The sequence below is a fragment of the Leuresthes tenuis genome, unplaced genomic scaffold (assembly GCF_036924035.1).
Source record: "Leuresthes tenuis unplaced genomic scaffold, fLeuTen1.0.hap1 SCAF_17, whole genome shotgun sequence".
Taxonomy (NCBI): domain Eukaryota; kingdom Metazoa; phylum Chordata; class Actinopteri; order Atheriniformes; family Atherinopsidae; genus Leuresthes; species Leuresthes tenuis.
The window spans coordinates 18515842-18653921 of record NW_027325371.1 but is presented as its reverse complement, the minus strand read 5'-3'; the positions used below and the strand labels follow the sequence as shown (position 1 = coordinate 18653921).

At 42.9% G+C, this 138080-nt stretch overlaps 12 protein-coding genes across 23 annotated transcripts in view; 7 read left to right on the top strand and 5 right to left on the bottom strand.

Annotated features, from left to right (window-relative positions):
• Positions 1–4117, bottom strand: part of st13 (ST13 Hsp70 interacting protein) — a 5728-nt gene extending 1611 nt beyond the window's left edge. The window contains exons 1-10 of the mRNA XM_072368575.1: positions 3955–4117; positions 3402–3541; positions 2345–2393; positions 2115–2208; positions 1505–1578; positions 1304–1370; positions 1103–1187; positions 904–1014; positions 171–273; positions 1–54 (exon numbers count right to left, since the gene is read on the bottom strand). The exon at positions 1–54 is cut by the window's left edge and continues 63 nt beyond it. Of these exons, the coding sequence (XP_072224676.1) occupies positions 1–54; positions 171–273; positions 904–1014; positions 1103–1187; positions 1304–1370; positions 1505–1578; positions 2115–2208; positions 2345–2393; positions 3402–3511 (747 nt within the window). The 5' untranslated portion in view covers positions 3512–3541; positions 3955–4117. The remainder of the gene's footprint in view (positions 55–170; positions 274–903; positions 1015–1102; positions 1188–1303; positions 1371–1504; positions 1579–2114; positions 2209–2344; positions 2394–3401; positions 3542–3954) is intronic.
• A 1340-nt stretch (positions 4118–5457) lies between these two features.
• On the top strand, positions 5458–11529 carry xpnpep3 (X-prolyl aminopeptidase 3, mitochondrial). Of its 2 annotated transcripts, none has more exons than XM_072369160.1 (12): positions 5458–5552; positions 5636–5752; positions 6280–6402; positions 6519–6706; positions 6796–7015; positions 7747–7931; positions 8055–8117; positions 8510–8623; positions 8761–8846; positions 9320–9503; positions 10708–10828; positions 10950–11529. In XM_072369160.1, exons 2-12 carry the CDS (start codon positions 5683–5685, stop codon positions 11114–11116), a joined length of 1521 nt encoding a protein of 506 aa, XP_072225261.1. In that variant the 5' UTR covers positions 5458–5552; positions 5636–5682; the 3' UTR covers positions 11117–11529. The 2 variants fall into 2 exon arrangements, with proteins under 2 accessions (XP_072225261.1, XP_072225260.1); XM_072369159.1 differs by having other exon boundaries at positions 5633–5752.
• Positions 11530–17822: 6293 nt separating this feature from the next.
• ep300b (E1A binding protein p300 b) lies at positions 17823–45607 on the top strand. 5 transcript variants are annotated; one of them, XM_072369110.1, is made up of 31 exons: positions 17823–20147; positions 21877–22472; positions 23837–24016; positions 25281–25578; positions 26042–26155; positions 26387–26629; positions 27097–27202; positions 27338–27466; positions 27613–27730; positions 27831–28014; positions 28156–28233; positions 28363–28448; positions 28647–28799; positions 29034–29567; positions 29759–30022; positions 30113–30308; positions 30779–30930; positions 33847–34086; positions 34783–34871; positions 35988–36068; positions 38265–38321; positions 38540–38617; positions 38985–39052; positions 39319–39469; positions 40407–40667; positions 40783–40948; positions 41168–41335; positions 41419–41580; positions 41813–42094; positions 42233–43718; positions 43755–45607. In XM_072369110.1, the coding sequence occupies exons 1-31, from the start codon at positions 20054–20056 to the stop codon at positions 45404–45406; spliced, it is 8466 nt and encodes a 2821-aa protein (XP_072225211.1). In that variant the 5' UTR covers positions 17823–20053; the 3' UTR covers positions 45407–45607. The 5 variants fall into 5 exon arrangements, with proteins under 5 accessions (XP_072225211.1, XP_072225209.1, XP_072225208.1 ...); XM_072369108.1 differs by having other exon boundaries at positions 17824–18095; positions 19629–20147; positions 42233–45607; XM_072369107.1 differs by having other exon boundaries at positions 17824–19415; positions 19629–20147; positions 42233–45607.
• Positions 45608–47836: 2229 nt separating this feature from the next.
• On the bottom strand, positions 47837–53239 carry cbx7a (chromobox homolog 7a). 3 transcript variants are annotated; one of them, XM_072368683.1, is made up of 6 exons: positions 52921–53239; positions 51729–51772; positions 51508–51573; positions 51350–51416; positions 49562–49856; positions 47837–49472 (listed from the first exon to the last, which is right to left on the bottom strand). In XM_072368683.1, exons 1-6 carry the CDS (start codon positions 52987–52989, stop codon positions 48919–48921), a joined length of 1095 nt encoding a protein of 364 aa, XP_072224784.1. In that variant the 5' UTR covers positions 52990–53239; the 3' UTR covers positions 47837–48918. The 3 variants fall into 3 exon arrangements, with proteins under 3 accessions (XP_072224784.1, XP_072224785.1, XP_072224783.1); XM_072368684.1 differs by lacking the exon at positions 52921–53239 and adding an exon at positions 52214–52350; XM_072368682.1 differs by lacking the exon at positions 52921–53239 and having other exon boundaries at positions 51729–52313.
• A 4181-nt stretch (positions 53240–57420) lies between these two features.
• top3a (DNA topoisomerase III alpha) lies at positions 57421–72695 on the bottom strand. Its single transcript, XM_072368848.1, has 19 exons — positions 72013–72695; positions 70593–70652; positions 70416–70489; positions 70252–70327; positions 69889–69997; positions 69644–69787; positions 69304–69474; positions 69124–69224; positions 67850–67924; positions 67610–67692; positions 67026–67236; positions 66009–66194; positions 65785–65914; positions 64880–64993; positions 64612–64777; positions 64315–64461; positions 63407–63529; positions 59683–60416; positions 57421–58514 (listed from the first exon to the last, which is right to left on the bottom strand). Exons 1-19 carry the CDS (start codon positions 72241–72243, stop codon positions 58345–58347), a joined length of 3105 nt encoding a protein of 1034 aa, XP_072224949.1. The 5' UTR covers positions 72244–72695; the 3' UTR covers positions 57421–58344.
• A 666-nt stretch (positions 72696–73361) lies between these two features.
• Positions 73362–81031, top strand: smcr8a (Smith-Magenis syndrome chromosome region, candidate 8a). The gene is made up of 3 exons (XM_072369152.1): positions 73362–74565; positions 74725–76482; positions 78652–81031. Exons 1-3 carry the CDS (start codon positions 73964–73966, stop codon positions 79109–79111), a joined length of 2820 nt encoding a protein of 939 aa, XP_072225253.1. The 5' UTR covers positions 73362–73963; the 3' UTR covers positions 79112–81031.
• A 2072-nt stretch (positions 81032–83103) lies between these two features.
• bud31 (BUD31 homolog) lies at positions 83104–85411 on the bottom strand. The gene is made up of 4 exons (XM_072369208.1): positions 85217–85411; positions 84360–84482; positions 83800–83966; positions 83104–83667 (listed from the first exon to the last, which is right to left on the bottom strand). Exons 1-4 carry the CDS (start codon positions 85308–85310, stop codon positions 83617–83619), a joined length of 435 nt encoding a protein of 144 aa, XP_072225309.1. The 5' UTR covers positions 85311–85411; the 3' UTR covers positions 83104–83616.
• Positions 85412–85785: 374 nt separating this feature from the next.
• Positions 85786–89538, top strand: pdap1b (pdgfa associated protein 1b). 2 transcript variants are annotated; one of them, XM_072368219.1, is made up of 7 exons: positions 85786–85930; positions 86236–86327; positions 86607–86711; positions 86863–86984; positions 87315–87466; positions 88347–88435; positions 89019–89538. In XM_072368219.1, the coding sequence occupies exons 1-6, from the start codon at positions 85918–85920 to the stop codon at positions 88388–88390; spliced, it is 528 nt and encodes a 175-aa protein (XP_072224320.1). In that variant the 5' UTR covers positions 85786–85917; the 3' UTR covers positions 88391–88435; positions 89019–89538. The 2 variants fall into 2 exon arrangements, with proteins under 2 accessions (XP_072224320.1, XP_072224319.1); XM_072368218.1 differs by lacking the exon at positions 88347–88435.
• Positions 89511–95524, top strand: shmt1 (serine hydroxymethyltransferase 1 (soluble)). 2 transcript variants are annotated; one of them, XM_072368216.1, is made up of 12 exons: positions 89511–89662; positions 91369–91495; positions 91603–91748; positions 91898–92013; positions 92120–92280; positions 93391–93472; positions 93576–93788; positions 93889–94002; positions 94093–94215; positions 94452–94568; positions 94732–94842; positions 94962–95524. In XM_072368216.1, exons 1-12 carry the CDS (start codon positions 89589–89591, stop codon positions 95132–95134), a joined length of 1557 nt encoding a protein of 518 aa, XP_072224317.1. In that variant the 5' UTR covers positions 89511–89588; the 3' UTR covers positions 95135–95524. The 2 variants fall into 2 exon arrangements, with proteins under 2 accessions (XP_072224317.1, XP_072224318.1); XM_072368217.1 differs by lacking the exon at positions 89511–89662 and adding an exon at positions 90447–90551.
• A 1798-nt stretch (positions 95525–97322) lies between these two features.
• cpsf4 (cleavage and polyadenylation specific factor 4) lies at positions 97323–100708 on the top strand. The gene is made up of 8 exons (XM_072368677.1): positions 97323–97723; positions 97890–97940; positions 98449–98601; positions 98700–98795; positions 98901–98994; positions 99104–99176; positions 99379–99561; positions 99704–100708. The coding sequence occupies exons 1-8, from the start codon at positions 97621–97623 to the stop codon at positions 99770–99772; spliced, it is 822 nt and encodes a 273-aa protein (XP_072224778.1). The 5' UTR covers positions 97323–97620; the 3' UTR covers positions 99773–100708.
• Positions 100586–102437, bottom strand: atp5mf (ATP synthase membrane subunit f). The gene is made up of 4 exons (XM_072368678.1): positions 102352–102437; positions 101385–101492; positions 100871–100987; positions 100586–100751 (listed from the first exon to the last, which is right to left on the bottom strand). Exons 1-4 carry the CDS (start codon positions 102365–102367, stop codon positions 100723–100725), a joined length of 270 nt encoding a protein of 89 aa, XP_072224779.1. The 5' UTR covers positions 102368–102437; the 3' UTR covers positions 100586–100722.
• A 13070-nt stretch (positions 102438–115507) lies between these two features.
• Positions 115508–131693, top strand: slc29a4a (solute carrier family 29 member 4a). Of its 3 annotated transcripts, none has more exons than XM_072369335.1 (11): positions 115508–115690; positions 117732–118116; positions 120225–120356; positions 120457–120570; positions 121472–121600; positions 123091–123165; positions 123274–123533; positions 127344–127464; positions 127652–127839; positions 128655–128895; positions 130499–131693. In XM_072369335.1, exons 2-11 carry the CDS (start codon positions 117882–117884, stop codon positions 130642–130644), a joined length of 1641 nt encoding a protein of 546 aa, XP_072225436.1. In that variant the 5' UTR covers positions 115508–115690; positions 117732–117881; the 3' UTR covers positions 130645–131693. The 3 variants fall into 3 exon arrangements, with proteins under 3 accessions (XP_072225436.1, XP_072225434.1, XP_072225435.1); XM_072369333.1 differs by having other exon boundaries at positions 123274–123542; XM_072369334.1 differs by having other exon boundaries at positions 116622–118116; positions 123274–123542.
• The last annotated feature ends 6387 nt before the right edge of the window (positions 131694–138080 follow it).

The window sequence follows — 138080 nt, the reverse complement described above, 5'->3', positions numbered from 1 at the left end:
CTTCTCTTCCCTCTTGCGCTCATATTTGCGTCTGTGCTCAATGATTTTGTTAGCCTGAAGGGGTGGACAAAGAAAAACAAAACAATTACAAACACGACTGTAACATATCTAGACAGCTGTTGGAAGATACAGAAGAATGCTGCAACGTGGCTGTTATTCAGGCGCGATACCTTTGGCTGGACCTCCTTCAGCATCGCACTGGCGTCCTCATCATAGTCCAGTTTGCAGGCTGTAGCCAGGTCCTTGGCCGCCTCCTCCCAGTGGCCAAGCAGCCTGCCGCAGAACACACGGGCAGCAAGCAAAATACATCATACAGCAATGACAGATTTCTAACCAGAAAGCAAAGGAGGCCCGATTGGCAAAGAGAAAAAAAATACAATAAAGCATAAATTCAAGGCAAATATCAGGACTTTTTTGTTTCTTTCTCTGTTTTGTATGACTAATCTGCAACATTTAGTTCCACAGAAGATCTTGATGACTTTTGCTGATCTTACTGATGGGACTGCGTGTCTTGAACGATTTCTTGTGAGGAAATTTGGGCTCGATCTGAATTGTCCGTTTTGAAACGCTTCACATCAGATTCAGACTCATGTCTGGAAAAGGAACTTTTCTTACAGTGTAGACTCTGTGTCATGTCACACTCTATTCTGATTGGCTGACAAAAATGGAAACAGAAGTCCCACTGTGACTACATTTCTGATAGCAGGCGTCTATTAATGACTTCTTTACATTCTTTAGAGGATAAAAGTGAATTTTCCTGGATTTGTGAGAGCAAAATTGTTACAGGCTCATTCTCACCGGCCCATTTTTCCATGATGAAATATCGTATGCCAAACACATGTTGTGTTGACAGTTAGACACGGCAGAATAGAGAGGATCTGAGTCGCAGAAGATTTGTTGTACCTGTGAGCTTTCCCTCTCCACTTGTAGGGCTGTGCAGAGTCAGGGTTGATGCTGATGGCTCTGTCACAATCTCTAATGGCTGCGTTGGGTTTCTGCATTTTTATGTAGACGCTAACAAAAAAGACGACAGCCGATTACAATCGCACTCGAAGCAGAACGTGCGCTGTAATGCGGGTTAAAGCACAGCGAGCACTCTCACCTCGCCCTCTTGGCGTAAAGGATGGCGAGACGGGGGTTCAGCTTGATGGCTTCGGTGAAAAGATCCAGAGCTTTCTGCAGATCACCTTGAGCAGAGAAAGAGAAAAATAATTCATCTGTTTCGGTTCTGTTCAATCTTCCTGATTGGGGAATCATTACATGATCTTTATGCGCCGTTCACTTGGCGAACACATTAACTCACCTTCTCCTAGAGCATCAATAGCCTCCATCTTCCTCTCATTGGCCTGGTCCATCTTCTCCTCTGAGACCTGAGGACAGTCACAGACTCGCATGTTTAAACTAATTCCGTCTAAAAACATCTATTCCTTTCATTTTTCGAGCCCTTAACGCGAGAGAGTCGGGTTTAAGTTTGAGTCAACGAATAACGGAGAAAACGTTTTACCTCAATGACGTCAACATCGCCCATTTCCTGCGGCCCATCTGTGTCTGGTTCGATCACCCCCTCCATGTCAATTTCTGGAAGGCAAGATGCAAAAAGACAAAGTATAGACAGTCACATGGTGGTTACAGGTTTCTTGGCCTGGACCTTTTCTAACGGTTTCCAGGCAACAGGTCCTAAAGCATTTATTCCAGCCACAAATAGCAACTTGTTGCTTTTCCACTTTGCCAGCTGTTTGTACCACGCATACAGAGACTAAAGTATTAGTGAGCTCTCATGGTGTTGGTACCTCAGACAAACCAACTGCCATTTTCTTTGTTTATGCTAAACGGAGCTAACCGGCTGCATGCTCCAGAGTTAAACTAATCAGGAAGTTTGTGAAAACGCTCTAACCAGTCCTTTAACTGGTGTGAACCAATTTAATACCGTCTGCTTTGAAATAAATGGGTTACACATAGGTAGAAAATCTCAAAGCTGTGCGTTAGAAACGAAAAATAAGTTTTTAATAGCTGGACTCGTCTGGATGAGGTTTGAGATAAACATTTAAAGGCCCAGACTCCAGAGCTGCGACTTCAAGAAACACGGCATCCGGGTTCAGTTGGACAGACCGTACCTATCTCACTCTCCTCGCTCTCAGGCGGGACGGGAGGCTCGGGCTCAGGAGGCGACGCTGCTGCGGCAGGGGGAGGACCACAAGGACAGCCACCCTACAAGACCGAGAGACCAAAACTTTCAAAAACGTGGTTCTCATTCTGTGCATTTCAGTGTTTTCTATCCTGTTAAAAATATCACAAACAAAGAAAGAAATCGCAGCTAAAAAAAAAAGGAATATTTGCACGTCACCTGGCATGAATCCGCCTTCTTGGTGGGGGGAGGGATTGTAGCGTCCATGCTGTAAAGCGAAATCATGGAGAACAATTTAGTGGACGAAACCACAACCCTGATCTTTCATTAAAAACATATCTCTACATATTCAAAATGAGTACATGTACAGCGTGGCACTTTTCCAGCTAGTGCCATTTCCTGGCTCCTACATCATCGATATGCATTTCAATTTAGCCGTTATCTGTCAAGAAGTAGTGTGACAAATATGGTTTGTTCTAAAAAAAAGAAAAGAAAATCTGACACAAATTCAAATCTTACAGAGTTCAGTTCCACAGTAAAGTAAATATCAGTAAATATTATCAAAGGTAAACGAACCCTTAGTTGAACGAATACCAAAGACTCTTGAAACATTTTGTTAGCATTCCTTATGAATGCTGAGCACAACCTTTAGGCGTTGCCTTGACCCTCAAAAAGTCCTTGTATGCTCCTTTACAGTAGATGTAAACACACAGCAGTCTTTGTAGTCACTAAGAATACATTTAAACCAATTAATTTAACTTTAACTGCTGTTTTTGTGACTTGCTTTTTGTCTCCTCAGGAAGCTGCCCATCAGTCCGACAGGTTTGTGACCCCTCTACATGAACAAGTATGTGTGTATGCTCAAACACACACTGACATAATGCCATATGTGGCCTCTTACCCCAACTTTAACTCTCACACCTGAATGATAACCCCTGATTCTAAAACCAATTTTTAACGCTAATAATAAAAAAAAAAAAAGTAAGTTGCAGCCATGGGAACAGGAAATCCTCATATGTTGGTTTCGTGTCTCTATCATGACTCACACACACCCCCACACACACACCAGGCTTTCACTGCAAGGTGGGCGGGACGGAGCACGTGGTAAAGCCTGTCTGTAGCCTGTTAGTGATTTGAAGTACTTAAATTACAACTGAAAAATTCAATTGTCCAAAAAAAAAAAAAAAAAAAATGTGTTTGTTGTTTCCCCAACAACAGCAACAATAAACGCTGAGCTAATATGCACGAGCAATAGTTACGTCCCGGGTTTACTAACTTCAACAGCCAAGTGCGGAAGAAGCTCATCTCTGGAAGATGCAGGAGATCTGGATTAGACTCGCACATCTTCACGAAGCCCTTTAGCTCTGCCACTTTACGTGGGTCCATCCTGGTGTGTTATGTCCAGCACACAAAGCGCTGCAAGCGAAGGGAAAACCAGAGTTAAAAAACAACAACAACAAAACAAGCAACAACGTAGCCAAACCAGTCTTTGTTTATGTGCTTAGCTGTGACCATTAATGCCACTTTGGTAAGCTAGGTAACGCTACCACGCTCTGAATGAGCGTGCGCTAAGAGCTCACTTTGTTAATTTCAAAGTGCTCATAAAACCAAAAATAGACCCAATGCGGGCTTGATAAACAAAGCACCTACGCACATCTAGTTTGGTGACTATTTCAATGCACGAAAGAACGACGTTTCTGGAAATGTGAACCAAAAAAGACGACGCGCTGACTGTTTGACGCATAATAACACGGTAAGCTAGCGACAATACGAATCGTCAGTAATTAAAACATATCGCATGCATTTTTAAACAGTCAAAGCAAATGCACCTGATAAAAACGTGCAGTGTTGACAGTTCGGGGGGGGAAAAAAACCGCAGAGGAAGGTTGCAGTCGGTTTTATGGTCACAGCACTGCTTCACTGGTAGTGGCGTCGCTCCTGCGTTTCATTCAGGCGAGTCGCCGGACAGACCGATAGACTGTGAGAAAGCTCGTCCTCGACTCAGTTTGTCAGGCAGTGTTGTAGTCACCTCACCGTAAGAGCTTTGACGAATTATTATCCCTGAGTGTCGCCTCCCAGGCAGTTAGGTGCCCCACATTAAGAGTCGGATTAAGCAAAAGCCCACGACAAGTGTGTAACCGTCTTATCTCACACATACACACAAATCTGTGTATATACACTTGAATCCTAAAAAAGGTGAGAAATTCTTGATTTTATATTTGCATGTTTGTGCTTTCAGTTTTGACCCAAACATCACAGCCATTATAAAGCTCAGGTGAGACAGCTGACTGGTCAGTCTAGAGCTTTGCCTTGTGGGCTTATAACCCATCACTCATGAACAACAGTCCAACACACTTTAACCCTTCCACCTGGAATAGCCCCCCCTTTCACCTGAGGGGAGCCCATAGTCTTTTTTTCAGCAGACAACCATGGCCTCAGAGCTGAAAGTGCCAATCTGCATTCCAGCGCCACACTTGTTGGCCTCAAACCTCTCAAGTGAGCATTTGAGGTCCGAATGAAATGGTGCCAGACTTCCACAATTTTCAATTTTCAAATGGATATTCAGCTTTTTAAAGTTCTATGGAGTACTTAGTAGTCAGTGTCTTAACTGGAGTGGACAGCTAACAGAGAGCTCCCAGTTCAGAGAATCAGGGAGAATTTCTGAAGCTACGCACATAGGATTAATAGTATATAGTGAATTTAAAGCTATGTATAGTGAATTTCCCTTTAATATTTTTAAAAATGTTGGTGTGTGCAGACATAGAGGCTGTCCAATGCATCTGACCACTGATCAGCTGAGTCCTTCATGAGTTTTGTAAATATTTAAAAGATGGCAAGTCTTTGAGCTTTTCAGACTTTTCAATAATTTTTAATACGTTGAGGGTATTTATTATTATTTATTTTTTTAAAGGAAATTTAAGTTACAGCTGATCAGCGGCAGGATACATTAGCCAGCTTCTGTGAAGGCAATGGACCAGAGCGACACAGACATTCTTTGTAGAAAGAAAACTGAAATTGTCAGTTTCACTTTGTAATTTTTACTATATACCACTTTTGCTCAAAGTTGCTTAGACATTTTTGAGGTCTAACTTGTTTTTATACAGCAGACCTCAAATACCTGTGAATACCTCTTAGCTTAGCTTCCCTGTCCCTGTTCCCTCAATTCATAAATACTTCACAAAACCCCACTTAAAAATGAGCAAAAAGTCTTAAATTTATAGGTGAGGTCCTGAAAAAGTTGCCCTGGCCCATTATCAATAAAAAATAGCAGGTTACCAAAGCAGGGTGGATTTATACCCTCTTGCCTTAGAAACTAAACTCGGGGCAGCAATTTCCCGTGGCTGTGGCTAGCAGAGCAGCGAGCTAGCTAATGTAACTGTCAACAAGGAGAGGCATATAACTGTTGTGTAAGAGGATTTTAACGTTGGTAAGTTACAACCACAAGTCGTTGCTGTCTACTTTTATATTTCCACTTGATACTTCGCTGAGTGTGACTTGTTCTGCCAGCAGCGGGAGGACATGGTGTGACTGGTTGGTGTCCTCCAGTTGCAGCAACAATGTTGCCCCCAGCCAGCACCTTGGTGCGGTCTGCTGTGAAGCTGCTGCCTCGGCGGAGCTGGAGTGGAGGTGGGGAAAATTACATTTTAAATTCACTAAATTTATCCGACTGTTAGATCCACTGGACTAGAACATCTAAATATACATAATGTCCATAAATACACTGCCACCTCAAACTGCTGGGGCTCATTTTACAACCATCCAGTTATGACTCTTAAAAATGAAAAGAAATGAACAGGTGATAACTTTTACATTCACTTCAGATTTTGAATGCAATCCTTTTTAATGTATGTATTTGCCCATTTGACTTTATTTGTTCTCCATTCAATTAACCGATAAAGGGAAATTAAGTTGAATTATATTTCCGAGTCACTGATTTGAAGGGGAACTTCTCCCTCTTCAGCTGAAGATGCGCCCTCGTCCCACTGACAAATAAGAGTTTTCACAACTTTATTACACCTGAGTACCAGTTACTGTCCAACACCTGTTTAACATGTGATGTTTTAATTTATATATATGTATATATATAACACAGTGCAGGTGCAAGCAGCATTTTAGGTGCTAAAAGTTGTCAAACTGTGCTGTGTTGTGTGTAGGATGCATCTTGTGCCCTTGCCGGTGCATCTCTGTCAAACCAGGAGGTTTGACACCAAAGACGGTTCCATCTCGGTATCTTGGCCAGCCCAGTCCTTTCACTCATCCTCACCTCATCAAACATGGTTAGTACTGTATGCAGCTGGGTGCAGACTACACGAGTTGTCTTTAGCCATGCAGACGATGGAGGCCAGTGCTGTTTATTAAGGTAGTTGAGATTTGTTTTCTCTGTGCTCCACAGGTGAGGTGACCCCTGGCATCAGCCAGACAGAGTATGAGCTCCGCAGGCACAAGCTGGCCTCACTTATCGAAGCCCAGGCAGACAGGCTGGGACCTTCTGCCTCTTCTAGCAACCATGTGGTCGTCGTCTTGTCCCATCCTACCCGCTACATGTCAAACGACATCCCTTATCCTTTCCACCAGAACCAGGTGAAATCTCATTTCTTTCTTTATCCTGCCTTATAATCCCAAGTGGAGCAAGAACGTCTTACATTAACGTCAAGTAAAATGTTCTGCAGGATTTCCTCTACCTCAGTGGCTTCCTAGAACCCGACAGTGCCCTGGTTCTTCATGGGAAAGGTCGACCAGATCGGGCCATCTTATTCGTCCCCCGTAGAGATCCGAGCAGGGAGCTGTGGGACGGACCCCGGTCGGGAAAGGACGGGGCAGCTGCTTTGACCGGCATAGAGAGGATTCACGGCATGGAGGACCTGGGTCTTGTGTTGAAGAGCCTAAAAGGTGGGTAGAGATCTTCGGTCCAGCACAAAGATTTGTGAGATCACCTATTTCTAAAGAACGGTAAAATTCAAATGGAGCAAAGCGCACGTGACTGCCACTCTGCTGATTAGAAATCACCTGACTTTGATTTCACCCTCAAATCATCCGCTAAAGTTGGATGTGGTCTTGTCTCCATCACTGATATGTGATACTGGGTAGTTTTTCCACAATGAACGAACATGAAATCTGCTTCAGTCATACTTGTGCAGAGTTAGAGAATATTCCACAAACTCTGAAGCGCCACTGCGTTTGAACAAGCACCACAGTGGACAGATAAATACTTTAATGGGTTTAAGATTCCCCTTGACAAAGAGTAAATGACTTGGAAAATCAGCCAAATCCAGCCAATTGGACGTTCCAGTCCACAGCGGGTCTGTTTATGACCTGACAACGATGGTTTCCTCAAACGTCAGAGGAGACAAGCACAGTGTCTTTTTTTGCTCTGGGGTTCAATATGTAAAGAAGACCTTAGACTTAATGATACTTGCTGTATTTTTAAAAAAAGCTGTGATTGATATGGTGGAATCGGCATCTTTGATCTGCCAGTGATGTCTGCATTATGTGTGTTTAATGGCAAAGATTATCGACTGGACAGATGTTCAAACTGACATTGACTGGGCTAACCTCAGGAACTGAGGCATTGAAAAAAAAAACCTTGACCTGAATTCATTGCTTCTCTGCTCCTCCCCCAGGCACTCAGCTGTGGTACGACGGGTCCCCACCTGCCCACCCTCGGCTCCACCAGACTCACGTGCTCCCTGTGCTGGAAGCTGGCCCGACCCCGCGCTCCCTCAGACCCCTCGTGCACTCACTCAGGGCCCTCAAGAGCTCAGCAGAGGTGGCGCTCATGCACGAAGCGGGTCGGATCACAGCACAGGTGTGACAGTGATTATCCCGAGCTGCTGTGTGAGAGCGTCCGTTTCGCTTCGTCCAACAAGGCCGAATATACGTCTGAAAGACGCAGTCGTGAAATGCCTAAAGTGGAATTTTTTATTTTCAGGCTTTTAGGAGGACGATGGCTCTGTCTGAAGGGGATGTGGATGAAGCCGTGCTGTTTGCAAAGGTAACTGTTAATCTGTGCTTCCCTCAGTGTGACTCCTCACTGGCTCTGAAGTCCTCTTTTTGTTTTGTTAGTGGCTTCATTTGAATTTGTCTTAGTGAGAGGATGACATAGAAAATGATTTCCTCTGACCTCACGCAGCTGAGAATAATTAAAAGGAGTGAAAGCTGCTTTAATAACAGCGCATCGATAAAGGAAAAACTCGATCTGGCACACTTACTAAAAACTGCTTACTTTTTGTTTTTGACTATGTAGTTTGTCTTGGTCTTTGTTTCTTTATTGTAGTAAAAACAGTTTTAAGGAGTTGACTTTGACGCCCAGATAACTGAAAACAAATGTGACTGGGACACTTCCCAAACAGAGAAGCCTTTTTGAAGATAAATCCCTCTTTCCAGTTTGATTTCGAGAATCGGATCCACGGTGCCAACTTCCTGGCCTACCCCCCTGTGGTTGCTGGAGGAAATCGAGCTAACACTCTGCACTACATTAATAACAACCAGATTATCAAGGTAATAACTGCATTTAACGTCAATGAGCACCTTGGAGAAGGTTGCTCATCTGGAGGATAAGTCCTTGCATAAAGGCATTACTGAGCAGCTTAAAGTCCTCATTCGACATGTTTTCTCCTCACTGTCTCCCTCTCCAGGATGGTGAAATGGTCCTGCTTGACGGTGGTTGTGAGTACTTCGGTTACGTCAGTGACATCACTCGAACATGGCCGGTGAATGGAAGGTAAGTCTGACAGAATCATCTCAGAATTTAAAGTCGAAACCCTCAAAGGCGACAAAATGCTGGTGTACGGTATCAGGCTAATAATGGAGGCTCACCAGACTCTGCTGAAGTCATACAAACGCAGAGTGCGCCTTATTGAGATAATCTATCAACACTCGCACACATATTTCAGTATGAGTTGGTGAGCTCTTTATATTCAAGTTCAGTAAACCTGCTACAGGTGTTGCAAAGGGAGAATATGTTTGTTTGCCTGCCTGATAGTCAGAGCTTTGCCCCAAGCGTTGACTGCTCTGATACTCAAGAAGGAGAGTGGGAGACGTTTGTCCAGATATTTTATCTCGTGTTTGGTCAATACCCAAACTAACTCCTTGTCCGATCTCTCAGGTTTCTTGACTTTAGCGTTTTACTGTGTGTTTGAGCTGGAGACACAGCCGTAGTTTATTGATCCCTTGCCCTCACCTTCCCCCCGGCAGATTCAGTGCTGCCCAGGCTGAGCTGTATGAGGCCGTCCTGGAGGTTCAGCGCTCCTGTTTGTCTCTGTGCTCCCCGGGCGTCAGTCTGGATCACATCTACAGCACCATGTTGGCTCTGTTGGGACGGCAGCTCAAGCGGCTCGGCATCCTCAAGGCCGGTACCAGTGATGCTGATGTGCTGAAGGTAATAATCGGAGAAGAGGGTGATGAGATTCTGGTCACAAAATCATTTATCTGCTGTGCACCATACGTAAATCAGTTTAGTTAAAAATAGAAAAAAAGATACAGTACTGTATAAAAGTTTTGAGCCAGCCTTCATGTCGTTACTTTTAGCTTCCGATGAGTAACTTTGAGCAGCAGTGACCTATGATTGCATCATTCCAGCATAAAAATGGCGCCTAAGACAAGTGGTGACCCAGTGTACTGTCTACACATAACAGACAATTTGGCAGAGAACCAGTTTCAAATTGTATCTTTAGGGTTTTGTTACAAGCAGCTTTGTCGCAGGGTAACATAATTTGTTCCCAAGTCAAAGATAACACATTTTGACAGAGATAAAGTGGTATTTTGACACCAAAATAGGGCTTTCCTAAGAGCTATTAGCTGAACATTAGTTATATCTCAGAATGGTGTGCAGTGTGTCTTTAAATTAAACAAGTAGAGGACAAAAGAGGAAGTGTCAGGCCAACAAAAAAGTACTTACAGCAGATGAACAGTATCTGAACATGATAAACAAACAAAAGAAAAATCCAGCGAAGACCCGATAGAGGACCTGAGAGATGCATCTGGACCTTCAGCTGATCCATCTACTGATGGCCCAAGCCTCATCAGAAATGGTCTCCATGGAAGGGTGGCTGTCAAGAAGCCATTCTTAAGGAAGGGAAACAGGGAGAAAAGGCTGAGCTATGCCAAATGACACAAGAAGTGGACTGAAAATCAGTGGCAGCAGGTCTTATGGAGAGAGAAATGACAAGAAAACCTGTCTGTGTTCTGCTTGTGTTTGTAAATGTTTGAATAAATTGCTGCACCTACTTCTTGCTCACTTGGCCACATATAAAGAAATGAGGGGTGGCTCAAGTCTTTTTACACAGTACTCCTCATTAAAAACCTAAAGATGACTCATCAGGGCCCTGATCCGCACCTCTTTCATGGTTCAGAGGAGACCTATCAACTCAGCGACCTGCTGAACCTGAGCTTGCAACACATCTTTTTCATCTATCTGCTCTCTGGTTCACTTGTTCTAAGACGCCCCCGATGGCAGAGCTTCACCAAGGGAAAAGGGAATTGAAGCTGCTTTTGACAGAAAGGAGAACAAAAAATGAGCAGATAGCAGATGGTTTTCTGACTGATGACTGCTTACTTTTTGTTTTTGTTTTTGTTTATCTCAGGCTGCAAGGCGGTACTGCCCTCACCATGTTGGCCATTACCTGGGCATGGATGTCCATGACACTCCCGAATTATCCCGCTCACAGCCCCTCCAGCCAGGAATGGCCATCACCATAGAACCAGGTATAGATACCTAGAAATCTGGCTTTAAATATCCAAATTGTTGCCACAAATCTTTAAACTGCGCTTCCCAGTTATGGTTAAATGTCGTCGTTCCATCGGTTTGTCGCTTTTCTTGTCGCAGGGTTGTACATCTGTGAAGACAACGACCAGGCACCGGAGCATTTCCGCGGCCTTGGCGTCAGGATCGAGGATGACGTGGTGATCCGAGACAAAGGAGGACCTCTAATTTTGTCGTCTGACGTACCAAAGACCATCGCCGATGTAGAGAAGGCCTGTGCCATGAGATAGGGCGGGGGGGAGAAAGATGAGAGGCCAACTGAGCCAAATCACTGATAGCTGCTGGACTTTTCAGTCGTCTCTGTGGTGATGTCATCAAGCTCAGGGCTTAGGAACGGGAAATGTGGGAGCACACTGTGAAACTTCAGCTTTAGTCCAACAAAGACCTCAAGTATCTTGAAGTTTGGTGGTGAAGATCTTCTTATTATGGTAAAGGCAGATTCAGTTCTACGGTGCTGTCAGCAACGAGTTACATCTGATGCTGAGCTTTGAGTGAAAAGTCACCTTTTCCAGCTAAGAATACCAATGTTTCTACTCAGCAACCGCAAAAGCGTTTTAATATATTTTCTCCACATCATGTGTTTGTAAAGTAGCTCCATAATGTCACACCAGGTGTTTGGTATCTAACTGAAGAAAAAAATAAATACCCGTAAAAAGTTAATCTCTGCGGTGCGATCAGGAGGAATGAAAACATCCCATCATCCGACCAGCGTGTTTATGCAAGTGATGAATAAAGAGGGACATTTTTAAAAAAAATTGCTTTTTTTTCTTACTTTTTTTTTACCTCTGAAATGTGACCGAGAGAAAAAAAAAGTGCTAACTTTTAAAGAAAATTGTTTACGTGGATTAAAAACATCTCGGATCTTATTTCATAACTAATAAATTCAAGTGTCCCCCCCCCCCAGTTTAGAACGGAAATTATAGTGTGAAAAACAATGCCGGTAATAACAGTGGCTGCGTTGAGATAGGCTGCGATAACTGTAACTAATTACCCCCTTTCTGTTTAAGGGGAGGCCATGATCGGAGGCCCATAGTTACTGCTTTGAAAAAGAGACACTTTATTGCATTTTTCTGAGCACGTCTTGTTCATTTAACATTTTCATGACTGAATCTCGTCACTCCAGCCTCACCTTTCAGGTTTTAAAATGAATTGGAATAATTTAACATCAAACTGCTGCCGCGTGTGCCCGTCTGATCTGAGGTATGGACGAGCGGTGTCGGATTTCATACTGTGCTGTAGATTGATGGTAGATATACTGCATTTTCTCACACACACACACCAGGGTTACATTTGGGTAAGTCTGAGTTCAGTCTCTTGTCCAATAACACTGAGGATCAAATCAGCAAGCCTGGTTTAGTCTATGATCAACATCTGCTTTACTGGCACACATTGGAATAGTTTAATGTTTAGTTTTTTTGGTGCCTGGATTCATTTCTGAAGAAACAGGAAATTGAATGAACAAATGGAGTGAAACTAATTAATATAATTATGATAGCATTTTGACGACAGTGCAGGTATCCTTAGCGTTAATGCTCACTTCACACTGTTTCACCTCAGAACTCTAAGCTATACCTTTAAATCTGACGTGAAATCGAAGGATTATATCTTGGGAAATGGGCTATGAGTTGTTCTGAACCTCACTTAAAGACAGAATGCCATTTTGCTGGTCACACACACAACTATAGTGACAGAGAGCCCAACAAGTAAAGGGCTTGTGAGCAAAGGAAGTCAAACATCTGCCATCAAACACAACCAGTACACGTTAGAGCTAATAATGTGAATTTAACAACGTCTCTAGGTTTGATGAATACTCTCATTTAGAGTAAAAGGGGGAAACATCTCAGTAGGGCATGTGAATTAAATAGCCCAGTCTCAGAGCAGACATTTTGGTTTATCAGCAGGATAAATAGTTGTGTAACGGATTGCGTTAAATATGGCTGGATTCCATTTAGTCCAGCCGTTCTCTGTCTCTGTGCTCAGTGCCTCATTGTACTGGAATGGCTTCGCTTTCAGTGGGGGTGCATACTTTTGAAAGGCGCTACATGTATGAAAGGAAAAACACTTTGTTTATCCCAAAGGGAAATTACACTTTAGAAACTCTGTTTCTAAAATTATTGTCAAGTCGAGGGTCTCAGTGGCCCGCCTCAGACCTGTGTGCATTTCGAATGCACGCCGCAGGTATTTCAAATGTCTGAGTACATTTAATCATCAGCTGACCGAATGATGTACTGAAACAGTGTTGTGGTTGGAAATGGATCCCACTTATGCTTTTTCTTTTTACACAGAATGACGTCCATACAAACTTGCTTTTTTCAGTTGCCTTTCCAGCGGGTTTTTTGTGTCCAGTTTCACAATGCTGTCGCTTAAACACACTTCAGCTCTGTTGAAACTTTTAAGTGGTGGAAGTCTTCTGCTGGACGCTGAGGAGACGCTGCCTTTGAGGACAGTATTCCCAAAAATCTGCCTATTGTGTGAACGTTTCAAATTCTGTGGCAACCCCCTCTTAGTCAAATTTTTCGTTCAACTACAAAGTCACACACTGTAATATCTCCTACCACCTTCAACTTTGATGCAGCACACGTTGGCCATGGAATGGTTTTTTGATTATGTAACGTCAACGTCAGTTTTTTCACTGCCAAGATCTTGTATTCATAATGGGAGTGTCAAAGGTTTCTAAAGTCTTATCCATAATTCTCCCTTATGTTAAGGCCTGGACTCTGTGGTGGACTATCAGTGTGTGGGAATGATGTCTGATGATCCCTTAACCGCTCCGTCACAGCTGAGGGGGGATGAACCCTGGCACTGGAGTATGCCCGTGTCATCGGGTTTTAAAAAGGAAAAGAAATCCATCTAAAAGAAGAATAAATGCGGTGCTTTTCAGCAACGATCGTCTGACAACTACAGTGCCCAAATGAATGCACTGGAGTAGTGTTAAGAAAATGGGAAATAGGGGCAGCCATTTAGTCACGTGCGAAAACAAAGACGGAAATACAATATTTAAGGGAAAAGCAGAGTTGGAATAGTTCTAACAAGCTTGAAAGTAAATATTTGGTATGAGCACCTTTATGCTTTAACACAGCCTGAACCTTCTTAGACGAGCTTTCTTGTCATTTTTTTAGGTCGTCTTCAGGAATAGTTCTGCAGACTTCTTCAGTAATGTTGAGGTCCGGGCTCTGGGGAGGATTCATCCCTCCATAGTACCTGTTGCCACTGATTTGGGCCTATCACGTCTTTTGTCCTCCACTTGTTGAGTTTGGTTCCAGGTTTTAAACAAAGAACTCTTTGGGAATCACCTTGTGAGTGCAAAAATGTTGCTAATGTTACCAAAGAAATGGGAACAAATGATGTTTCTTTGTAAGAGGCCGCTTGTCACAAGGTGTCTGAAGAGACAAGATGGCTCATTCACGTGTCTTTTTCATACTTTGCCATTTCCACAAATATTTCTGTTACTGTGAATAACTAAGCAGGTAAAACACAGTTTCAAAAAAGCCCAAAACAAAAAAGCATCGTTTCCAAAGTGCAACAGGCTTCTTTAGACGTTCACTCACAAACCTCCTGATTAGGATGAAGAAAGGTTTTCCCTCTAAGGACCCTGATCTGGAGGCACTTTGCAGGAAAGTTCTGTGGTTTTGATTTGCTGTTCGAGTAGGTTTTCACAATGTGTGAAAAATTTCCCCGTCGCAGTGATATCACCATGTGCAATATCAGAAGGACCGCAGTAAACGGCAGGCTACACACATTTTGAAAGTATATCACCATTGCGATTCAGCAGTGATATCACATATCACATGATTTTTCTAACATGATGTAGCCCAAATTTCCAGGGGTTGAAGAGGAACTTAGATGTTGGACTTACAATACAAAGGTTTTTGCTTCCACATATACTTAAAGTTTCAAAACTAAAAGTAGTTCTAATGCATATGAGTGTGTTTCATAATTGTCAGTAAAGATGATTCACAAGCTATGCAGCTAATCTGCTGTGGTGTTTCTGAGTTTCCTCTCTGGGATTGATAAAGTTTCATCTTGAATGTGTGACACCAGCAATTTCTTTATCTTATTTTTGTTTTCAAATAAAAAAATCAAAAGCAGGACTGCAGTGACTGTGAAACCCTGGTTCGATTCCAGTCTTAAAGATCATTTGGCTGATAGCTGGCACGGATTGCTTTTGTCATTTATTTTCCTTTTGAGCCCAGGGAAACAATGAAATAGGAAAAAGTTTTCAAGAGACTGTAGACGACTGCCAGCTCAACAACTCCTCTGTGCTTTGAAGTCCCCAAATGTCTTTTTTCTTTTGTGCCCAACAAAATAAAATGTAAACAAACTTCTCAGTTGCAGGGCGAGGCCCAGAAAATACCATCGCTTGATATCATGCTATGTGATGGTAGGAAGATTGCGGTCAACAAGCTGAATATTGGCTGATACAGTTAGGCTGATATGTCTGTGCACCCTTAGTAAATAATACAATAAATTCAAATATTGGCCCTTTGATTGTTGTGGATAAAGAATCAAATGTAAGGAAATTCTCAGGTAAAGCAGAAGTGATTAAAAAGTCCACAGAAATTGAGTAAATGCACTTTTTTTATCAGTTACTTCTCAAAGTGAGAAAACAGCCACTCGGAACAAGTTTTGCTGTCCTCTTGTAGCGTTCTGATGCTTCACAGGAATCAGTTATTTCAAGAGTTTATCGATTAGACGAGTCCGTGGCTCCTGATCTGAGGAGTCGTTGCGTGTAGAATCCTGACCCCCACCCCATTTTAAAACTGTACAACACAAGTCTAATGCACACATATGCTTAACATGTTGAAAACAGCTGCTGAGGATAACCCACTTTGTACCATTTCTAGTCAATTTTGACGCCAGTCAAGGTAATCCTTTGCTTTTAATATGTGTTTATCCCTCCACTTTTTTGGCGGAAGTGGAGGGATAATTTATTACCACAACCTTACAAGAGCGTACAAAAGAAAAGGGCAGCCACGGGAACTGATCAGTAGCAGAATCTGGTTTGTCTTGTCTTGCTGAAATAAGAAAGACCTTGCTTTAAAAACACTGAATGGCAGCAGCTGTTGTTGCTTAAAAATGTGCTTATATTGTTCAGCATTACCAGTGCTCTCATGCAGCCTCATGTCATCACGGATGGTGGCATTTATGTTTATGGGAATAAAAATGTGCTCTTTTTAAAAGCTTTGATTCGTCGGAGTCTGGAGAAGGTGACACGTAAAGAGAAAAAATAGCTCTTGAACATAGCTTTTAAGCAACTGTTTGAATGTTGATGTTCTATCAGGGAGGTTTTGCAAAGCTACTCGTGGCACGCTTTAATTTTTCTGTACGTGTTATCGAACCGTATTGATTTCAAGCAGAATGTGTCATGCCCTCTCGCCTTGAGCCCCAATCCATGTTCACACATGAGGTGTTTTGCTTTGCAAACACAGCAGATCATGCTTTATTGCTCCAATAAATGTAGTCAGGTTTTTTTTTTCCCCAGATATTCACGAGTCTGACCTCAAGTGTTTTTTTTTTTGTTTTTTTTCACAGGTATGCCAGATTGTGCTCCGTCACTCTAGTGAATATGGAGGTGCGGTCTTTCTTTACTAAAGTTAACCAGGGTTTGACTTATGGCAGACATTTTCTAGCCGCGGTTCCCCTTTGCCAGAAATAGGATCCCCTCTCTAGAAAGAACACTGTGTTAAAACACCATGTGTTTTATTTTACACATCATATCATCTTTCATTTCTTAAGTAAATATGGAGAAGTTTGACCTTTTAAAAAAAGAATTAAAGTAATAGGGGATACAGTTACTGGCAGACTGGATGTCTGAGTCTACCAGAATCTGTATCCCCTGACTGTATAGCCTAGATTATATCCCGTTATCAGATGTTTTATTCTATACATGCTTTAGATTTGTGCTAAATAACTATGGAGAAGTTCAGTCTTTCTTTATTGAAGTTAGAGGGGGGTACAGATTTAGGCAAGCTGGATTTCTCAGTCTGACTAAATCTGTATCCCCTCGCTATAAAGCACAGATGACACCCCACCGTAAAACCCCCACATATTTACAAGAGTCATATAAAGAGCATCTGAATCATGTGCAAAATAAAACATTTGACGTTTAAGAATACACTGTGTATCATAAAGAGGGGATGTGAATTACGTCAAGACTGTAGCTTTCCTTGGGGGGTAAAAAAGCAAAGGAAAAACAGACATGGCCATATTTATTAGTATAATAAAGCATCATCTGCTGTGTTTGCTAAACAAAACACCTGAGTGAACGTGGCTTGAGGTTCATAGAAAGCGGCTATGACAGACTGTGGGTCGAGGATGACTGTATGTGACTTTCTGGTACCTATACCTATAAATGCAATGCCTCAGTCCATAATTATTACAATGATTATCTTTTTACCTTCAAGGAGGTGGAGTTTTGTGTCAGTAACACCAACCTGAAAGTATGCTACTGTTTGCATTGGAAACTAAAGGGTATAAAATACTGTGTAATGCTTTGCACTAGTGTGTATTTCATACTCAGTAAACTACCTTAGCCAAACTAAAGTGTCATTATCTTGACATGACAGTAGTGCGGTTCTGAACGTCGTACAACGTGATAGTACATCCTGCTTCCTAACACGTTTGACTGTGTAAACGACTTCACGATAGGTCTACTTTACACCGTTGTAAAATTATCGTTGCAACCGTGCTGCAGCAGAGGCTGACTTATTGTTTCATTCGCAGTTCGTTGAAATAAATACAGTTCGAGAACACGTGCAGAAAAACTAAGCTGCGTTTACGTGTGTGAAATCAAAGCGTAGTACTCTGGATCCAGCTCCACTAAGAGAGCGCGCGCTCCCGTGTATAGGGTACACACTTCTTATCAGGGATAACTACCTTGGCACGACACCGGTTTCCGGACACTCCCGAACACTTACGAAGACAACCTGCCCTCTTCTTCCCTCCCTCCTCCCCTTCACGCCTAATGTTGCTGTACCTCAAACCCTCCCCCCGTATCAGAGGAGTAGAAACAACAAGCCGCCATTTTGTTTGTGCGGACAGACCGTCAGAAACAGGAGATAACCGATAGAAGGAGCGACTCCGGCAGCCGACGGCAGCCGCTCCGGGAACCGCTGGGGGAAGCCAGAGTAGCCAAATCTTGTTCATGCTATCCAGAGAGGGGAAGCATCACGAAAAAGATAAGACGTCAGTGGAGGGAAAGCCGACTTGGTGACATATATATTTATATATATAAATATATACATGTATGCATGAGAAGGAAATACTCAGAAAAATCCAAGGAAGGGGGTGTTTTGCGGAGCGGCGACGGGGAGGAGAGGCGGAAGAGGGCTACATATTACAACGAGGAAAAACCTGCGAAAAGAGGGAAACAGCAACATGAAAAATCATTATGTGTCCGTCGCGGAGGAAGGAACGAGCCCGCATAGACTATTATATAAATAAATTGCTGCCGGGCAGAAGGGAGAGGTGGAAAGAAAGACGTGTTTAAAGAGAAGGGGAAAATTGCCAGGACCAACACGAAGGGGGGGCATTCACCATCACAAAGAGTCAATGAGAGGATTTTGTCAGCCCCAAATATTTTACAGGGGGGGTGGGGGGGTGTGAAGATTATTGTATCGACCTGAAGCGTTCCACTTCCGAAATAGCCAGATTTTTTTAAAGATTTTTTTTTTAAACAGCGATTCGGCGTCAATTTCTTTTTTAGAATCAACCTTTTCGCTTGTCGTCGTAGCTCTGCTCCTGTTTTTGGTTTAGAGCTTTCTTCTTCTTCTTCTTCTTTTTCTTCTTCTTCTTCTTCTCCATGCGTGACCAGGACATCCTCTGAGCTTCGAGAAAACAGTGACTATTAATCACGATTTTTTTTTTAATCATCCGAGATTGCAAGCGTTCAAACCGAGTGAGAAACCAGCGGAGGAACCTCTGCAGGAACCCAAGATAAGTAACCCGACGGAACCTTCCTCGGCGAAATAAAACTAATTGGATCAATCTGACAGCGCCGCTGATTGGCAATTAACGCTGCGATTGCCTTCAAGAACTAGTCTTCGACACAAAAACTGCATGCGAAGAAGTGCATTGATTTTTTTAAATTTTTTTTAAGAATTTTTTTTTATTATTATTCAGATTTTTAAAGGATTTTCTGTTCTTTAACCTTTGCCAACCGTGCTGACTGCAATAGACACCTCTTGTTTGGGGCTCCATCAACCAAATGTGCAATACGAGTCTGTTCTCTCTGACCCAGTGCCTTGCATGGTCAAACACTAAGTGCACACTTCAGTCAGCATGCACATGTAAAAGCCGTGCGTGAAAGCATACATCTGCAATAGATTTTTATTTGATTTTTACGAGTAGATGCAAGTTCGTGGCTCCTGCTTCCCCCCCGCCGTCCTGCAGAGCAGTCATAGCCTACTATTTATTAAGTTGCTGTGAAGCCAGTTAAGTTGTTTTTCCTCCTGTATCGAGCGTGCATTTGAAACTACGACCGGTGGCCCCCACGCGCCGGCTGCAGAGAGCAGTAAGAAGTCTGGTCAGGTGAGAGGAATTGAAAATCCAGCCGAGGATCTTTAAACTGTTGCGTGAGATAGCGACCTCCCGGAGTCAACGCAGGACTACCTCTGGCTTGTGTGTGTGTATCTTTTGGTTTTTTTTTTTTATTTTTTCAGGACACTGTTGTCATTTTCGTGCCATCACGGAGACTCAACCCCTGGAGCTTTTTTTTTTTTTTTTTTTCCTTTTCTTCCCCAGATCTGAGATATAACATTTATCAGCCCACTATGGCAGAAAGAACTGAGTGCAGCAAAGAGGACGCGTCTTGGGACAGTTTTTGTGTCGCAGAAGAGGCTACATGAGGTTGCCAGAGGGCCGCACGCTTGCCTTTTCGCCGACTCCACCTTCCCACCTCCTCCTGTTCAAATCTGTGAAGAAGCAAAATCTCAGACAGGGGAAGGGGGACTGATATCTGCAGAGAGGTAGAGACCGAGAGGGGGAACTGAAAGAGTTCAACACTGCTGTCCTCTCCCCTACCGTCCCCCAAACGGTGGGGGAACGATCAGAAACCTTTCCTAAAGGGAGTGGGAGACGGATATTGTGGAGAATACATTAGCCCTCGGTGGATCTACAACACCCCCCACCCCCTCTTTTTTTTTTTTTTTTTTTAATTCGTCAAAAATATGGCCGATAATGTCCTGGAGTCCGGCCCGCCTTCAGCCAAGAGGCCCAAGCTGTCCTCTCCAGCTCTGTCTGTGTCTGCAAGTGATGGAAATGGTAAATACACTGCATGCATTACTCGGTACAATAAAGCGTTCGCTGTGTTATTGGTTCTTTAATCACTTACCTGGTGAGTGTTGGGGAGTCTCTGTAGAGTTGCACAGTAACTTAGTTTGGTCTGACACACTACAGCTCCACAGAGGATGCTTTTAAACACGAATGTATTCTAGCTCGACCGAGGAAGTGCCCGTGTGAAACATTAGACTGCTGAAGGAGAAACACGATGTGGTCCTGGAGCAGAAGCAACTTTCGAACAGTTCTGTTTTGATGCGTTAGCCTCAACAGGCTAACTAGCTGCAACTAAGAGATCCACCTCCAAACAATGGAGGAGTCGAGACACCCCAATTTGCTTCAAGTTGTTTTGATACCTCAAAAGTTAATTAAAGAAAACCACGAAGGCGCATACACACGAACTACCACGCCGTATGGTTATTCAATGCAGTGGCAAATTGAGCGATTCGAGATCAGCTTTTAGTGAAAGTAAATACAACGAGCAAGCTAGCTAACTAGCTAGAAAGATAACCCCCACAAGAGCGGCTCAGCTGAGCTCTGTAGAGAAAATAGGTGACGATTAGTTGAACCTTTCTTTGTGAGGCAGCGGTTTCAGCAAAACTGGGCTCTTTTTGTAGCTGAGGGGGGATACATTTTATGCCAGTAGCTTTGTGTTCTCAGCGCAGGGACACTCATGTTTGTGGGAGAACTATTGTCAAGCTAGCCATTGTTCGACACTTCATTAAGTTGGAAGAAGCGGTGTCGTCCTGCCGAAGTTGTTGCTCTGTCAATTTAAAACAGGTTTATCGCGTTTATAAGAGAAGGTGAAACCGCCACATTCTGTTAAATGTCCTTTTATCCACACCATTTGTGGAAAAGGCTTTATTTTCTTAGGTGTAGTAACGATAATACTACAAAGCCCCTTCTTGTTCGCCCTCCATTGTCTGACTACGCGGTGTGACTGCGCTGCACTTTTTGCAGTCCACTTTTCAACATATCCTCGATAAAAATAAAAGAAATAAATGCCCCCACGCGCAGAATGTTTGAACGTTTTCTCTTGGATTGTGAACTCCGCTTTCTGTAAAGGATTGCATTTGATCATGTTAAGCAAGAAGCTGTAAAATCCTAGCATTTCCTCTTGTTGCGTGGTGTTGTAATGCTCAGAGATTGCGGGTTGAAGGCTTTTTTTTTCTTTTTTTCTTTTCCCCGGTTTTCAGACGCCAAATTTAACACGAATATCAAACCGGATTCCTCCTTAATCTAGTCCATAATTTTGTCCCCTCGTGTGAGGTCAGTGTTGAAGTTAAAGGTCTGAAAGGGGTGCAGCTAGTCTCATGCAACTCTGGCACAACATTAGAACGGAGGTCAACTTAAGGAAGTGTTTTTCTTTTAAAATCCTTTCTAATTTATCTTCCTGTCCAAAGCATAACACTTCTCATGTTTCTCTTATACCCTATAACTGCTGCACAAACCTACCTGGGTAGTGCCGTGTTTACCTTTTGTGGCTTTTCACCTCTCCACTGTGTTTGCTCCTCATGTATGGAACAGCACCAAACCACAATCTGATGCCCAGGAGAGCGGCCTTGGTTGTAAGAGGCAGCTCCTGCTGCATAGGTTTTCCCAGCTAAAGACCGTAGAGTTAAAGTTGAACATGTTAAAGATGGTGTCATTGAAAATTGAAAGAAATCTCTCTCCCTCATTGGTAAGATTTTTGTTTTTATTCCCCTATGGCTAGATTTTGGTTCACTCTTTGATCTGGAGCATGACCTCCCAGATGAACTCATCAGTTCTGCGGACATGGGGCTGACCAACGGAGGAGATGTCAGCCAGCTCCATACCAGTATTGGAGGACTTGGTGGTGGCATTGGTGGGGGTGGCCAAGATGCAGCTGCAAAACATAAACAGCTGTCTGAGCTGTTGCGTTCGGGAGCGCCAGCGCAGCCAGGCGGCCCTACTTCCAACAACGCACCATCCGGGGCTTCCATGGTGATGATGGGTGTCTCCCCTGGTGGACCTCAAGGCATTCACCCTCAGAGCCAGCAACAGCAGCCTGGATTAATGCAGCAGGTTGGAATGGTTGGAGGTGTGTCTTCGCTCAATAGGACAGCAGCCATGATGGGTGCCCAAAAGGGCAACACTGGACAGCAGCAGCAAGGGCTGATGGTTGGGCAAGTTGTGAACGGCTCGCCAAGAATGGGTTACCCTGGCAATGGCGGCATGGGTAACAATAGTAATATTTTGGCAGAGACCTTACAGCAGCAGGGTAATCAGCCAATGGGAGCAGGGGGTCAAGCGGGGATGAGACCACAGCAGCCCGGGGGGCTGAACAAGGTATGCACACTCACAGCAGTGGGTCACAGCACCAACAACACACACACACACACACATGCTGGTGGTTGGTCAGAAATTGACATCTCAGTTGCTACTGTGTATTACACATAATTATATCTATTGAATTCAAGCGTTAAACTGAAGCTAAAATGTATTAAAATGCCGCTCCACTGAATCCAGCATCTGCACATAGTTCACCTCAAGAGACCATCCTCATCAGTGTTCTCTTACAGTTAAAGAAACCAAGTTGATTTTGATTTACAATATTAGCACACGGTTACATCTAGGATGTCATTGTGACAAAAACACTTTAACCCATGTGCTATATTTTAAAATATTACTTAAAAAAAGGTATTACTTGAGGTGTGTCTGTTAGAGCCCACGAAGTCGTACAACTAAAACATTGAAACTGCTGCTAAAACAGGAACGAGCCACTTTAAAAAAAAAATTTTAGTAGAATTAATGATCTGTAAACTGAGACAGACCTGTAGTAGCTGCTTTTCTAAGACGGCTGAGGATGCGCTCCTCACAGCAGGTGCAGGGAAGAATGTGGTTATCTTTTGGACTCACAGCTGCATCACAGTTTGCTCTGTGGTATCGATGGTTAACCTCCTTGCTCGTCGATATGCCACACGGCGGTTGTGATTTCTTTTCTCATGGTGTTTGAAGGCATTACTGTAAACCATAGGTGAATGGTTGGACGGGGCCATTTTCCTGTAGACACTGCATTAGTTAACGGAGAGTATGGGTCGCAAAGTGTAGTTGTTAGTGTTGTTGGACGTGAAGTCTGTGCATATTCCAGGAAGTGTAATATTTGTAGTGTAAAGCTCAGACGTAGCACTGAATAAATATGTTGATTAGATGCTCTCGCAAAGCAACAGTGAAATATTTACCTCACATCATCACAGTTCAAGGCATGTTTTGATTAGCTGCTGTTGAAATAGCAGTCAAGGAGGTCTCGATTGGACAAGTTAGTTCTCTTAACTTATTGTGGAGACATGGGAAAGTCAGGAGAGCACAGAAGCAACACTGTAACCACACAACCACAACAGAAATGCGTCATGAACAAAAACTGACTAATTGTTTGATTCTATGTCTTTCTATGTTTTTCTGTGGCAGCGCTGAAGCAGTTTTCAGAAAATCCAATGTATATTTAACAGTATATGGTTTTTGAGATCGTATTTCTCCATTGAATGTTAAAAAATACTAAGTTGCTGGCTCTTTATCCCAAGAAAAAGCAATTCCGATCCATGAAACCTTTCCCTTTCTCTACTCTCCTCTCTTCACTCTTTTTTTTTTCCCTCCTTATACAACCCGCCTCTAACTTGTTTGTCCTTCTCATCCTATTCTGTATCGCCTTCCAGATGAATATGATGGCCAACGCGGGCCCCTATGGTGGTCCGTACGGCCAGTCTGCTGGCCAGGGGCTGCCTGGAGCAGGGCTGGGCCCACAGCTCCAGAACAAGGCAGGCCTGCCCAACAATATGGCCGCCCAGTTCAGCATGGACAAGAAGGCACCTCCTGGTCAAGGCTTGCCTGGGATGGTAAGGGATCGTTTTTGTCCTGTACAGATGTGGGCATCAGATGAGTCTTTCTTTCCACTATAGACGTATGGGGCTCTCACTGCTGCTCTTGGGTCTCCAATGATTCAAAATGAAGCTAAATGCTTGCAGGGACATTGCAGGTTTTTGCATGTTTTTCGGATTGACACGTGGTCGAGTTTCTACTTGGGTGAGACTGAGGCTACTGTGATCGGTTAAAGAATCAGTCGGGGTATATTCTGTCACTCTTTCTGTCTCTTAAGGTGTTGAAAAATGCTGATGGGATTTCGAGCGTAATGGGACGTATAAAAAATAAACAAATCGAGAATATCTGTGTTGTGATCCTTTATCAGCGGTAGTGAAAATTGCCATCTTGTATTGCCCTGTGGCAAACTTGGAATGAATTCCTCACATGTTAAATAAGCCTTTTTTGAAGGATTTCTCCGCAAACAAATGCTGACGTAGACGCATGCTGACAACAGTGTCAGCAGGTGAACGTCCTGACTGACTCTCACTCACCTCATCGGACTTCACGTTGACTCCTCCGGGAATGCTATTGAAAACTCGTCAGCAGTACATTCCCTCCGAATTGTGGTCACTGTACAGCTCTGTGATAATGTTGAAGATCGTAGCCATTGTTTAAGTTCCTTTACGATGACAGTTGATACATTTGTTGTTTGAGCAACGAGCGGAGCATGCAGCCTTGTGTGGCAAATATGTCGCTTATGGTAATAATCATATCTCACTGCATGCCTGCCCCTGAGTGAGTCACTTTTATCATGTTAAAACAATACATTTGCATCAGCAATTTTTGTTGAAAGACCGGTTTGCACTGTCATTGATCGGTTATCATGTTGTTTGAATATAAGAATAAGCAGAATATCTTTTTTTTTTATCTCTCCTAAACCCTGGTAAAGGGCCCTTGGGTGCAGCTGTGCATGTCTGAATATCTGCTGATTGTGGGGAAATGCTCACTTTGATTGACAAATCTGGGCATACATACATTTTAGATAAACACATTTTAACTCAAAAGGGAATAATCTTAGTGAGAACCGAATCATTTTGAATTTAAATCGCGCTCAGTAGGTTTAGGTTTTTTCACCTTTTTGTAAATTTCAGAATAGATGGAAGTGTTGCTATGGAATGATTGGCACGTGCTTTAAATGCGTCTACTTAAACGGTCCGCTGCCCTTTCACCTCCGTGCTTATTTAAAGTGGTTCAGTGGCATCCGATTGCATTATCTTTCAAACTCCTCTCTTTCTTAAGACTCCGCAGCAGCAGCCCGGAGCGGTCGGAGGTGTGTCCGTCGGTGGAGCAGCAGTTGGAGGACCCCAGGTCGGACTCAACGCTGTGGGGGCAGGACCTGGCGCCACGCCCCCCACCGCCGACCCCGAGAAGCGGAAGCTGATTCAACAGCAGCTCGTCCTCTTGCTGCACGCGCACAAGTGCCAACGGCGGGAGCAAGCTAACGGGGAAGTGCGACAGTGCAACCTGCCGCACTGCCGCACCATGAAGAACGTTCTCAACCATATGACTCACTGCCAGGCTGGCAAGTCCTGCCAGGGTGAGTCTGAAGAATTATGCTGATTGCTGGTTTTATGCTGTGTGGGTTATAATGTAAACACTAGACGGGCTTTAAAGTTGTCATGTATCAGGAGCAATTCTTTTTTTTTTCGCTTGTTCTTGTATGGTGTTTGATCCCTCTTGGTTTGCCTCCCAGTTTTTCTTTGTATCAGTTTGAATTATTCCCTCTTCGGCTGACTGTTCTTCGGTACTTTTTCTTTTCTCCCTCTCTCATTGAGCCTCCATCTGGACATAGTTTTACTGTGCTGAATGACTCATACAATAGCGTTCTTAGTTTCTGCCTTCTCCATCTTCCTCTTGACATGTTTTCTTTTTTCCCATCTTAGCCTTGTCTCATAATTCATCTCCCTCCTTCACCCTGTCACAATTTCTCACCTCGCTTGTTCTCCCGTCTTTGTCTTCCCTTTTTCTGAAACTTTTCTCCATTTCTGTCTCTTCTCCAGTGGCACACTGTGCCTCATCCAGACAGATCATCTCTCATTGGAAGAATTGCACACGACATGACTGTCCTGTTTGTCTGCCACTGAAAAACGCTGGAGACAAGAGGAACCAGCAGTGTGAGTGCCTCTTGCTAGGAGTGTGTGTGTCTTTGAGCCGAAGTCACTAATGTGCCCTGCGCCGAGTTACTACATGTTAATGAGTAACAAAAATGTTCAAAAACAGAATTTTTGTAATGAAAAAAGAAGTGTTTGATCACAGGCTTGAATGCACTAATACTTGTTTGCTGTCATTCTCCCTTCAAACATCCCCCCTCTCTCTTGTTTTACTCCCTCCTTACATCACTGCAGCTCTCGTCAACAGTGCAGCGGTGGGGTTGGTGAATTCTTTAGGTCCAGGGGTGCCGGGTGGACAAGCCAACACCCCAAACCTGAACCCTCCCAGCCAGATTGACCCCAGTTCAATAGAGCGAGCCTACGCTGCACTAGGCCTTCCTTACCAGGTCAACCAGACGCCACAGCAGCCGTCGCAAGCTAACATGCAAAACCAGGGGCTGCAGGGGCAGCCTGGAATGAGGACGCTAAATACCATGGGTCAGTTTAGTTTGTCTTATCACACAATGTGTGATGGATGTTCATTCTTGGCTTTGGGGACCACATCCGCAACAGTATTGGATAGCGTGCACCTAGTCCGTGAATGTCGGTGCTGCTTCACAAGTCGTCCCAGGACCTACCTTGTCTGTACACAGGGTAGTCTTTGGCTTTCGATTTGAATCCCTCTCCTCGTTTTTTTTCTTCCCCCAGCTAAGTTGTAGTCAGTCAGTGAGTTTTCCAGCACTGATTTACATTGGAGGAGAGTTCACTGTGTTGCGGCTTGAAGTGATCTCCTGCACTGCTAAGGGAAAAAAAAAAAAACTGAGGTGGACATTGACTCATTTCGTTTCAGGCCAAAGAGCTACTAATGTTCAGATGTTTGGCACGGCTAATTTGTTTGACTAATATTGTCAGTATTTCCATAATGAAGGAGCAATCAGTGTAACTTTATTGCAATCTTTTTCCAGGAGGTAACTCCATGGGAGTGAACGGTGGAGTCGGGGTGCAGCCCCCCAACCAGCAGTCCACACAACTGCCAGACGCCATGTTGCACAACAGCATGAATGCACAGAGGTTGGGCTGCTTTTCACTGAATGCAGCTTTTACTTTAGCCTCAGTCAGGCTGCTATCACGTAGCAGACCTTATAAAGTCAGAGTTAGTCCTGCTTTGCTATAAATCTGAACTTCCTCTCGGTTGTTTCCCATCAGTTTGATGAATGACGGTGTGGGGAACCTGGGATCCATGCCGACAGCTGCTCCTCCTTCTGCTGCAGGGATGAGGAAGTCTTGGCACGAAGACATCACACAGGACCTCCGCAACCACCTTGTCCACAAGCTGTGAGTCTGCTGTGTCTTGCAAAGGTCCCAATAAACCAGGACATTTGCATCGCTTAATGTCAGTAGGATCTCTCTACTCTTGATTTAACTTTAGTGATTTCCGTGTGTGTCTGTGTGTGTGTGTGTTTGTTTGTGTATGAGAGCAGTGTGCAGGCCATCTTTCCAACTCCTGACCCTGCTGCTCTAAAGGATAGGCGGATGGAGAATCTGGTGGCTTATGCTCGAAAAGTAGAAGGGGACATGTACGAGTCGGCTAATAGCAGGGTGAGAAATCTTCACAGTATGAATAAATGTGCCGTGACAATCGTCCATTTGTTCTGTTCGTTCGTGGGTTGTGTGACCCTTCCTGCTGTGTCCCTTCCAGGCGGAGTACTACCACCTTCTGGCAGAGAAGATTTACAAAATCCAGAAGGAGCTGGAAGAGAAAAGGAGGACACGACTTCAGAAACAGGGCATGATGCCCGGCCAACCCGGCATAGCATCCTCTGGCCTCCCACAGGGCCCACCTGGCATGGGACAGCCACCCATGCCCCCTGGACAACCCCCTAGTGAGTAAATGCACACAGGCACAAATACCGTTGAAATATAGATAAAAGAACAGACCTCTGAACTTCTAAAGGTGCTCAGTTGTTTTTGTTCCTTAAAACAAGACCAGTGATTTCTCCAAATCTTTGTCTCCTCCCGCTCAGATGGTCCTCTATCTGATCCGTCCATGGTCAGACCAGCAGGTCCCAATCAGATGGTCGCCAGAATGCAGAGCCCAGCAGGTACATCTCTAATAACTGGGAATGTCAATGCCGCATTGTTTAATGGCACCATACCATTGTTTTCAAGAGACAATATTGAGTGCTTGCTTCTCAGTTTGACGTCTCAGTTTTGTCTTCCCGTACTTTTAGGAATGAACCAGTTCAGTCAGATGGGGATGCAGTCGATGGGTCAGAGGTCGACGCCTCCTCTTCCTCTCAATCCTCCATTAAACCAGGTTAGGATCACTTTGTTTTTTACCATGTGGTTATATGAACTTAGAGGGAGGAAGTCCCTAAAAAGTAAAGTTTCCAGAATTGATACTCGGTGATACAAAAGGTGAAACCAATGGCATTTTGCATCCTGGGGTACTTTAACAGTAAGCGGCAGCTTAATGATGGATGACTTCCCGTGTCCCTTGTTGTTGTGTTTGCAGATGGGTATGGGAGCAAATAGGATGGGTCAGCCCAATGCCACACAGCTGCAGAACCAGTACCTCCCTCCAGGGCAGTTTCCCAGTTCCAGTCCTGGACTTGGTTCTGGTCCTGTTGGTATGAACCAGTCAGGAGCACAGACTTCTGTGCCTTTGGTAAGAGTTGGTTAACAGTGTGATCCGTTAAGATAAAGATAAGTCTCGGCACCAAGATTCCCCTTGGGTCTTTGTAAAAGCAGTGATTCTGACATATTTTGAGTCAGGGTGGGAAACCTCCCAGAGGAATGCCAATGAAAGCATGGGTCTTTTCTCCACTTTTCCTCCTCGATTATTTTATTTGAATGTGTCCAAAAGGAGAATGAAATATGCCCCGTGTCCTGTCTTCTGTAGCAGAACCAGATGTCAACGCCGCCTTCCCTCCAAGCCAATAGCCCTGCAGCACAGTCGGCCTCATCTGGCCCAGGTTCTGGAGCACCTGGAGGCTCTATGGGACCTGCTAATGCTGGTGGTGCTGGGCCTGTACCAAGCCTTCCTCCATCCTCCTCCCAGCCCAACTCCTTCTCTCACTGCCCGCCTGTCCGAACAAACTCGCCGTCACCAGCACGCAGCTTAACACCTCAGCCCCATCAAACACCGCCGGCGTTACCTCGCTCTCAGACCCCGCAGCCACAGACCCCCAGCACACCACAGGCGCCCCCTCCCCAGCACTCCCAGCAGCAGCAGCAGCCACAACAACAACAACAACAACAACAACAAGCCTCACAGAAGCAGCTGCCATCGGGGCAGACGTTGAACTCTGAGAAAGCCAATCCGCTTCCACCACAGACCCTTGGGGGTGTGTCCTCTCCAGGCCCTCAAGTATGTCAGCCGTCTTCGGTTCCGACCCAGAATGCTCATGTGCCGTCGCAGCCACCGCAGACCCCAGTGAGTAGATACAATTTTCCCACCACAGACTTGTTTTAACCAAAGCTTTGAGCATCCTAATCAGTCTGGTTTTGTTGGTCTGGTTCTAAATTGCGTGAGAGCTTGATTCCTGAAAGAAAAAACACTTCTTTTTTTCTGTATCCTAACTTGCATTTCTAAAATTCACCTCATCTCTGTCCTTTATGCTTCAGCTCTCTCAAAAGCCTTCTCTGAGAGCAGATGGTCAGGTTTCTTCTCCAGCTTCAATCACAAGCAGCACTGATCCCAAGTCTCAGCTCGCCCCCGTGGACGGCCCTGCCCCCAGCCAGGAAGACGTCAAAATGGAGGTGAAGAAGGAGGATGATGATGAGGAGGAGGAGGAGGACGATGATGATGAAGGAGCTGACGCCCAAGGTGACGGCAAGGGGAAGCTAGGCAGAGGTCAGCCTGAGGTGAAGACCGAGGAGAAACCAGAGGTAAAATAGCCTGAAATTATTCATTAGTTCAATGTAGAGTTTCACTGAAAAGAGAATCTGTATTCGAACGCCTTTTTATCTTCCTCTCAGATAAAGAAAGAGAAGCCGTCAGGTGATGGGTGTAAAGGCGAACCCATGGATACGTGCTCTTCTTCTGGGTCATCGTCGGCAGAAACGAGTGACGACGTGAAGCCAGAGGTGAAGAAGGAGCCCAAAGAGGAAGAGGAAGGCTCAGGGTCATCGGCCACCAGCAGCTCCCCAGCCAGCACTCAGAGCAAGAAGAAAAGTAAGCGTTGAGTCTTTGCTGTGCTGCAAGTGTCGCATTAACAAGCGTTTAGGCGAGCCAAAAAGTGCCATTACTTAGAAGAAGTCGGACAGAAGGTAAAACTTTAACATATTCATCGAAATAAAGAGATCTATCAAGGCTCAGTAGCTTTGTTAAACCAGTTAAATCTGTCTGAGTAATAAGTGTTCCAAACAAGGCGCCTGGTCAGTTAATAGAGAGAAGGTCATGGTATAAATGGGGGAGTAAAAGTCAACAGAACAGCAGGGAAAATCGACTAAAATAGCACTTTGCCCCGACTGGGTCGGGGTGGCGTGTCCCGTGTTGTATGGGTGTTGCTGAATGTTTCGGTCTGTGGATTTCTCCCTGCCAGCCACACTCAGTTGTTCCATAGCAGTTTGAAACCCGGTGTCTGCCTCTCTGCTCCCTGAGTTTTCCCTCATTTCTCTGTTTTGCCCGTTCCTCCTTTTCAGTCTTTAAGCCGGAGGAGCTGCGTCAGGCTCTGATGCCCACCTTGGAGTCTTTGTACCGCCAGGACCCTGAGTCCCTTCCCTTCCGTCAGCCGGTGGACCCCCAGTTACTGGGAATACCCGTACGTATTCGAACTAGTAACAAAACTAACCTGGTAAGGGACTGCACTGGCTGCCATTTTGCTTCAAATCTCATGAAATTGTAGCTTTTTTTTTTCCTTTTTCTTTTCATTTTGCTGTTTATTTTCCTTTTTCCATGCATTTTCATTGTTGACATATTTTCCAACCATGTTTGCCATGTAACTGCTTAAAGTTTTGTTAATATAGTTTAGCTTTGCCCCATTGCATGCCGAAAGTTCAGAAAATGACATTTGGATGTATGTGTGTGCGTCTGCGCGCGTGTTTTTAGTTTGTCTTCTCTGAATAATCAGGTCATTTGTAAAGCAAGGCAACGGCTCTTATGAACATGTAAGCGTTTCGATATCAAACAACAGTTTCAGTTATTAAGCAAAGTTTTCCTTCCCATAGACGTAGATTTGATTTTTAGCAGAGAAAATATCACACGATCCAAACATCCATCGCAGTATTCGGGGCTCCAGACGGAACTTTTTCCGCCCGGCAGCACTTGTGCTTCTGACTCTCTCCTATTTCTACATTTTGACTGCGCTATTGACAAATGGAAGACTTGGTCATAAACAGTTCACAGAAATGACCAACTCACTCTCTATTTCTTTCTTTATTTCTTTCTTTTTTTCCAGTCGAAAAATGTTAAGTGAAGCATGCTTTAAGAGGGGAAAAACAGTTTTAGTCCTGCAGATTCTATTAATTACATAATATTGATCTACTCCTTTAAAATGAAATGGCATCCCTGCGTATCTGATGATTAAATCGTCCCTTTCTTAACGGAGCCTTATTCATTGATGTTCTGAAGATGGAACAGATGTTTATGGTGTAGAGTTGCTGGACGACTAATGAACTGGTTGATAAGTGCATCAGCACCATTTGTAGTGTAAATGTATCAATGGCAGCCCCGCAGTGGGATTAGTTGATCCCTGCCTTTTAAAATGCTGCTTGCAGTTTCGTCAGAGCAGCACAGAGCTGACGCAGCACAATTGAAGCTTTTACGAGCGTTGCATTAATACGTAAAGTCTGTAGTCGCGTTGGCCAAACTTGTTTTCCGGCTAATATTGGGCCATGACTGTGGCTCATGAGATCCGTGGCGGTTCTTTCTTTGCTTCTGATATCGGTAAGAGCGGAGAAGTTTTCCTTTTCAAACCGACATCGTCTGTTAATGCCACATCTTGTCGGATACTTGGGACCGCCGTGTTAGAGGGGCGTCTAAATCTTAAAATGGGAGCGAGCGAACGCTGGTTGAGGCTCGCGTAAACTACGTTCTCCTCGTTCACACAAGACGCGCGCACATAAGATTATAAAATAATCTTGGCGGTTCATCAGTGGTAAGGTGTCGCACTGCCTTGTGAAATGGGACCAAAATGGGACTAAATGGTCACAGGCTGTAGCCCGGGTGTTGCAGCTGTTAAATGTGTGGCTCACGGCCCCGATGCGTTCAAATGAGACGGTAGTAAAAAAAAAAAATCTCACTCTGTATTTTTAAGCGAACAAATACGAAGGGGGGGGGGGGTGAATTGCAGTTCATGAGCCAGTTGCTTTCATTCATTGCTTCATTTTTGCCTTTTTATATCAAATTTTAGGTTTGACTTATGATTTTCTTCATATAGCTTTCATCATAGTATTCCATCGCTAACTTTCTAGTTCAGTTCCTCGCCAGTAGTGGTTTGACAGTGTCCAGGTGGGCAGTGTGTAGAGGTGGATCAGTACTTTTTGCCCTCATAAGTTCCAAATTGGGTGCTTGCTAAATCTCAAGTGTGCGTTCACATTGAAGCTAAGCAACAGTATCCATCCTTTCACTGCTTCGTGAAATCTGAAAATTGATAATCGGCTTTTTTTTAAGCGCCAGGCTGTTTGGCTCGCATCTCTTTCTGCAACCTCCACAGTCAAGTGATGCAACTTCTAACTGGTAGAAAAAGTAATAGATGGCCACTTTCATTGGAAAATGTCTCAAGTTTGCTCAAATCTCTGTTGTAAATTTGGCTCTGCGGCCTGTCGTGGTTATATGCGTCACATGTGAGCGGTTCCATTCAGAGATGAGGGTCTGTTCATAACTCCTGTTGCCATGGTGACTCAAAGATGGACCCCCGCTCTTTGAAACACGCACCTTTTTTTTCTTGTCCTCGCCCTCCTCTCCGCTTCTTTTTTAAACCCAGTAGTTTGAGGAGAAGAGGAGGGCTGACAGCAGAACCGGGGAAAACAACCCGGAGACTCATCCACCTCCCTAACATTTGCTTCACCTCAGCACTGTCGGCTTTAACTCTGCCGTCTTCTTATTTTTTTTTTTTTTTTACCTCTCAAGCTGCTGGTGTTGTTAACGCCAGCCACATTACTGCTAAAAAAAAAAGCATAGATCTCTTTCCTCCCCTTTCTTATGCCACTGCTCTGTTCTTCTTAGTTTTGCACCCTGATCCCTATCTGAGCCTGGAAATGTAGTTGGCATAGAAACATGACTCCAGCTGGCAAAACGGGCAAAGATAAATTGATCATTTTACAATGACATGGCTGGGCTTTGTGCAAAGTACAATCGCATCTGTAGGTGTGTTGTTTATTTTGTTTTGATTTTTTTTTACCTGCCAAGAGCACAGATAGGCACTTAGCTTTTTTTAAGTGTTGGGTGCAAAGCAGAGAGCTGGAGGGCAGAAGTTGTCATGTCTCTCTGTTTGCACGCGAACCTTCTCCTCTGCAGCGCTCAACAACATTGTCCCCCTGCACCCTCTTCTCTCCCTACTCTGGTCCCACCTGGTCGACTGCGACGCCTTCGTCACGTCTTCCTCTGACGTCCACAACGGCGATGGCGTTCGCCGTACTCTTCTTCCCAACAACCGCGGGCTCTTCCCCTCCGATGGCCAAACCCCACCCGCCATCCGGCTCTCTCAACTCCTGAACTTTCTCTCCCCGTCACACCCTAATCTCGGTGGCACCTCCCCTTTCCAATCCAGGACTACTTTGACATCGTGAAGAACCCCATGGATCTGTCGACCATCAAGCGGAAGCTGGACACGGGACAGTACCAAGAGCCGTGGCAGTATATCGAGGACATCTGGTTGATGTTCAACAACGCCTGGCTGTACAACCGGAAGACGTCGCGAGTCTACAAGTACTGCTCCAAGCTGGCTGAGGTGTTTGAGTCGGAGATCGACCCCGTCATGCAAGGCCTCGGGTACTGCTGTGGGAGGAAGGTGAGGAACAGTTTTCTGCTTTGTTTCTCTTTCATCTTTAGTATGTGGTCTTAAAGTTTGACTTTGGATCCATTTAATCTTTATGGTAGAAAGATGGATGAGAAGATGCACCACAACCATTAACACAAAGTCCTCTTTGCTTAGTTGCTGAAAACTAATTTGTAAGCTCACTAATTAACATTGTATCTTTTTCATTTAGTCTGTTCAGAAACCAACATGGTGGGAACATTTGGCTGTTTTAAAGTGTTGTTTGAGGAGTTTTAGAGATGTTTTTGTGCCTTTTTGACAGAATAGTGTTCCTTGTGTATTTAAGACGAACCAACAAGCTGTTAGCTATAGCTTTGTAGTATATTGCTGCTGGATTGCATCAGCTGTGCTGCCAGACCTAGTCTGCCCGAACAGCCAATGACGGCACAGCATTCCTCCCATTCCGCTCCAATCCAGCCTCAGTGGTCATATTTAACAAACAGCTGTTTGAATTTGAAGTTGGGGTTTGGGGTTAGCTTTCGGGCTGAGTGTAACTCACTCAGAAACATACAGGTGTGCTTTGTTGTGGTTCTTTTTTGGGTTTTTTTGGCAACAGTATGCATGTTTAGAGTCTGTGACAGGTGCAGTTGATTTACTTTGAGTACAATTTCCTCAGCTAACAAGCCTGCAAATGTTTTCTTTTTTCTTTTTGTCCCTTTTCTGTTGCAGTATGAGTTTTCCCCCCAAACTCTCTGCTGCTATGGAAAGCAATTATGTACCATCCAACGCGACGCGGCTTATTTTAGCTACCAGAACAGGTAAGGGATGTCGGCAAACTGGACTCACGGGTCACGGCCAAAACGCATTCGCAACATATTTGAGATTCAAACCCTTTCCTGTGATTATTAAGCCAGAGGGATCAATTAGTGTGTGTGTGTGTTTTGTTGTACCTTTCACATTGGTTATATTTCCTCCAGCATAGCATCAATCAATCACAGATGAGTTTAGCTTGGGCTTCAACTGGTTACCCTGGCGCCATCTCCATCGTCATAGTTCACTGTTTTAATTTTCATTATGTGTCATTCATAAAGTGGGCTCCTGTCTTCTTTAGCTCTGATTCATTTGTTGCACCGTTGCTTCCCACCGAGTGTGTATTTAAGACCCGGCAGCTGGCGCTTTTCTGATGTTTATTTGCACAAACAGAGTGGGAGGAGGGTGGGTCCACAAGAAGAACAGTTCCCACTTTATAAATGACCAGAAAGGATGATGGATCTCTGTTGCTTTACCATTTATTTATTTATTCTTTCCTCATTCACCTTTTCATATTTGGAGCTTCGTATCCTCACTCCCCTGCTCCCCCCACAGCTCCTAGTGGCCTCTCATGTTGCTGTAATGTTGTTGTTGTTTACCACTGGACGTCTGACGCTAATCTTTGCTTTGCCTTGGCTCTCTGTCCTCTGTTGGTTGTTGTTCACATCCTGTCCGTCCCCTCCCCCTTCGTGCTCCCCCACCTCCCTCTCTGTCCCTCCATTGTCCTCGTCTGACTTTAATTACTTATTTCACGCTCTCCCCCCCACCCAATATTCATTTTGACCTCCCCCTCCATCTCCCTTCCTCCCCTTCTCGCCCTCTCTCCTTCCTTTTTTTTTTAACGCTTGTGATGTCTGCATTGGCCTGCTTTGGTGTGACCAATCATCCACTCCGAAATTTACGCGCAAAATCAAAACACCCGCCCACACAAAAACCCTGTGCCACGATTGGCTGCTGCCTCCTGGCGACGACCCACCTTGCCCTCTGCCTCCTCCTGTGTGTGCGCCCCCCTGGTCTGCCCTGCCCTGCCCTGATTGGCGGCTGCTTCTTCGTGCCTTCTCTGTGATTGGCTGTGCTGATGACGAACGGTGTAGTTCACCAAAATATGGGCTTCTTGCTGACAGGTACCACTTCTGTGAGAAGTGTTTCAACGAAATCCAAGGCGAGAGTGTTTCCCTGGGAGATGACCCCTCCCAGCCTCAGGCGTGAGTACCATTACACTCTTTGCTTTCCTCTAACACACAACATGCATGAGCTTGCTGAAATTTTAGATTAGCTTTTTTTTCATTTACTTTTTTATGGTTGCATAACCTGCATGAATTTAAGGTTAAAACTCTGACATCATTAATCGATTGCTAGTCAGTGGCGGCTAGATACTGTACATCTCAGTAAAAGGTAAAATCTCATCTCAGTAAAAGGTCAGATTCCTGCCCACTGAGCTGCAAATGAGACACAGATCAGGGAAGGAAAGGTTGACTGCAGCGGAAATAACTTTGGAGGATGTTCCTCTTTTTATACAAAAATAACAAAGGGAGAGTGTAGCGTTTACTGTCTGTCTTAAAAGCACCTGTTTGGTACCCAGCTGGTGTGAGGCAAGGATCCAGCGCTATTTAGCCACAAAATATTTCGTCCTCCAAGTGAGTCTTTAAATCCAAAATGCATGACAAGATCACTCAATATGCATTCCCTGGTGAGGTCTGGGTGTCGTGCTGTGCTCCCACATGATTGCAAAAACAGTCAGAATCACTGTTTTAGTAAATGGTAGATGGACTGTACTTGAATGGCGTTTTTCTAGTCTTGTTGACCGTTGAAAGCTCTGTTACACTGTAAGCCACATTCACCCATTCAGCACGTCCTAGTCCTTAGACCACGGAGTGTTACAGGGATTGAGTAACAGATATTTAAATGCACTTACATGACACGAGAAAAAACAGGAATTGTCGGTTAGTCAGAACTAAACGGGACTTTTGAAATGCATGGAAACATGTCAGACCAGTCAATTGTACAAAACTCAAAGCTAAACTAGCACATGATGTCTTTGGAGTTCAAGTCCCTCCTACATTTATGCACTCAACTAGACTCAAACTGGCTTTGCACATGCTGCCCCGTTCCTTTCGAATATCGGAAGAAGAAGCAGACAGCACCGATGACTGACCAACAAGGGATGGCACACATCAAATATTAATGCAGTTTAGGTCCCAAAAAGCTGCTCTTTTCATGTATGTTTCTCTTTTTGCAACATGCCTAAACGTATCAGAAATAGTGACTGCAAATCAGCTCACTAAGACCATGTGTCCTTTCAAAACTGTCGCTCTGCTCTAACAAAATCCAGATTATTTATTTTTATGAGTGCATCTGACAAACATCATCACTCAAGCAACGTAACGACATCTGCTGTGACTCACAGTCCGCTCTGCTCCTGTGCAGAATGTTACAAGGACGACGGTCCAGTTTAAATGAGCAAGTCGAACTGTGGCTCTGCTCCACTGTGAGTTTATATGTACCCACTGAAAAGAAAAGAAGATTTATGTCCATTTCAATATATATATATATATTTATATATATTTGGTCAACAGTTGCTTGTAGATGACTACAGTTGTGAGCTATTAGGTTGAAACCACAACTTTGTAACTTTTAGTCCAAATTTAAAAGCAATGGCTTGAAAAACATTCTTTTCAGCTTTTTCTATATCCAACCGCTCTCTAAGAACTGCTCCCATGCGGTGCACAGAAATCTCCCATCGAGACTCGTGATTGCCACAACGGCCGCATGCCTCCAGCTCTTTTTAAAGTGTACATTCACACTTGCTGTCAGTCGTACTGCATTTAAGCTCAGAAACCCACGAGTGCAAAAGAGGCAAGGAGACTCTGCAGCCATTTTGCTTTACGCAGGGTTGTTACAGCCACAAAGGCAAACGGCATCGTCATTTTCAGAATTTTACCACTTGCTGTAAACTTCTTTTGAATTTTCAGCTTCTATTGGGTGAAGTCTTTATATCTTTTATTGTATATATGATCTCCGTTTGATCTTCAAACGTGATCATCTTGTGGTTTTCTTAGTCTTGCAGGAAAGTGGAGCAATTGCTGTTACATAGACATCTTAATCATTCAGTGCAATGACCTGATTTCACAGACTAAACTGTTAATTGATCAATTTATAATAAAATAAATTAAAAAAAGAAGCGTTTGGCTCCTCCACATGAGGTTTTAGTTACCATTATTCCAGCAGCTCATTGAGGTTGAGGTTTACGAGTATTCTCTCGTTTTTATTCTTTCTTTTTTTCTTTTCTCTAATAAATAAGTATGAGGTTATATTTGCAGTTTGAATGGTGGATGATTCTGTGAGCAGAAGACGACGTTGTTGCTTTAATTACAAGAGTTTATCTTCCATTATTCCCTCAGGTCCATCAACAAAGACCAGTTCCAGCGAAAGAAGAATGACACCCTGGACCCCGAGCTGTACGTGTTATCTTCACTCATTATTTAATTTGAGTTTAGACTCTTTCACTGTTTCAGGTTTCTGTCTTCTGCTGGTCGGCTTTTTTTACTTTGCATTGTTTTTGTAGCTCCTGCAGAGGAACAAACAAAGGTGTTGTGTCCTGCATTTACAATTTGCTTTATTAACTTGGGGTCTTCTGTCTGTCTTTTGTCTCCTCGCTTTCTCTCCCTCTGCTCAGACTTGTGGAATGTATTGACTGCGGTCGTAAAATGCACCAGATCTGCGTCCTGCATCATGAAACCATATGGCCGTCAGGGTGAGCCAGCTTTCACGCACACATAAATAAATATGTGTCCTTTGAAAAGCTTTAGAAACGTCAAGAAAGCTAAATTAAAAGTGCTGGAAAAACTGCAACTGATAAAACGCCCCGCAGTGTTGTGGAAACAGACCGTCCAGCAAATCCGTCAGGTTAAATCTCCCCTCATGTGTGGTCTGTTTGTAATTAAAAGACGTGAGCAATTTCCCAGTCATTAGAGTTGTTTAAAGGAAGGACGACCCATATGAAAAGCCAAGTTATTTCTTGATTAAAGCCACTCTGTCTCTGTCGTTGGTGCTTATTGTTATAGAGCTGATGGTAACCTACAAATCTAACCGTTCGCTGTTCATTTCCTCCCCAATCACAGCTTTGTGTGCGACAACTGCCTGAAAAAGGTCAACAAGACGCGGAAAGAGAACAAATATGCCGCCAAAAGTAAGTGGAGCTACCGCCTCTTGTCATTTCTTTGTTGTCAAACTTTCTCATCCCGGTTTAAATCCCACTGTGAATGAATTTCTTCTTACCTTTTTTTATTAAGATTGTCTTTTACGATTTTTAGACTTTTTGAAATATCATTTTGCAACATGCTTGAAATCTAAAAGCGTCAAAGAAGATGGAGTTGAACTCCGGTTCCATCCCTCAAGGAATGTGAGATTGAAAGCTGTATTCTTCTCCTCATTAATGTCTTTTTTCTTTTGCAGGGCTTCCTCAAACAAAGTTGGGCAGCTTTTTGGAGTCACGAGTTAACGACTACCTCAAACGGATGACCAACTTTGAGTCTGGAGAGGTCACCATCCGTGTGGTCCACGTCTCAGACAAGGTGGTTGAGGTCAAGCCGGGCATGAAGTCCAGGTAAACGCTTCACATATTATATATATATATATATATATCTTATTGAGATGCTCATGTGACACTGCAGCCCTGGACTTCTGATGAAAGCAAGACATTAAACGCCACGTTGAAAGAAGCAAAGAGCTACGCCTCCTTCTGACGAGAACCACTCGCACAGGTTCTAAGTAAAAGTAAAAATGTTGTTCGTGTGCCGTTCCCTGTGCGACACGACGAGTGCAGAGAAACCTAGTTTGAACAGAAGTCACTTGAAGCACAGCAAAATGCGTGACAAAAACTTTCAGGACAGATCCGCTGAGCTGAAGCCAGTCTATCTGCAGCTTCTGTAAACGAGGAACGTAAATCAACTAAAACCTTGAGTTAGGAACAGCAGTGCTACTGGTGGCAGAAGTTAGTCCGGAGCCCTGAAACGTATCCGTTATGAGTTTTGAAACGAGGCGTAATTATTATTGCTTCTCCAGACAAATGGCACATAAGAGAACCCAACAGTAAATCATGTCTGTAAGTGTTAACTCAGCAGGGGTAATATTAAAAAAAGCATTAGCTGATTTAGCAGAGAATGACTGATAGCTTTACTGCATTCCACTCAGTTTGCATTGTCACCTGGTGCTTGCTCAGGAAAAGGACTTTTCCCACAATGAATTGATGCACAAGTGGTGCCTAATAATTCAGCAGAAAGCACTCTCGCAAACCCAGTACCCGGGCTTTTTAAAGAGAAAGATGACAAGTTGCATTAAATCCCTCTGCAGTTGGTGAGAAGATTAAAGATTTAAACTGTTGTTCAGAGACGACGAAAGGTCTCAAACGGTAACTGCTCGGTCACATTGTACATTCGTGACTGGCTTGATACCCAAAATGCAGCTCCCTTTTTAACATTTAACACTTTTGAGAATATCGTTTGGGGTGATATTTAATCTTTTTTTTTCTTCCTCCTCTCCAGGTTTGTGGACAGCGGAGAGATGTCCGAGTCTTTTCCGTACAGGATGAAAGCCTTGTTTGCGTTTGAGGACATCGACGGGGCGGATGTGTGCTTTTTCGGCATGCACGTCCAAGAGTACGGCTCCGACTGCCCCCCTCCCAATCAGAGACGAGTGTACATTTCTTACCTGGACAGCGTGCACTTCTTCAAACCCCGACAGCTGAGGACGGCCGTTTATCACGAGATCCTTTTAGGCTACCTGGAGTATGTCAGAAGGATGGGGTAAGAAAAGAACACCTGTGCTGCTGCAGAATGCCGTCTTGCTGCTGAGCACACATACAGGATGCAGTTAGGTAAATGTTGCCATGGTGACTGTAACCGCTTGTCCGTGTCTCAGGTTTACAACAGGCCATATCTGGGCCTGTCCTCCCAGTGAAGGGGATGATTACATCTTCCATTGTCACCCAGCGGACCAGAAGATCCCCAAGCCAAAACGCCTGCAGGAGTGGTACAAAAAGATGCTGGATAAGGCTGTTGCTGAGCGGATTGTCCATGATTACAAGGTGCAGCTTTTGATTTTAAAAAATTGCATGTGTTCCCTATCCGTTAACACTTAATTCTCTGAAAAATCAAACTTATCTCAAGTCCTGATAGATGCACAAACTATATTTGTCTCATTCACAAGATAACTTTTGAACTTCTGTTTTATATTTTCTTTTTCTTTTAAGAAAACATTGAAATGGCTTTTTGCTCAGTTTCATCCTTTTTTTTTGGCCTTATAGGACATCTTCAAGCAGGCAACAGAGGACCGGCTGACAAGTGCCAAGGAGCTGCCGTACTTCGAGGGCGACTTCTGGCCCAACGTACTGGAGGAGAGCATCAAGGAGCTGGAGCAGGAGGAAGAGGAGAGGAAAAGGGAGGAGAACAGCACCTCCAATGAGAGCACAGATGTGAGGAGAATAAGATTGTCACACAACGTTTGTTGCAGGATATTGCCGTTTTGTGTATTGAATTACTATGAAAACATTTGCAGGCCACAAAGGGAGACAGCAAGAATGCCAAAAAGAAGAACAATAAGAAAACGAGCAAGAACAAGAGTAGCATGAGCCGAGCCAACAAGAAGAAACCAGGGATGCCCAGTGTTTCCAATGACCTTTCCCAGAAACTCTACGCCACCATGGAGAAACACAAGGAGGTATGCCATTGTTATTCAGTTCTTGATGTGACAGTGACTTTTATCATTGGAGCTGCTGTTGCTGCAGCCAGCAGCTTTAAATTCTTCTGACTGACTGCATTTTAAGATGAAGCAATGCGAAACAAGTCCTAATCTAACATGAAAGCCAGCCTGCACAGATAGAGGCTGAATCACGCATCGCCTGGTGACTGTTTGAGGAAACTTACAGCCGCTCTTCTGCACTGTTTGACAGGTTTTCTTCGTTATCCGCCTCATTGCCGGCCCAACCGCCAACTCGCTGCCCCCCATCACTGACCCAGACCCCCTGATGGCCTGCGACCTGATGGATGGCCGCGATGCCTTTCTGACTCTGGCCAGAGACAAGCACTTGGAGTTCAGCTCTCTCAGGAGGTCCAGATGGAGCTCCATGTGTATGCTGGTGGAGCTGCACAATCAGAGTCAGGACCGCTTCGTCTACACCTGCAATGAGTGTAAACACCATGTGGAGACCCGCTTCCACTGCACTGTCTGCGAGGTAAGAACTCTTGTCTTGATGCAGTGCTTGGACAGACTGAGTCCTAAAAACACACAGTTTGAACCAAGACTGAACAAAATTGAATGATTGTATATGCAATTGATTGATTTTAATTTTCCCATCCTTCATCTTCTCTAGGATTATGACTTGTGCATCACCTGCTACCACAGTAAAGGTCATGAGCACAAGATGGATAAGCTGGGGCTTGGCCTGGATGACGATAGCAACAACCAGACAGCAGCAGCTACCCAGAGCCCCGGTGACTCTCGTCGCCTGAGCATCCAGCGATGTATCCAGTCGCTGGTCCACGCTTGCCAGTGCCGCAACGCCAACTGCTCCCTGCCGTCCTGCCAGAAGATGAAGCGGGTTGTTCAACACACAAAAGGCTGCAAACGCAAGACAAACGGCGGCTGTCCCATCTGCAAGCAGCTCATTGCTCTTTGCTGCTACCATGCCAAACACTGCCAGGAGAACAAATGTCCCGTCCCATTCTGTCTGAACATTAAGCAAAAGCTCCGACAGCAGCAGCTGCAGCACAGACTCCAGCAGGCCCAGATGTTGAGGAGGAGGATGGCCACCATGCAGAGGGTGGGGCAGCCAGCCGGAGGGCCGCCTGGAGGACCTATGGTAGGCCTTCCCTCACCAGGAAACAATGGCACCACAGCTCCAAATACCCCAACATCTGGAACCCAGCCCCCAACCCCTCAGACCCCAACTCAGAGCATGCCTCCTGTTCCGCAGCAGGGAATGCCTCCTGGAAATGCAGTGCAGCAGCAGCAACAGCAGCAAGGAGGGATGCCGCCTCAACATTCCCTTCATCAGTTTGAGCAGATGGCGGGTGGAGGTGGCGGGCCAGGAGGAATTATGAGCTCTCCCCAACATCAGCAGCAGATGCTTCCTCAGGTCCAGCAGCAGCAAAGTGGATCAGGGACCAACCCTCAGCAGCTCCAGCAGCACCCCAACAATTTGCCACCTTATGCCGGCAGACCACCAGGCTCCTCCCCAATCCACCCGTCCCAGGGAAAATCAGATCTTGGCTCTGCAACACCACCCCATCAGCAGCCTGGTGGTGCTATCATGGCTGGAAACGTAGGGGGCCAACAACCTCCCAATCAGCCACCAGGTCAGCAGCAGCAGCAGCCCCCCACTGGCCCGCCACCAGCAGCAGTAGAAATTGCTTTGAAGATTCAAAGGGTGGCTGATGCTCAACGGAAGATGGCTCTCCAGAGACAAGCAGCAGCCGCGGGCTTGATACCCTCTCACCCTCACCACCAACAGGGTCAAAGTCAGCAAATGGGCATGGGACACTCAGGGACCGTAGGGATGGTTGGACCCCAGGGAATGCCACCACAAGGCCAAGCGGCAGTGGCAGCTGCTCGAGCCCACATTGATCAACAGCAGGGTGCTCCGCCAGGGATGATGGTTGGTGCAGGTGGACACATGCAGCAGCCCCCCCAGCAAGGTAACATGCCACAGGGCCAGCTCCCGCCTCAGGTGCAACTTCAGCAGCAGAGGATGGGGGCTCCACTTCAGAACCCTCAACAGCAGCAGTGGGCAGGCCAGGGGATGCCACCCCAGCCGAGACAGGCTATGATGAACCAAATGAATCATCCAGCCATGATGGCTCAACAACAACAACAACAACAACAACAGCAACAACAACAGCAGCAGCAGCAGCAGCAGCAGGCGGCTCAGCATCAACAAGGTCAGGGCCATGTTGCTTTGATGAATATGGCACAGCAGCAAGGTGCTGGAGGCGGGCTCACTGCTGGAGTAACCGTTGGTGCTGCTGGTGGAAACATACCCCAAGCAGCTCTTCAGGAGCTACTCCGTCATCTCCGTTCGCCTAGCTCACCACTCCAGCAACAGCAAGTCCTCAACATCTTACGGTCTAGCCCTCAGCTCATGGCTGCTTTTATTAAGCAGAGAACCTCTAAATACAAGGGGGGGCAGGTGGGCCCTGGTGGACCAGTAGGAGTCCCAGGAGGACCTGGTCCCACAGGGGGTCCTGTTGGAAATGTCGTTGCAGGAGGAAGCCCACAGGTAAACATGAATGCTGCAGGTACAGGCCAGCCAGGGATGCACATGGGGGGTCAGGGAGGGACAAATGTCAACATGGCCACCATGGTTCAACTACAGCATGCGCAGCAGCAACAGCAACAGCTGCAGCAGCAGTTACAACAGCAACAGAGGCCAATGCTTGGAGGTTTACAACAGCAGCAGGTTGCAGCTCTGCAACAGCAGCAGCAGCAACAGCAGCAGCAGCAGCAGCAGCAGCAAGGGGTAGGGAGAGGAATGCAGGGCCAGGGGCCACAGATGGGAAATCTCAATGGTCCCCAGTTTAGAGAGTTTATGAGACGACACCTGCAGCAGCAGCAGCAGCAGCACCAACAGCAGCAGCAGCAGCAACAACAACAACAACAAATGGGAGTAAATCATGGTCAGTTTCAGCAGCCGCAGCCACCACAGGGTCAGGGATTCATGGGACAGCAGGGGATGCAGCCTACAGTGGGACAGGGTCCACCTGGAGGTCAACCTCAGCAACCTAGTGGCCCCCCAGGTCAGCAGGGGCAAGGTTACCCTGGGTCAGTTGCCCAGCAGCAGGCTGCACTCCAGCAGAGGCTCCAGCACCACCTCCAGATGCAGCAGCAGCAGCAGCAGCAGCAGCAGCAGAACACCATGTCTGCGCTTCCAATGGGAGATGCAGGACCAGTTGGAGGGGGTCCTCAGCAACCATCTCAGGGCCCTCAACCCACCCAAAGTGGACCCCCACCGACATCCTTGCTCCAACAGGCTCTGCACCAAAGGTTGCTCCAGCAGCAGCAGCAGCAGCAGCATCTGGGTCCGGGCGGGTCACCAGCTCAGCACAGCAATCCCATGAGCCCACAGCAACAACAGCAGATGGCCCAGTCTCCACACCCACACCTGCAGGGCCAGGCGCTGCCGACATCGCTCGCCAACCAGGTGCGATCCCCACAGCCCTCACCCAGACCGCAGTCACAGCCGCCTCACTCCAGCCCGTCCCCACGCATGCAGCCTCAGCCCTCCCCACATCACATCTCCCCACAGATGCAGATGGGCTCTCCACACCCAAGCCATCTGAACCAGCACCATCCAGGAATGGTAGTCCCTCCGCAACAGCCGACAAGCCAGCAGCAGCAGCAGCAACAGAACACTATGGAGCAGTTCGGGTCGGACGAGAGCGCCATGCTGTCTCAGCTGAGCAGCATGGCTGGCCTACACGGGCCGGGGGGCAACGGTCAGGACCCAATGGGCCAGAACATAAACCACAACTCTTTAGACCACATGTAGGACTTCTCCCGAGTGTCGAGCTGAGCCGAAGAAACGCTCAGTGAATCTCCGCACAAACTGCACTCACCCAGGACAGTGTTATTGTTATTAGCTTTTTTTTTTTTTTTTTAATTTTCCTTTTTTATTACTATTAAATGTTATTTAAAATGTTTTCAATAAAGATGCATTGAACTGAACTTCCTATGGGAGACGAACATTAAATCAAGCATTCGTTAAATGAATTAGAATAAATGAATTGTAACTTATTGCTGTTAATATATATATTTTCCCCCCCTACTGAGGACAAAGGGGGGGTTCCTCTAGCACCCTGCTAGAGGGAAACCCCCCCCACCACCACCACTACCACTCCCCTCATCTCCACTTGTTGCAGAAGGTGATATTTTTTTTGGGGGGGGGGTAAATAGAAGAACTTGCCTTTTCTTAAGAAATGTTTTTAAGATTTTCAAAGTGGTGCAGAATTAGGGAGGAGATGATTTAATGCAAATAACATTTTTTGATTCAGATTTATTTCGCATCATCCCGTCTGTCCATTTCTGTCTGCAGAGTGATGTGAATCCAAACATGATGCATAGCTTCCCTTTTTCCTTTTTTAATGTTTGGGTTGGCTTTATTTATTATCCTTTTTCCCCTTTCGGAGGTGGGGAGGGGATGTCGTGTTCCCTGAAACTGCTACAATCCGTATAGAACTATATTTTTGTTAATGACTGTTAAGATTGGGGGGGGGGGGGGGGGGGGTGTGGATATGTTATTTCGCTTTAGATGTCTTCAGTTGGGTCTGTCCAGGTGGGAGTAACGTCTGTGTTTTATTACCGTGGTCGAGGGGGGGGTCTGCTCCGACTTTTGAGATGTTCGGCGGTCCTGGCCCAGCCTGTCTGTAGTGGTCATGCTGGAAGGGACTCTTCCCCTCGCCAACATGCAAGCCCTCTCCCTCGAATGTGTGTGCACTCCTTCCTCTTAAAGACACTTGATACGGAGCTTTGGAGGCTTGGGGAGGGGGGGTGCATACCTTTGTGCCTGTAACATTTTAAGTACATGGGCTGGGATGTGGGGGTAAAACAGAAAAAAAGAGAAAAAGAAAAAAAAAAGGGTGGGTGGGTTCCTTATAGTGTTTTTAGGATTCTTATCTTTGGAGTAAACGGAGGACGACGATGATCCAAATGAACTGTGTTGCACAGAACTGAGGCGGTCAGTCTCCGTCTCTTTCTTCCTCGTCCCTTTTGCTGCTTCCCTTGGACTTTATATCCTCCTTTTTGGGGGGGAGGGGGTGGGGGACGTTGAACTCCCTCCTTACAAACTCCATCCTCTCTATCTTTCTGCTCAGAACTTTGGGAGTTTTAATTTAATATTTTTTACTGTACAAAGGAGACAAACTGTGGACTCAAATACTGTTTTCTTTTTTGTTTTTTTTTTTATATATAATAAATTGAAAATTACCAATAGTGTTGCGTTTTGCATGTGGCTCTTGAAGAAATCGATGTAGTTTCTTCTCCAGTCAAAGCTAGACTTTGCTGCTCCAGGCTTCTCCTGTGTGGGCTGAAAACACAGCGTCAAACAAATGGAAGAATATCACTGCGTTTGCTTTGAATTCTGCTCAACGAGGCACAAAAACACCCTCCTCCCTAAAGAAAAAAACCCCAACAACTAAACTCAAGTTTTTAGCACACTAAATGACTCTGAGGGTCTTTCCGTCACTGAGAGAGGTGGAAATCTCTGATCTGCTCTCTCGGCATTAAGCAACGAGGAGCTGCAAACTGCCGTCGTTTATGGATGCTTCACGTAACCGGTGGGTCTGCTGTTCGTGATCGCCGAACACCCCCTTCCAAATGTGTCACTCCGACGTCGAGCTTAAATCTCTTTAACAGCTCTAAAGAAAAGGTTGGTGCCAGCTAAAGATCACAACCTCTTCCATCACGTTTTTCCCACACCTGGAGCGCCTGGGCGTGACGTCAGCCGGTTCACAGACTGGTCTTGTGACTTTCCAGAATCATTTCACCCTTCCTGCTATCTTTTTCTTTTTCCCCCCCTAAACTCCTCTCCTGTTGGTGCCTCCTCCTCCACCGCGGCCATAATGACCATATGAATCACACCATGAAATTGAGTTCGTTTAACGTCACTTACAGTAAAGCATTTTTCCCTAGAACAACACGCCATCTAGTGGCGATATATGGTTTAAACGCTCTGGGATAATGGGCCCGTTTTGAAGGTGGGTGGAAATATCCTTTTAAAAGACGCTGTTTTGTGCTGGATTTGAGAAGGGGAGTAAACTGAGTCTGAAACATGTTCCAAGAGAGAATTGTGTCGGAATAACTCTTTCTGAGCCGCGGTCTTTATACAGATGAAAGTAAATGTGCTGGAAATATGGGAGAGAAAGGTGTAGGAGTTGCGGTTTCCATGTACCCACCCCATTTGAGATCAATATATTCCAGGACGTTTCTTTTAGTACACATTTATTGAAAATACAGTCAAATAAAAATGTTTTTGTTTTTTTATTAGAGAGAAGACATGTTTGACAATCCATCTTTGCCAGAAAGAGACTGATTCGGACACATTAAGTGACATAAGTTAGTTTAGCTTATACGTGTGACATGCAATAAATAATATCTCACTACAGTTTGACCTAAAGTACATTTGCACATTACCTACACGGCGTAGAAGCGGCGGTGTAAACTGATACATCCTCTTTTGCACAAAGGCTACGGAAAAGAGTCGACTACCAATTGGTGATACAAAAATAGAACCAGGCAGCATTTAAAACTTTGAAAAGTCAAAAGGATAGACAGCAAATACAACTGGGCAACTTTTTTTTTTTTTTTTTTTTTACATCCATCCTCCTTGAAATCCAGAACTTCATCTAAGCAGCAGCCATTATTCCTCTGTCTTTGTTGTGTTTCTTTTGTGACAGAAATAAACCCCTCCAACAAAGCGCAGGACGGGGCTTTTTATGCATGTGCGGCTAAGACTGATGGGGCATGCGGCCGACTGTGCAAAAACAAACAAAAAAAAAAAAAAAGAGCAACATCTTTACAAAACATCATTTTGTAAGAAAGTGGAGCGACTGAAATGGGCCCCGAGAACAGATCCGACTGAGACAGATGTCCTGCTGGAAAGCACTGAGGACATTTGGAAAAAGTAGCTGCATCGGAGTAGTTGTGTGAACTGTATTGTTTTCAGACTGCTGTCGCGACATCTGCCTCCTGCTCTCAGTAAACCCAGCGGCTCAAACAACGACACCTGCCAATGAGATCCATTCAGCCTGCTAGATTGAAACGGATCATTTGAGCACTGTGGAGAGGTCTCGGGCTGTTTAGTCACGCCTAATAAATGAGCCACAGTACAAAATTACCACTCATTTCTTTAATCAAGGGCAATAATGTCTTACAGAACTCAATATGAAATGAGTGTAGTTTTGTAAACACGTGGAGTTATTTTAAATACATGACTATATACACACGTAAAAAATGAGTGGCAAGTCTAATGATTATTTGGAGCTCTCCATTTTCCTTTCTCTTAGTTCAGTAGCCCTTAAAGAAGCCTTCGGCCACGGGGGCTTCTTTAAAAGTCACTGTCAGGGAGTTAAGAGTCACATGTGTAACGATCACCTTCTTGGGACGCTCTGCTGCAGTGGGGGCAGTCAGGGTGTCGGGTTGTGTCACGATAACGCTCTGATTGTCGCCTCTCTCCATGGCTTTCCTCGGCTCGGCGGCGGGGCAGATAGTGGTGGCGTCACCTGCCGCCTGGACGCTCCCCTGGACCCTCACTATCACTGAGGTGGTGTTGTTTCTGTCACAACAGCTGCTCTCGACTTTGGGACACTCCGACCCTGACTCCATGCCTTTCTCACCTCCGTCCCAAATTGACCCGTCGCCCACTGAAACCGCATCTCCGGCTCTGGCCTCAGAAACCCATTCGCTGTCATTTGATTGGTCGCACGCAGATGTTGGTCTCTGACACTTTTCAGACGTTACTTCGTCGAGTTGGTCATTCCACGCCTCTGTGCTTACTGCTGTCACCTCAATGTCCAAGTCCTGATGCTCCAGTGATGGAAGTGAGCTGCACTCTGACTGACCTGTGGGAGAGGACATGTTTCATTCACTTTTAAGTAAAGAACTTGACCAGGCCACTGTATTTCTACATTTATAAACTTGACAAACCAACCATATGAGCTGTCTTCACATCTCTCCTCAGTGGCGCTTTCAGACGCTGGCTTGTCCTCATCACTGGTGCCGCCCCATTCCTCATCCATCCGCTCCTCTTTCTTCCTCAGCTGACGGATCGGTTTATTTGTAGAGAGCCGTCCTTTGGTCATCCTCTGCCTGCTTATTCTCCTGGCTGGGCGACGGTACACCTGGTCCACATCTGTGCTCATGGACCTGGTGAGGGAGAGGCGCAGGCGAGGGGGGGGCTTATCCGACACTTTGTGGGCACTGCGGAGGTCCATGGCAAAGACGTTCTGGGGAGGGAGGGAGGAGTGAGAGGTCAGGCAGGTGACTTCAAACCACAGCTACACTGAATCCATTCATTTAATTTGTGTACCTGTGTCTTTAAGAACACTTTCTTTCATTACCCCAGGTTTGTTTATTCTTATTGTCGGCTTTAAAAGTGCATTTAAAAAAAAAAAAAAAACACTTGGTAACAACAGCAAAGATAGATTACGCTCCGTCTGAAACAAGCAAAGCCCGTTTTCACATTTGTGTCGTTTTAGCAACTCCGCGCACTTTATATAGAAGGTGCCTCATCTACCTGCATTTCAATTAGCGACAGCTGGATTACGAACTCACTCTGAGAAAGTGGAGGAAAAAAAACAGGAGTGGTGAAAGTGAGAGTGAGACTAATCTTTGGAGTCACACCCTTCGTTTAAAAAAAAAGCTGCACTGCATTCTGCTTTATTGGGGCTATTATTAGCACCGAACCCTGCATCACTGCCTGATTGTTGATCAGTGGAAACAGCTGAATCTGTGTCATAACTGAGGGCCCAACACCACTCATGCTCTAAATAGTTGAAATAGTCTCTCCTCACCATCTTAAAGTCAATGTTTGGACACCATCAGAGCATCATCTAAATGTTACAACACTTGTAAGTTCTTGCCTTGTCTTTTGTTCACAGGAAGCAGTCGCAAGAATCGAGAAGGAAATTCCACCAATTGAAAAGATTCATTTTTAGTTTGGTGGAGACGGATTACTCAGGGTCTAAATAAAGCGTCCAAAGTTTGAAAAATAATAAAATTTCCTATGATTCACAGCGATGTCATCTGGGCTGCATCCGATTCTCCCTGAAATCAAGGTTAAACCCAGGATCCAACATTCTCTGCGCTGAATCCATACGATCTTTCATTGAAAACGGAATAAATCTTTGCTTAAAAAGCAAACGTTTTGCTTGGTGTTAGAACTGAATCTTTTGGTACGCATGGAAAGTGCTCTGTGAAACAGCCAGAGGAGGGACGGACCGTTTCACCATTGAAATCATAACATTCTGAAGATTAATGAGACAAAACGACATATTTAATGTATGTTTGATGTTTATAATGAATGATTTGTCTTGTAATGAAACTTTAGCATTCAGATTTGCAAATAAAAGAAATGACCAAGTGACCAAAAGAAATATATAAGAAGTTAGTACGCAAACTTTAGCCATTAGCAAATAAATAAATGAATAAATAATGAAAAAACAAATTAGCTTTTGGATAAAAGTTTTTAGACTTCTAAACAAAACCTTTGGCTTTGTGTGAAGCTTCGCTCTCACACCCGTTTCGACTGTAAACCTTAACTGCACAGTAAAAACACAATAATAACCGTCACAATATCGCATTTGCTCATCCTAAACTGAAAAATACGCCAAATAGTTTGTTTTTTTAAAAGAAAAAAAATATATAGAGAAACGTCTGGAATGTGGAGTCTCCAGGAAGGTACAACCAGTGTTTGTGAAGCAAGAAGAAAGGTAAATACCCGCAGCAAGAGCCTCCTGGGTCTGAGACCTTTCCTGCGATAGGCCAGAGCTCTGACTTTTTCCTGACTGTAGGGGGGGGGGGGGGCAGACAAAGAGAGAATATGAGTGGGAGAACAAACACGCAAACAAAACTAACAGACTTCCCAATATTACTGACCTTTCTTCGTAAGCCAGGACAAGGCGAGGGTCCAAAATGTTGTCCTCTGGTTCCCAGGTGCTGTACCTGCCGACACAAACACATTCAGCTACTTTCTACCAGTCTGTGGGGAACATGGTGCATGGCCGACCGGCAGCACACTGAAAAACTCCACTGTACACTGCCTGTAAGTGTATATTACAGTGATGAGGTCACTGGATGATGACTCAAGGCTTACTCACTTTGGGGACCATCCTTGCCATTTCAGTAGATATTCCACATTACCCTGTGGAGAGAAAGAGAAAAGGGGATGGTCACATTTAGAAGAGATGCTACAGAGTCTAACAGGCTTACTCAACATGCCCTTTATCTGTGCTCCGGTGCGATCAAGACACAAGCTGCTGTGTGTCAACAGAGGGAGACTGTCGCTTTAAAGAGTGGACCGAGGAAAGGAGGGAGGCTCGTGGAGAATGTTCTCCCTCTCAGACAGTGGTTTTCTGAGGGGTGACGTCAATGACAGCGAGTCTGCGTGGCCTCACAACAGCAGCTTGTCGAGCTGACGTTACCGCTCCACGAGCCTGTTTCCACGATTTTCGAGTACTCTCTAGAACACTCCAGCGGCTGAGATAGGTGGGGCCACGGAGGGAACATGTAAACAACGTAGTGTTGCGCAACGCCAAAGTCCGAAACAATTACCCGCTGACCCAAGTCGAAATAAGTGAATTACGGCTTTAATAAAGCAGTTTGTCAATCCGGACACCGACGGTTTCATCGCTAGGTTACAACATTGGAAACTTTATCGTAGCCTCGCTGCTGATAAACGAGGAAGAGCACGCTCCTTTTTTTCTTCTTCTTCTTCTGTTTTCTGTTTTTTTTGTTCAAATAAAACATGACAGAAATTTGCACGCGTCGCGTTTAAATACGACACCGAGCACCTGTAGCTCCGCTCGCCTGGAGGTGGTGGTTTATCCGCCAGCGACTCCACAACACCCCTCCGCTGTGACTCCATCGGGTCAGCATCACACAGCACGCATTACGCAGCAGTTTCACCGAGCCACCGCCGTCGCTCTCAGGCGTACCAATATCAACTGCGCAGCACCCCGAACAGCGGCCGTAGACCAGCTTTAAGCATACACACACACCCCCTTTCACATTTCTACTACAACTGCGTAGGCTCCTCCAAAACACGGTCATGCTGCAGCACCACGGGTTTTGCACAGGAAGGGTGCAAGATGCGACTCAGGCCTCGAAACTATGTTAAACTTTGGCGCAGTTACACAAAATAAGAGATTAGTATCAACATCTCTTTAACGTCAACTACAGGATAACAGCGTAACCTAGTTTGGCTGTTACACGGGCACTGGAGATGTTTACACCATTGCGATACACAGGAAATTAAGTTCATTTAAGTGTATAACCAGTGGTGTTTCTTACCTTTCTCACTCTCTTCTTTGTTATTGACTCAACTGCAAACACTTGATCTCCCACTGATGACAGCTCCATCGCTGCACGCTGCTTTGCACGTTCCCAACAGGACTTAACTGGATCCCCTACTTGTTTTGGTCGAGGTGCAGAAATTCAAAAAAAGCAGTTTTAGAGAAAATGAGCACGAGGAAAAAAATCCCTTAATTGTCACATCGGTCGTTGGCACAGCGTAGGAACGGTCGTTTCCCCCAGCTGGTCCTGAGCGCTTCCCTCACACTAAACTCACGCAGTCCGCCTGCCTCACTTTTTAAAATCTGCGACACATCAACACTGGACAGCGCGCTGCTGCTTTAAAGCCGTGCGCGCCCCCCCTTCTCATTGCGTAGGGCCAAGCCCCCAATGAGCGTGCCCGCGACAACGACGAGGCCGCGCACGCAAATTAGAGCAGAGTGCAGAGGAGGGACAGAGGATGAGGGAGGGTCGCAAAGCTGAGTTTTACCGTCAGTCTAAAGTTAGGGGGAGGGAACTATTGTGTTCAACCTGTTTTGTGAGTTATCGAACTTTTCCATTTGGAAAAAAACATGTTTTCTTTAAATGAATCTACAAAATAAGACACACACATTTTGCTCACATTTGACTTTTTTGGCTAAACTTTAAAGAGAAGTAAAGGAGGTCCACCATGACATGTAATCACTTTTTGCATATTCTTGCTGTTTTTAAGGCATAGTCTAACATTGATTAGCATTTTTATAGAATCTAATGTAGTTTCCCCCGTGAGGTAAATACAAAGACTGTTGGCTTAACTTAGCATGAACACCTGAAACAGCGGATACAGCTTGCCTCACTCTGTCCAACGGTAACAACATGATTGTTTTTTCAGCAAATGGAAACTTAATATTCATTGTACTGACCTGATATGGAATTTATATTTTATTTGAACTCTACACCAGAGGTCCAACAAGGTCAAATCCCCCCAAGTTTCTAAGTAATCAGTTGAAATGTTGAAAAACGGAGCATGTCAGTCCAATCATAATGTCATGATATGACTGATTTAAAGACTGATCAGTGAGAAATGAGAGGCCGTGTAGCTAAAGCACTGCACTCACTGAACTTGAGTGTGATACTGTGTGCGCTCATGTTTTTTTATATAACAGAAGTAAAGCTGAGGAAGATCAGAATCTGCAATGGAAATGAAAGCCTTGCTTCACTCTCCAGTCGAAATGTCCACCCATCTAACCGTGTTTGATCCAAATATGGAACTAGGCAGCCAAACCCTGCTGAAAGTCTTGAATTTACATCCCCAGTGCTAAGCAACCCATCTGCAGATAGAGCTGGAAATTAGATTGAGCACAAAAAAGAGATAGAAGGTTTTGCTGAAGAACTACTGCTGTTATGCAAGGGCAAAAATATTCCTTCCAGCAGTGGGATCGTAGACGCTTTCCTAACTTTATGTCCGATCATCTATCCGTGCAGCCCTCAGGTGGGAGCAGCTCATAAAGGTGGGGTGACTCCTGTGGAAAAAAGGCCCAGAGCCAGATTCCTATTATCTTTCATTGGGGCTTTTGTGGATCAGTTTACAGTAAAACTCTCTGTTAACTCTGCACACACACAGTCCCTACACAGGGTCTATGGTCTCTCTGCACCTGGAACACCTGCATCACTTACTGACAGTGGGCGTCATGGCAACTGTTTCTGCAGCAACCATTGAAAAGCTGGATAGTGACGTGACGCAGCAGGAAGAGCCGATGAACAGTTCAGGGCTGTGGAGCAATTTGAACTCCCTGAACTCTGACCTCCCACTTCTGGGCTTATACAAGCAGGCCGCGTATGATTCATGATTCTGACCATTTCAGCTCTTAACGTAAAACTTCATCCTCTGATGTTCATAATGTTGCAGATTTCTAAAAGCCCCCCCTCCTCCCCTTCCCTCCTTTCCTGTTGTTTCAACCAGTTTTTGTCACCTTTTACATGAACAACTGGATAGTGGACAATGGACATCACAAAAACGCACCCATAAAAACATGGTCAGGGTGTATTCTGACATTCTAACTTCTTACAGAGCTCCTCTGAGGACAGCAGAAGATTTTACACAAGTTTGAAGTCGAGTGGTGATGATGAGCAAACTGAGATTTATGGTTTAAGTCACTCGATTCTGCTCCTTTCATTCTTTTACTTTTAGGGTGGCTGCATTCTGCCCCACGGTGCCTTATAACATTCAATCAGTTATTGTCTAGCAGTGACTTTCCATCAAGGTGTAAGGGTATCAGCAAATCCCATCTGAACACGTGGAGATTTAATGGCTCTTTGGGTGATTTTCCGTCTTTATGGTCCTCCTTCAGCTGCACAGAGCAGAGACCGGGATGAACGCAACGCCTTTCCCGTAAGTAGGAGGTTATTGCCTGCTCTTCGCAGGAGATACACGGGCAATCACATGACTTGTTATCTGCCCGGATACTACTACTGTAGCAGAGTTGGGAGTCAGGATGGAGGGGCGAAAACAACACGGCAGGACGGATCACAGCGATCAGTCCCACCCACGTGTTATGACTCACGTATGACTCACCAAACGTGCCAGTAAAGCAATCGCAGCTACTTCGCTGGAATATCAAAACACACACGCAGAGAAAATGAGAGACAATAAAAAATAAAAAAAAAACATTAGGGTAACTTAAAGCCATGTACCGGGAATACATGCGTTTCTAGTTAATTTTCCTTTGTTTCTGAGAAGCCTGAACAAGAATGAACTCGCCATAGTAGAAGTCGAGCATGCAGCATTTCTGGGAATATTAAACCATTTAGAACCTGGTGTGAAGCCTACATTTTGTTTGCATTTTAGGCAGCGATCCAACTCAAACTAAGTATCTGGTTTTAATGAGACCAATCAGTGTACATTTCTACAGCTGTGCAAAGAGCATTAATTCAAGTACTCCGATGAGGCACGCGCGTGGATTTTAGAGGTACGACCCCGGTTACTAAAATACTTTGGGGCCTTATGTAAAATCTAAACGGGTACAGAACGCAACTATTTGCAGATCTCCTGCACCAACATCTTATGCTCAACAAAACACAGAAAACGTCAGCTTTTGAAAGTGAGACTTTTTACTACTCGACGGAAAACCGGGAACTCGTCTGGGATTTGAAGGCAGCACCGCATCTGGAAAAAAAAAAAAGTTGGTACTGGGGCAACCAAAGGATGGAAAAGTACCATGTTGCATTTGCAATAGGTCAGTCATGTGATTGAGAATAAAAAGAGCACCTTAAAGCAGCCGAGGCTCTAACAAGTACAATTGGGCAGAAGTTTGGCAATCTACCAAAAAAAAAAAAATGGTATCTACAAATAGTGAATCTATCATATTGTAAAAGCGTTGGATATTCCATCATCTACAGTACATAACAACATCAGGATTCAGAGAATCTGGAGACTGCGCAAGGGACACAGATACATGATCTTCGGGCCCTCACTGCATTAAAAACGGGCGCCATTCTTTCATGGAAATCACTGCATGGGCTCAGGAACACTTCCACAAATCATTGTCTGTGATCACAGCTCACCGTGCCAATCACAAATGCAGATTAAGGCTGTGTCATGCAAGGAAGAAGCCACATGTCAACGTGATCCAAAAACACCACCGTTCCCTTTGGGCCAAGGCTGATTCAAAATGGAATGAGGCAAACTGAAAAGCTGTGGCCAGATGAACCAAAATCTGAAATCTTTTTCGTTGTAAATCGTGGAATGCTGCGTCCATCCGGCTTGTTATCAGCACTCAGTTTAAAAAAAACCCTGAACCTCTGATGGTATTGAAGTGCACTAGTGCCTATCAAACTAGCAACTTGTGCATCTGGAAAGTCTCCATCATCCTGAAAAAGGTATTTAGAGCAACACAGGCTCCCATCCAGGCAGCTAGAGTCCGATATCAGACAGGAATGGGACAACTCTCCTCTCCCAAAAGTTAAAAGAAGAGGGGACACTACAGTGCTAAACATGATCCGTGCTGCTGCCATCAAATTCAAGATGAGCTGATACTTTTCGAGAAACAGCATCGTGTCGTGTCGTGTTTTCACTTTCATTTTCAAATGCTTTCTATGTTCTGTAGTGAAAAGCACGTCGGCCTACGAGATTTGCACATTCCATTTTCATTCACCTTTTTCCTTCCAACCTTTTTGGGAAAAGGGCTGCATTTGCAGGATGTGCTACTGCTATTTACTGAAGTAAGGGAGAAAAAATATTTCTTCCATAAGTGCTTGGGGCAGGAAATAGGAGCCCGTAAAAAAAAAAAAGGCAGTGGCTTAGGCTCAGTTCATTGAGAGTTTCCTCAGTGACTCTGCTTTAAAAGTTCAAGATTCGATGGAAAAGAAAAGAGCAAAACCAACCGAGCCAAAATGAAAATGACAGAGGACTCAAACTGAAACCAAAACTAACCGAACAAAGAGAAAATGACTGAAGACTCAAAACAAAACCTAAACTTTCACAGCTGTAAAAAAAACAAAACACAAATCACCACGGTAGGATAAAGCACATTTCAGTTTATTGGTATTCATCAGTTCTGACATTAAAATCTGTGGTGCTGACACTTCTTCAGACTCTGCCAACAGCACAGATAACCAAACGTTTTGTCTTTTTTACCCCCACCAGAGTAAAAACACGTTACTACTGCTTTCAGCAAATGTAAAATACCAAAAGATGGCAAAAATGAACCAAAAAATTATTAACGTACATGTTATCATGTACTATTAATAATTACATCAATAAGTCGTAACCTCTCTTTGAAATGCACGTTTATTCAATAAAGATCCTTCCAGGATCGTGAACACAGACTCAATAAGGTGAGTGAAAAATCGGATCCAAGGCCTGCCAAGCAAATTTCCAATTAACAGTCGAGCGCTCTCAGGTTACTGTGGTTACAAACACCTACAAGTTTTAAAAGTAGTTCAGCACCTCAGTGTGCGACGTGTTGCTGGATCTCTTCTTGTGCTCAGAAATGTTCCCATCAGCAAGTGAAAGAGAAGAAAACTTGCGTCCGTTTTAAGCAAACACTTGAATTTATGTGCATAAAAACAGAGCAGCTTATAGAGACTCACAAGAGAACAATTTCCTCATAAAATGGTCTTTGTCTTTCTGTCCAGGGGTCAGAAATAAACATGCACACACTGCAGATCTGAGCACAGCTGAGAGATCGGAGCAGGATGGAAACAGGAAGGAAAGTTGCACATTTTGCTGTCCTCCTGCTAACACGGAGCACACTGTCATTTGAAAATGAAGATCGTTTGAAGCCGTTGGTCTTCCACTCAAAGCTGTTTCTTGCAGCAAAGTTACAGGGAAAGAAGACAACGTCCATCTCCTGTGAGGAGGCTCACACAAAAAAAACAAAAACAAGATCTGTTCCATAAAGTAACCCCACAGACCTCCAGGGTGTGGCCGACCCGGGGCAGCGGTCACCGCTGAGGACAGGTGACTCGGGTGTGTCCCGGCATGTGGCAGATCCCGCAGGTGCGGGGTTTTTTAGCAGCTGGGGGTCTGTTCGCAGTGCCGTCGCCCGTCGTCTTCCTCCCCTTCTTCCCTCCATCTCCACCACCATTAAATCCACCACCGTAGCCTCCTGACACTGGGGACACAGGTCAAAGAACAACATGAGCAGGGCCACAGCATAAAAAGCATGTGCGCTCCCATTAAAGCCACCGTGTCAGTGTGGCATGTGAATGCCTCAAGGTCTCAGTTTTTGAATCACAGCAGCTTTCTCTTACCAATAATTTATTGGGTGGGAATATTAACAATAATTCTTAATATTTGGACTGTGGGCAAGTTTCGAATGCCAGATTATGACATTCTGACACCGAGAAATAAAACAAAATGCAAGTCTTGTGTATTGTGTTTCGCAATAGTGCTTTCTAACCACGTGTGAAAGATCACAGGGAGATTTTTACTGCTCAGAGGTTGTCAAAATAAATTACAACACAGTTACCGGATCATCAGAAATCTGTGCACTTCAGCGCACTTGTCACTATAAAAACAAAACCCCCATGCAGGCTGTTACAATTGGAAGCTGGAAGCTTAAGGTGCCTATCAGATTTTTATGAAAGGAAAAGTGGAACTGAGTGCTCTGGAAAGGAGCCAAACAGTTTCGGGGATCATTGTTCCGATATGTGTGTGCGCAAGCGTACGCGAGCAAGTCTGGAGGTGGGTAAAGGAGCGCAGCTTTTCCATAAACACAGGAGGGATGGGCTTCTAGGAAAAACAACAAAAAAAGGCTTGGGAACCACCGTTTGCCACGATCTTAATGAGCTTGTCAGAACAATACGTTGGACCTCATGATGGCAGGAAAAGCCATGGACAGCACTGCTAATTATATACTTAATGACGCAATCTGCATGATTCACTGGAAAAGAACACAAACCGTAATTCGACTGCATGCGTACGCTCAATTGTAACGTGACTGCGAACGGTTCAGACTTGGGCCGTGAAGGGAGTAATATGATATGGTCCCACCTGGTCAGACTGTCAGCATAAGTTTTTAAAGATAAGACGCAGGGCGCTCATTCAGACACGAAGCCATCAGTCAGTGCTACATCCATCCTATTTGTTCCAGTCGTGTGTGATTGGCTTGATCTAACTGTGTTTATTTATGCTTGTAATTTTTCAACACCAATCATAACAGAACACCAACTCATTTCAGCAGGTTCGTGTCTGTCTTTCCGCTGCATTTCCAACGAGGTTAAGTTAATGCTCATCATCAGTGTAGTCGGACCAAAAGCATCCGTGTGTGTGAGCCTTGCCTGGTGGAGGTGCGTTCTCATCAGCCCACTGGAAGAAGCCACACTGCTGCTCTCTTGGTTTGCCGCAGGTGTGGAACATGCGGCCCTTGTTGGGTCCGTCTTTCTGCACCGTGCGCGTCACCGCCGCCTCGTTGCAGTTGCAGAGTGCCTGTCCTGTCGCGCCCACTTCTTGCTCTCTGTCGCCTCCAGATGTGTTTCCGAACCCCGGAGATGGCCTCTGAGGCTGGGGATTCCTCTGAGCTGACAGCGGAGGACCTCGACTCAGCGGAGCCCCCTGCTGACTCGGCTGATCCGCCCACAGGAAGAAGTTGCAGCTCCCTGAGTTGCACTTGTAGAACTGGCGACCCTGGTTGGGCCCGTCCTTGCGCACCGTGAGCAGGAGTGCGTCCTGCCCACAGTTACACACAATCACGTCACTACTGCTGCCACCTGGTGGAGATCTTGGCTGCGGGTTCCATGAAGGGACAGGAGGAAGGGAAGGGCGAGAATTAGAACTTGGGGCTCTAGGGGGCCTTGGTGCTGGTGGACGAGGGTCTTCTCCTCCTCCTCCTCCTCCTCCTCTTCCTCCTCCTCCCCCTCCACCCCCTCCTAGTCCTCCTCCACCTCCTCCCGCTGCTCTGAGGTACCGCAAGTCCAGCACCTCTCTAAGAGTCTCGTCACAACCACCGATGCAGCCGACGAATTCCAGAGGCATCATGGGAGGGAGGCTGCCTCTGCGGAACTTGAACTTCAACCTGGAAAAGTGGGGACACGCAGAAGTCAATCTCAGAGCTTGTTACAGCTGAGGTGGAGAAGAAAAATTACTCAGACTGGGGTGGAATCCATTAGTAATTAGAACACTGAGAAAAGAAAAAGGCTAAGCTAACCGTAACCATATATCATGATATTATGGGACTTAACAGCTGAAAATAAGAGAACGTCTGCAACATATAAGTCAGATTTTAGTGCTAAATGCACAGGTGGACAATGACATTTTGGACACTTTTCTGGTTCCATCAATCAAAAGGAGGTTTTATGATACTGAGGTAATTTTTCAGGTTGAGTAAAGAGCAAAGAGTGTTCAAACGTTCTCTTCAGGAACGACACGTCCACTCAACAGTCTGGATCTCAATCTGACTTAAAAGTTTATGGTGGAAATCGAGAAACTGTTCCACGCCCAGGTTCCATCCTGCAGAGCCGATCTGTGAACCGCTGGACAAGAAAGTCGGAACCCGACGGATGGAGGATGGTGTTTTACACCCGAGAACCCCTTAAACATTCAAGCTGTCATAAAAGTCAGAGGAGCTTCAACGAAGTAATAACAGCCATTTATTTTCTTATTCTTTTGGTTCATGATTTCCTCATTTTTTCCCTCAATAGATCTAGAAAAAAACCCAGCAATTTTATAGTATTTTTGAAGTGAGTTTACAAAGCCAGAATATTCATCTATTTAGGTCAAATAGTTTAGTCTTCCTTATATCTATGCTGATAAACATCCTCCAAGTTTGGTGGTTTCATTATTTTTTCCAGGGGAAAGTTCCACCCCAATGGACCACATAAACACCAAAAAGACTTTCTTTAACCAAAAGCACATTTTCTCTTACCAAATCATAGTGTTGCCTTTATCGCCATTTTCATGTTGCTCTCGTGTGTTTGGGATCATTTATTACCTTGTTTTGTGCTTATATGTGACCTTTCCTTCGCTGCTGTTTTCGTTCCTCTTTGCTGCTGTGGAAACTTCCCCGTCGCAGGACTAATAAAGGACTATCTGTTCTTATCTTAGTTTATGGCTGTGTTGTTGTGTGTTGCATGCCGGGCCAGAAAGCAGTAATGGCTGACAGAATCCACAGTGCCTCCGTAGCAAATGGTGAGACAGCATGCTGCATCAACTGTCCAGTGAAAGTCCCTTATTGTCGAATTTGAAGTAAAACAGTTTGTGAAGCTGTTGCGTCTCTAAGGTCTATGTTGGGGAGAAACGGCTTCGCTAATACACCATCATTAGTAGAGCTTCACAGCGTGAGCGAGGCAAACCTTCCATCACATAGTTACATTTTTCAAAACGTGACAAGCGCTTGTCAGGCGAAAAGTTAGTGTAATACACCACGTTGCCGTGGCGACCGCTGAGGCACGAGCAGAAAGCAACAGTTTTCTCCTGCACTCCTTTGCTGCTGAAGTTATCCAACAAGCTGAAAGCTACTGGGTGGGATCTGATTTAGAAAAGAAAATACATTTAAAAAAAACACATCACATTGTTTAAGAATAACTGCTGGAGCTCAACTTTGAGCTCTGTAGCAGGTTGGTTGCTATGGTAACAGAGGCTGGTGTGGAGCACTTTGGCTCGCTGCTAGCGAGCGTGCCCTATATTTGGACTGAGCTGAGGCTACTGCTCAAGGGGTTAACGCCTACTTGTGTAAACAAGAACTTAGACAAATTTCTTGCAGCAGGGAGGCCGCTGAGAGCTGCAGAGGCCTCAGTGTTTGTTGGTGTTTGCACAGCTGAGAGTGGGAAATAAAGCGGTGAGGGGAAGATTTCTGTCAGTTAATGTGTGCAGCTATGTGGGTCTGAGTCGTGCTGATCTGAGAAGGCATCTGCATGTGATCAAACTATTTCATTTAGAACAGCTATTGAACGGTTGCAGTGACGACCGGGAACTGAAAAAAGGAGACTTTAATGGGTAAATGTGAGATGGTTTAAAACTGCAAAATCTAAATACCTACGTAAGTGAGCAGCATTTTTATTTTCTCTACGTTCTGGGCATGGCAGCATGTTTAGCATCCTATTTCCCCAAAGCTTTGGACTCACAAAAGACAGAAAAAAAACTGTTGCTGAGCTCATCTGTATCAAGGTGGTAGGCGGTCTCTGCTTTCTCATCAACACGCAGCTCTGTGTGTGTGAAATTATCATTCCCTGTTCAAAAAGAGACAGCGATGCTGCGCTGAATACAACAAAACAACCCAAAGCTTTTGACTTACTGTCACAAAACCCATGTTCAAGGTTCAGAAACGACCTCATTTTGTCAACTTCGCACGCTTCTCGATGCAGAAGCAGTCAGACGCTGTACTCCTGTATCTACACTGGAGGCAATGCGCACCACTCTGGAGGAGCCAAGTTGTAAACAGCTCATTGATTTTGTTCTTGTTTGGAGTAAAAAACCTGTTTGTCAGAGCCAGAATGAAACAACGCACGGGGGAAGCCCGCACGTGTTCCACCGAAAAGTACCATAGTCAAAATACACCTTACACCACCTTTAAAAGCTTCTTTATCATTTCTAACATGGACCTAAGACATTTCTGATTTTCCAAAACTCTCCAAAAGCAAAAGCAAAACATTTTTATACACCGTGATCTCTTTTTGAGAAATGTACCCATCTCCCCTCTTTGTCACAGAGGGGAACTTTTCACTCCAGCTTCCAGTGTGGGTGTTCAAAGCAGATATTAGCTTTTGGTTGCGGTTAGCAACACCTTCACTGAAATGTTTTTGGTGAGTTACAAGTTTTAGAGCTTTAAAACAGCAACATCTCATCCTGCTCGTCTTATGTTTCATAGTTGCCTTCAATCATCTCAAACACATGAGAACAAACTAATACGACAAAGCTCAGGTATTAGCGTGAGTGTGCGTGACAATCAGAACAGCTGAAACTTAATCCTGATAAAAATGAGCTTAATCCTTAAACAGTTTCATTTCAGGCAGTTTAAATCTTGGAATGTGACACACGCAGCTCCGAGGAACAGAGATCAATACTCACATGTGCACGGGGCTCGGCTGACATGTGGGACAAATGCTGTCATCCCAGCTGACCTCGAGCACCGTGTCGGGGAACCACACTGCTGTCTTACAGGCCGGGTAGCCCACACACGACAGGTACTTACTGCAGAGGGAGACACGGAGCAGTTACTTTCATCAGGACTTATGCTTCATCCAGTTCAAGCACGGTCCACTTTTCTTTGCAGTTCACAGATACTTTTAATTCGGGTCATTTTGGCGAAAATTTGCAACAAAAATAACAAAGTTTTCCATTTTCTTATATGAGCGGCATGTTATGTACCAAGAGCCTGTTATGAGAGCTTGTCCTTGCTGTTGGTGCCAAAATGTTTTTCCGAGAGTCAAGAATCAAACTAACGTGCAGCTGAGGGAGATTAAAGATGTCAATAGAAGAAATGTGGAACTACGCTCTAAGTGCAAGTAAAAAAAAAAAAAAAAGCCTCATTTGTTTTCCGGTGTTGGTGTGTACAGGAGCTGAGCGCGGTCTGTCTGCTATCTCGTTATCTCAAGGACACGGGCTGATTATTCTGTCATCTACAGATGAGCTCGTTCTTTCCTGATTCATCTCGTTTTGCACAACAATGAAGCTGCCTGTCGTTTTCACAAGATCACGACATCTCATCTCGAGTGGTTTCTCTGTTAAAAGCAAACTCCATCGTTCACTGTTGACACAAGTCGAGTCGCGCCCGTGTACTTCTAAGTGCTGTGGTGAGCCTAGTTATCTCAAGACAATCCATCCATCCATCCATCACCTCAACAAAACGAGCGTCACTATCTCTTGATAATGAAAAAATTAACTTGAGATCATGATATCTAAAACATGTCTCCAGCATGGCTTCTCTCAGATTCCCTGAGTATTGTTTCAACCTCCCACCCTTTCTCTGCCCTCACCTGTTTCCTTCCCTCTTCTTCTTCAGCACCATGTCCCGACCACAGCTGGGACACTTCCTCACCGGCAGCGGGATCTCCATCTCCTGCTGCTCCGCCTCGGTGATCTCCAGAGCTGCACCCAGGTACGGTGACAAGGCCTCATCTAACCTGCGCCGGCAGCAGAAAACTGACTTGTTACCAGCAGTGAGTATTGATGAGTTGCTCCCTCATCTTTGATAAATATGACATGACGACCCATTTGGGCATTGAGAGAACATCGGATTTGCACACACACACACATGTATATGAGCCACTAACTTTTTTGCCTTCCTGACAGACTCGATGAAGACAGATTTGTACTTCTGGATGTAGTGTAGAAGGACACTCTGTTTGTCCTTTCTGCCCTCTGACACCAGCTTGAGGTCCGCCTCCAGCTCAGCACGAAGGTTTGGTTTGGACATCTCGTAGCCCATGGAGTTGTAACCTAATCAGACAAAACACACACATTTAGACAGGCGGCACAACTGGGGGACTTTGTATTAAAGCTCCTGGTATTATCGTGGGACAGGGCTGTGTGGACACGTACCCTCCACTAGCCCCATGCCGAGCTCTCCTGGTAGAAACCTCTGGTCCGTAGTCAAACCCACATACATGCGACTTTTAATCGTCTCGATGTGATCTGCATGAGTGGCATCTGTGCCTGTTAAATACACAGTTTACACATGAAACCGTAAATAAGCATTTCCTTTGGATTTTATCCCTCGGATATCACCCACAGAATACCTTATAGCTTTAATGGTGAGCAGATTGACTGGTGCTGTGTGTGTGAGTGGCAGTGGGTTATAGAGGGAGGTGTCCCCTGTAGCTGCAGGGGACTTATTAAGTGTTCGGGGAGGGGAGGGGTCGAAAGTGTGTTTTGTTATGAGGGAGAGTTTGGGACAGACCGGGTGGAAAGTGTCAGTTATTCAGAGAGTTAGTGGCAGTTTGTTGTTTTCCGGAGACACCTCAACCTCATGTTAGCTGTACTGTGTCAAGAAGAATAAATGTGGGCTCATCTGGGCAGCACTTTGTGGCTTCTGAAGTCACCGAAACTGACAACTCATCATTGGTGGAGGGAAAAAAAGAAGCTTTGTTCATACATCTGGATGTGTTCTATACAATTTCACTGGTAGAGGTATCATCATCTTTTTTTTGGCATCAGATAACTAGCTTTTATATTGCTAAATATGTGGTATTTATATAAAATAGGTCTAATATTTAACTCAGACACTTTGGTTCGAAAGAGTCAATGAGAATCTGTGTTCACGGTCACCACATTACTCCGGTTGGAACTAATAATCTTGGGAGGTTAAGGATCTCTCTAAGAAAAAAAATGTTATTTACCCTTCCCCCTCCTATTATTCCAGATTGACAGGACTCTTTTTATGTGTCCCCAGAGGCAAATGGGCAGTCATCTGTCACACACACACACACACACATCTAGAAATGTACCAATGCCATGCTTCTCCATCAGCGATATGAGGTCGGCCTCGGTGAGAAGCTGCGGGGGACTCGTCTGTCCGTCCACCATCTCGATAGCAGAGGGCTGGAACTGGGAGCCTTGTTCGTATACTGGGATCACCTGCAAACCACATTTACACAAATACATCACAAACAAACATGGAGAGGCAGCAGGTGTTTAATGGAGGCAAACTTTTTACGTGTGACCCACACACCTTTGTGCTCCACCTGTCATACGGGTAAACGTCCAGGTAATTCCTTTCAATAATCATGAGTCCGGAGGTAGAGAATCTCTCTAGAGCGATGTCTATGTCAACCACTGTCTCCTGCCCCAAAGCATCCTGGGATACACAAGCCAGGAAATGGCGGACGATGAACTCGTACACACGTGCTTCGTTGCCCTGGAAGGAACGGAGGCCCGAAAATTACACTTCACCATAACTCTGACAAGTTATTGATTACTTTTCACCAGAATTGCAAAACTATCTAATAAAAATTATTGTATTTAGCATAAAATCTCTTGGAGGATGTTGTTTCAGCTGTTTTCATTTGCAGAAAAAGATAAAGAAAAACAGTTTGAACTAATTTAGGATTACGGACAATGGGTTAGACAAACATCCTCCAACATTTTTCAGAAATGATGATGGCAATTAATGGCAAATCCTTATTCAAAATCAAGGAGACGAACAATTCTAACAAGTCTTAATTAGCAACTGAGTCTACATTTAAAAGCGAGTGCTTAGAGGGCTTAAATGCTGGCTGGTCGGCAGGTGAAAAGGCCCCTACGAGAGCGCCGACAGTGGAAAAAAAATGGAAAGGCTTGGAAAACTCCTCCAAGAAGCAAAGAAAATGTGATGAGCGTTCAAACGTCTCTTCAGGAAAGACATTTCAACTCAGCGTCATGGCCAGCAAACAGTCTGGAATCTCAAACTCATCTAAATTTATGGAGCTAATCCATGACAAGGCTCCATCTTGCTAAGCTGATCTGTTAACAGCTGACCGTGAAAGTTGGAACCTGATCTATGACGAATACTGTTTTTCATTAATGTTTAAGGCGCCAGAATGTTCTGCTGTTAAATGAAATATTTGCACGTCGTATCTGTGATTTCTCCTGTTTTTACACTGAACACACGGGCTGAATGAACATTGCCACACGGTGGTGATTGTTGGTGAGAAAATATATAAAATAAACTCAGCACTTTTTTTTTTTTTTTTTTTTTTAACCAACTCACCTGCAGTGCGTTGGTGTACTTAGTGGGATGTATGGGAGGGTGAGCTTGGTCCGACTTCTTGCCCTGCCGGGGGTTGGGGCCCCCTGGCTGCTCGAGCACCCGCTGGGCGAAAGTCCCCCATACTGGGCTCTGCGTCTGCTGCTCCACCAGGGGGTCGAGGGTCAGGTTTGCAGGAAAAATGTTGGTCTCTGTGCGGGGATAACTGATAAACCTGAGCACAGGAAAAGAAAACGCACATCTTCACACAAACAATGAGAGAAACTCGGAAAATATGTCGTTGAAAAACTCATGCTTCACATTCCTAAACTGCCAGATGGTCCTTTCAAGTACAAAAATAGGAACAATTTCGAGGTGGGCTGACAACAGAGTAAAAAAAAGAAAGAAAGAAAGAAAAGCATTTGACGGTTTCCCTGAAACCATAAAGCCTCTCATAAGATGGCTTCTGGCCAACAAGCTAACTGAAGTAAGTTCTAACAAAAGCTACGTTTAGCATGCGCTCAGAGCAGGACAAAGTTTGGCTCTGAGGGAAGCAGTATGTATGTCCATTATCTAAAGTGCTGCTGTTCAAAGATTCCCGTACTCACCCTTGGGTGTAGAGTTTTTCAGCAATCTTCATTGTCTCTTTGGCATTTATTCGGAGCTTTCGAGATGCCAGTTTTTCCAGTTCCTGTCGGTCAGATAGACGTACAGGACTTTTTCACAGTGGATCAAAGCAAAAGGACAACATCTATCTTTCTCCTGTGCTCGGAAATGTCACTGCATCTCATACACTTTATCCCCCCCAAAAAACATGTTTTACAGTGCATTATGAGTTATCACTTTACCACAGTGTCCAAAGGCAGCGGTCTCCATTTGCTTTTAGGTTTGCTGGTTACTGAGGCGACTGTTGCCATGGGATCCTGAAAAGGAGTGAAAGGATTCTCCTCTTATGTGTGACATTTAAAGCATCTTGTTGACAACACTATCAAAATTGACTGTGATGTCCTTGTCAGCTGCAGGAGTCCTTTAACACACCTTTGCACACTTCCAACAACAAGCAGACACACACACACACACACACACAGAGTTGGCACGAGTCCAGGGAGCCTTTCTCAATTTACTGAGGTTTTACACACCAGGACACGATAGCAAATCATCTCGCTCTTACCAGGTGTCAGAATGAAATGAACGTCGGATGAACGACGTCATTTGACATGTGACACTGAGTCGTTGTTTATTTAACATAAACTGAGCAGTGTGTGAGCATATTCAGCACATCTCATTCAGTAGCTTGTAACTCATTAACTCGGAGGAACTGTTTCCAGCTTCAGTCATTCTGCCGTAGATTCGCTGCTGTGTTTGGGATCATTGTCTTGTTGCACCACAACATCACAGCCAAGCTTTAGCTGTTGGACAACTGACTTTAGAACACTTTGGTATACAGAGGAGTTCATGGTGGACTCAGTGACTGCAAGGCGTCCAGTTCCTGTGGCTGCAAAGCAAGCCCAAATCATCAGCCCTCCACCAGCACATGGCTGCTACTTAAATCTCTAAATTCCTTTGAGTTATTTAGTTTTTGTCAAATAAATAATGACACAGTGTCCCTTTTAAGATCTGGCACCAGATGATTTTATATTATTTCTCCGATAAATAATACCTTTGAATAACGAAAGGGTGCAATTTCTCCTCTTTGTCTCTTCTTGTTTCGATATCTTTGCATTTTACCCTGATTTGTTAAAAGGAAATGAAAGGACTGCCGGTGGAACTTGCTCAGTGATAATTACAGGGGCTCGTGAGCTTCGTTAGCGAACGGTAAGTGTTTTTCTGTGAAATTCAGAAAACACCTCTGTTCTGTCATCAGGACGTTACAGTCGTTCAAGATCTAAAATACAAAGATGCCAAAGAAGGGTGAACGAACTGAAACAGATTCACATAATCTACATCCAACTCAAACAGAAAGACTGAATATATACAGTGTGTTGAATTGCATGATTGTTCTCCACTCAACACCATTGTTGTTAACCCCGTGGATTTGTCACTAATTTATTCAAATTTCTTAATAGTTTATAGTTACACTCGAGGGTGAACACAGCTGATTCATACTCGAACAGTCACGTACCTCCATGCAGATTTGATAGAGCACGAGGCAAGCTGTGTGGTTGAAGAGACGGTTTCTTTTCCAGCTAAACTCCACAGTGTCCTCCTCCACCTCATGGAGAACTGAGACAGACACAGAGGAGAGGGGTTACCTCCCTTTCACCTTTGGGACTTTTGTGGCAGTTTATGGGTGACATATTACCTTTGATCTTGTAGAAAGTCTCGGCTATGAAAGCCTGAATGGCTTTGAATCGCTCCACCACGAAGCCCAGCGTGGGAAACTGACAGCTGCCATACGAGATCAGCTGATTGGCCAGCGACTCTGGGAAGATCTTCTGCAGGCGAAGCGTCTGGAATCGAGTGAATGATGCACCTGTGGAACATGATCCCAAAGGATATGATTCCATTTACTTTTTTTCCCTGCATGGCACATTTTCAGATAAGCACTAAAGCCGCAGCTTGTGCCAATCTATTAATCACTGAGATATTTCCTAATATCGAAGGAATCTCTTTCGTGTGCGCCGGAGCAGGTGCTACCTTACCTATCCGTAAATCCAGCTCCTGACGGACATCTACAGCATCGCTGACGTTAGCATCGGGCTCCGTTAGAGTCTCGCATGCTCTCCGGATTGAGCTGGGGGTTATCTCAGAAAACTTTGCCCGGAAGACTTGTAAATTGGGCTTCACTAAAAAGCACGCCCACAAATATCAAATTACTACCAAGGTCCTTTAGTGGACAAATGCACCCAAAGTCCAGTGCAATTAGGACTCTGCAAACCTACTATACCTGCTTTGCAAACATCGATAACTTCAAAGCCAATGTTTTCTCCTTCCCTGTCACAATCTGTCCAGATGACCAGGGCTTGGCATTGCCTGACCTCCTTCTCCAGTGTCCGCTACAGAAGGAAAACAGACGGAGAAAATCGGAAGAATGACAGAGAGAAGAGAGGAAAAAAGAAATTTGATGTATCACAGGACTGAATCAGGGAGTCACGATATTGGAACAAGTGTTGCTGACCAAGTCCAAATAATCATCCCGACATAAAGCCAAATAATGAGTGATGAATGATCCCTAAAATTCAACCGCACACAAAGTAAAATGTGTATAAAATGTGCCTCTTTTTTTAAGATTCCTGGCAGGAAAACACACCTTTATTTGTACCATGTTATCTGGGCAGTACTTCTCTACCTCTGCGTCAAACAGGAGCACTGGATTGCAACTGTGCCTTTGTAGAGAAAAGATAGAAAGTCAGTAGCTGTGCTGCTCCGTGACAGTGAGTAGGAAAAAAAAAAAGCGTATATATTCAAGCGTACCATTTCTGGAACGGTGCTTTAAACTCCAGACCCAGCAAGTGGCCTGACACCGACGTCATCGCCACCGTCACATTCTGGTGTGGGATGGAGACAAAAATCCAAAACAATGCCAAACATAAAAGGGCCCATATTCACGTGCACGGGAACAGGTTTAATCATTTCACTGCGTTTGCTTACCTGGCCAAACAGATGATATTCATACTCGTAGATTTTATTAAATTTTGACATTCCTTCCCTCTATAAAAGAAAAAAAACATAAAATCAGTACCACGGCAAACAAAGAGCTCAGTGGAGGCTGGACAGTGCTGATCAGAGAAGAGATTACTCAACATGGGTGATAAATGACCGTGTTTCTTCAGCTGTTTGTGTGGTTAGTGCTTATGTAAAATGACAGGGATTTCTAACTCCATTTAGTTTTGTTCAGACTCTGTTGGAAGGGTAATATAACTTCAAGGCTTCAGTAACCATGGAAATGTATTCAATTGCATTGTAAGGAGAAGTGTTACACAAGAATGTTAAAGTGGACGATGATTCACTGAATGTATACGCACAATGAAAACTTGCCTGAGATCTTTTTTGGCACAGGGACACTTCCAGAGACCATTGTCTGTGAACACGGTGCACCGTGCCATCCACCAACGCAGATTAAAGCTCTATCATGCAGAGAGGAAGCCATATTTGGACATTATCCAGAAACACGGCTGTACTCTGGGGCTCAAAGCTCACTTAAAAATGATCTGAGGCAGTGGAAAACTGTTCTGTGGTCAGACAACTTGAAATTTGAAATTTTCAGTGGGAATCCATGAACACTGCGCCCTCCGGACTAAAGAGGAGAGATTCTGTTCGGTTTGTCATCAGCACTCAGTTAGAAAAACCAGCATCTCTGATAGAATGGCGGAGCGTCAGAGCCTATGGAACTGGCTACTTATGCATCCGACTCAAAACATTTGGCACATCATGAAATGAAAAATATGACAAAGAAGATCCAGGGCTGTTGATCAGCCAGAATCCTAGAATCCCACGAGAATGGGACGACTTTCCTCGCCTAAAAAAACCAGCAACTGGTCTCCTTAGTTTCCAGATGTTTGCAGGCTGTTGTTGAAAGAAGAGGGGATGACACACGGTGGTAAACACGGCCCCTGCCCCAACATTTTTTTTTTTGCTGCCATCAAATTCAAAATGAGGTCATATTTTTCATACTAGTCAAGTCTCACTTTCAACATTTGGTGAGATTCGCAAATCATTGCTTTCTGCTCTTGTGAATTATTTCCATAAACAGTTTTATCCAAAGTGACTTACAGTGAGAGACTAATTCTGAGTCAATGTGGGGTTCGATGTCTTGCCCAGGACACTTGGGACATATAAACTGGAGAAGTTCGACATCAAATTAGCAACCTTCTGAATGAAGGAGAACCATCCTTCCTCTTCAACTGCAGCCTTTTGTGGCAACCCTTCTGTTTTAGAGAATGGTGATTCAAATATTTGGCCTTTTATGCTAGAAAAAAAGTTTTCTGACCATGGATTGCTGGTATAAAGTTTGAAGTAAATAAGAGCATAATCTGCTGTGGGTGTTTTGTGTTTAGGCGACATGACTAACCCTCCTGGCTCTGCCGTTGGACATGATTTCGGAGATGCCTTTGGCAGCATCGTTCTTCTCGGCCACGCAGAGGACCCGCTTGATTTGAGCCCGGCTCCGGATCATGTCTGCCTCCAGCGGTGTGTCCGGACACCGGCCACTCTGCGCCACACAGAAATACCTTGGCTTGACTCTTATCCGCGGAAGTCCCGATCGAAGAGAGGATCTCCTAAGGAGGTGCAGCAATAGCATGCCTGACAGCTCTCACATGAAGCAACCGGTCCACCAGGCAGCTTCCCCGCTGCTGCCCCTCCACTGTGTTAGCATGCTAGCTGACGGGCAAACTAAAGCTATAGCATCCGAGCTCAGAAAGTTACTAAAAGTGCTAAAAAGTTGGCACAGGTTGGATTGCGTTAATTCCGGTGAATGAGACAATGGGGTAAGGGGGAAAATAACACCGGCATTTGAGAAACTGCTCATGAAAAAACTACAAGACGAACAACATCGACCTCAGTCACAGCGGTACAGTTAGCTGTGTTTACAAAATCCGCGCCTGTCTGTCAAAAACTGCCGTACTCAGGGTCGTAAAACTGTCGTAAAGTCCTGCACCAAACAGAACGTCTAATTAAAAAAAATATATATAAATACGATACCCTACTTGCACTCAGAGTTACTCTACGTGAGGAACACGTGTTATTAGTCATGTATTTCCATAACAATTATGAATAGAAACTAAATTACAATGTAGTTGCATGGCTGTCTAAAGGGAAAATACACCCCAAATATCAATTTGCTTTCCTATCTGTCCTACTGTCCATGGCTTTTACTATTGTTATTGTTACCGAAGGTCACTGTTATGTTATTGGTATGCTTTTTGCGACCATGGGGAGCTCACTAAAACCCAATGCTTCTTCATTCAAATATATAAGTGGCCTTTAAGCCGTAACAAAATTAAAAAATGCATTGTTAAATGTACAGACCCATACATTTGTAATATTTTTGTTTTGCGTAAAGAAACTCTATGTAACCCGTTACGTCATGGTGACCGTAGGCAAACATAGAAATTGATGTTAAAAAACACCTCTTTCAACTGGTGACTCAAATAAATATAGAACTGAGTCATTTGAAAACAGAAAATAGGATTCAATCAGCCACTCCAAACTTCAAATGTCGCAATAAAAAATTTAAAGTCGCAATTAGTGATTTAACACCTTTGCGAAACATTTGTATTAAGATATATGATATAAATATAGAACACTGTTTAGAAGTGCACCTTTTAGTCTTTTGGCATGAGAGTCGCAAGCTGAGAATTTTCCGTTTCAGGGTGGATTTTCTCTGAATGGGAGGGGATTGATCACCTGACCAGGCAGCATCCAGCTGGGTAAACATGGCGTCTGTCTCTGGATGTGAACATTAGATGTAGCGCCTCTGTCTGTAAACGGTGTTCTTGTTTTACCTCCGCGCCATATTATAGTCCAGCACCGATTAACGTGATGGACGCGACGCACCGATGCTTGAGGAAGAGGAAGACACACACTTTTCGCTGATGCTGCTTTACATTTTTCCTTTCTTCACAGCATAAATGGTCTGATGCCTGCCGGGACGCTGTGATTGGCGCTACATAATTTCTTTTGTTAACTGAAACACCGAGTTGCATTTTTGCGGATTGGTCTGTTTTTATTTTGTTGGAGACATATCGAGGATACTATGCTGTGAGCTTTAGCTCGCAAGGGCACAGCTGATTTTTGTGCCCATTTCTCTGTGGGGCCCCCTGCATAATTTATAGCCCAGCTTATTTCTTTTGTGGACCATTTCCATGTCTGGATCAACACCTTTAACCTCGTGCTGTCTGCACAGCGTTGGAGCAGAATGACCAATCTGACAGGACTTTCTGTGGCTTCACCCTATTGCTGTACACTGACTGTTTTTTTATGATGCTGCTGTTTCTCATGCCTTTCTCAGCAACACCACTATGATAGGCTCCCCGGATGTGGTGGCTTTCACTAAAGAGGATGAGTATGGGCAGACTAAACCGGACCCCTGGGCTCTCCCAGAGGAGTTCTCTGTTCCCCTCCATCCTCTGGCTGACTCCAACCCTTGGGCTAAAACTTCCTATGCCAAGTTCACCAAAGACTTCATCCTCATTTCTGAGTTCTCTGAGCAAGTTGGCCCTCAGCCTCTCCTCACGATCCCAGATGATCCCAAAGTCTGTGGTACCTTTGATCTGAACTACTTCTCCCTTCGCATCATGTCAGTGGACTACCAGGCCTCTTTTGTGGGCCATCCACCCGGCAGTGGCTATCCAAGGCTCAGTTTTGTGGAAGACTCAAGGGTTGTGCTCGGAGACTCAAAGGAGGGGGCATTCGCCTATGTCCATCACCTTACCCTTTACGACCTGGAGGCCAGGGGCTTTGTGCGGCCCTTCTGCATGGCGTATGTTGCTGCAGATGAGAAGAAAATCATGCTTCAGTTTCAAGAGCTGTCCCTCCGCTTCTCCCAGGCCTCTGAATGTCTGAAGGCAGGGAACCGGAGAGCATTTGCCAAGGAACTCCAGAGGAAGCTCCAGGACCTTGAGTAAGAACTTTATTACTAAACATTTGTATCTGGGACCAGAGGATGAACGTGTCACAATAATCAATCCAGAAGTAGTTGAGATATTTCAATATTAACTAAGACATTTACTTTCATTATGTAAAGACCTGTGCACCACTAATCCTGTTTTGTTGTCCCCAGGTACACCCACTCTGTGCTGCAGCGGGAGGAGGGCCTGCAGAGAGAGGCGGGGCCTCAGTGCATGTACTCGGCTCATGCTGTCGAGAAGGCCAATGAGCTTGCAAATGTAGAAAAGAGTATTTATGAACACAGAGACCTGCTAAAACAGATCAGCTCCTACCATCGTCGTCCACGTCGGGATCCTCACGCCGTCACCTGCCAGAAGTGCATGACTGAGTGCCTGAAGGAGTGTGAGGAGCTGCTGGACAAGTACGCCAAGCTTGCCAGCCCTTTTAGTTATAGCAAGAAAGGGGCGGTAGGAGAAGGAAGGCTTGGTCAGTTAGATGATGTCAGAGGTGAAGAAGAGGTAGATGAGGAAGAGGATGAGGATGTTAAACGCAGGCCATCCTACACCCCACAGCTAATCAAAGCCAAGTCTGCCAAGTGTTTTGACAAGCGCCTGAAGACCCTGCAAGAACTGTGTGATGAAACTTTCTACGAAGCCACAGTAGGGCTTTTAAAAGACACGGAGAGGAGTTTCCGGGGGGACCTCTGTTACTTGCACACACGCCGCCTGGACAAGGCATTGCGCAGGAAACAAAGAGTTGTCAACTTCCTGTTTGAGGAGGAACTTGATGACGATGAGGAAGAAGTAGGAACACTAAGACCATTCTGTGCTGTGAACCATACTATAGACAACTATGTACACTTGAATCCACCTCATATTGTGTTAGGACCAGAACCCCTTGAACTAGATCCACTGGAACCTTTAGGTCCACAAGGTCCAGCCTCTGAGGCCAGTGTTGTTCAGGAGAGCGAGCTTCGACTTGGAGAAAGCCATCTCGAGTCGTCCCCCTCAGACCAGACTCTGGAAACACAGGAGAGCTCAGAAGAGACTAAAGGAAGCTTTAGCAGCGATAAGAGTGGAACAGATCAAGCAGAGAAACACGAGAGTCTTGCTAGTATGAAATCAGAAGGGCCTGATCCTGATTCTGATTTGACCCCTGACCCTGACCATAACACTGACCTCGAAAGGCAGAGTAGCAGTGAAGAAATGGAGACCACTGCAGGGGAAGATGAAGGAGACCAGACACCTGTGTCTTTGCTGGAAATGGTGTCTGAGCTGGAGGTTAGTAGGGAGGATGAGGGTGAGACAGTAAATGAGTCCGACTTGCTGGTTCCGATAGACACAGCATGCTGCATTGCCCAAGAGGGTTTCCTTTATGAAGCGACTGCCCCTGATGCAGTGCCTTACCTGCGACAAGGCTCCCACCCGCAGAATTCTCAAACCCATGTGGTCAACCAGGAGCCACAGGCCCTTCTTCCACTGCAGGACGACTACACTGTAGGTTCTTCGTGCTCAGAAAGCCCCGCAGCTGGTCTGGAGCTTCCTGTGGGCCTTCTTGGAGAAATAGTTTCTCGTACCTCAGTAGAGGATGGATCAGACTGCACCATGAGTGCTTCTACTGGGTCTGATCGGGCTGCCTCACCTCTTGGCTATGGGGGGGTTGTGACCCTCCGTCAGAGGAAAAAGGCTGGTCAAGGTGCCTTGAGGTTTGTGCGCCAGTATCCCTTTGCCATGCAAGCTCTGTGGTGTCTATTGAGCGGCAGAACCCTGGTGGTGCTCGGGGTAGATGAGGGGAGAGTCCGCCGCCTTGTTGCTGCTCTGGCTCTCTTTGTTCCCGATCCTGGGAAGTGTGGGGAGAGGGTACAAGCCTGGCTGTCGTGTCCTTTCACCCTTACTGACCTACAGAGGTGGAAGCTCATTGGATTGCAAAGGTAGGAGGAAGCTAAGAAACTCCAAATTTCTTTTATATTTTAAGTATTTAACAAAGCTTACGTGAGAGACTTGCCACAAAACAGGCAGACAAAAAACAGCCAATTTTGTTAAGATTGATAGCATAAAAGAGGGACTTTTTAAGAGTTATACTGAGTTTCTGTCTATGTGAAGTTAGAATTTGATGGTATTGTCAGCCTAGTATATTCTTTCGCACTATAACCTACTCATCTGGTCTGACTCAGTACCACACTCGTACTATTCAGTGTTGAGATGCACAACTGTCCATGAACATTTCTTTTCTACTCAGTTTTCTGACGACAGCCATGGCTGTCAAAGTTCCCCCATTATTAAAATATTTTCACTTTTAATCTACTCCGTTTTATTCAGGCTATTTTAGGCCCTTAAACTGGACACGAGGGTCCAGTGTGATAGTGACCTTTTGATTTAATTTCAGTACATTGCACCTCTTAGTGTATTTGTCATATCCATTCAGTTCTGTTCCGTTTAGATATTTATCAGACAAGCAAATGATTCATACATGAGTGGTATTAAGGCTGTTGAGAACTCAGCAGCATTTAAAATGTACCAAGCAGTGTCACCATGTGACTAATCAACATGGGGATTTCTGTCATTGCTACATCCCTACTCTCTTTTTTTATGAAGCGTTTGCAGAGAATTCTTTATATACACTGTGTTACGCTTTACAGGCACAACAGGGTAGGCTGAATAACTTGGAGACAAAGAAAATGCTTAAAGAATTGCTTCTCTGTGTGACGCGCCGCAGCTGAACAACACCACATACTACAACAGTTGCAACAAAAACTGTGTTCATCGTGACTTGAGGAATGTTGGGTATAAAAATGCATTTGTTTTAGCTCAGTGTGCCTACAGTGTTGCTGTTGTCATTTTAACTATACACTGACTGCAATAACGGTGACAGCCACAATTGTTAAATTTTGCGAAAACTGTATATTGGCACAATTATACTAAAGTATGTCAGAGTGAGTTGCTGTGCAGAATTAAAGCCACAAAACAATTGTTTATTATACTGGCTCCCCGATGTGCAGATTTTATGAGCCAGTCCATGTCTTGGGTTTGATCTTCAGTGCTCATTCTGAACATGACTAAAAGAACGTACTCTAACTTGAGGACAGACCGTATTTCTTGGTGAATAAAGATATTTGATAATTAGCAGTAAAAACAGTGCTGCGTAGGCCGATCGGAACATCACTGTCATCCACAAGTACTGGGCTAATTTAAAATCAGAACTGATGATGGCAAGAAGAAAAACTAAATAAAATGTTTACCAAATCAATATATCTTGTGGAAGACAAGATAATCCATTGAAAATTGGATGATGAGTACGTGTTTAGGAAACAAAAGTGTTTCATATCTCAACATCCTGAAAGTCACCGTGATTTGATTTGCTTTGAGGATAGCTTCATGCATCATTAGTAATATCTTTACGTGTCACCAGGCCGGGTTTTCAGTTACCAGGTGAGTCTTATAGAAAATTGGTTGGACGTCTGCAGAGGTGGCGTTGCCTAAGGCAAACGGCGCCATTTTATTTCTGTGGAGGAGTAGCTGTCAATATAAAATATATATGGAGGTACATGTATTTTTTTTACTCCATTACTCATCATCAATCCTACTCCTGGATAGAGATGCACCATTTGATCAACAGATTTGTTTTGTCCTCCATCAGAAAATGCCCCATCAACACAGTGACAGCTACAGACACTCATTTGCAAGCAATTAATGCGATTGCACCGAGTCTGCATTTGTTGACAACGATGGTACTTTGTTCCGTTCCTCTGTTCTTCTCTGTTGTTATCAATTTTCATCTCCAAAAGTACAAAAACGGCACCTTTTTTTCATTTCAAGGCTTTTTTTAAGGTTTAAAATATGTTTCTCCTGTTAACCCAATGCACCTCTATAGTTCAAGATGACTAAAATAGACAAAAATAACCTAGAATCTGGTGCACAAATGGGGTTATTCCTTCTCTATTAGACTAGAGGAAGATTCTCTAGAAAGAGGAAGATTTAATTTTGTGGTCCTTTTAACTGGAACATAACGCAAAAAGCCTTTCCATCTGTGATATAAACACCAAGTGCTGGACAAAAACTTGCACAAGTCATGTCTAACAGTTCTTTTCTGCCTCCCACAGAGTTGCATCTCCCGTGGGCTCCAGCATGCTTTACTCGCTGTCCCGCTACAGCCGGTACATCTCCATCCTGGACGCCGACCTGAAGACCTTGCGCTGCCCGCCTTATCGGGGCCATCTCCTCGCCAACGTGGCCGACCACCGCACCTACATCCGCCGCGGCTCCACCTACTTCCTCCACCTACAGAGCACGCTCTGTGACCTGGCAGCCAAAGCCTTCTTATTTACTTTCACCCACCACCTCCACCTGCCGGTCACCTCCACAGAGGGGTCTGAGGTCGTTGAGGGGAGGCGCCGCTGCTTCCTGCAGGAGCAGCTGGGGCTGGACGAGGAGGACAGCCAGATACTGCTCTACCTCAGCCAGCTCATCACTCAGCGGTTCCTGCAGCCTGCCAACAGCAGCACTGCAGCAGCACCTTGCTTTAGTTTCAGTTACACCACCAGCGTTTTATACAAAATCTAATATCATACTGGGAGGAGGATTCTTACACACAGTTTATCAGAAATGATCAGTGACACTTTGGTATTTAATGGACCAAAAGTGATCTTAAAAAGGTCAAACTCACTGCACTGCTTATTGTTTTATCTGTTCAATCTCTCTCTGCCTTGCTGTGTTTTCTCTGCTCTTTCCTCTGTTTTCAGGGAAAAGGATATGGAGTGACTTCTGATTGTCTTTGACTAGTTATGTGTATTTTATCCTGAGGTTGTTGACACACACACACACACACACACACACAACATATCCGATGAATGTTGGTTCTACTTGTTGTCCTTTGAAAAGTGTTTTCACTTCCATGGAAAAGGGAGAAAAATGTCCCTTGTGCTGTCATGTCCGAGCTCAGTCCCGGCGCTCCTCAACACACACGCTCACTCACAGGAAAAACTCTGCGACGTGTAGCTGTGTGTGTGTGTGTTCTGGTTTGACCAGCTTGCTAACAGGTTCAGTTTCAGTTTTGTGTTAACACCTCCCAGTCACTGAGCAGTTTGTCATCTTTGATATCATCCAAACTATACGTAAACATGTTTTTCAGCAGCGCTGTAACAAACGCGCATATGCTGACATTCTCTGCTTGTCGAGAACAGACGTCTGTCCATGAAACCCGATTAGCACCGCGCTGGCTCGTTACGGCTGGTTTTATGACAAGCCTCTCTCCTTGAAAACATCCCTCCATCTGTCCAAACCTCCCCAGAGTCTGTCATTTTTACATTTTGTTGACTTTACTCTTTCTGCGAGTGCATTGTAACACAGATTCCTGCTGAAATTGACACATGTCCATGTGGTTCCAAAGTCCCATGATGTTGGATTTTTAACTGAGTAGATTCGACCTCTTAGAGCAGACAGGAGGCATTCTCAGAGTTGCACGAGGAAGTAGATCCCATCAGTGATGTGACGCTTGCGGTAATACATCCATATTATTGTCCACGTCGAGACTGGCAGCTCTGCTTGTCGCTGCTGGTGGGCATTTTCACAGACAGTACTCCCACAATCAGGAATATTTTAAAGCTACTTAACCTAAATGTATTGAATTTCACTGTTGTCTTAAATTTGTGTGAATGTTGTGGCGTCAGCATGAGACAGTCTTGTGCCAGGGTGATGTCTGTGATGTTGATATTTCAATTTTGTCATATTAAGACGATGTTACGTTTTTAAACCTGTTAATTGTTGAAATAATTTATTTTCCCGTGCCATCAGAAGGGAGAGCACAAGTCTGATTTTGTGCAGGCCATTCTTTATTTAATAAACTTTTGCTGGGTATGTGCTGTGAACAATCCCCCTATTGTGTATTTAATGTTTTTTGTGGAGAAAAAAGGAGGATCGTGATCATTTTTTGCTCTGCACACCCAGAGTTTCTGATGAAAGCAGAATATATATTTTTTTGAAACTTCTGTCTTATCGGCCTTTAAAACAAGAAAAAGACGTTTCTCTTTGGAGTTTCCCGCTCTTCACTCTTGTGGCGTCGGTGTGTGAATCTGTTGGATGGTAACTACTTGTGACTGCATGGTCAGAGTTTTATAGTACAAGGTCAAACAACGGCTGTGGTCCTTCACACTACAAACAAAGCTTTTAACTCTTAACCACGATCTTTATCTCCATTCCATCTATTAGTTGAGTTTAGTGCAATTTGATCTCTGTGAATATTGTTACAGCATGTGTGTTATCTTAACTTTTTTTTTCCAAGCTAATGTCCTGTTATTGCAAAAAGGTGAATGTAATCTAAATAAGCCATACCACAGTGTGCTTAACATGTTGTCACCCAGTGTCCTTATGTTGCCAGATCATATCTACATTTAGAATCTCCTCATCAGGGGGGCACTGTGCTCACTTCAGCCCTGCAGGACAGCGTCATTGCCAGTGATTTTAATAAAGCACGATGTGAATGTCCTGATGCGTTTATGTCTGGTTGATTCTTTTCATTTATTTGTTGCTTTGCTTGGTCAAGTGACCACGTCAATTCTGCTGAATCTCTCTGTGAGATACTGCGAGAGCAGTCCAATGCAACATCCAAAACACCAACAGCCTCACGCCAGCGATGACGGGTGTGCGTTTGAGGTGTCATGAATAATACATGCGCATCTGTGAACACTTCTAATTGCCCTGCAGAGGGGGAAGGCTGTGGGAAATGTATGATGTGTAAACAAGTCTGCAGCAATGTGATCCGGCCTCATCGCAACTTTCTGCAGGGACTGATTGTGTGGGCGACTCAGTGTGCAAACTGTGATGTGAGCCAGTTTGCCTCAGCCTTTAATGATTGAAAACCGAACCTGAAAGTCCATCATTTGTAGGAGATATTCGGGAGCAGGAGCTGCTTGTTGTCAAGCAGCATCTTCTCTATCCATCAGGGCTGCACATAGCAAGAGTTGATTTGTTTCATTACATTAGCTGCCCTGCGGGTTACTATTGATCACATTTGTAATGCGACTGGGCAAGATCTAGTCAGTCATGTTTGGGAAGACTCTTTGGTGGAAGAAATTCTCGTAAGCATATTATATTCTTCCAGCCCTGGACACCAGTCGTGGTTAAGCAACGGAAATATTCCTTAATCTACCTTTACATAGAAACCTTGAGACATAATTAACCAACATCATTATGAGGGAAGTGAGAACTATATTTATGGAAACAAGGTCAACAAGGCTGATTGTGATTTAAACTGAAATTGGTTATGAAAAAGGGCCAATTATAAAGAGTTGAAATATTCAATTAACTTCAGAAATTATGCAAATGTAACCATTTTGGCAACACTGTCTAAGATCAGCTGAATTTGAAGATGCTTGTGTGAAATTTTACTTTGCTGGTCACTGTGATATACAACAAAAATGGACTGAAAGACTAAATGGATTAAAAGTATTCAAATCTTTTACACACAGTGGTGTTGAGGAAATTTGAGAATCTTCTACATTTCGGCATTTAGGTGACCAAAAATGTCATTAGACTATCACACAAGTTTTAAAGAGTTCAACAAATGAGGGAAAAAATAAATACATTTTGTCATTTATTTACTGTGGCAAAAATGATCCAATGATCTGCTTCCTTCATAACCTGCCACTTCATTTCTGTTGGTCTCTGGCTTCGTCGTTCCAGAACATTCACCTTACTCGTCTTTTAACGTGTGTGTAACCACTTCTGTGTCAAGGGTTTTAGTCTCGCTGTATCAGTTTCTGTTGCGATTCCATACACAATTAATTGTTATTTCCTATAGAATTAGTTAAATTAAGAGTTTATTGTGGCATAGCAAGCCATCCTGGCTGAGATGTAGTGAAACATGCCTAAATCATGACACCACAAGTATCATGTTCACAGATGGGAGAAGGTCCGGGTGGAGTGGAGTTTTTCTTCAAACATATCATCCACTGACTGTATAAAAAAAGATGATGGATACTCTGTTGTCACACCATTGGTTTATAGACTTTTAACTATTCGTATAACTTAAAAAAATCTGATGATGTAAGAGATGAAGATTTTACAGCCTGTAAAGCATAAGTGAAAGAAAAAATAACTGCAATAGTAGTACTTGTTACTGAATTTTACCTCCGAATGCACATGTAAAATGCTCATGCTGCAGATATAAAGGTTTGGGATACTATAGTCATATTAAATTAGTTGCTTACATTCTGTATTAACATGAATCTTAAAGGCATAGTGGCTTTACCTGTGAAATACATGTATGTGACATAATTGTGGGTAAGCAGTTATGTAAAATTCCATAGAGGCCATTAATGTTGCACGGGTAAAACAAATTAATTATTTGATTCAGAAATATTTCTCTAGTATTTGTTTCTCTTCACAATTCAAAGTTGCAATTCCTCTGGATTCTTCCTTGCTGTAACTGTACGGCCACAACTCAGGCAAAGAAGAGACAATACTGACTTTTGTGTCAACTCAGCCACTTTTTTTTCATTTCATCACCGTATTTCTTTGGCTATTAGGTTTTATTAGGACAAACACAATAACACAAATGCATCTGAAATGTTTTATTTAGAATGATACTACAATAACAAAGAAGACTTATAACAACGAGATTTCAAACTAAAACCTCTTCACTTCCAACCCACTTTATACGAGAAATGAAACATTAGCGCGGACCTCTCACAGTGGGTATGACTAGCTGGAATGACAGGCCTGATCCAGAAAAAAGTAATCTTAACCTCCTACAATGAACCTTTAGATCTGAGGTCATTAGTTTAGGATAAAAAGAATACAACCCCCCCCCAAAAAAAAAACCCAAAACAACTAATGTTAAGACAATATGGCCCCTTTCGGCATGCTCTCAGTTGTTCTCCTGTGTTTAAACAAAGAATATCAAAAATATTGATCCCCTATAAGGGCAGCTGAGGATGATGTTAAAGAATGCATTTCTGATGCAGATGAATGAATTAAAAACAACTAGCTCCAGGGATATAAGAGTAGAGGCTGGATGAGCCCTGATGTCCAACAAAAGAAGGAAAAACAGCAAGTCCAAAAACTGTATCTCAGCCAGAGCATCCTCTGCATCCACAGTGGGTGCATTCAATGATCCTTCCCTGTGGAGAGAGAGAGAGCAGATTTTCTAATATAAGCTCAAAGTTCTATTGACAATATGTATAAAAAAATAAACTGAAGATGGGCTAATCTGATAACTTGAGTGAAAACTGATAAAGTTCTGGCAGACTTACGACTTCCAGCTTGCTCTTGGGGACTCTGCAGATGCAGTTGGTTCCAAAGTTGGTGTCTCGTGTCTGGATGCAGCGCAGGCAGCACAGGTTCTCGTAGCCCTGCTTCTTCCACTTGGCAATCAGGTTCTTGTCTGCATAGCCTTCCTTTATACAGTACTCATACAACTCTGCCAAACAGACAACACACGTCTAGCATCAAGCGCAAGAATTATAGCTGTACGAAAAGTTTCACATATGGAGTAATGTGTGAGGCTAAAAATCTGCAAGAAAATCTGGTAATTCAAGTCTTGAGGATTTAAACCGTGTTAATATTTGATAAATAGAGGAGAAAATGTGAGGTAATGCATATATTTATAACTTGTAACTTCAAATCCTCTCAAGTACTGTAGTTATGAAGTCATGATGAATGGAACTCAAAGGGATGTAAAGGTCACAAAGGCACAGGCATGTACATTTTTAATTAAAAGCTAAAACTACTTTTCTGTCTTCCTGCTCATAAAAGCAGATAAGAAAGATAAATGAACAAGGAAATGTTAAACATCTCATCTGGCTCCGTCTACCTCTGCTAATGGCTTTCCGTTTGTAGAAGAGGTCATAGATGTACCGACTGCGCTGATGATGAAGTCTGAAAATTGGCCAAAGGGACTCCACCTTTCGCTTCCCCTCATGAGGCTCTGTTTCAGCTGGAAGAAAATTAAAAAAAAAAAAAAAAAAAAGGTAAGCAAACATCAATCAATGGTGCAGCGGTGACAAGGCAAGTGATGTCACATCCAATGCAGCGTCTTCTGCTAAAAAAATACTGGGTTTCCAGACCTAACTGATGAGATATGGTTGATCAATAACATCTAGTGTTAATGTCTGGACCTCTGTTAACCTCTCAACTACAAAAGCGCTGCCTATGTACTGAAGTATGTTGACAGTCCGTTAGGGTTGTCCGTCTACAACACATCTGAACACAGTGACAGTACGAATTCATTTATTTGAACCTAGTGGCTGAAAACAGATAGTCTTTTTGCACAGTCTTGGACAAGTGAGTTAAACATAACACAACACTATAGAGAATAAAGATACTATCGCACTTGCACGAAAAAAAAGGGAGGTGACGGATGTTTCAAGTTGTCTCTGTGTGGCCCTGTGATGGACTGGCGACCTGTCCAGGGTGTACTCTGTCTCTCGCCCAATAGCGGCTGGGCATAGGCTCGAGCCATCCCGCGACCCAAAATTGGATTAAGCGGGTATATAAAATGGATGAATGGATGGATGGATGGATAGGTAGGTTTTTTTCAACTTGTGTCTCTATATCCTAAATGTGAAAAAGCCTCGTTTAATCGTCACGAACCAAGTCAGAGAACACACCGAGCACTAGCAGTCCGACGGCAATGTTGTGAGGAACATCCGGATAACAAACTCTACCTACCTTCCCTCATTTTCTGATCCAGCTCGTCCAAAGTGGGCTCAATGAGCTCCCATCCATCTGGAGGGGGCTTTCGACTCCTCTTAACTTTCGGCATTTTTGCTCCGTTTACTAAAAAAACACAACAGCTACCGACGTTTTCGTCGTACTACTGCGAACCAGACTCAGGCGCACAGATTTGACGTCACTCCGAGTTAGTTTAAATTCGTCTCTCAAATGACCTCACCACGCTATATATATGCGCATTTCTTTTATTGGCGTAAATAGTTAGTTTGTACAAACCCTTGAATTTAGATAAACGTGTATTTAAATAAAAAACAAATATATTTGCGTGATGAAAAAAAAACATACAAACTGGATGCTTTCTGTTGTTGTTGGCATATTACATCACTTTAGCGCACTAGCAAATTGCCTTAAAATAAGCATTATCATCTGATGTTTTTGTGAATAATAACAATTGTTTTTGATTGAGTTACTGGTATTTTTACTAATCTTTTTTATTTATTTAACATCGGTTAATTTGGTAATCCTTGATCAAGTCCTTGAAGTGAAGATTTGTTGACAGGCAAAGTTTCGAACCACTCAGAGTATCATCTTCTCTGCGCGAGTTTAGCCAGCTGTCAGTTTGTGCTGCTGCGTTAACATTTATGTTTTCTGTCAGTATTTGTTTATTTGACTATTTTTGACACACTTCTTTTGTCAGAATGCCAAAAGGAGGTAAGAATTACTTTAAACCTTGCCATAGTGTGTTGAAATGTGTTGTTTCTATATCTGTTAGCTTGCTGATAGCCAGTAAACAACATTTAACGATTTAAACAACATGCTCATGTATAGTACAAGGACTGTTGATTTGCATAACGATGTTTTACTTCGTGTTAAAACATTGAGACAGCACAGATATATAGCTGATTAACTGATCTGATTAATTTGACACCTGTCTGTTCCCCGTTAACACCCCTTATTTTACAAATTGCAGTCAGATTTCAGTGTGATGTCTGTTTTTATCATGGTCATCGTTGCAGGTAAGAGAGGCAGCCACAAGGGTCGCATGCGAACGTACACCAGCCCCGAGGAGATAGACGCTCAGATGAAGGCAGAAAAGGAGAGGAAAAAGGTTGGTGGAGGAGTATACCTCCAGAGGCTGTCATACAAACGGACCCTGCGCTTCTCATAATACAACACGCTCTTTAAGAGTAGACCAAAATAAATGCATGTCTGACATTGGTGGAGTGCTTCTCTAGGATCCAATTCATGTTCATGGATTTCCCTCCCAACCACTCATCCAGCTAGTGGAGGAAATGGTGACTGAAATCAGCTGCAGTGGTGTTGTGGAAGTTCGTGTGTATTGTATAGCATGATGCCTTTACTCATGTCGTGTTTGTTTATGTTGTAGCATGAACAAGAAGAGGAGGAGAATGGAGGAGCAGCTCAGAAGGACGTGACGGAGGAGAAGCTACCGGGATCTGGCTCAGAAGACAGCGATGATGAAGATTCGCAGGTACTGCTGCACCGTTTCTGTCACATGCCTGCTCAGTTGCCACACATGGGCACATGTGAAAGTATTATGTTACTCCGGTGGTCATTTCCCATGAATGCAGTCATTTGGGTGCATGCTTTACATAGCGTCATCTGTTGTAACGTGTCTGCAGAGGAGAAGAGCTGGCGTTGAGGGCTTGATAGAAATCGAGAACCCCAACAGAGTGGCTCAGAAGTCCAAGAAGGTGACGCAGATTGAGCTGGAGGAGCCCCGGCAATTATCAAGGAGAGAGAGGTGTGTGTTAACAGTTAGGCCTGCTGTAGCGGTTTGAAATGAGAGCTGAATTGGAACTCAGGTTATTTAGTAAAAAAATCAGCCAGGAATTATGCTTATTAGAACAGATACATTCTCCTACCAGCAAGTTTTTGGATACCACTACACAAAAATACAATACCATGCAGTTGTTTTGAAATTGGTGACACTGTGTTGCCAAGTACTGAGAAGCCCCACAGCTGGATACTATAGCAAACATTAAGATGCTGTTCTTCAAGTTCCATAATCAAAGTAAAAAACCTTCTCTCTGCATGTCACTTTCTCCTCCTTGACACCCGCGCTCCTGCACAGAGAAGAGCTTGAGAAGCAGAAAGCGAAGGAGCGCTACATGAAGATGCACCTGGCAGGGAAGACGGATCAGGCCAAAGCTGACCTCGCTCGCCTCGCCATAATCAGGAAACAAAGGGAGGAGGCAGCGAAAAAAAAAGAGGAGGAGAAAAAAGGTGAGCAACCAGAACTGGGTGAACATTTTCTAATGTGACAGTCATGCAACGGTAACTGTATCAAACAGCTGTCCTGAGCCTGTGAAATGCTATGAAGTCAGTACCCTGATTAGAACCCTAATGTGGCCCTGAAAGATCATTTCTTCAATAACTGCGCTGGCCATTGTTGTTCAGTGATCTCTTGTTTTCATCCAGGGCAGCTAGGAGAGTCAGAATTATATCACACGTGTCAAATGTAAGACTTTTTTTTTTTTTTTAAATGATAGAAACATATAGACCTTTTGTTATCAAGCATCCCAGAATCTCCTTGCAGTAAGTTTCACTGGAAATAAAAACATTCCTGTCTCAGACAAGGATGTGAAAGTAATTTTATGAAGTTTCTTTGGACACTTGATTCATGGGTTAGGATATTTACCACGAGCTGCAACTCAGTTTTGATTCTTAGGGACCTTTGTTCAATTTTTATCTTGTCATAGTGTTATTAAATAAGCTTCTACACCGACTTTCAGAAACTCAGTACAATGTTTTGTGAGGAAATGTGGAATAGTGTTAAAACTTGTAACACATAAAACATTTAAAATTTTGTTTGTAGGCTGTGTAATTCTCCCAATTTACCAAATATGCCTTTTGAACAGGAGATAAATACCGGGAGCCTCCTTTGTATCGTCAACAATAAATAAAACCCAATCTAGAATTACGCTGAGCTGACACTCACGCATCGAGTTGGAGGAGGCTGCACATCATTCAAACAGTGTATTAGCAAATGTATAACCTGCAGATTGCTGATTTATCTCTTTTTCTCGCTGGTATTGGTATTTTGTCAACCAATTAAACACATAACAAACCTCGATCACTCAGACAGATCTATTCTTTGTTTAAGGTTTTTGCCTCCACCTGCTGGCAAACGTTGTCCCTCTTTTTTAGAGATATGTCCCAGTTCCATTGCCACCCAGCAAGGAGATATTTTCAGTGAGTGCGTACAATTCCAATTATTTGCAATTTGCTTGTTTTTCATATCGAGCGGTTGGGAGATTAAGAGTTCTGCTCATTGTATGACTTGCTGTACCAGGTTTCAAACTGTGATTTACTATTGGCTAAATAAGTGGTTCAAGCAGATCCAAATCTTTATCATAAATTGGTAATTAATGTTTGGAACACCTGTATCTCGTGATATATGTACATGTAATCAGTCCCTGTAGTGTGCTCTACAACTTTGCTCACCTCTGGAACCTTTCTTAATACTGGACAGGCAGTGAGTTCAGAAAGTTGGCAAATTGTGCGTCGCTCGGCTCAAACTAATCTGCTACTTCAAGATATTGATGAATTTTATCTTCGAGGTTGTGTGTTTGTGTACAGACGGAGTTTGTTACAGAAGTTTGTGATGATGAATCTGCTTGAAGAAAATGTTCGTAATCCATGCCTTAGTATGTTATCAGAGCTGAAGTTTACCGTTTGGAGATCGGGACCAGCGTGTTGCCCAATCATGCTGCCACTGTTTACGTGAGATGACATGAGAGCACGACCAGCTGACTGTGTGTTTCTTTCTCTACAGCAAAAGAAGCGGCGACAGCGGCAGCTCGAGGAATAAACTCACTCTCACTGAAATGATGCAGAGTGTCTATCAGAAGCATTTTCACATATTCATGGACTGGCACAATATATATATATATATATATATATATACTGTATATATATATATATATATATATATATATATATTTGACTATTTTTAAAGGAATATCTATGAAGAGTATTTGACATTACTGTAACTATGAACATTTGGAGAGTGGTTGAGGAGACACCAGTGGAGTGTATATTTTGGCACGGAGTAATGACCTCAATCCCTCCAGGAAGTAAAACTACAAATGAGAAAACCTTCACGCACACTTGGAATGAACCCCTTGGCGTTAATCATGCTAAACTTATCATTGTACAATTTCAATGTTATGAACTGAGCTTTGCCACTTTATTTTATTTATTTTTTTTCTGGGATCTTACATTGTAAATAACTGACTCATGAAAATATTTCAGATGAAATATGATGAAAACAGTAAAATGTGTTGTTTCATCTATTTGCTTGACTGAGAATCCGTAATGGTAGCCTGCTGTGAGACGGAGCTGAATGGCCCCTACACACTGTTTCCAGCCTTATTGGACTGTTCCATGGAGTGGACTTACTGTAAAGTCTGCGATCAGGCAAGTGAGATCAGGTTTACAGTTTTCCCAACCTCAGTTGAATGAGTATGTGTCGGGTCCACTGATAGGGAAAACAAGACAAATCAATATTGTAGACATTTACTTTGGAAAAGGAGAATCTTGCAGTTCAAATGGAATTTGAGACAGCTTTTAAAATATATATGACACAATTAAATTTTTCTATATAAATAAGTTAATGTGTGTTTATCTGAACATTAGGGTTTTTATTATTGCAACAAACACAACCAAATGTATATGTATTTTGGTATGATTGACATTTACGTGACTATGGGTGCTATATGTGAATATAGCATCACTTCATACTTGCATAATTAAATGCATGAGAGTGTAGGAGCTTTGCTATAGTGAACAATGGGCTGTCTAAATTATAGAAAATCTCTAAGGGCTACTTTGTCAAAGTATTTAATCTATAAGTCAAAGTTTAGGTCCTAAACTTCATCCCATCTTAATGAAGGGTTTAACAGTGTTTCAGTCGGTTTAGCATCCTGTCACATTTAGCACTGAAAATAACTACCACATACAAATTACGGTGGATGTCAAGGAAAAAAAAAACTCCAATAATACTTATAACTTCATATAAATATATAACTTAAAATTTTGACGTATGGGCCTAGAAAAAAATATGACATGGCAATGAGGTGTGATTGTTTAAGAGGAAAGTGAGCTCAAACTCCGGCCTAACGGTGGCGGTAGTGCACCTACTATTCTATGTAAAAAAAAAAGAAGAAGAAGTGGGCGGGGTGTGGTGCTGTGATTGGTGGAAAGTTTCGCGGACTTTGTCCTTTTTGTTTGTGTTTGTGTGAGTTGCAGTCCTGAATACTTATTACAGTTCCACCACTGACAGCGGCGGGAGTCCCTCCATTACCTGGTGAGTTGGTTAATATTCCATAGACCAAAAAAAAGTTGAAACGCTATGTTGTAGAAGCAGCTGGAAATAGAAACCTGCGTGTTTTGCTTTTACTTCTTTTCCTCCCGCGTTTTTTTCCGCGGCGGTCCTGACGTGACGTTTAGCAACTGGCCTCATTTTGTTTCTTGGCAACTCGCTGAATAGTTCAAAGTCTGATTTGCTTGAGTGTGTCGTTCTGGCCGCCTTGGGATATTTGGCCACGAATGGAACTTTTTCTACAGCTCACGTCATTCTAAATCACCAAAGTCGTCTCCTCTTTGCTGTTTCTTATTAATTCTAATAAAAGACACGCGCTCGGGCATGCTGTCTCTGAGTAACAGAGAACAGATACATGACTGTCATGTGGACATTTTTAACTTGTTTACAGGATAAGCAGCCATAGGTAAGGCACTCCAGACAAAGACATGGGGTGGGAATCACGACACAACGCGTGCTGTGACAGATTTTGCAGGGCAGTTGCTCATCATCCCACAACTGTTTAAAGGTTAATTAATGAGGCTATGTCACGCCACAGCTGAGGGGTTGCAACACAGTTGCTCACTGCCGAGGCACTGCTGCATATGAACTCTTTGTAACAATAGATCCACTGCACAGCCAAAAAGCCCGTTTTTCCAGCAGCACTCACTGCTCACCTTTATCATCAGATATGTAAGCTCTTGTCAAACTTTATGGCTTTCTTTGTGTTTATTTGATCAAAAGTCTTTGGCTCACTTCTGTGTCTGTGTGATGCTTATCTAATCTGTGAATGAGGAGTTCAATGCTTGCCTTTGCTTTTTAGATCTCCACTTTGCGCAACCAGAGAAACAACAAGCATGTCTTTGACAAATGGCCACGGTGTGAGCAAAGAAACCTGGAGCTCCCACAACAAGATGATGCTGGAGCCTCTGGCCATCAACGACTCTGAGGTTTGCATTCAGCAGATTTCTGTCTGTGTACTGGAGACAAATGTGTGTAACACGGTTATTTTTGCAGATGCCGAGTACATGAGTAGTGTACGGCGTTTGTGTTTCAGGTGTTCTCCATCATAAAGAAAGAGAAGCACAGGCAGACGTACGGTCTGGAGCTGATCGCGTCTGAGAACTTCGCCAGCAGGGCTGTTCTCGAGGCTCTGGGTTCCTGTATGAACAACAAGTACTCCGAGGGGTATCCTGGCCAGAGGTACAAGAATTAATTCAGTTTTGCATATAGTTTATGAAACATCATTGTTTAAGCACTTTGATCCTATAAGAGATGCCGCTTTATCATTCTGTGTTCGATAACCAGTAAAAAAAAAAGACTGTATTAATTAGCATGAACCATGTTTCCAGGTATTATGGTGGTACAGAGCATGTTGATGAGCTGGAGAGACTCTGTCAGAGGAGGGCTCTGGAAGCTTTCGATCTGGATGCTGAGAAATGGGGAGTCAACGTGCAGCCATACTCAGGTATCACACATGGATACACCTGCAGTGTCGTAGCTGGTTTTTGCCCAACTTTCCTCTGTCCTCTCTTTGATTCATCGCACTCTCACCGTTTGTGCTTCTCTGTTAGGTTCCCCGGCTAACTTTGCTGTCTACACGGCCATCGTGGAGCCCCACGGCAGGATCATGGGACTGGACCTTCCTGATGGTGGCCACCTGACACATGGTTTCATGACCGATAAGAAGAAAATCTCTGCAACGTCCATCTTTTTTGAGTCCATGCCGTATAAGGTACAAAAACATGACATGCACTTTTCAACAGAATTAGGAAACCTGTGAACAAATGCCAAAAAAAAAAAAAAATTCAGAGAGACCTTCAGATTACTACAATTTCATGTAACTGATTAAGCTAAACTGCTGTGTTGTAACATTTTAACATCACTGATACCAGGGAACATTCTGTCTGTTTAATAGTTGTAGCTGCCAAGTGATTGCCTTTCATTTCAGTGCCACGTCTAAGTCCTTTAATGCTGCATTAAGTTGTTGTGCACCTCAGTTACAGCAGCAAGGTCGATTTTTATTATTTTATGCATTCAACGGCCACAATGTCTGGGAAGCATTTTGTTGGCAGCATGGCAGCCTGTATCTTTTCACCCTCTGAGCTCACTACTGAACAAAGTGATCGTGTGTTTATCACACTTTAGTGTTAGAACCAATAACCAGATTTTCAGTGACTAAAAAGAGGGTCAAAGTTCTTTTCGATGTCCAGGCTGCCAATCAGCCCACTTTCAGACAAAGCTAAAGACTGAAATCGTGCCTGTTCTCTGGGATTTAAGCAAAGATCTGCAGACTTCAGATGTACATATGTACATGACTTTGAGTGAACAAATTAAGCTAGGGTGACTAAATTGTCCTGTGGCCATAATTTTATGAATTAAAGTCAGGGTGTAGGGATGGCCTCAACGCTGCAAAACACAACCAGAGTTCACAGCTCGACACAAAACAACCTTGTCTTTATCTGAACACATGCCCAAAATACAACTAATTCCCAGTGTATTTTGCTTTGTTGCAGACATCAGTGATATTGCTGTGACACAAGGAACAGAAATGTAGAAAATGCCAGTCAGGTGGCCTCAGTGGCTTATCCGCTTAAAAGTCGCTTAAAATCCCTCCAAGCAGTAATATTTGTAGCTCTGAGAAATACTTGAATACCTCATCTCTTTTCTGCAAACATGCCAGATCAATATTGATGCCGTATACACAGTAAGACATCTTATGAGTGAAAACTAAGATGAACCAAAGTTTGTAAATTGAGCAAACAAAACTAATAACTAATAAGTGAGTTCAGGTTCTATCTTCCAAAACCAGTTTGGAGTTGTACTGACGTTGTACTGTTTTTAGGTGAATCCAGAAACCGGTTACATTGACTATGACAGACTGCAAGAAAATGCACGGCTGTTCCACCCCAAGCTCATCATTGCAGGTCTTTTTAATGCACACACACACACACACACACACACAGTTTGTTCATGCTGTAGAGAAATGGCACATGGAGATGATGACGTTCCTTTTCCCTTCTTGTTTAGGAACAAGCTGCTATTCCCGTAACCTTGACTACGCCCGCCTGAAGCAGATTGCTAATGAGAACGGTGCGTATCTGATGGGAGACATGGCTCACATCAGTGGATTAGTGGCTGCTGGAGTGGTGCCCTCGCCCTTTGAACATTGCGACATCGTTTCCACGACAACTCACAAGACGCTGCGTGGCTGTCGCGCTGGACTTATCTTTTATAGGAAAGGTATTAAAAAGGGAAAAAAAGGACGCTGACGGAAAACACTTTTAATTTTGCGTCTGTCACTTTGTTCATTCTCAAATCGCTACTTCCTTCTCTCCACCAGGTGTGCGGAGTGTAGATGCCAAAGGAAAGGAGACTCTGTACAACCTGGAGTCTTTGATCAACCAGGCTGTGTTTCCCGGGCTGCAAGGAGGACCCCACAACCATGCTATTGCAGGTACCCCCCCCTCTGATTATCATTAGACCTTAACCTCAGCAGCTGTCCTGTTCTATCAGCATCCATCTCACTAAAATCTTTCACTGGCAGGTGTTGCTGTGGCTCTCAAACAAGCCATGACGCCAGAGTTCAAGACCTACCAGCTGCAGGTTCTTGCAAACTGCAAAGCTCTGTCCAGTGCTCTTATGGACCACGGCTACAAGATAGTCACTGGTAAGTGCCACAGAGCCACAAATGTAAGGGAACCATCATTTAGATGATTTTAAATGATTCATAGGTAGATCGCTTTCATCATGAAGAAAAAAAAAACTCATACAGCAAATTCTGTTTATCTTAATTTCCTTCTTTATTGAATGCATTTGGAGGTATTCCTGTCTGTGAATAATGGGAATTGAGTGGGTAGCATGGCCTGGTGCCTGTAGTGAAGCACTCTGTTTCTTCATGTGCAGGCGGCTCTGACAACCACCTGATCCTGCTGGACCTGCGTAGTAAGGGAAGCGATGGAGGACGAGCTGAGAAGGTCCTGGAGGCCTGTGCTATTGCTTGCAATAAGAACACCTGTCCAGGTATTGTGTGTATTCTTTGATCCGTGTATCTTACTCTTGTAACGACTGGACGGACTGTTTTGGCAAAGTCGTTCACCCATAACTCTTCTCAGATAAGTTTAAGTGAACCTTTCTAAATGGTTGCTCATTGGTTTATAACTCCACGTGCGTGTTTTTTGTGTAGGAGACAAGAGCGCTTTGCGTCCCAGCGGTCTGAGGTTTGGCTCTCCAGCTCTGACCTCCAGAGGCTTGGTGGAGGAAGATTTCAAGAAGGTGGCACAGTTCATCCATAGAGGTAATATTTTAAATGAGGCGTCGGTGTTTGTTCGACAGAGCTGACCAGATGATTGAAAAAGAAAGGGATAAACTTGATTTTTTTTTCCAGAAGCAAAACTGAATTCTGACTCTTTGCAGGTATTGAGCTGACTTTGGAGGTGCAGAGAAGTCTGGAGCCTAAGGCCACTCTGAAGGAGTTCGTGCAGGCGCTGGCCCTCGGAGAGAAGTTCCAGCAGCGGGTAGCTGAGATCAAGGCTGAGGTGGAGGCATTCGCTGGTCAGTTTCCCATGCCTGGCCTCCCCGAGCTGTAGGAGCAGCAGTTCAGAGCAGTTCTGAGGGCAGCTGATCTGATGCTTAAATAATATGAACAATATTGGTTGTGCGTTGTTTGAGTTTTAAATCGGTCGGTGCTCAAATCAAGCACTTTCTCGTGACTTCAAAGCATCCATGGATAGATTCATATTGGGTTGTTCTCCATGGTGGCTTCTTTCTTAGATGTTACATTCAAAACTTTTGATTTAATATTGTCATATGTCTCATTTTCTGTTGGCTGAATGGAAAAAAAAAAATCCCAAAGCTTTCTCACAAACTACTGAAAGAAATGTGAACATTCCACTTGTGAGTGACAAGTGTAAACGATCTGTTTAAAAAATAAATAAATATACCAATGTTTTTACATTTAATTAAATTAACGAATTAAACGACAGTTTTTGTGTTATTTAATCTTACTGCAGACTGCTGCGTAGTTGGAAGTTTTCTGTATTTAGAAATATTGGACCAAAGTAGTGGACGAATTTGGGGAAAAAAGAATAACAGAAAGGGTTGATTTAGAGGCAGCTAGATTTAAGGAGTCCCCAAAGTTTTAGGCGATCCAACTAATAAGATTCATCTCGCTATAGTCACACGTCATACATTTTAGAGAATGATCCATAACATAGTGAACACAAGCAGTCGTACCGTCTCTACCTCAAACATCAGGCTCCACACTCTTCTTACAGGTGGTTTCTCTAACACCTCATTTGTGGCGCCAGACGACAACAAATGAAGATGAACTGAGATGAGAATGGAAATATAAAAGCCCTGTGGAAAAAAGTAAAGCATTTATTTTTCTCTTTCCTTTAAAACTTATTTTGAAGTGATCATTTCTTGTATGGCGCTATCAGTCTCTCGTGTTGTGGAGGAATTTGGGTCCACTTCTCTCTTCGGTGTTGCTTCAGTTCATTGAGGATTGCAGCATTTAATTTTTGCACAGCTCTCTTATGGTCCCACCACAGCATTTCAGTCAGGCTGAGGTCTTTGACTGGACCATTGCAACGCAATCATTGTTTTCTATTTGAGCCATTCTGTTGGAGATTTGCTGCTGTGCTTGGAACCATTGTCCCTTTACAAGTATACAGAGGAGTTCACTGTCGACTTCAATGTCTCAAGGTGTCTGCGTCCTGTGGTTGGAAAAACAAGCTCATCGACTCATCAGCCCTCCACCACCGTGTTTAATATGAAGTGTTTGTGCTCATATGCTGTGTGTCGTTTCTGCAAAACATCTCCCCTTTGGTCTCATATGTCCAACTGACTTTGTCCCAAAAGTCTTGTGATTTGTTGAGATGCAGTTTTACAAACTTAAGCTGTGCTGCCATGTTCGTTTTCGAGAGAAGAGGCTTTCTCCTGAAACTTTCCAAACAAGCCACACTTGTTAAGTCTCAACAGCTGACAGGCTAACAGAGGCCTGTAGAGTCTGAAATTAAGCTCTTGTTTTTGCATTTTTTTTTCTGATCTTGGGGTGAACTTCCTGGGAAGATTAACAGCTTTCTTGAATGTTTTCCACTTGTAGATAAACTTCCTGAAGAATGATGGAAGAAAAACAGTTTGTAAGTGGCCTCGTAATCCATCCCAGATTGATGATTGGCAGCAATCGCTTCTCTAAGATCACTGCTGATGTCTTTCCTCCGTGGCATTGTGTCAACACACACCAGGATGCTGCAGACCAGTAAACTGACAAAACTTCTGCTGTTTCAGAAGTGCTCACACTTACTGATGATCAGTTAATCAAGTGCATTTGATTAGCAGCAACTGTTTGCTTCTTACTTTCTTAATTTCTGTGGATGCAATAAAAGTGGTCTTAGTTTTTCACGCTGGATATTGGTTTAGTTTTTGTCGTATAAATGATAACACAATGCAATATGCGATGTATTGTCGAGATTGTATTGACCTAATGTTAAGATCTGTTGAGGACCAGATAATGTTCATGATGTCCTAGCACCTTAGAAATAGGAAGAGGGTCTACTTTCTATTTCGTATGACTGTATATAACCGTAAAAAGAATGGAGGAAATTTATATTTTTTGTTCGTTGTTTGCTAATATTATCTGACAAGTCTCCTCATATATTTCCCCATAAGTTTTAATCTATATAAAAGAATATTAATGAGAAATGGATGTAATATTGTAAAAAAAAAAAAGCTCCCCGGCGAGCGCTCGACGATCGTTCAGTTGTGTCTGGATCAGTCGGGTCAGAGGTCACTGTGCGCGCGCCCTCACAGAACAAGGAGCAGTCCAGCGACAAAAACTTACAGACATAGCCATGTTCAGGAGTTTTCTTTCACAAAACAAAGCTACAAACCTCCGCAACTTCTCACACCTCTGATAGCTGATTATAGTTTGCTTATCGGTTAGCCTGGCTAGCCTCGTTAGCCACTTCAGCTGGCTGATGAGGGAATCACAAGCTAACCAGTTCGAGCTAAAGCTAGCTTAACTGAAAAATCGCAGAGTTCTTTTACGTGAGAACCACAAAGTGAAGCAAACATGCAGGAGCTACTGGCCAACGTGGATCACATCAAGTTTGACCTGGAGATCGCCGTGGAGCAGCAGCTGGGAGCGCAGCCTCTGCCGTTCCCCGGCATGGACAGTAAGTGCGAGGATGCTAGCTGCTAATACTAGCCGCTATACGTTAACCATAAGGAGTTAACGCAGCTAACGGCAGGTTGATGCACCTGAACGGCCCTGGGTAGTCGTGTTACTTCTGCGTTCCGTGATTCTGATAATCAGTGCTGTTGTAATTTGTGTCCCCGCAGAGTCCGGGTCAGCTGTGTGTGAGTACTTCATGAGAGGAGCGTGCATGAAAGGTAAAAACTCAGCATGACACAACCTCAGTCGCTGCATGTTAGTTGTGTTGACCGCAGAGTTCCATGTTAGCAATTAGATATCCGTTGAATTGGAAATGGCATTTTTTAAAAAGTTCTGCACTTGAATGTTGCCTTTAACTTCTATGATAGAAAACAAAAAAGGGATCTATCATAATTATTCAAAAATGGAAGCATGAGATGCTTCAGTGTCCTACACACTTCTTGGATACTTTATATGCATTTTCATCAGACCCTTTCCATGTGGTTGATACTCATATTAGAGGTTACAAACTTATTCTCAGCAGGTTAACCCCCCCCCCCCCCCCCCCCCCCCCCCCCAAACAAAATATACCAATATTAATAAGCATGTGACAGTTCACCGCTGCTCTTTACTGACTTCTTCTGGGATTATTTTAGGTTTTAGAAAATGATCCTTGTCAAGTTTTTACTTTTCAGATGTTTGTTTATAGAGCAAAAAGAGCATCAAAGCGTGTTCTGTATCTCGCAGGTGGAATGTGTCCGTTCCGTCACATCAGTGGGGAGAAGACGGTGGTGTGTAAGCACTGGCTCAGAGGACTGTGCAAAAAGGGAGACCAGTGCGAGTTTCTCCACGAGTATGACATGACCAAGATGCCTGAATGCTACTTCTACTCAAAGTTTGGTGGGTTTCCCTGACCTCTTGATTTGTGCTTCTTGATCTCCCAAAACGTTTGTCCACGTGTTGCAAATGAAGGTTTTAACTTGTGCGATGACCATCAGGCGAATGCAGCAACAAGGAGTGCCCCTTCCTGCACATCGATCCGGAATCGAAGATCAAAGACTGTCCATGGTACGACCGAGGCTTCTGCAAACACGGTAAGGTCTGGCTCAAGAGCGAGCGGTCAGATCCCAGGCAGCCACCCACCCGGCTTTCATTTTGTTTAATTGATCTCCCACTTTGTGTCACCCTTGCTGTCTCAGGTCCTGACTGCAGGCACCGACACACGAGGAGAGTAATATGTATGAACTACCTGGTCGGCTTCTGTCCAGAAGGAAAATCCTGTAAATTTATGCAGTGAGTGACCCTTTTTCATTAGTTTCTGACATTCCACATCTAGTCAGTTTTACTTTGTGACCACATTAGATTTTGTGAAGTTGGGTAACAGTTGGATGCTCCTTTACAGTCCCCGGTTTGAATTGCCTATGGGAGCCTCTGAACAGCCTCCTCTGCCACAGCAAGCCCAGAACCAGATAAAGGTGAGACCATACGTACACAAACACTCATGGTGCACATGACTGTGTAAATTCATGGCATAGGTTCAACTTTTTAGTACTGAAGCCTCTTCCTCTACGGCTTTGGTCATTTCATCTTTGACTTTTTCCAGGCTGAACTTATTGTATTTGTTCACCTGCTTCTGTCACTGATTAGCAGCCTCTTTCTGTTTGTTTCCTGCTGCAGCCTCTGCCAACCACCGGTCGCTCGTCGCTTTCCCTAATCCAGCTGACCAACTCCAGTCCAGGCCAGCGGCAGCATAATAACATGAACATGCACATGAATATGAACATGAACATGAATGTTCAGCAAAACAACATGACTGCCAACAGAGGGCCTCGTCCTCTGGACCAGGTTACCTGCTACAAAGTGAGTCATCTGCACATTTATCTGTCTGATTGTAAATATTAGTGGCATCAGCTACATGAAGATATTTGCTCACAAGCTTTTCAGGTGCTAATCTTGTGGTTTTACTTGACCTGAGTTTTTCCTTTATTCCCTCTCCCTGCAGTGTGGAGAGAAAGGCCACTATGCCAACAAATGCACTAAAGGCCATCTTGCCTTCCTGAGCGGACAGTAACCCTCAACCTAGAGGACCAAACGGCACAGTGCTGTAAGCTCGCTGCCTCTTTGTGAGCCGAGGAGAGCAGCTGAAGACAGAAGGCCTTTGTGCTGCAGAAGCTGGTGTTGAACGCAAAGACTTAAACTGGTGAGGCAGTGGGAAAGAAAAACATGGGAACTTTCCTATCGTTTTGCCTCTTGCAAACTGTGGACTTGTGAAAAAGACGACAGTAAAAGGCTAGGTGGTGCAGAGGCTGAACAAGTTGATACGTTTTTTCAACAGATTTCTTACTGTACAGTACACACAGCTCTGAAGTAGGCACAAAAACATGACATTAAGGGGCCAGTTTACAGCATCTTTTGGGTTGCAGAGCTGTCACCTTTTTTCTTTTATATGACTCAGGTCACGTGACTGCACCAAACAAGTGCTTAATAAATCGGAGTGTAACTTAACATTTGATGAATGGTCATGGGAATGTAGCCTTTGGAGGTTTGTGCTTATTTTCCAAAAAAAAAAAAAGAAATTAAATAAAAAGTAAAAAAAATCCACCTTTAATTTGCCCACACACTGACCCAAAATGTCATCCTGCAGCTTAGCTGTTTGGAGGCCCTGTTGTTCCCCGACAGGGCAGCTGGAATTTTTTTGTTGTTAAGTCACTGGATACAGTCTGTAGTTGCTCTGTCTGTATCAATAAATGTCAGATTTATCCATCATGGCCCCTGATGTTCTGCATCATGAAGGGTTTCTTCATATTGAGGAGCTACAGTTAACTTTGAGTTTATGCACATGAAGGTGAAACGGATCCCACACTGAAGACACAAGACTAAAATATTTATATATATATTGTTTTTTTTTTTTATTGGTCACAACAGTTAGATAATAACACAACAGAGCTGAGGGTAGAAAGAGCGCGGGGAGCAAAGAGATCCAATCTCAACCCCTGATGGTTCGATGGCTGCTGAAGAGGCTTAGTGGTACTTCCTCCAGCGATCATGTTCTATGAGACAACGTGAACACAAAAAAAAAAAGAAGCAGTTACGAAGACAGGAAAGCAAATACTGGAGGTAAAGAAAAGGTTAATATGTAAACGAGCGTAAAAAGTAGTGCATTTCTTACTGATGTGATCATATTCCCACAAGTAGCTGATAGCCACGTAGCCAGCCAGCAGCATAGCCACACCACCAATGCCTCCCTTCTTCACATTGATGTACTTGTTGTAGTATCTGTCATGGCCTGGAAGAAAAACAGCACAGCTGAGAACAAAATTCTGAAGGTTTTATTCACAAATAATTCACTCTTTGTAGGTCTCCTAAACAATGCGAGAATTTCAGCTACAAGCTTGTGACACAAATTTCCTCTGAAGGACGCGGGATGAACCGCTTGTGTCGTGTTTAACGAACCTATGTTTTACATCTACAGTGATTGGTTTACAGTTGACCAGTTTCTGTCAGTGAATTTCAAATATCCATGACAAATAGTTAATCCCTTTCAAACATATTCTGCATTCGTAATCATTTTACCAGGTAACCCAGTGACGGTTGTAAAGACGGCTCTTGATCATATGTGATCTGTCAAACAAAATGAGATCTAATAATTGGTACATTAGAAGTCCAGAAACACTTTAACTTACCACGGCGGATGGCAGAGAGGACGCCGTTTGGGGTGAAGTCCCGACCGCCCAGCCAGGTTCCCAGCTCACCCAGCTTGACATCCATGAGGCGCTTCTCAACAACGGGAACTGAAAACATGAGGAGATAGCAATATTGTTTAAACCACACAATGTATTCAATGAAGAAAAATGCCATAATGGAAGTGTCCTCTTTGAAAAAATGTATACTAATACAGCAATTAAGGGGATACTGAAGACCAGGTTTAGGTAAAAAAACAATATTAAAACAGGACAAATGCTCTGTTCTTTCAACTTTTGGACCCCATCTAAGGTGGTCTAAATGGCAAAAAAGCTGCCCAATGGCCTCTTTCTGCAATTTAACAAACAGAATTAAGGTTTCACAATTCACAAACTATATCTTACTGACAATTTTCCTTCGTGTGGGATAATCTAGCTCAGATATTGTGCTTTTCTTCAGTGCCGTCTAATACAGCATTTAGCTGTACCACAGCAATAACTAATTAGGTTAAAAAAAAAAAAAATATATATATATATATATATATATTAACGTTCGACCGTTTTAATCCCATCAATGAACTACCGTAAATTGAACCTAATGTTTGCAGGCTACCGCGAATACCAGCCAAAATAAACCATTACGTCAGACAAACAACAACATGATTATGATAGCTGCATTCACACTAAAGGCCAATTTAAAATTTACTAATAACTGAACATGTCAGCTAAATGTAGTAAAGTAGCTCGTAGACTGTTCTTAACAGCGGAGCTGACATTAACGAGCAAAGACCTTGACGTGACTCAAAGGATTCAGTCCGGCCTTCATTTACAAAAACAACCGAGTGACTAATTCACGTCAAGCCGTAAAGTATAACACTTACAGTCTTTGAATGACTCAACATATACCAACAAAAAACACACATAAAGGTAAACTGTTAGGATTTTAATTGCAGAGGACACGATACCTTACCTGGTCTATCCGCCATCTTGACCGGTGCAGAGCGTTTGCTGCAAGGAATGATGGGAATAAAAGGAAGAAATGCATCATGGGAGAACATTTAGTTGTAACATCTGTCCACTAGATGGCAGCAGAATAAACGACGTCCTGAAGTGTATCTGTAAAACTAAGAAGTAAACACCTTCAAATGCAGTGTAACATCTATTAACTGTACTTTGAAATGCAACACAGACTTATGTCAAGACACTCAAGATATTTTTCTTTGCATAATAATGATTGTTTTAAATACGTATTTTACCAACTCTTTTACTCTTTGTTTTAGTTCATTCCTCCTCAAAGAAAAAATAAGACTTGTAAATGCGATTACTTTTCACTTTAAAGCATCAGCTAGTCTGTTCGCATTGGAGGTTTCAAGACAACAGAAAAGGCGTGTAGGTCCATATGATGGACAATGATAGGATACTTCATAATGATGTCGTAAATCATATTTGTATGCCATGCTTATAATGTAACTTTGAAATATAATCCAGTAGGTGACAGATAACTACTTAAAGGTTGAATTAATGATATTATACCGAAATATTTAATAAATTCTTATTATTAGATCAAAGTTATATAACTGACATTTGATTATTTATCAAACAAATGTTTTAAACTATGCATGAAAGTATAAGACTTAAATATAAATATAAAGTTTAAGTTTGATCAGGCAGTCCAAACCTTACCAAAGTTACTAAAGTTCATTACAAGTTCTTCAGGTGCCACAAAAAAGAAAACAGTAAGAACTTCCTCCATTGGAAAATTATGCAAAGCAACAGGAGAATATATAACTAATTCAGTTTAAACTTTTTTTCCTTCAGTTTTTATACTCAGATTTGAGGTGAGCTCACAATTTTCCCCTTCAGCAGATGCTTAAAAGCACTCATATCATACATCTGAGCCGTAAACATCAGCAACAATGAAAAATACATATTTTTGAATGAGTGGATTTGCTTTTAGATTAGATTACATTAGATTTCCCTTTATTGTCCCACAATAGGGAAATTCACATTATTACAGCAGCAAGAAACATAAAGATAAAGACAAAAAAAAACAATAGAACACACAACAGCAGGTAGTATCAGCAATAGCAGCAGTTGTACAAGGGCTAGTGAATTGCAGAGTGCCATAGTGGTTATTAGTGGTAATAGTGGTAATTATTGCACATTTTGTCTTATTCGATTTATTGTTAAGCAGTCTGACAGCAGCAGGAAGGAAGGACCTACGATATCTCTCCTTCACACACTTGGGGTGAAGGAGTTTGTCAGTGAAGGAGCTGCTCAATGCACTGATGGTGTCACCCCATGCAGGCGTTTCCATAGAAAGCAGCAAGTTACAATTGATGACATACGCCTGAAAATGTATTGCAATCCTGTCGTGCAGCAGAAGGATGAGCACTCCTTAGAAGAGTCTGAAAGCATAGCACCTAAAACTTATTTTGCAGAAGCGTGTGTTTTTCAGCTGTCAAACAAATGTTTGAGTCTGGTTTTCACATTTAGTTTAGTCAGAGCATACAATTCTGTTATATACAACAATAAGACTTGAAAATTACTACTGATATCTAATAAGGCGTCTCAATATAGTACAACCTATCATTCTCTGCTTTTTCTCCTTTAGAAAAGCAGCTTCTCAGATCTTGTTTGTCTTAAAATAATGACCTGGAGGGTTTACTACGCTGGTGTCTCCTGATAATCTATCAGAGGAATAATGTTTCTAAGAGAGAGCAGCCGATCAATGAGCAAGTCCACACTCCACAGCCAGTTGCTCTTGTACATAATGTTCCTAAAGATATAGTTATTCAGGCTGGGGTTTGTGTTTGTATGAGAGTGGCAGTGGTGGTGCTGTGTAGTTCATGTCCCTGCTCAACACAGCTACCAATCAATAAACCACCCCCCTCCCCCTCGCTCTCTCTCACACACACACACACTGAGTGAATTATGATGAGTATAAGGGGATATAGATGTCTTTGGCCATCATCCAAGATGCACCACCAACCTTTTTCCTTCATTAGACGGATTTTCCTCCTTCTCTCTAATGACTTTCATCAGATGGAGGACTTATAGATTCCCCTTTTTCTCCTCTACCTCTTAATCTCTGCATCTCTGCTTCATTGTGTGTGTGTGTGTGTGTGTGTGTGTGCGTGTGCTCTGTGAACGTGGATGAGTGAACTGCATGTTGACCCGCATGTGATAAAAATGCAGCCCATCTCTTGCTTTGTTTTGTTTAAATAAGATGTTTCTAAAGATGTGTGTGACCACAGAACAGTATATCCACTGTGCCTTAGCTCACTTTAAATGAACTTTGGCCCAGAGGGGATGTCGGTGTTTCAGGATCACGTTCTCATATGGTTTCTTCTTTGCATGATAGAGTTTTAATCTGCACTTTGTGGACGGTACGGTGAAGTATGTTTTTAAGGCAGTACTGTATGAGGGCTTGAAGATTTTGGCCATCGAATATTGATTTCCATCTGTGTCCCTTATGCACAGCGAAGTCTCCTGATTCTCTGATGTTTTTTATTTATTTATTTTTTTGTTAATGAAATTATGATCTGCAGGTGATGGGATATTCAAAGTCTTCCCAGTTTTTTGTTGAGGATTATCATTAAAATTGCTACAAATCCCATTTGTAGATGCAGTTATTATGCAGATTGCTGAACTTCTGCCTATCTTCACCTCTGAGAGACTCTGCCTCTTTAAGGTGCTTCCTTTTATACTGATATTACTGATCTGTTTCAAGATAACCTAATAAGTTATCTTTTTTAGTACCACTTACTTTTCCAGTCTTTTGTTGCCGCTCTGGAAACTTTTTTAGAGACGTGTAGCTGACATCAATCTCAAGATGAGTTTTATACTTTTTATTAAATAGTAAGATATCTTCCTCTTGCTCTATTGTGAATAAAACATTGGTTTATGTATATCATTGCATTTCTTTATTGACATTTTACACTGTGGCCCAATGTTTTTTGTATGGTGGACTTTACACTGCCATTATCCAAAATCATCCGTTTTCACATTCGCCCCCTAATTTGAATAATGAAGAAGAAGGAATGTAAAAAAAGGGAAATAAATGGGCTGATGGAAATTAATCGGAAGAGAAAATGCAAAGTAGAAATAACACTGGGGCAAATACATCTATGAATGAAATAAATTGAAATAATTCAATTGGAAAAATGTATGGTGAGATCAAAAATAAAAAAAAACAATAAAGAAATAAATACAGGACTAACAAATTATCAAAGGATATTTCCAATAAGAATAACAAACTAAATTCAGTTTTAACACAAGTTTAAATGAATACAGTTTCAAATCAAAGCAAAAAAAATATTAATTTCACACCCTATTAAGTCACATTTGCATAATTTTGTTCTGTTATTGAATTTTAGTCGCATTTATTATCATGTCTACTGATTTATTCAGCTGTTTTTGTATTTATTTTGGATTATGGAGGTCCTCAATATATTTGTAACGTGAACATTTTCTAATATTCTGCTCATAAGTTTTCATAAGGTGCTGCCTTCATAAGGAGTTCTAAGATACAAGCTTAATAGCAAATAAGTTGACCAGAATACAGCTTACTTGGGCCAATACTGTTCACCTCCCCTCATGAAGGTCATGCCAAGTCACACTGTGCTGAACTTACACCTTTGTCCGTCTGATAGCCTCAATCTCTTCCTTTGCAATCAAGAAGCCAGAACACACCTCAAGAGGTGGCGTAGTCCCAAACACGCCCACATCCACAGATAAGAAAACATACAGACGTGTACAGACAGTGACAGACTGACACACTGAGCAGCCAGGCACACAAATCTCATCTGGACTGTAAAGGTGACCAGAAACACTGGAACGTAATCTCATTGAGAGTGTAAACTCAGAAGCAGAAATGACTTTATGGTCCGGGTTCATGTACTTGTTTATTGGTTTTGTTTGTTCGTTCTACAAAGCCCCAGAGCACTGCACTGGAGTCTGTGCCGGCTACACACAGACAAAAACACTAAGGGACGCATGATTTCATTCCACCTCAAGAGGCAGGTGCCCTCGAGGTTGGCCATGGAGTCGTCTCTTTGAAGCTGATGGAGAGAGATGGAGGGAAGGGTTTGTGTGAGGAAGAATAGGCGGATGGAGAGAAGAGAGACTGGGATGAAAGAGGATGAGGGTAGAAAAGAGAAGAGTACGAAAGGAAGAACTGGCAGCGAGAGAGAGAGAGAATGATGGAAGGGGAAGGAGGATAGAGGAGAGAAAGGACGAACGGACAGAGTCAATGTTTTTGCACACGGCTCTCAGTAGCACACGCAACCTTTAAACAGCCACTCTCGCAGTCATTTCATGTTCGTCCATCCCTCACAGGCAACATCTTTTTGTACTTTGTTTCACAGACTTAACCCTGCGTATCCCTCCACTTATGTCCTCTGCCTTATAGGGATTTCTCTTTCCTATCTGTAACCATTTTGCTTATATTCCCTCTCTCTTCCCTCAAATATCGATCTCTTGTCTCCTGCGTCTGTCCCACTTTTGTTTGGCAGCTCAATTTTTCCCATCAATTTGCTTATTCCTACCAGTCTCCTTTCCAGTCATTGTCCTCTCATCAGAGACACGTCTTTCTTCTGCTTGTGTAAGGTACACAGACAGGTACGTTTCAGAAACTCCAACAGATAGCAAGGCAGTGAGACAGGAGAGATGGTTTGTGGGTAATAAGCTCATCAATTATTCCATAATCTTCTTAGAGATATGACGATCAACAGGGGAGTAACTAAATGGAGCTCACTGGCCTAATGAGGGTTCCAGAGGAAACGTGTCTGTGTGTGTGTGCGTGTGTGTGTGTGTGTGTGCGCGCACTAGACTCACATAGAAGGAGATGGGGAATGTACGAGGATACTACACGTGTAAAAAAGCTCCACCAGGACCATTTAATTCCTCACAGCCTTAATAGCTATAGACATTAAATCAAACAGTCATCTCCCCTCACATACTTAAATGTATTGGGGGCTAATGTGACAATGACTAATCGAAGCTACACTTTCTCAGAATACAAACACATTAAACTTTACTTAATCCATTAAGACCCGTTAAAATGCATAAAAACTACATCCACACGTTACATCACAACTGAATGACTCAGGTGTGGTTAACAGAATCAGCATTTCTACGCCAAGCATGAGTTTTCAATAAAAATCAAAGAACAGAGGAAAACAAGCTGGGGTCACAACTCATAAACAACATCCTTTTGGGTCTCGGTGTAGAGCTTCCAAAACTAAAACAGAACAGAAAATGGTCAGACAAACAAAAACAACTTAAACATATAGTATAAGTGAGACATCTTTACCATTGGCCTTTATGTTAGTTAAAAAAAAACCAGAGAGAAAGAATCTAAAGGTGTCATCACATCTCCTTGGTTTATTTTAAATTGGCCAAGCATGAGATCAAGATGTAGGATCATGGACTGTATTTAAAGTCCTTTAGGTCTGGGTGATTCTGGCAGATGTGATTTAAGTATTTATGTATCAGTCCCCTAGCAGACATAAAGCAAGAATTAAGGGAATTGGTGAAAAGTACCAGTGATTCATTACCTCAAGACATGGGTTTCTTCATTTATTGAGGGCAACACCCAGTTGGTGCCTCTTTTCTTTGTCATGAAGCCAGGATGCTTCCCATTTGCTTGTTTTATTGTTTAAAAGTATACTTTGATATAATTTGCCTTCTTTCTGAGATAAAAAATTAATCAATGAATTCACTCTCTAGTGCTTGAGCAAGAAGATGACCAGCATTAGCATGAAGACTGGCAGCTGAGGCAAACAGCTAGCCTGACAGTCCAACAAGCTGTGAGCCCAACAGAAGCATATTACGCCTTTACTTATTTTGGATTAGTGTTTCTAGTCATGGGACACATTCTCTCTCCCAACTCACTGAATATGTAAATATACAAATATAGGCGTGTGTACAGATGTGTACATAAGTTCATATGTATATGTATGTATATCTAGGTATATTTATGTGCACATATGGTACATGCATATATGAATACACATCTGTATGATTTGTATATTTCTTTTATGTCTTAATTTTTTTATTTTTATCTTTTTTATATCATTTAGTTTTTTCAGGGCACTAGCCTTAGCTTTAGCATTAGCATTAGGGGGAAAGCTGCAGAGCGACACTTGAAATCTGACTGGAGAAAAATGCCAGTTTGAATTTAGCTACTTACACTATAATTACTTGTGTACAAAATTCTGTAACATATTTCATGAGAGGGGTGTTGCCTTCAAACCCAAGAAGACATGTAGTGTAAGAGGATGACAATCCCAATGTCGAGGGGGTGCCTAAGATTATTTTATACTAAAGGCGTACCCACTGCTTTGAAATATTGTACCAAGGGTTCCTAATCATGCACAACTGACAAGCTGGTAAAGACAAAGTGCATGTAAGCCAAATATTTCCTGGTTTTGCTCCATTTTAGGGCATATCAACTCCTTAAAAAACAGCTTATATTAGCAAGTATGAACAATGCTGCCTCTGCTTTTCTTGCCTTGTGTCATAATTCCAGTGCAGAACGCATCACAGCCAAACACAACAACAGTATGGATTTACAACAAGTGCTTTCCAAGTGCTCAGGGAAGTCTCCAGTTTTTATGGCTTCTTAGAGTACATGTGTAGTGTATACTCCGTTTGACTGTGTTTTTCTTTTCCATGTTCAGAGAAATAAAAAAGATTCAGAGATCGTTTGTCCATACTAGAGCTGAGAAACACGCACCCATGTGAATGCGCACATATCTGAGCTCTCATTTATGCTCTGCATTGTCTTGGAGGGTTTTCTTGTGTGTGCATATTTGCATTTTCCTCATAACCGGCAAAGAGTTCTGCAGCTACAGCAAAATGTTAAGACATCTAATCCCCACCAGATAAACCATTATACTTTCAGGTTAAGACTTTGGTTACAGTAAAGGTAAAAGACCCCCAGGGGATCCCAGTGCTGTATATTCATTGGCTTTTTCATTTTTACAGAATCCCTTTTCATCCCTGTTGATCAATTTTTCTCATTTTCCATAGCTGTAAGGAAGCAAATTGACCTCAAAGATACAGAGAAAGTCACACATTTTGAATGCTGTGTTAGCAGAAATAGTTTAATATCTATAATCTATGTATTGATAAACTAAGTTTGTGGTCTTATTCACAGATTTGTTTCTGTTGTGTCACATCTTCTTTTGTGTCACACATTTCTAAAATCTGTGACCCTATAATGTAGATTTGAATTCATCAGAAATTCAATTGGACTGTACCAGACCGTTCCTGGGTTGGGTTTCAAATTCTACTACTGCACCATTCATACAATTTAGGCGTATTCACAAACTTACAGCCAACCTATAACCTTTGCACACAATACTAGCGGGTAAAAAAACAAACAAAAACACTTTGGTTTGCTTAGCACACCTCAAACACAGAATGTAGCAGCTTACTCACACTCATTTCTTACTAATCAACCTAACAATCAGTTGATTGCACAGTTCCGGGGGGGCTTTTCAGACAGACAAGGACAAGAGATCGATATACCATTTACTTTTAACAAAAAACATGTGCATCATTAAATTGGACTCTTTAAGCTATAACAATAACAGCAGAAAATTACATAGTGTCGATATCTGACCAAGTTCATCTATATCTCTAGTTTGTAAAGTGCCTGTCAGTTTCACGTCTTTTCTGTTGGTCTGTATGGTTCTCTTTCAACAGATATGGGCCGGCTGTTTATTTGTTTTCAGCCACCATGCTACACCAAGTTAACCACTTCAGTTTGCATACAGGTCTTGTAAGGATGTGGACAACGTGTCCAGCACTCTATTAAACAGGATTCACACACATTTGGAGGGCGTAAAGACATTTGTGTGATTTGTTTTATTGATTTTTTTTCTTTGCTTTTAATTGTATTCAGCCACACAGTTCAGCATGAAGGCTTGTGAGAACCCACAACACATTGATCCTGCTCTGTTATGTTAGCTGATGGACTTTCTAATGTATGAGGGTGAAGGGTGTTTTATCTAATGCTATTATTTCCTCCTTAGGATGGCCTCAGGGGTGTGTGTACTCTCACATCTGTTTGTATTGTACACAAATGAGAGCCAAAGCCAGTGTGAGAGGCACCACATTTTTAAGTTTGCTGATAGCTCAGTGACTGTATCTCTACTCAACAGTACTGACCCTGATCATGGGCTTTTAATTTGAGGATTTCACTCAATGGAGTAAGTCATCCTTCTTAAACATGAATGTGTCTATGAATAAGGATATCTGACTTCAGACAGAATCATTAGGTCATCTCTTTCAGTGTCATATATTGTGCAAATATGCAGGAGAAATGTATTGATATGCCACTGCTGCAATGTCTTTAAAAAAAAGAAAAAAGAAACTTATCAAGCAACTTGATGTGATTCTATTTTTTCATGTCTAAATCTTATAATATGTACAATATGTATAATAAAACAAATTGGGCCACAGGTATAAGAAAGATAACCTTATTACATTCGTACCGTTCCCTTCTCCGTACATAACTGCCATCTTCAAGGGCAAAAGTTACATTTTAGTCTCACAGGTCCTCAAAGTGTTTTACCAGCAGCTTTGAGGCCTGTGCCTATGAGCATGAGAAAACTGTAGACAGACAGCAATGATCTATTTCTGACATCGGTGTCTTCCTGTCTTTCTCCTTCTGGAAAGAAAGAAATGATCAGGGAATCCTTTGGGACCTTACAGACTGATACATAATCTTTGTTGGTTTAGCTCTCCTGGAAAAGGTAACACAGGCCTGGGATATCCTTTATCGGTAAACCAGACTCTTGAAATATATTTTTTGTTATCCTAATCCAGGTTGATGATGAATCAGCAGCTCGTTTTTTTTTCTCAGGTCCTCAGAAATCTCTGGGTCATGCAACAAACACCTCAAAAAGCAACGAATGACACAGAGCTCAGATTTTTTGTCTCATAGTTCTTAAACTAAAACTAAAACAGCAGACCCTCTCACCTCTAATTGTCATCCCAGTGGCTGAAAACACCAGACTCTAATTTCACCTTGTGGTTGTCATACATTTGACGCTCAAAGATGTGTAATATCAAATAGTTATCCTCAATAAGCAAATGACAAAAGATTGAGTTTTTATCTGATTGGTTTACAGGATTTCTTTTCTTTATTCACCTTTAGGTCTGATGGTGTTCGAGGTCACTTTTATGCAGAAATATTGCAAATTTTAAAGGAAATACTTCCCTGAAACCAAATATTTTATATACAATAGTGCTCTGTCAGATAAAATTGTTATTATAAGTACCTAAATACTCAAAGTTCCAAGATAATATATTTCAAAAATTAATATAGCTGCAAAAGCTGCTGTGCGAAAATCTCTGATGTTTTTACTAGAACATATGCGTTTTCTTTACTGAAAGTGCTTTTACACTTGAAAAAATAAAGAATTATTATGTTAGACAGACCAAATTCCCAATAAATCTGCTCTCATTCGCATAATTTTCTGTGTCTTTTGGTGGCTAAATGTGTCAGGAATTGCAATTGCAGTTTTATACTGCACTTTGGGTGAAAACCTGCCATTTTTCTATATTTGTCAGATCTCAATAGAGATCGTATTGTAGAATCCCCTTATTATAGAACATATTATAGAACCTATTTTACTCATACTTCCTCAATATGCCTGTTCTTACCTCCTCCATCCTCCTCTCTGCTTTTTTCCCCTTTAAATTAACCAGGTTGCATTGCGTACCAACAGAGCAAACCCTCCTGTTTCACTCAAGAACACCTTTCTGCTTGTTACAGTTCCCTTGTTCTTGTGCCAACTATCCTTTTACTGCACCTGGTATCTGCAGCTGTTCTCCCTTTTCTCTTTCCTCCTCACCTTTCAATCTTAGTGCTCTATCATTGCTTGTGTGAACTATCCACCCCCTCCTACAGCTTCATCTCTCAGTTTTTTTGCCGTCCTCTCCCCATCTGGGTCCATCCCTGCATCCCTCTACATCTGCATTTACACCTGTCTCTTTCCTTTCAAGTCTTCTCTTCATCTCCTGCCTGCCTGACACATGTTGCGACTTCTTCTCTCCTCTTTCCTGTCTTCCTCCTACCGTGTCATTGGATTAAAGCTGCATCTTTCTTTTTTTGTCATTCTGCAGCCATGCTCTCATTTTGTCATAATTTCTGTACATTGACATTTTTCTTGCCGCTCTCCTAGTTTATTTCTCTGTCTTTATTTCTTTCTTTCTCCAGAGGTGGAGCGGAGGTGGTGATAGGCGGTAGTACTATCTGTATGCAGAGTCATGGCGATGGGGCTCTGCCGTCATTGATTGAACCAGGAGCTAAATTTAGACACTGTTGAGGCTCAGCATCTTTACCAGGCTGGAAGGAGGGATGGATGAGTGAATGAAGAGATAGATACACATGCAGACTCTCAAACAGCTGTAAGCTAGTGTCATAAAGAGCAGGATAAATACTGGATACCGATCAGTGCCACTAAAACACACACACACTGAGACACACATTTCACTACAGTGCTGCTGGATTTTGGCTGGACAGAAAAACAATTCCCTTTGAGTAAAGGAGGCATAACATGGTCTGATATTTTCACACTTTCATAACAGAGAATTATTCTTAAAAAATATTAAAAGGACACACTCTCGAACACAGACCCACACACACTGCTGTAAGCGAAAGCAACATGGCAAACCATTACTGTTCAATAATCAGCATAAATCCAGAGCTGTGAGTCTCTCCACAGACCGAGCAGTGAGGAAGAACTGCCACAGACTGATATAGTTTGACAAGCAGAGAGAGGCAGGCGTGCAGCCAAATGGAGAGAGACAGTCAGGCTGCCATACAGGAATATGGAAATTAGCTTATAACCTAGACAGACAGGTAAAGTGAGAGGCAAATGTGTTACAAAAACAAACAGCTGGATAAAGACAAAAGCAGGCAGATAACCAGGAAACAAGGCTTTCGTGATCCAGAGAATTTCATGCAGATTAAAATAATCTCAGGAATGTGTTCCTGAACCAACATCAAAGTGCCTGCTGTGCCACGAGATGTTTGTATGTCTCACAGAGAGGGTTGATGAATTGCAAATGACTGTTTTTTTTTTTATTATCTGAACTAAACAGTTTCAAGAAAAGCTTGTGTTTCTAAATGTCCTTGGCCTTCACTGTTACTGTAAAGATACTTCAGTCTTCTTTGTAAAGAGACATGGTACTGAGAGGAAATGAGAAATACAGTATATCACTGAGTTATCATTCTTTATCATGAGCATTAAGGTTGGACTTTGAGGTTGGACTTTGACTGAGAAAGGTTGGGTATTTCAGTATTTCAAGCTAACTGTTTGGACAAATTCAATAGACTTTTTGATGCAATATATAGTCAGTGACCAGTAACCAGCTATCATCACTTAAATATACCAGGACTGTATGGAAAATATGGACTTAGTCACTCATAAAAGTTGGAACAGTCCCATGTTGACCACTTAGTATTTGGGGACTTGAACAAACAGTTGTAGGTTTTAAAGTAAAAGGTTTACACATTCTTGCTAAATATGAGAGTTCAGCTCCTTGAAAGTTTGTGTTCCCCTGCATTTTAGTTTCCATTTTACAATTTGTCAAACATTTCAGCGGGTGATGGGTCCGTTCTGCAAGCAGACCAGTGTATCACATGTACAACACAGTCATGTTGTTGTAATACATGCAGAATGTAGTTGGGCTTTGTCTTGCTGAAATGACGAAGGCGTTTCCTGAAAAACACATGGCCTGATTGACAGCATATATTGCTTCTACACTGTTTATTGCCTTTCTTTTTAAAATACATGCTTTTAAATTATCAGATGACAGGAACATTTTCTCTTTTTCCTCAGTTCATTTCGAGCTTTAACTTGCATTTGTGTCCAGTGCAAAGTCCTTTAAAGCCAGTCCAATGAAACCTTTTGTTTTTAGCCTCTGAAGAAACTACAATCATAAAAAAAGGAATTAATGGATGGAATGATGGACTTTGCAGTTGTCAATGTTTAAAAAAATGTCCTTGTGTCTTAAAACTGATGATGGCATACTCATGTGCATCAGCCTTGTGCAACAGCATACACGTGTTGCATTGGGTTTGATTGGGTGGTTAACGCAGTGCCACCAGAGAGCCTGGAGAACACAGCCATTCATCCTTGTCGCTTTCTGCAGATCTTTTAAACTGTCTGCCCACACAGTCTTTCTTGTGAACCACTCCCCCTCTTTACTTCTGTAAAGACTCTGCATCTCTGGGATGCTCCTTCTGTACCCAAACATTAGTTGTGATATGCTCACCAGCTTTTGCTTTGTTTCTATGTTATAATTAGCATTAAATACCTTTTTTCTCGTTGCTGTCCCAAAATTTTCTGAAATATGTCTCATATGTTATTCCTGATGTTGAATGATTTGGATTTCTGAGCAGGTTTTTTGGTAATCAACATCTGCTTTTTGTCAAAGAGAGAAGATAAAATTGTGAAATAAACCACAAAAAGCTCTTGTCATACACAAGTAAATGTGCTTTTATAAAACTGTAAAACTGTCTTATTTGCACTGACCAGTGCTGATAACATATCAATGTAACACTTTTTTTCTCAACGTTTTGTATTTCTATGTTTCACTGTAACCAATGTTCTGGTTCTGTTGTGCTGCACTGACAGCACATCCAACAAGGCAGACACACCATTTAGCTAATTCCCAAGCTTGGCTCCTCTATGGCAACAGAGGGGGTGTACAATATCAGGGAGCCCCTGCCAGTAATAAGCATTAGCATATTGAACTGAACTGATAAAACTGTCAATCACAAGGAGCCTCTGGTGCCAGCACTGTGTATGTGTGTTTGGCAACACACTTTTGCTTTATACATCAAAGGACAAAGCCTGTCTGAAATGGTCTGCGAGTTTGCATGCAAAAAAAAAGTTGTTAATCATGCATTTGGATGAATTCATCCACAACTCTGACAGTGATTTCCTAAAGACTGCAAAACATGAACTGCCAGAGGCAACTCACAACCCCTCCTATCATGTCGCCCCCCGCCTTTTCAACCTCCATCCCCTCCTCCCTCCCTCCCCTCCCCTCCCTCACTCCTCCTCTCATCCGTCCATCCGCTTTCCCTTTCTCTTCTGCCTGTGGACGGTGCGTTAGGAGCGCCTCCAGACGGCACCGGGACTTCCCTTCTGTCTGATGGAGACGGGACTGACGGGGGACCAGGTCCGGCCGGCAAAGACCACCTCGAAGATCCTGTGGGAAGGACTTCGCTTCTGCTGCTGAAAGCGGGAGGCGCGGACGAGAGAGGGGAGACACCGGAGGTAAAAGAGGGGCCATTAATAACCTGTTGTTACTGTGTTTTTGTTTTTCCAGTCAACGCGGGATGTCGCACGGGAAAAACACAAGGAGCGATTCAAGAGCGATACGCAAACGACAGAGGACTTGATTTGGATGCTTTTCATTATGATTTTGAAAGAAAGAACTTCAGACAATTCGCTGAATATAATAGGGTTATGTCACGCCGTCCTATTTTCCCTCCCCTTTCCTTTGATTAACTACAAATTCTAATTTACGCACAAGAAAAACGCACCAGGACACGATTTGGAGTCCACGCATTTGCAGCCAAAATCCAAAATGTTCTGATGTAGCCTACAACCTGAAAGAGCCCTCACAGTGAGACATTCTCACTAATCCGAGTCCACAATAGAAGCTGCAGCGTGATACTGGACTGCAATTCAATTACGATCGCTGGCTGGAGCCTTTTCATTTAAACCAAAGAATGCTGCGAGCGCCGCCGCAGGTCTGGACGTGGAAATTGTGCAGAACGTGGCTCTGATCCACCAGAGAAATTACTAAATACAGTAGCCGGATTGAGTATATCGCCACAAATACCCAACAAGCAGCTCTTTCATGGTGGCCTGTCCTTGAATTACCTGTTTATCTGCAGCCAATGGGGCCCAGTATACAGAGAGAATCACCTTCTTACATCCCGAGTTTGTCGACAGCTGGGGTTTAAAACAGGACTTACTTTGTTTCATATTATTGGTCCGAAGTGAAATCGCACCTGCAGGGCAGCAGAGGTGGTGAGGCAGGCCGCAGGGCTGACACAGCTGCGTGTCATCTGTTTGCGCATCCACACAGGTGCGCACAATAGTCGTGCTTTTGTGGTTTTCACGCGTGTTTGCCTACGAAACACTGTCAATACTCCTTTCTGTTTAACTGCTTTGTAATGATAACGTTTCCCTTCCACAGATCCTTGGTGACAGAAGGGACACGAGTTACAGAGCCATGTTCCAGCTGCTGTAATGTCAGAAGGGAGATTTTATGAGATGTAAATTTATACATGGTGGGGTTATTTTATATAGGTATGTTTTGCCTTTCATTACACTTTCAGTCGTTTTCAGTTGGTAGTGAAGATGTTGTTGCTAGAGCTGAAAATTAATTCATATCTACTTGATTAATAATTTTGTAACATTTTTTTGTCTAAAATGTAAGGATATTGTTTTTTTTTTTTAAAAAACTGATGTAACTGTGAAACAAATATTTTGGGGTTTTTTGGCTTCTAATCCTACAAAATAAAGTAACATAACAGTTTCAGCTTTGAATATCAAATGTCTTCCACAGAGCTGGAAATGCTCATCAGGGTCCAACTTAGACATTAAAAAAAGTGGGCATCTTGCTGTGTTTAATAATGTTTTTTAGACAGAATGATTAAATCAGAAGATTGTGTTTGACAGTTCTTAATCGCAGCCCTATTTGATAACATTAAATGATTGAAAAATAGGTAGAATGAACCGTGAATAAAGAGAGCAGAAACGACACAAGCAGTGTTTGCCTATACGTCAGTGAATGAGTTCAGTGGACATTGTCACAAAATCTTGAAAGAGGTACCATATTCCTTTCCCCACAACACACTCTTTAGGGTTTTGTTTTGTCTGAATTGAAGTCAATAACTAAAAGATACCACACAGTGAAATAGGATAGAACAGCAGCAAATCCTCACACCTGAGAGAATAGAACCAGTTAAGAGTATTTTTGCTTGATTAATGACTTCAACTAACTGACTAATTGATTTTCTCTTTCGGTTTTTCCTGCCTTCTACCTTGTTCACTGAGCTGCATTTTCTCTCACCTTGTCAGCCTTTCTGTTATGCATCCTTTGTCACTCTGTTTCTCTCATTGAATATGCTTCTCACACATCAACGTACACGCAAACACACACAGCAAACTGCGTTTCTTCTTCAGTGTCTAACCTTGACTCGAGTTATTTTCAGCAAGGCTCTGACAGACTCTTATTTCACCCACTCTCCCTCTGCCTTTTCTTTCACATTTTCATTCTGTTTCCGGTTGTTTCCCCCCGCAGATCCTCCATCATCTGAAGGTCTCCTGCGTCTCTTCCAGGGCGTGTCACGGGAATTGTGTTTAACATGCACGCTCCCAAGAGTGTGTAGCTTGTCTAGCCAAGAGAAGTGTTTTGTGCTTTTCTATCAACGTGCATTCTTCAAGTGCAGAGATGGGCTCGGTTGGCACAGAGCGCCACAGGCCCACATTGGCCCAGACGCCCGAGGAAAGGGATGTGTGGAGAGATGGTGGAAGAGCTGGATGGAGGGATGCAGGGAGGGAGGGCTGGAGAGAGGGACGAGAGAGTGGGGTGGTGCAGAGCTACAGCTTCGACTCGTACCAGCTGGAGGAAGAGGAGATCAGTAAAGACGCCCCAGAGCGAGGAGTACTGGCTCTGTCCGAGCCTGGTGAGTAGTTTCTGTTCTGACTCTGTGTGTGTGTGTGTGTGTGTGTGTGTGTGTGTTCTGTATTAGTGTTTTAATGTTGTGGTTGATTGATGTATATACAGGAGTTGGACAGAAACATGTAACATTCACATGCAAGAAATGACATGTAATACCATCCACATTCACCGCTGGGGGCCTCTCATAGAGCTTGGCCCCCAGCAGTGAATGTGGACGGTGGTGCAATTAATATCAACATTTCCAGGGTATTACATTAAAAATGCCCTTTTCCACAGCAGAAGAAAGAAAAATTCTGCACAGCGGTTAGAGTAACACTGCATGATACATTACTTTTTGTGGTTTTTCCCAATGAGGAGAACTCAAACTTATTTTCCATCGTACGAAAATCCCTCCCTCCAGCAGTGCATCCATTTCATATTTGACATTTTGAATGAAAAGTAAGCCAGCATGAATTGAATGAGTGTCAAGATTTACCACGAGTGTTTACAAATGATGGTGGAGGCAGGAGAGAACGAAAGCAGCTTCGGGGAGAGAGAAAAAGGGAAGTGCATGTAAAACACAGGAGGTGGCCCTGTTGACAGATAATTGCTGTGTTGCCTGGTTACACAGGTTGCACAAAGGCCATGTTTATTAGATCAAAAGTGACCAAGGACACACAGCGATGGCTTTGGACAGGCTCTCTCTGCTCACAGTCCCTCATCTGTGTCTTATCTGTGGCTGCTGTCTCTGTCTCTCCTGCCCCACACTTTATTACACTAGCTGTTTATTGTGTTTAAAATATAAATCATAACAGTGGGCAATGATTTGAGTAAGTCCAGTAATTTGCTGGCCAGCTTTTTACCCTGTGCCCGCCTGGGTTTGCTCATGCTGCTGTGGTTTTCTTCCGGAGTCAAGAGACATGCACGTTTCGTTAGAATTTATTCGACTTAATTCGCTGTAGGTGTGAGTGTGGATATGAGCAGTTACAGGATGTAACCTGCCTCTTGTGCAGTCAGTTGGGATAGATTTGACCCGTTTCCAAAGGCATAGTTGGTAAAGTGTGTCTCTCTGGTGTCTTCGGTGTGTAACGTACCGTCTGCACCGTCAGTTCTCGTCAATCTTTTATTTTTAGCTGATTCAGCATGTTGAATTGGCATTGGGCCCGTAAGTAAGAGAGAACACTCAGATGGACTGTTTGGCTGAGTGTAGCTGGAGAATCCATCATTTCCCCCACAGTGCAGTTCAAAACTTTTCTGTCTGTCACACCTAGTTTCCTCTACACCCAACAGTTCAAGTGTTACTAACTCCACTGCCACAGCAAAGTTCTCACTAACCATATCCTTGAACTTCTACGGTGACTATGGTGGGGATGATGAGCAAACACTGCTTTATTTACTTTATTTATTTTATAAATTATTTTATATTTTATTTATTTTATAAATTTATTTAATTTGGAGTTTTTTTTGGCCAGACCTAGCAGGGAGTTGTTCTTGATGTCAGTTTGGTTTATAAGAATCCCAAAATAAAAGTCGGTTTAACTGAATCAGTGGGAGCCCTGAGCTTATTTCCCTGCAAATAAACAGTGGGAGATTTACACTTAAAAGGGTAAGTGTAAATCATCATTCATCGAGAGATTAGTCCCTTTACCATAGCAGTAAAAAAGTCCTCACTTGAGTACATTTCCTCCTTTAGTCTGCTGTAAAATCTACATGATTGAAAATCATTTGGAGCCATTTAAGGAGAGCTTACAGGATTAGAAAAGGATTATGAACTGTTATATAAAAAAAACGCTGCACATCACAGTTTATCCATGAAACTGAATCAGCTGCAAAACACATCTTCAAGTATTCAAGTTAAACTACTGGGACAGCTAGTTCGTGATCAGCAACTTCTCCGATCAATCTTTCACCAGCATCAGGGGAGCACAGTCTGATGCTACGCTGGCCGAACCATCAGCGGTGCAGAAGTGTCCCTGCTGCAGCGTCATTCATCCCGATTAGCTTCACTGAAGACCCAGTGTGTTGGCTTCAGTCCTAATTCAGATGTTTTAAAGTCAATCATATCCCCACTGTTGGACCATGACTTGAGCTACTTTAATTCTCTAAGCCTTGACTCCCTCCTTACCTCCTCAGACTCTGAAGAACCCATCCCTGACGACCGTTACCATGGCATCTATTTTGCAATGCTATTAGCTGGAGTTGGTTTCTTGCTTCCCTACAACAGTTTCATCACTGATGTCGACTACCTGCACCACAAGTTTAAAGGTATGAATATGCATGAGCATAGATTAGGACACATATCTGCATCTGTTAGGAATGAATGAGACCACGCTCTCAGAAGTCACAGCTCTTGTGTGTATTGCAGGAACATCTATCGTGTTTGACATGAGTCTGACGTACATCTTGGTTGCTCTGTTGGCCGTCATCCTCAACAACGTGTTGGTGGAAAGACTCAGCATGCACACCAGGATTACTGTAGGTAAGTTGGATCTGTAACTGTGAAAACAAAGAAAAGAGGTTCCTCGTGGAAGCTTTTACGCTTTTATTGTTGAGACTCGGGGAACATTAAGGCTTGTCTTAATGGAACGCAGAGAGCTCAAGTTGGAAGATGTTATGAAGAGAAAGAAAAAATACACACGGTCTCCTTTGGTTTTGATTCATAAAATGTTTAATACCAAAGACTCTGAGTTCACAAAGCTGGCTTTCAGCTTGCTGGGCTTTTTTAAACTCTCGCAGGGTCCTCAGTTTCGCTTTGAAGTTTCAAAACAGTTTTAAAGGGAACTTGGTGAAGTGTGCTATTCAAACAAGCCATTTGGTCACACGTGCACCAATGAAGGCTGATTTGTCAGAGCTTTGTTTACGTCTGGGAGATTTTAAGTTTGGCCCAAATTTATTAATAAAAAATCCTGGTTAATAAAACTCCAACCTGTTTTTACTGTGTGAATTATTCTCCAAACTGTGATTTTGGAGATTAACATAAAAATGTAAATCAGCTTCACTCGACCCAGTTTAATGGAAAAAAAAACATCTTGAAGAAAAAATGAAAAAAAAAGGTTTTTGTCTCTAAGAAGAATTTTTAATTTCTCTGCACATGCTCTTATATGGTGCATGTGCAAGATCTCACCACAGTACCTTCTGTAACTTAAAATAGCTCCACTTGTATCCTTGAGGGAATATCTTTTGAAGTGTGTTGTCTGCTTGAGAGCTTGTCTCTGGAGTTAATAAATACCTAGCTCAGGAAAAGGATCTTACCTCAGGCAGAAGTGGTTTTCTCAGACCGACCGTGTCATTTATGCCTCCATACATCCAGCAGGAACATACAGTAGCTCAGATCAGTGACGGTCCACTCACCTGCTGTCTCTCTGTCACTTTCTCTGCAGGTTACATCTTGGCTCTGGGGCCGCTGGTTTTTGTCAGTGTGTTTGATGTCTGGCTGGAAAAGTTCACCACCAAGCAGGCTTACATTTTCAACCTTGTGTCAGTGGGAGTGGTGGCCTTTGGATGTACAGGTACTTCTAACAATGATCTGTTGTTTATTTTATTTTTTATATTCTACTGCAAAAACATAATAATACAGGAAATGGGAACAAAGGTTCCAGAACACTGAAACAATAACAAAACAAACATGGAAGACAGAGTTCTGCGTGTAGGTGTAATAAGTTGGTGGTGTGGTGAGTGGGTGGTGAGTGCAGTTCTCATCCATCCAAATGGTTTAGCAGTGTAACTGTAAGTTAGCAACACATGCTACTAAATAATGATTTCTCATCAACAGTATTGGACCACAGATGTACACAGCATAACTCCTAGTAATGGGTAGTAACTCTTTAGCTAATTATCGCTGGACCATTACTCTGAAATGGAGATTATCCATTGGGCTCGAGTATCCTCTCAGGCTGGTGGTAGATATAAGGTGCATGCTCCTCAGGACAGCTGACAACAGTGAAGCTGGCTTGATTTAATTTTGAGTTTAAGTTTGAAAAGTATTTACAAAATAGTAAAATAGAATTGAATAAGGGGCAAAGTTTTTTGTGGCCTCAACTCGGGTAACTGTTGAATCTCAGAGTTAAATATTAAAACAGAATGTGTCATTTATGTAATCCTGTGTTGGGGACCGAAGGCTTGTATTAGCAGAATGTACAAATATAGAGAAAACTAATTATTTACCAAAACATCATGTTTATCATTTTTCTAAATTTGTTCTTTTATTGTGGTATGAATACCTTAAACAGGTATGTAAAAAAAATAGTATTCTAGTAGAATGAATGAAGTCACAATAGAGACCTGAAGTCCAATTCAAGCAAAAAACAGAAAGAAAAGAAGAAAAGAGCTGAAAACCCCCCATGTTTTTTACACAGTTCTTGTTACATGTCGGAAATGTCTTAAACATGGCTCTTCTTGGGGATTCACAAAAGCATGTCTACGTGTCGTAGCATTTTGCTGCCACTGAGGCAATCTGACAAATATCTGGAACAGCTTGAGGTGTTGGCTACTGTAGGTTGTGTTGGTTCCATCGTTGGCTGCGTCACTCTGCTGTGAAAATAAAGATGATTTGCAGTTGTCGCTCCCTGTTGGCTGTATTACAAGGGAATTTTTGTGATCACATCGAGAAAGATGGAAGCAAACAGATGTAACTGGGGGAAACTGGGCAGAATATTACAAAATGGGAACTTGCTTCTTTCTGCATAATGATGATGAATGCAAGATTTTGCAAGACGAGTCAAAGACTAAGCAGCAGTGTTAAGACAAACACAAAACCAGTGGAGGCTTCTCAGTCCTCATCTCCTGCTGATGACTCTAATACAGTGAGTCTACTTCCTCTGTGTTACTGTTAGAGTGACCACAGAGCTTTTCAGCCAGCTGTATTTACATTATAATTAGTGAAGGTCAGAGGTTCAGAGCAGCTTCTCTCAAGCAGAGTGTGGAGGTCTCTAAATAAATTGTGTTGTTACAGTGTTAGGCCTCCGTTTGCATTCATAACCACCTCCATCTCCCTCTCCAGTGCAGCAGTCCAGTTTCTATGGTTACATGGGGATGCTGCCCAAGAGGTATACACAGGGGGTGATGACTGGAGAAAGTAAGTGCAATCATATAGACAAAATATTTGCTTGTAAACGCACACATCCCTCTCCCTGCTTCCTTTCTCGTAATCTTTAACCCTAACCTTTGTACGCTGCCCTCTCAGGCACGGCTGGGGTGATCATCTCCCTGTCTCGCATCTTCACTAAGCTGCTGATCACAGACGAGAAAAAGAACACACTTATTTTCTTCCTCGTCTCCATCAGCATGGAGATGCTATGTTTCCTGCTTCACTTGGTTGTCCGCCGCTCACGATTTGTCAGCTATTACACCAGCCATGCCCAGGGCAAAGGTCCGCCCAAATGTCATGATCCACGAGACAATGGGACTGGATACAGGGTCCACCACGATGTCACTGCAGAGGAAGTAAGATTTGTAAGTTTAAGGACAGTTTATTGACTATGTTGTGCGTATGTCTTGGATAAGAAATGTCTTCTAACCCTCATTTACAGGCTGTATGTCCAATACATTCTGAGTGTGAGAGAGCAAGTGACACTGATACTAATTATCTTACTTAAGATATACTCATATTTAGTGCCACCATCAGGTCATAATTTCTATTGCCCAATAGTTTTATTCACTTTACTTTACTGAACAAAAATATCCATAGATGTACCAAAGGCCATTACAATCGCTAATGAAATTTGGTTGAGCCAATTTTTTTATTGCTGAATAAAAAAAACAAAAAAAAACAAACACTTTGTAGTTGGCGTGAGGTTCTTCTCCTGAAACGCTGCATTTTTTTGTCATTGCCAATAATGTCAGCTGTTCCTATGGCCAAACAACTCTGTTTTAAATTAATTAGAAAATTAAGTGTTGGACCTCAGTTACAAATTAGACTAGAATTCATTTCATGCATGGCTTACACACAAAACCATAATTTAGGGGTTCCGCTTATTTGTTCAAGACTGTAGTGAACTAGGTGTCGTGTATAGTTGTTCCGTCTTTCCCTTAAAGATTAAGGTCATATTGTTTCATTAAGGTCAACAGTGAAACACTTGTAACCTGAATGTTTGGTTTTGTGTGTCCCTTTGCATCTGGTAAATAATTCCTCTCACTTTTTATTACCCACCCCTCTGCCAGTCAATCAAAAAGCTAATGATTCAGCACAGGCGTGTGCATCCCCAACTCCATTACACCTAGATATCCAGCAGGAAAGTCATTTACATCAACTCTCGATTTTATGAAGTAGTTAAGATCATTTCCAAAGTAAGATTTTATAAATAACTCCTCAGGCACAGCTTTTTGATCAAGTCATACTTAAGAGAAAAATTTGTTATGAATCATGCCTCTGGCAGACACTCAAAATCTCAGAGCTGTCCACAGCCTGTTTTGGAAGGCCTTCCTTTATTTAAATGTTGGTATGTGATTAAACCACCTAGTCCCATAGAAGAGCACTCCAAGAAATCAGAGCTGTGTCATCATCATGATCTCCTTTGTCACCTTTATCTGTTGGCTCTCTTTCAAAGAAAAATAGAGCTGTGTGTTGCGTGTTAGCATGCTGATGTTAGCCTTTAGCTCAAAGCACTCAGCTGCCGGATCTACTGGCTCGAATGTTAAGTCACAGTCACAGCTGACACAGTCAGTGTCCAAAACTGCTCCTTGTATAATATATATAATGTATCATGCTTGGTAATATTCAAGGTCCACCTTATCTCACCAAAGTGCCCTTGTTGCTAAAATGGGGGGAGGGGGCAAGCACTTATCATTCCACAGTGCATTACCCTGTATATTATAGATGTGACTGTTATGCGTCTCCACTCAATAATCTGTTTACGTCAGAAACCACAATTCATCGCTCTTTTTAGAATAAACCACGACGCATCTTGGTTTGATTTAATACTTGTGTGATTTTTTTTTTTCCAAGTTAGATTGAGATGTCAGCTTCTCCACTTGTTGATTTTTGTGGGGTGAGTGTGTTTCGTGCTCAGTTCAGTGTGAACGGGCACACGAGCACTAAATGCTGGGTAGGTTTTAAAATGCAGAGTAATTTATGAGTTACTTTCTGGCTGCTGCTCTAAAACAGAAACATTTGGGGGAGAAAGAGCAAAAAGAGGTTATCAGGGTTGAAGGATCAATCTATACATCTAAATATGAAGGACAGATATGATGGTGATGTAGGAAAAATATAGAGACAAAAATAAGGTTATGGCCTCCTGTGAACAGGGAAAAAATGAAAGTCATGTTGATAAGAATGTTTGACAGATGGGGAGGGGCGGTGCAGAGGCAGGGTGCCAAGATGAGGAATAGCATTACAAAAATTACAGAGAAAACAAAATGGAAAAGGGAAGGGAAGAGAGCAGGAGAGCAGTCAAGACGATGACAAAAAGAAAATGAGAGAAAAATTAGGGAGGAGGAGCCAAATCTACTTTGTAGTCTTGCTCGAAGCAGCACTTTGTAGCCCGAAGACATGGAGCTAATATTCCTCCTGACTCTGTGCGAGTTTGTTCAGAGCCTTCAAAGGAGGACACAGCGCCTATGGCTGTCATTTTTTAATGTGTGCATGTTTCTCTTTGTACCATGTTATGCACAAGACAAGTGTGTGATGGGCAGCCCTGATCTTTTACTGTAGCATGTATGTGTTGTTTTCCATGTCCAGTGGCTGATTGTAGCAGCTCTTTGTTCTGGTTGCCGAAGGAAACGAATGCAATGCTCTATATTATGGGATAATCAAGAATAGAGCTGGCTCTGGCCCACAAGTCCCTCTAATCAACTAATGGATCTGTATGGATGTGCATGTGTGTGACCGTGTGCATGTGTGTGTGATGTGCCTCCGGAAAAAGTGTGTATTTGGAGCACACTAGAGCACATTAGAGCTGTGCTTAAAGGGGTGGGCCTGTAGGAGAGAAAATGTGTGTTTTTCAGTAGGTGTGTGTGTGAGTGTGTGTGAGTGTGTGTCCTCAGCTAATTTATAGTCTCTCTGACATCATTACAATAAACCTGCATTCACAACCATCCTCTCTAAGAGCGGCTGCCATAAAAAGCTTAAAAAGCTGATGTAATGCATCCAGGAAGCCATTTCTAAAAAAAAAGAAAAAAGATCCTGGAAAAGAAAAGGTCAAAAAGGAAATATGCAACAAAAAAAAGTATGATTCCATATTCAATTCTAATTAATTACTTAATGTGTCAATAAGATGTCTTTTCTGATGTAATACAAGATATATCATGGGCAAAATCAGCCATCAATACTAATGCTGGGGATTTCTGCAATGACTCTACAAAGTATCACCTACTATCTCAGAAAGGCGAGGTCGGACCGACTGTATGTTCCTTGTAGAATGCCGGAGGAATCAACCCTGACTACTTGCTGGGTTGTGCTTTACAGCTGCTTTGCATGCACTGCGTGGAACTGATGAAATGGGAAACTAGAGCAAGCAAAAGGAGATGTTAGCACAAGTGAAGTTTCACGTGTTAAACATGTCCTTAAAATGTACCAGCCAGCCATTGGGTTACTGGTAAGTTTGAGGGTTACCTGTAGCTGGTGGCCAAAGGGTTGCACTGCAGTTAGTTGCCCATGTCATGCTGAAAATGATTTGACTGCAGCCTATGAACTATGCACTGCATATTCATGTGAGTTAGCCCTGATGATTATTTGCTGTTTGGTCTTTACAGCATGAGCTACCAAAAGTCTCCGAGCTGAGAATGATTTAGCAACCATTAACATTACATAAGCAGCTGATAATGTTGTCAAACCTAAGGCTATTGTTATGATTACTGAAAGTGATGGAAGGTCAATATAATATAATTCTGATCCTTCCACAACATGCAGTTTTTTTAATAATTTTGACTCCTCTTCTTTAGAATTGCTCTCAGATTCAAACCCTAACCCAACTGAATTGCCCCAGTGTAAGTAACGGCCATTACATGGTGTAAGAATTAGAGTTGCAATGTCATAATGAACATGGCAGGCAGTGTCATCTGCTGGTGGGTTGAGATATAGGCTGGGCATAATTAGCACATTCAGAGATCCCCATTCACTGAATGAGGAAATGCTGTGCAGTCACATCCAAACCATTTTAACTGTACAGTTTCAAGGAACAGGAAAAGGAAAAGTTCTTAGGAGATTATAAACTGATGAAGTGGAGACTTGAATTCCAGGAAAGGAATGTAACTTATCAGATGTAGATGCTTTTTTTCCCATTTATGATGTAATCTATACGGTCTGTGTCCCTTCAGGGAAACAGTGGGGCAGCACCGTCATCTACAGAAGAAGGCCTTGAAGACTTTGTGGGTGGCACCTATGTGCGCTTTGATGCCCCAAAAGCAAAGATAAGGAGGAGCTGGCCTGGTGTTCGCGGTACTCTCTGTTATTATCTTGTCCACTCACTGCTCAGTAACCCTCTGACTCTAACTGATAGATTTCAAATTCAAATTGATCTCTTGGTGAAGAGGAGTGCTCCCAGCTACGTTACTACTCGGGTGAATCATCAGGTTTTTAAATGTGGCCTTATATATGTGTGTGTGTGTGTGTTTTCCTCAATCAGACATGATCTTGCATCGTTACGTGGTGTCCCGCGTGATCTGGGCCTACATGCTGTCCATAGCTGTGACCTACAGCATCACTCTGTGTCTATTCCCTGGCCTGGAGTCGGAAATTCGGAATGTTACCTTGGGGGAATGGCTCCCCATCCTCATTATGGCCACTTTCAACATGTCGGACTTTGTTGGCAAGGTTAGCTGCATTTTTTTTTAACTGTTGGAAGAGTATTTTTTTAGCACATAAAGACAAAAGAGAACATGTGCCAACACTACTGAAGACAGTACATTTGAACAGGCTTCACAGGCCTTAATCAGTAGCTTATATAAAAATCTGTTGTAGTTTCAGAGTGGTGGTTTCACAAAAAGTGTTAATTATGCAAACTGTGTGGGCTGCTTTTTATTTATTTCACAATATTACACCTCTTTGTTGGCCGCTAAGCTAACACTGATGGACGTTTAATTGACTGTCTAATTTCCTCCTGTGATTTTTAAATAGATCAGAGCCATTGTCAACAATACAAGAAATACATTTCTAATACTTTACATCAGCTCTAATCTGTAGAAATAACTGAGAACACCTCTGTGGGTGTGCATGGCCTGCAAAAGGATTATTTGAGATCTTTTAAAGAGTATAAATTACACACAAGGAGAATTTTTCTCCCTGCTAGTGAGCAGATTATTACATTATTATTTCACGCGGGACCATTCCTGTACGTTTACTATGCTCTTGTGGGCTTGTTTCTGACATTCGAGCTGCAACAACAAGACATTGAGGCGTATTTTTAGATAAAATCAGAGACAAAGTTTTTAAAATGAACATTAAGTTATTTTTTGAGGATATTTACGTGTAATTCTACTGTTAGTTCTCATCACTCTCATGGCATTGTTTTTGGCCTCAATTTTCAGAAATGAATCTACTTTTCATTTTTCACTTTAGTTAAGTTTTGTACTTGCTTTCAGCAAATCTCCTGGCTAGCCCTGCTGATATACCCCCTTATATCTCTTCAGATCCTGGCAGCACTGCCGTACGACTGGTCCGGAGGCCGCCTGCTCTTATTCTCCTGTCTGAGGGTGGTCTTCATCCCTCTGTTTGTCATGTGCGTGTACCCAGCCAGCTCGCCCACACTGTCCCATCCCGCCTGGCCGTGTCTCTTCTCCCTCCTCATGGGAGTTACTAACGGATATTTTGGGTCTGTGCCGATGATCCAGGCTGCTGGCAAAGTGCCCCCCGAACAGAGGGAGCTGGCCGGTGAGAGTTAATGGATGTTTTTTTTTTTCTTTCCTTCTTTTTTTTCTTCTTTCCGTCTAGATTTAGCATGAAACTAGTTTGAAATTGTTTTAATCAACGCCAAAATATATCAACAACAACCCAGAACTTTTAAGTGAATATGAACATTTTAGTGATTTACCTGACAGAAATAGTGAGCTTTGACTGGTATCTCAAAAGGATTTATTGCTAACTTTGTGTTTTCTTTCTGACTAATGAACCGCCATTTAAGTCACAAAAGTGCACGTATCATCTGCTACTGAACAGAAAGATAAAGTTTTAAAGATAACGTAGGACCACGCAATATTTAAACAGTAGTGTTTCAAAGTATACAGAATATTTATAGTTCTCTATATTACTGCATGAATATGACATAAACTGTTAGATCCTTAAACAGATTAAGCAAATATAAATTAGAAACATTTTATTTAAAAATTATGGTAATTTAAGGTATTTTATTTATTTAAGAAAAGGTTACATATTTCAACATCTGTGTAATTGTAAAAGTATGTGAACCTTGATTTTCAGTATCTGAATGGACCTCCATGTGCAGCAGTAGCTGCACCTAAACATTTATCTGTAACTGTTGATCAATCACGATCAGGAGTTATCAGTCTCACACACTGTTGTGGAATAATTATTATTTCAATTATTAGTACTATTCTCTCGAAAGTTGCTTCAGTTCATTGGGGTTTTGTAGCATTAATTTTATATGCAGCTCTCTTAATCACATCACAGCGTTTCAGTCAGGTTTAGGGTTGGACTTTGACTGGACCAGGTTTTCAACTAAGATGGTGCGGCGCATTATGATCAAACATCTCCACTTTGCTCTATTCAAAGGACAATGTTCCAGAAGTATTAGAGTTTGTTCAGAAACAACTTTAGAAACCTAAGCTGTGCTGGCAGAGAAGAGGCTTTTCCTTGGCAACTTTTCCAAACAAGCCATAGTTGTTTAGTCTTTTTTATCTAATTGTACTGACTTAAACTTTAACATTTAACACAGTCTGTGTTTTTGTTCACCTGAGGTTGTGTTTACCTAAGGACTAGATGATCTGTCATAAAATCTTAGATTTCAGAGGGTGTTATGTTATGTTAATTGGTTTCTCTTCATGTTATTTTAGGACTTGCGTGTAAAGCAGATGTTTTGCATCACATTAATACAGAAGAATATACCATTCTAAAGGGTTCCTAACCAATTATGCGAATCAGGTGCTGATTGATACCTGTAAATTATATTTTCAGCAGGTGTTAACCCAGTTCACTATTATTCTGTTAGCACAGGTAATTTAACATATTTGTTTTGAATGCTGGTCATCTCTAGCAGTATCGGACCCTGGACGCATAGAATTCTTTGTTTTCAGGGGAACACTGTATAGGATCCTGTTTAAGTGCCCCCACACAGAGCCTCCTGCATGGATGGAGCTTCTAGGTCTTGTGCTGCTAAATGCTCCTCACTTCTCACACATTCTCTCCCAGGAGTATCTAATCTCATCTTTATAAATACCATTGACCCCGGTTAAGCTATTTTTCTCTCCTTTCTATCAGCTCTACAGTTATTCACTGTTCTCACTCTGTCTCTCTCCAGGGAATACCATGACGGTCTCCTATATGACAGGCTTGATGGTTGGCTCCACTGTGGCTTATGCAGCTTACAGCTTCACCGCTCCAGCAGTGGGAGCACATTTTTCCACCCATAACCCACACACACCTTACAACGCTACAGGGTTTTGAATGTCCACATGAAGCAAAACATACACACACGCGCGCGCACAGACATATATACACATGGATGTACACACATGCAGCACGACCAAGCATTTTCACTTGCAGTAACGTGGACTGATGGATTCGAGTCCAGCTGCAAATAAATGAGAAGACGGAGACTAAATCAGCATTAAGTGTTGAAGAATAAGAACACAAATTTCTCGACTCTCTTGTTCTCCAGCGTAGTGATCCAACGACTTTTAAGCGGCTGCTGGGACGAACTTTCAAGGAACTGTGGAGCAGGAGCTGATCTAAGCCCTTTGGGTATGGCGCAGTAGAAATACAGTCTGCGTGTGAGCGAACAGACTGTCTGACATTTGTGAGGTGTAAAGTCAAGTCATTATCTGCTGCAAGGAGACCTTGGGTCATAAGTCACTCATGCTGCATAAGTCAATCATGCTGCATCCAAAAAGTTATCAGAGAAAACAGATGGAATTTAGAGTGGGTCCACTCATGATATTTTTAGACAATAAGGTCCATAAATGTGGATTTTGCCTACATTGGGCTTTTTAAATCCTTCGATTGCACCTTTTGGAGGAAACAGTAATGTTCAGGGAATTAATTGCACTCAACGAGACAGAAGTTAGAATTTCTTCAGCTTCTGTGATGAGACAGTATTACAATAAAGATTTAAATATGCGAAAACTTACTCCATATTTTTAAGACACCCTCCTCTGGCTCATGACAACCTTCTGTTATCATATAAAGTGCAGGTCTTTCACAAGTGATTTGATAGAAGATGTCTCAGAGATAAAGAATGGGCATCAAAATGGGAAATAAGGACATCAGTGGGGGGGCGGACCATCCACATTGCATCCCCAAATCCATTTCAGCAGGACTTTATGAGATTACCTAAAAAAGAATTTACTGAAAAATGGTAGAAAAAGGGAAAAAAATATGCATATCTGCTCAGTGAGTTTTCACATGTTCACACTTAATACACCCTATGGTGGTTAAAAAAAAAGAGAAAATAAAAAGCTGTACAGGTATATTCAGTCGCATGCAAAAATTTAAGTTGGTAAACATGTTGTTTACTGTCAGAATCAAAGTGAGCAAAAAATGACCTAATTTCCAAAATGCAACAAGTTAAAGATGACACAATTCTATTATACAATTTCTTTTTAAGAAATAACCTAAGACAAAAAGGGCCCAAAGCAAAACTTTCGGAGCTCATAACCTCGACTTGACACACAGTCTTTCACTTCTTGTTTCGATGATTTTCACTAACTCCTCCTGCGAAAGCCTTGCAGTCGTGTGAGAGTCTTGGTTTATCAGGTCAGGGCAGAACTTTAGCTCTTGCCTCTTAATGTAGTTTATGGTAGAGAGGTGTTCTTTCATTACATTCTGGGCTTTTTTTCCTCCAAAGGTTCTTTATCAACCTTTGACAGACAAAAGGACTTATTTCTGAAATGTATCAGGCATTTTTAGTGGTATATTTATAAAGCGGTGATGCTTCATTTTGTGGTGAGGACACAGGAATGTTTGGTCTTTAGTGATCTTTAACTGAATGTATTTTGGAGATCAGTTTATCTTTTTCTCTTCTTGCTGTTCAGAGTAGCACGCCGCTGTGTTTACAAAGGGAGGCAGGGTAAAAACTGTTGCTCACTGTACATTTTTCTGTCCCCTCTTTGTCTCTCTGAACACTATCTGTCATCAACATCTGTGTGATAATATGGGACCGAAGCAGGAAAAAATAATTACTGCCAAAAGGTCCCCCTGTTCTTGAGAAAAAAAAAAGTGAATGTAACGTTGTAAATGTACTAAATGAAATGCGCTCAACACAGTAAAGAGCTTTTATTTTCACAACTGCAAAGCCTCCAGAAAGTAACAGAACGATATGTTTTATAGCTCAACTCGGTGCAGCTTATTTGAAGTGCACCTGTTTCTATTATTTCTCTTTTTTTTCCTGCATAGTGCAGCAGACGACAGCCTCTCAGTTCACCCCCCACTTCCTGTCAGATCTGATACATTTTTCAGTGGTGAGAAGGTTAGCAGAGTTCAGAGTTCATACATTAGGAAGAAAAACAGGCCTCGGTGTAGAAAGCCATAAAACACACTGCATTATGTAGGTGGTGGAACTTAATATCTGCACTGCCATTTGGGAGCAAACCTCATTACTGTATGTATGTCCCGCTGTTGTGAGAGCACCATATAGGCCACCAGGTTTCTCTGTGAGTTGCTCGATTTGAAGACGCTTTTTAGTTATTTTTGCTCTGATGTGTCATTGAAGGACATGAAAAGTCTCTTTTCCTGTCTTTGGAAGAAATGACCTTCTGTAAGAGAGGGGATATTCCTGTTTGCAGAGAAGGGACTTTAAAAAAAAAAAAAAAAAGATTTAGCAAGACTTTAAGCTCGAGTAACAGTTTTTTTGAGGAAATGTAATTTTTGCTGAGAGATGTGCAAATTTATTAATTTCTTCACTATTTTTTTAGGGTTAATTTCACAATGCCACATACACTTTTAAAACAGTGTATGGTCATTTCTAGGAATTATACAGCTTTAAACATTCTGGTAGGAGAACCTACTATTTGGAACAGCAGTGGCCTGTTGGTGTTGTACTGAACCGGATTTACTGCTTTGTCAGTCTGCATAGACGGTACAGTATCAAGCAAAAGTCTTGAAACCCCCTAATTTCTGTATGTATTGGTAGGAAAACCTGAATTAGGTGCAGCAATTTATTGAAACAAGTGCATATATAAATGGGAATACAGAATATCAGGCAAAAACAGACTTTGCACAGCTTGAAAGTCAAAATTCGGCATGACCACTTTCCAAAACTCTGCTTTAGATGTTGGTTCCTTTTTGTTCTGTTTTGAAGCTTATTTCTACACTGGTTTTAATGCTGTCCTCCTCGAATGATCTCTGGAGGTAATTCTGGCACATCTGTTATGATGCATAACCATCGCAACAATAAAACGAGGATGTGGGAGCAGCTGATTCAGCTTTCCCAGGTCAATTTAATGCCTGAAAAAATACCTCAAATCCAGATGAGTTGAAGAGGAGACATCCAGGAGGCAAAACAGGAGTAAAAGAGGGAGAAAGGAGGAAGAAGTTCATACCATTTCTTTCACTGATCATCATAGGGATGTGAGATAACTGGCAAATAAATTAGACAAGCCATGATAAGGATGCAGCAGAAATATCAAGGAGGAGGAGGGACTACAGTGTTTGCTAACAACAGATGGTGTAATCCTGTACCTGTCATAAATATATGTATATATATGTGTGTGTGTGTGTGTTTGTGTTCAAGTTTTCAGCTAAAAGCTCTTTGTGAATCAGTATTTTGGAGCAAAAACACTATTTTCTCTGTCGAATTATGTTACTTCTGTCTTTCTGTGGATGTAACTAAAGAAATGGGGACAAATTATGTGTCTTTGTAATAGGCTTCTAGTAACAAAGGGATAAAAGGTAGAATTTCAAATCAGTTCTGTGAAAATGAGTGAAAAGACAGCCAATGTTTAAAGGCAAACTTTGAAAGACCTTCAGAAAGTCTGTAGCGCTATTGTACAAGACCACTTAAAAAGATTACTAGATATAAAATATAAAGAAATGAAGGGTGGTTCGAGGCTTTTGCATAGTATTGTAACTCAGTCACCATTTGACAGATTTAACAGATTATTTGCCACTGAGTGAGGATGATTTCACCTGCTCCATCGGTGAATAGCTTCATGTGGATAAAGGAGTGTAGCAGACATTTTATCTTTTAGTTTAAGAATAGCCTTCGAGAAAAATTGATTGTTGGTAAAAAAAAAAAAAGAATAAGACAAGATAAAAGAATAGAGTAATAGTGGAGAGTCAATACTGTAACGTGTGGATCGGCGGGCAAAGATATAAAAAAAAAATCCTGGGTGACAAATTCCACTAACTAAGATGTCTGTAAGTCCGTCACATGACTTTCTGTTACAATTTCTAAATGAATCCAAACACATGATAACACAAGTTATAGGTGATAACACTCAATTTCTCACCTCTCACAGCAGGAACTTTCAGCAGAAACATGAACAGTAAATGTGTGACTGAACACTGTGACATATAAATGTGGTGTAAGAAAAAAAGGATGGCGCACAAACACAGATGTCATGTATATTCTGTATAAATAAATGACAAAATAAAAAAAAACAGTATGTTCCACTTACTAATCTTAGCCTGCTTTCTGGTGTCACAACAGCATGAAGTTTGGGTTTCTAATCAACTTTTAGTGCAAAATTCACATGTGCTATGAAAGGATTCAACAAGCTAACAGTTTATCCCATATTTCTGATTCTTCTGACTATATTTGCCTGGTTTTTTAGAAGTGGAAGGAAACTGTAATATGGTGCAAATCGGGGTTGGATACAAACTGTGGCTGTTCAGCTCTATATATACATTAAAAAAGTTGATATCTAGTGTTTAACCTCTCTAAACATGACAAATATCATCCACCAAGACGTACATTTGTGAGCAGTGCTGAAAGAAATCTTAAACAACACAAGCTGGAACTGTGTGTTATTTAATTTATTCTTTCAGACTTTTAGATTTTTGTTGAATAATCCTGGATTGTCACAAATCAGTATGTTTCGGCTCAGCCCTGTACCACAAGCAAGACTTAATAAAACTGATGTTTGCCTCTTTGCTGTGCCGTTGTGCACGTGTTGCTGCTATTTCTGCTGGAGGTGTGTGTGGGTACATGGAGGAGGAAAAGACGTACGGATCACACCTTCTTTGTGTTTGCCAAAACAGGAACAGGGACACACTCAGTCTGTTGGATTCTTCTCTTTTTTTCCAGGTTAAGCAGCTGTCAGTGGAAGAAATCAACACCACAAAATCAGTTTTTATCACTCAGGATTTTCTCGGTCGATCATTAGAAGGTAATGATGGATTAGCATCTCTCGTGTTCAGGTTTTCAGATTCTTAACAGCTGTGAGTTTGCTGTGTCTTGAAAGTTAGGAGTGGAGGCAGTGAAACATGGAACTAAATGTGGGCTTTGTTGATGTCTAATCAAACAAAACTCTGACCCTCCGACTGCACGGATCCTTAAGTGAAACAAAGCCGGTGCGTGAAAGAAATCTGTATTTGCTGCTTTTATCCAGCAGAGAGAGCTGCTGCTCAGAGAAAAACAGAGTGTTGAGCCTGAGTCTTCTTTTTTTTTTAATCTTCAACCCCACTGTTTCTGAATTAATTGTGGAAACACAAACATACAAAAGCCACACAGTTGTTAATATTTTTCGAAAATTTACGTCAACTGTTGTATCTTGTGTTCACGGTGGCACAGAGGTCGGTGTTTCTATGGAGCTGCTCCTCTCTAGGTGTGTGTGCAAGTGCCTCTGATTACGTGGTGTAGGCCCTAGGAGCGTGTGCACCTGCTTCCGTGCACGTGTTTGTGTGCACGTGGGCTAATTCTGGATGTGGCTGCAGGCAAAGAAAGTCTCTGGCAAGTGACAGAGCAATTGATCATTAGTCATTCTGCTCCACATACCGTAGAGAGGAGGAAGATTAGATGCAAGATGGAGGACATAGAGAGAAGAGGGTGGGAAGACGAAAAATGGGTCTTCACTTTTTTCCAGCATTTTTAAGGTCTGAAGGTGCTTTTCTATCAGCTCATCTTGCTTGTGTGTGAGCACAATGGAGGCATGAGGATAAACCTCACATGAGTGCAGATAGATAGATAGATAGATAGATAGATAGATAGATAGATAGATAGATAGATAGATAGATAGATAGATAGATAGATAGATAGATAGATAGATAGATAGATAGATAGATAGATAGATAGATAGATAGATAGATAGATAGATAGATAGATAGATAGATAGATAGATAGATAGATAGATAGATAGATAGATAGATAGATAGATAGATAGATAGATAGATAGATAGATAGATAGATATTGGAAAAAAGAGTGAACTTTTGATGCATTTGGCTTATGGAGCCAATCCACATAGCAACTTTCTCAAGGAGGGTCAAAACATTGATATATCTCTGTTTAGACATTTCATACATTGCTGATTTAAGGTGACATTGGAATAAATGGATAAATCTATAGATTTTTTGTGAAGCGATGACCTATTTTGGGCATTGTCTTGGTCTGTAGCCTAGGTCTAAAATGTAGCAAGAATAAAACAACCCTATTAAGTGATTTGGATCACAGATATTTAGAAATTACTTCATTTAAACCATCAACATGTCCTTGATACCTCATTCCAATAAGACTGTTTAAAGATGATTCAGTCTTTAAATCTGTATTCTCTACTCTTTCACTCTTTATCAATGTAAATGAAGATGTTCTGCTGGCTTTTGAGGTTTCTGTGATTAAACCATTTTAAAACAATAGACCTATATCCAACCTCGCCTTAATTTCTAAAATCCCTTAAACTGCTGTTGCAAATCAACAAAGGCTATGTTCACTTTACCAGGCTGAAGTGACCATCGTGGCACAAAACAACACCAACAATCTTCTACTGGCCTCAGAAAGGGGATTTTTAAAAAATATTTAGATAGTTCTGCAGTAGTTACCGTTGTTACTGATCACAGCACTTTATTGCACAAACTGGGACATGTCACTGGGGTTAAAGAAACTGCACCAGGTTGTTTTCAGTCATACTCAAATGTAAGATTCAAGTTTGTTCCTGTCATTCTCTTCCAAAAACAGAAAAGTTTGTCATATTTTTCACTCCTCTTATGCTTCCCTTAGGTGATAATATGAGGCAAAACAACATCTTTTTTCATTGCTATGTAGACGACACTCAGCTATACTTGCATATGAAGCCAAAAGTCACCAATAAGTCAGACTACAAGCATGTCTTAAAGACCTAAAAGCCCCTATGACTTTTAACTTTCTGAGATGATTGTGTTTTTTTTTGTTTGTTTTTTTTTATCCTAGAACCATTTTTAAAAAAATACACTATGTAGTTACTCTGAATGGCTTGACCTTGGTGTCCAAAACTACTGTGAGGAAATTCAGAGTTATCTTTAACCACGATATGTCCTTATACTTTCACACCATACAATTCTCTAGTACCTTAGGGGAGCCTTCGTCAGCCCTCAGCCTGCAAAGCGTGTCAGCCTGCTCTCAGCAACCACCAATCATAAGAGGGGAGGCAAAATGACAAACTGCACTGCCTCGTGGGCAAAACCCAGGGGGTAAATACCCATGGAGCACCTGCTCCTGCCTCTGAAGCTCATTCCTGTGAGAACCTAGTAACAAATGAGAACAAACCAGTGCATCAACACTTTTCAGGAGCTCATTTCTTATCTGAGTTTTGGTGCCTGGGACACTGTTAATAGAGGTTTTAGAGACTGTCCTCATTCTCAGGATAAATTATAGCCTAGCTTTGTAATTAGGAGGAACTGGTGGTCATTTGCTAAATTCAGCTGTCAGGTATTCAGTGGGCATTACCACATTTTCACTGCTACAATGGGATTT

Coding starts and splice junctions, on each gene's coding strand:
- ep300b (XM_072369108.1), top strand. CDS start 20,054: ATGGCCGATAATGTCCTGGAGTCCGGCCCGCCTTCAGCCAAGAGGCCC. Junction 30,023..30,112: donor AGACCGAGGAGAAACCAGAG/GTAAAATAGCCT, acceptor TCTTCCTCTCAG/ATAAAGAAAGAGAAGCCGTC. Junction 42,095..42,232: donor TCCACTGCACTGTCTGCGAG/GTAAGAACTCTT, acceptor CATCTTCTCTAG/GATTATGACTTGTGCATCAC.
- smcr8a (XM_072369152.1), top strand. CDS start 73,964: ATGATAGGCTCCCCGGATGTGGTGGCTTTCACTAAAGAGGATGAGTAT. Junction 74,566..74,724: donor AGGAAGCTCCAGGACCTTGA/GTAAGAACTTTA, acceptor TGTTGTCCCCAG/GTACACCCACTCTGTGCTGC. Junction 76,483..78,651: donor AAGCTCATTGGATTGCAAAG/GTAGGAGGAAGC, acceptor TGCCTCCCACAG/AGTTGCATCTCCCGTGGGCT.
- cpsf4 (XM_072368677.1), top strand. CDS start 97,621: ATGCAGGAGCTACTGGCCAACGTGGATCACATCAAGTTTGACCTGGAG. Junction 98,602..98,699: donor CTACTTCTACTCAAAGTTTG/GTGGGTTTCCCT, acceptor GATGACCATCAG/GCGAATGCAGCAACAAGGAG. Junction 98,796..98,900: donor CCGAGGCTTCTGCAAACACG/GTAAGGTCTGGC, acceptor TTGCTGTCTCAG/GTCCTGACTGCAGGCACCGA.
- top3a (XM_072368848.1), bottom strand. CDS start 72,243: ATGCTATTGCTGCACCTCCTTAGGAGATCCTCTCTTCGATCGGGACTT. Junction 70,490..70,592: donor AATATCATCTGTTTGGCCAG/GTAAGCAAACGC, acceptor ATCCCACACCAG/AATGTGACGGTGGCGATGAC. Junction 69,788..69,888: donor TATCGATGTTTGCAAAGCAG/GTATAGTAGGTT, acceptor CGTGCTTTTTAG/TGAAGCCCAATTTACAAGTC.
- xpnpep3 (XM_072369160.1), top strand. CDS start 5,683: ATGTTGCCCCCAGCCAGCACCTTGGTGCGGTCTGCTGTGAAGCTGCTG. Junction 7,932..8,054: donor CGGGTCGGATCACAGCACAG/GTGTGACAGTGA, acceptor TTTTATTTTCAG/GCTTTTAGGAGGACGATGGC. Junction 8,118..8,509: donor AAGCCGTGCTGTTTGCAAAG/GTAACTGTTAAT, acceptor CCCTCTTTCCAG/TTTGATTTCGAGAATCGGAT.
- shmt1 (XM_072368216.1), top strand. CDS start 89,589: ATGGCCCCTACACACTGTTTCCAGCCTTATTGGACTGTTCCATGGAGT. Junction 91,749..91,897: donor GAGGGGTATCCTGGCCAGAG/GTACAAGAATTA, acceptor CCATGTTTCCAG/GTATTATGGTGGTACAGAGC. Junction 93,473..93,575: donor CCCCAAGCTCATCATTGCAG/GTCTTTTTAATG, acceptor CTTCTTGTTTAG/GAACAAGCTGCTATTCCCGT.
- atp5mf (XM_072368678.1), bottom strand. Junction 100,988..101,384: donor CCTCTCTGCCATCCGCCGTG/GTAAGTTAAAGT, acceptor TTTTTCTTCCAG/GCCATGACAGATACTACAAC. Junction 100,752..100,870: donor GTGGGAATATGATCACATCA/GTAAGAAATGCA, acceptor GTTGTCTCATAG/AACATGATCGCTGGAGGAAG.
- pdap1b (XM_072368218.1), top strand. Junction 86,328..86,606: donor CAGAAAAGGAGAGGAAAAAG/GTTGGTGGAGGA, acceptor TTTATGTTGTAG/CATGAACAAGAAGAGGAGGA. Junction 86,712..86,862: donor GCGATGATGAAGATTCGCAG/GTACTGCTGCAC, acceptor ACGTGTCTGCAG/AGGAGAAGAGCTGGCGTTGA.
- bud31 (XM_072369208.1), bottom strand. CDS start 85,310: ATGCCGAAAGTTAAGAGGAGTCGAAAGCCCCCTCCAGATGGATGGGAG. Junction 84,483..85,216: donor GGATCAGAAAATGAGGGAAG/GTAGGTAGAGTT, acceptor ATTTTCTTCCAG/CTGAAACAGAGCCTCATGAG. Junction 83,967..84,359: donor ACGGAAAGCCATTAGCAGAG/GTAGACGGAGCC, acceptor TCTGTTTGGCAG/AGTTGTATGAGTACTGTATA.
- cbx7a (XM_072368682.1), bottom strand. CDS start 51,847: ATGTTGAGTAAGCCTGTTAGACTCTGTAGCATCTCTTCTAAATGTGAC. Junction 51,417..51,507: donor GTCCTGGCTTACGAAGAAAG/GTCAGTAATATT, acceptor CCCCCCCTACAG/TCAGGAAAAAGTCAGAGCTC. Junction 49,473..49,561: donor ATGTGAAGACAGCTCATATG/GTTGGTTTGTCA, acceptor CCTCTCCCACAG/GTCAGTCAGAGTGCAGCTCA.
- slc29a4a (XM_072369333.1), top strand. CDS start 117,882: ATGGGCTCGGTTGGCACAGAGCGCCACAGGCCCACATTGGCCCAGACG. Junction 120,357..120,456: donor CCTGCACCACAAGTTTAAAG/GTATGAATATGC, acceptor TGTGTATTGCAG/GAACATCTATCGTGTTTGAC. Junction 123,166..123,273: donor GGGGGTGATGACTGGAGAAA/GTAAGTGCAATC, acceptor CTGCCCTCTCAG/GCACGGCTGGGGTGATCATC.